A 134,131-nucleotide genomic window follows, 5' to 3' on the forward strand; every position below is an offset into this window, starting at 1 on the left:
GGTCTGGTCAGCATATTGAGCCTTCTGTTCCCTTCAGAAGGGAGTATCCAATGACAATGACCCGTATATTTTTTTCTCTTTGGAAGCAGTTTTGATGCAGGCCGTAGGCCAACTTAACTTCAGCAACAGCTCCAAGCTAGACCAACCATTGTCCTTGCCATTGTTCGGTTCCACTTTGGTTTATTTGTTTTTCTTTTATTGTACCATTAAGAGCGGCGTTAATGGTATTTGTGTGCATTTCCTGTGTTTCTACAGGCGATAGCTTTCACAAGTAGGTGTAAGGTAAAAGAAAATGTTCTGTCTCTTTCTGTTCCATTCCTGCTTCTGTGGTAGCTACGTCTGCTCAAGTTGTCTGTGCACAGCGCTCGCTTGTCCATGCATTTTGGCCAGCTTCTGCTCCTAGTTACAGGCTTGCTGATGGAGAAAGAGGCAAAGTTTTTTAGGCTGGCACGGGTTGGCAGAGCAATTCTGGGTTAAGCCATGCTGTTATGAATATGTGGTGGAGACAAGATTCACCAGTTGACTTGGACAAGTCTCTCTTTGTGTCTTGCCACAGACTTGCAAAAACTTTAACGCTTACTCTAAGACATCCTTTCGTCAATCACACGGGCATGCATGCACTTATGCACACGTATGCACAGTGCATGTACCATCCCACAGCCCTTTGTATTTTTCTTCCTGCTTTTGGTGTTAACTGCAAGTTTTTCTAGTGAGCCTTCCTTAAAGATGCTGAGCTTCGTGAGTTTAATTATTCATTCTGTGGTAGAGCTTCGGAACCTTAGCTTGGACTGAGTCTTGTTTGTTTTGGGTAGCCAGAGAGTGCAGAGACGCAGTTAGAAAAGCAAAAGCCCAGTTTGAATTGAAACTGGCTGTAGACATTAAAAATAACAAGAAAGGGTTCTTCAGACATGTCAGCCATAAGGAGAAAAAGAAGGAAAACATAAGCCCATTGTTAAACAGAAAAGGAGAACCAATCACCAATGATGCAGAAAAGGCAGAGGTCCTCAACACCTTCTTCGCCTCGGTCTTTACCAGCACTGCAGGGTCCCAGGCTTTGGGAACGAAATTGCCGATTGACCCAAACACCGACCCACCGTCGGTGAAGGAAGAGTTAGTACATGAATTACGACAGGAGCTTGACCCCCACAAATCAATGGGCCCTGACGCCATCCACCCAAGGGTTTTGAGAGAGCTTGCTGACGTCATCACAAAGCCACTCTCCATAATCTTCAAGAAGTTGTGGAGAATGGGGGATGTCCCAGAGGACTGGAGGAAGGCAAATGTTACCCCTATCTACAAGAAGGGCTCGAGGGAGGATCCGGGTAACTATAGGCCCATCAGCCTTACTTCAATCCATGGGAAAGTTATGGAACGAATCCTCCTGGGGGCCATCACAAGTCAAATGAAGCACGTGACTGGGAGAAGCCAACATGGCTTCACTAAAGGCAGATCGTGCTTGACAAACCTGGTGGCCTTCTATGACAAAGTGACTTGCCTGGTTGACATGGGGTCGGCAGTGGACATTGTTTACCTGGACTTCTCCAAGGCCTTTGATACAGTCCCCCACAGTCTCCTCCTGGAGAAATTGATGTGTTATGGCCTAGACAAGTGGTCTGTGCAGTGGGTGGGGAACTGGCTGACAGGCCGCACCCAAAGGGTGGTGGTAAATAGCTCCTTTTCCAAGTGGCAACCTGTCACTAGTGGGGTGCCCCAGGGATCGATATTGGGCCCAATGTTATTCAACATCTTTATAAGTGATCTGGATAACGGCATCAAGTGTAGCCTGATGGAGTTTGCTGATGACACCAAGTTGAGTGGGGAAGCAAACGCTCCAGAAGGGGGAGCTGCTCTGCAGGGAGATCCGGATAGGCTGGAGGAGTGGGCCAGCAAGAACCTTCTGAAGTTCAGCAAGGACAAGTGTAAGATCATGCACCTGGGAAAACATAATCCGGGAGTGCAGCACAGACTGGGATCCACCTGGCTGGAGAGCAGCTCTGTGGGAAGGGACCTGGGGGTCCTGGTGGGGGGAAGCCCAACATGAGCAAACAGTGGCTGCTGCGGCCAAGAAGGCCAACAGGATGCTGGGTTGCATCAAAAAGGGCATCGCCAGCAGAGATAAAGAAGTCATTATCCCACTCAGCGCTTGTCAGGCCACACCTGTGTACAGTTCTGGTCCCCGCCGTACAAAAAGGATGTGGCCAGGCTGGAAGGGGCCCAGAGAGGGGCCACCAGGATGATCAGAGGACTGGGAAGCTGCCATACGAGGATAGGCTGGGAGAGCTGGGTTTGTTCAGCCTTAGGAAAAGGAGGCTCAGAGGGGATCTCATCCCCATGTACCAGTACTTAAGGGGCAGCTACAAAGAAGATGGAGGCTCCCTTTTTACACGGAGTCCCATGGAGAGGACAAGGGGGAACGGACACAAGCTGCTCTTGGGGAGATTCCGACTGGACACGAGAGGGGAATTTTTCACACTGAGGACAGTCACCATTGGAATAATCTCCCCAGGGAAGGGGTTGACTCGGCCATGTTGGACACCATCAAGAGTCGTCTGGACAGGGAGCTGGGCCATCTTGTTTAGACTCTGCTCTTCCCAGAAAGGTTGAGCTAGATGATCCCTGAGGTTCCTTCCAACCTGGGATTCTGTGATTCTGTGATAAGCTGCTTCCAAAGAGCTCACAGTCTGTGTAAATTACAATTGTAGTCTCTGCTACATAGAGGTTGAATACTTAAACTGACATTTTGATTACACTTCATCTCATTCCATTGTATCCCCCTAAATCCAGGATTAAGCCTTTAGTATCTCTAATTTGTAATTATTAATTTTCTACAGATACCAATCAGACCCTTTCTTTAATGTTTTGATAATCTGTTGTAGTTCCAGTGGTATTTGTGGCTCGTATCAGGAACTGATCTTAATGCCTTGTCCCTCTGCAATGCTGGGTTGGCCTGCTAATACTGAGATGTGGTGCAAAGGGCTCTTTGCTTCCATCCAGGAGGACTGACTGTGCAGCATGGGGTTGTTTGGAAGACAGATAAAACATCTGGGGCACGGGTTTCTTTTGAGAATCAGATTTGTTTACTTAAACAGAATAGCAGGTCTTTCTGTGTTGAATTCTGATGAAATTAAGGAGTTTACCTTCTAAAGCTAGAGAAGTCTGGCCAAAGTCCCGAGAAGTCGTGTGCTTTTACAGTTCACCAGAGCTTTATGCTAGAAGAATGTTTTTTCAAATCTTGAAAATATTCCCAGTTCAGCTGGTTTTGTTTTCAGACTTGTTCAGGGTTGGTGCCAGTTCCCACTTATGCTAATGGACATGCTGCTATTGATACCAGAGTCCAAATGCCTGAAGGGGAATTGTTATTTCTTGATAATTCTTTGGTCAAGGGGAAGTATAAGAAGACTCTAGAGTGTTTAACCCTGTCACTGACGTTACTGTCTGGACAGCTCCCACTCACCTGTGTTGTTTCACTCCAGTGAAACTGTTCAAATTTTCAACTTTTATGCCAATTTGTAATTCGGATGCATGTTGTCTGTGTTGGGGATACTGGGAATGCCACATAAGAAAACATTTCAAGCAGAGTAGTATTTCATCCCAGTTCTAGAAGAACGTGGTAGTGAACTCCCTTATTTCGATTGCTGCTGCTCTCTGATACATGGTTGTTTGATTTAATACCCTGTTATTTCAGGCTTAAGGCTTGTGTCGCTCAATACTCAACAAGACTTGTTCTGTACAGAGTGGATTGTTCCTGTCTGTGTCAGGGTATAGGGGAAAAAGTTGCCTGGGGGGAAGACACTGGACATGGCCAGTATCAGTGTAGTTGAACTCCTGACTTTTGTGGAACTGGTGAAAAATAAAAAGATGCCAAGCTCATGTGCAGAGGCAGCATAGGCTCTATTAAAAATAATATTATTGCTTATTAGCATTATGTAAGGTGTGGGATTGCTCCCACCTGTGACGCTGTGTATAGCTGTTCTCAGATTGCAGTGAAAAGAATTCAGCAAAAAAGAATTTAGAGGACTTTCAGAGAACTAAAACTAAATCGTTTTTGTTTAGGAGCGTCACTTCTGAGATAATGTCCTCTAGTGTGTTAAAGTAATGCTAGAATCTATTAAATGAAGCAGTCTGTCTCATAACAGCAGAGCAAAAGGTTGCTCATATAAATGAGAAGCTTATAAAGTGAAAAAGATTAAAATTTTAAAAATACTTGTACTGTGTTGATACTTAGTGTCACAAGATGTTGGAGTTTTGAGGTTAGCATGACTTAAAAGAACCATCCATAGACAACATCATCTAGAGATGCTTAGGGAAGATTGAAAAAGCAATGTGGAATAGACAGTATAAAAATAAATACAACAAAAATGAGGACACCAACAGTAAGTATAAGACTGGGATTGTTCAAATTACAGTATTAATGGAATTTAAAAGAAGTTTTCTCTGAAACACCTTGGATCTCTGTGGGCTTTACTGACGTTTGCCTAAATCAGACAGGCTTTTAAACACTTGTCAGGTGACAAGTGTAACTTCCTAAGAGTCATCTCAAATTTGTGTGGTCGAAAAGATCTTTTCCTGTAGGACAAAGAGGCGTTACGTGCCTGGCTATGCACGGGCTGTTATCCCAAGCTAACCGGGAGATCGCACGTCCCTCTTGTGCGGGCCTTCAGTCCGGGCTAGGCACAGAGATTTATCGGGTCAGTGGAACTGCAGTAGGAGCCTGCTCCACTCATCGTGTGAGTGCTCTCACTCCTGCTGGGTGTCTTGTGTGATGCTTCCGGATGGATGCAATTCTAAACGTTAAATTTAGCCTTTGTATAGGTCTAAGCCTATACCACTTTTACTGCAGCTTTTGCAAATTTCTTTTTTGATGGTTGCTTTTTAACCAGCCAGAAACTTCTGTGCAATGTTTCTTTGTCATGTGAAGTTGCAAAATATAGCTTCACTTTAGAATCGTGGGAGATCTGGGTAAGAGAGAGAGTGTGCATGAGGTGATATTTCCTGTGGTTGGTTTTTTGAAATGACTTTTCAAGTCTTCTAGGGATGTTTTTACCACACACACCCCCTTTTTTTTTTTTTTTTAATAAACCTGTAATGTTTTTGTGAGTCAAAGCAGGAAGACAAGAGAATCTGTTAGAAAATCAGCGTATCCAAAGAACAGAGGTACCTCATATTTTAAATTACTTTGCCTGTAATATGCATTTAGATTTGTTGTCTTCCTGCGTTCAACCCCGAGCTGCTCTTCTACAAGCATTTCCAGTCCTTGAAATACTGTTGATCTGGGCTTGTGGGCAGAGCCTGAGGCTTTATAGCAGGCAGGTTCAGAGCTGCGCTGACTGCTGGAACCAACATCATGCGATTCTGAACACAGTGATTTTTCTGCTCCCTGTACTTGTGAGCAGGAACCCAAGACTGGTGATCTGTTGAGATGAAAACTTTCCAGATATTAAGATAAATATGTCCTACCATCGTTACTCAAATGGAAAGAACCTAGACAGCTGAAGGTGTCTGTCAGAAAAAGTAAGCGTATAAAGCATGCAAACACAGGAACACTTTTATATAAAAGCAAAATAAATAGTACATATGTCACATAATCATTAGATCACACGGGATAGTGCGTCTCATTCACGTTCTGATAATCTTAACTGCTTTTTCAGTTTTACTGTAGTACAAGGATTCCTAAACTTGGATTTGCTTGGGGCTGGCCAACAGTGTCAGCGGCAGTGAGTATGTGCAGCATGAGCTCAGGTGTGTCTGCACTGTGCTCTAGAAACACCAGCATCAGTAGTGGCTGGGCTGCAGCCTGGCTGAGCCAGGCCAACTCCTGCCAACTCCAGCCAGTCGGCAGCAGCTAGGATGTGATGGAGGGGAAGGGGTCTGTACTGCCTAGAGTCCCCCTGCTCTGGGTACAGGAGGGTCTAATAGCTCAAGAGTCCAAGGAAATGAGCTCTGAGCACCGGAGAGCCTGGGGTGGGGGAGACGGTGACTGAGTGGTTCTCTTGTATGAGTGCATCGACCAAAGTGCCACACTGAACATGAGCTGACTTCCCTGTGTGAATGTGTGTGCTGCTGCAGCTCTGCTCCCCTTCCTCTGATACACGTTGCCTTGAGCCCGCCCTTCTATATAAAGACAGCAGCAGCTCCTATCTTTATGCAGGGCGAGAAAAAGTCAATGGGGAAGTGTTTGGCACTTAATGCAGCGTTCACTGCCCAGACATCCATTCCCTGTTTTCTCCAGGTCAGCAGAGAATCAGGAACTGCCACCGCCATGTTCTTGGCAGAGAGCAGCACGTGTACCGCTTTTAAGTGGTTTGCATATCACCAGTGGTACACCACAGTTTGGGAACCCCTGGTATAGTATAATTATATTTCTACAATCACATGACCTCACAGTTTTAAATAATACATAAGCACAAGGGATCAAATTGCGTTTTTAACCTTAACTTTCACATTTCCTGACCTTTGAGTGCTTAGCTGTGCAACCGTAATATTGCATTGAAGTACTCTGAAGCTTTTAATTTCTAGGATGGAGACCAGAAATAGAATAAAGGGGAATTAAAGAGGTGGGTTATAGGATAAAAGAAAATAATGCAAAGCAAGACATAGAAAGGAGAGGGTTTTTGCTTTTTGTTATGTGTAAATACTCCTGGAGTATTGTGTAGGAGGCAGAGTTCAGGAAGAGTGGGTAGGTGATTTAAAAAAATCTACTTCAGTAAAGTCAGAAAAGTTTTCCTGGTATGAAGTTGGTGTAAAGCCAATAAGAAGAAAACCATACATGCATACTGAAATAGGAAAACTGTGTACTTAAACATGGTTTGCTAATTTGGTGTTTGAAAGCTACGGCAGTTAGAATATCTGCATAACTGGTATTAAGGAATAAAGCCCCAAGATTTAAATTCTGTAGCTAGAAATGTGGGGCATCCCAGCCACTGAGAATTGACTGAGGAAGTACTAATATTTCCTTAGCTGCCTAATAGCTGTGAGTATGCATGACTGTGGCTTATTTAGTAGTCTGCTGGTATTGGGAGTGTTTGCCTGCACCTGCTGCCTTATGGTGGGAAAGGGAGTAGGTTTTGTCTGTTCCGCAAAATAAGAAATTTCACTTAAAACAAGCCAGCTCTACTCCTAAAAACTAAACGTGCCCCTACTTCCCTGCCCTCCCCCCCCCCCGAAAAACCCAAAGAAACCCTTTGACTTAAGAGTTCCCAACATTTCTTAAGGGCAAGGAAAGGAGGCTATGGGGTGCAAACTTCTTGAGTGAAACAAGTGGGAGATGCCTGAGGGTGGCTTGAAGCAAGCTGGGGCCTCTTGGGAGGTGCTGCCCATTATCTTCACTGGAGCAATTCTGCACCGATGCCGTGGCGCACTCTTAGTGGAAACCCAGCCTAGCTGAGTTTCAGAGATCGATCCAGGTCCCCTGTGAAGGTGATCATGTAATCTTGCCTTGCAACTGTTCTGTTGCCTACCTATTTCTAAAGATAGTTCCCTATTGATAAAGTAGTTGGAATACTTAACATTTTTTTCCTGGCAGCTGTCAATTTGATTGTCAATTTGAATGGGGAAATATTTCTTTCTGGCGGTTTTGATGTCCATGTAGAAAATATTCATTCTCAGTTGCTTCCCATTCAAGTTAATTTGCTTAATTGAATTGAACTTTTACATGAAATATTGTGCTTTTTATTTGCTAGGTTCTCTCCTATGGGTGTAGATCACATGAGTGGGCTTTCTGGTGTAAATGTTCCAGGAAACGCATCTTCTGGCTGGTGTATCTTCATCTACAACCTTGGTCAAGATGCTGATGAGGGAATCCTCTGGCAGATGTTTGGCCCCTTTGGTGCGGTTACCAATGTGAAAGTTATTCGAGATTTCAACACCAACAAGTGCAAAGGTTTTGGTTTTGTGACCATGACAAACTATGAAGAAGCTGCAATGGCCATAGCAAGTCTTAATGGCTACCGCCTGGGGGACAAAATCTTACAGGTTTCCTTCAAAACCAACAAGTCCCACAAATAACTTGCTCGTGCTTTTTGTATGGAATAGATAATTGAGTGACAGAAGTTGAAACATTTTTGTTAGTGTAAAACTCATATTGCGCCAATTTTCACAAGTGTTTGTCTTAGTCTAAATGAGAAGTGAAAAAAGTTTTATATTCTGGGATGCAACTGACATGTTCAAATGTTTGAAATCCCACAATGTTAGACCAATTTTGCGTTTCTTTAAGTTATTTCATTTAAAACATGTTAAAAATCCCCTGAAATAATAAGTAGATTGCATTAACTAGACCCTCTGGATGGTGGTAAAATTGAAGCATGCTTTCACTTATGAGACTAACATCTGTTCCATTGAATGTTGTCTGCAAAAACTGGAATTTTCTGAAAAATATCAGGCTGAATTAATTAATTTTCTTGGGTTTTATGTTGATGTTTTTCCTACCCATTCCCCTGACCTTCTCTACCCCGGACTCAGTAGTATGGAAGAAAAGTTGAGAAATACTAATGTGTTAGTTGATAGTAAATTGTTTCATCAATTAATATTCATTACTACATATATAGCTGAGGATTAGGCCTCTTAAAGTCAAGGTCTTGTAAGTAGTAGCATGCCAGTATAACTTTTAACACCATTGATGAGGTAAGTTACACTGAGCAGTGGCCGAGTTGTCAAATTCAAAGGTTTTAGAAACATTACTTTTAAAACCCACTTTCTAATAGGAATGGACCAAAGAGTTTCAAAGAAACTCCAGGAGGATTTCAGAGTCAAAATGAAACTCCAGAAAGAGAGTGAATATATGTTGCTACTTTATCAAACTGAATCTCTTCTCTCCAAATATTTAATGCATGGTGCACTACTTACTGGTACATTATAATGCAGCAAGATACTTACTCATTTTCAAAGATCATTATAGTTTGAATTCCTTTGGTAGTTCTATTTTGTAAAGAAAAAACAGTTATAAACATTTGAGCATTGTATTTCTCGCATCCCTTCTAATGAGTGCTAGATTTTTCTATTTTGATAGGATTTTGTTTTGACAACTAGCTTTACTTATTGAACACTCAGCAGAAAAGTACTTACTACTTGCAAGTTAGATATTAACAAAAAACCCTTTGATCTGTAGATTTAAAGATTAATCCCCCAAGTTTTCTGCAGACTGCCTTGAAACTTTGAGTTGTTCTGTTTCTGTTAATTTTCTTTTGCTTTTTTGTGTTTTTGTTTGTTTTTACTTTTGCATTTAAGAACATTAAATTTGATTTTGTTTTGCTCAAATTTTGTTTTGTTTTTTATTTTCTGTTATTTTTTTGCTAAGTATTGCACAAAGTGTCCAGCTTTCAAAGAGCGTTGTTTTAAAGAACTGTAGTTCCTCTTTAAGAGTTTTCTGTTACTCCTTTGACAGATGAGTAGAAGAAAAATGGTTGTGAAACAAGAGCACTACAATAAATCTGTGGCATAGAAACTACGTGCTACAGGCTGGCGTGACCCTGCAGGTGTTCTTTGCTGAAAAGGGCTGCTCTGTCAGGCGAAGGCTGTGTAAGGATATACAGTGCACGACTAGAGACTTGGCCGGGGCAGCTTTCAGGTCTAGTGCTTATGTTCAGTTGCCAGAAGGTAGAGCAAATGTGCAGATGGGGAGAATAGCGGTTTTAGTGCAGTGTCTCCTTTTTTTATGTGAACCTCTACCAGTCCCAAAATTTACCCGCAAATTCCAGAGGCCGTTCCGTGCCGCCTGCTCGTATCGCTCCATCCCGAGCTGACCTTGCCTTGTGCTTGCAATTGTTTCTCTTCTTCCTGCGATAGGATCTGCCATCTTGCGTAGCCCACCGATGTCTGCATCAGCATCTCTGCCTGCTGTCGCTGAAGGGTGGCTGAACTAGCTGCCCGTTGCCATGAGTTATCTTCAGCACCGCCTAGGAAGCACGGTTGCTGGTATTTCTGGAACTGGCTATGGCACACTTAAGGCCGTATAGATAGGCCTTGGCAGGGTGAGCAGCCTCCCACTGGTTTTGAGCTTGTTTGCAGTGAATGTAAGTGGGATTTTTGCTATTAATACAGTTAGCCTTGCCTTTCCTGCCAGTCCGGCTCACTCTACCATCTTTTGAGAAGCTTGATGGTCAGTAAAACAGTGGCTGTGACAAAGCAACCAACCAGCTCCATCCCCACAAAGTGTCCATTCCAGTGTCTGTTCCAGGCGTTTCCACCAATTTATCATTTATCATCATTCATTTATCACTTCAATGAACACTTCAATATACAAGGAGAGATGCAAAAGCATTCGGGGGATTTCTCTCAAGTTAAAGCTGCGTAGTGTGGAGAAGCCCTCTTACTGTGTCCCATCACCTCCAAACCTCACGCTGTCCCGTTCCACAGGAGTGGGTCTGCAGTAGTGTCCAATTTCCTGTCATTCTCTCTTGCCTAATTTCATATAAGATTAATTTTCAGACTAAATGGGAGTTCTGTCTTATCACGGTATTTAGATGGAGGTTCAGACTTCCCATGAATGACACCCTAAATATGACTTGGCATCAGTAGTTGTTACAAGCATGCTGGCCGCTGCAGCTGTACCACAGCACACCGCTGTGTGTTCACTAGCCGTCACCTTTTTTAAAAACTTTTCTTGGTGCTTTTTGGCATCACTTTCTTCTGACTGCTTCCCTATTTTTCCATCTCTCCTTCTTTGCTAAATAAGAAGGAAATGCATGATATTGTTTCAGTAGTGGTATGAAAACATCTCTTTTAGGAATCATCTGATCCCAGATTCCTTTGATCCTTGCTCTGAAAATAGTTACCAGGCAGTTTAGGTGAGGAAAGCACTGCTGCTTGAGTTGGGAAAAGGAGAAAAAGCATCCTACTAAAATATCAAGATCTTAGAACAGAAGTCTGCATCATTCTAACAGTCAATAAGTACTTGGCATAAATAGCTGAAGTCCAGAAAAAATTGTGTATATATTCTTGATGCTTTTGGTCCTAAAAAACAGTCCATGCGTCCTACTAGGAAAGACCAAAAGGAGACTTCTGGAAGTGGAAACTAAATTCTAACAAGTAATCTACCAGCAGTTTTTCTACACAAAGGGTATGAGCAACTGGTTTCCTTGTCACCTCCTCCAGCATACCGAAGCTCTCACTTGAACATACCTGTTCCAAGAGAGGTTTTGGCCTCTTGATCCTCAGGGAGTTTGACAAAACTATGGCTATATTCTGCTTTTTCATCCTTTAATTTGATGAAAGGTAGATGTTTGTTTCAGGTGACTCTTCTCTCAGCCAGTGCTTACAAGATCTTTGTAAAGCCAAAGGCCTGTCTCGAGACAGAGGTCTCCTGCATTTCCCAGGAGATGCAGCAGGCTCACTAAGGTAGGGAATGCAAGAAGGTCTTGATTGCTGCATTAGGGCATGATGGTCCATAAGGGCGATGTGCTACAGAGAGCAGCTGCAGTGGGAATGTTTTGGGGCCCTTTAGAATAAGGTAGAACCCCCAGGTACCTGCTTCTGAAGGATCAGGTATAATTCCTGATGAAAACACAGAGTTACGGCCATGCTGCTATTGCAGGGTCTTCTGTGTAGATATCGAAAAGAATCAAGACATCTCATGACAGCGTATGGTGTTTTGTGCCAGCGTTTCGGAAGGGACCAATGTGGCTCTTGTGAACCTGCAATTTGCGTGACACCATTTCCTATTTACACTTACTTGATCAGTCAGACAAATATGGAGACAAAATGAGAAGTTTATCTGCCTGTGTTGAAAAAGAAAAGGGGAGGGAAGGCTTCTTCATTGATCTCCTGGGGGTCAGGGTAGCTAGCCTCAGAGCTGAAGGCCTGCCAGGCGGGGAATACGAAGGGGAAGACCAGCGATACTGTTACCAGGCTTTGGCTGGGCTCTGTTTTCCAGTGGACCTGCTTGCTTTGTGTCTATAACCCATGTGCTTTCCAAAGAGAGAACTTGTTTGCATGTGAATGCTTAGCATTTCAGCAGAAACTGGCCTTTGCTTCTCAGCTTTTTCCAGTGAGTCACCCTGGATTTTCACTTGACTGGCCGTGAGCTGTCCTGTTGGGAAGGCAGTCTGCAAGTCGGTCACCTTTGAGCCTTGGCTTCTGTGACAATAAAAAGGCTCGCAGTGCGAGGGCAGGATCATATGTCAGGACTTGATCAGCCTTCAGGACTTTGAATGTGAAGCCAATTATCTTTTTCAGGTAATTGTACCAGCTGTTGAATGTCTGGTGTTATTCTAATTATTGCTTTGTGACTTTTAGCTTTAAAATAACTTTGTTTTATCTTGGTATTTCTTTTGAAAGAGAAGCTCTGCTGCCCTTAATTGGTACCTCTCCTTTCCTCCACTTTTTTCAAGTACTTGTATCTGGCACTCCCAAGAAGGCTCTTGCCAGGCCAAGGCATGGCTGCTAAACACTCTTGTTATGGGACTGCTTCCAAAACTGCATGTGAGCAGTCTCTGTTCTTTGCAAGACTGTGGAGTTTCACTCTAAAATGAGACAATGCCTAGTTCAGAGCAAAACTGTCCTGATGGTGGTTGAAGACTGCTGTGAAGATGTTCTGGGCTTTAGTTGTGTTGTAAGAATAAAGAAAAAAAAAATTAAAACAAACCAAAACAAAACCCAGACCAAACAAACAAAAAATTAAAATAAATGAATCAGGTTTTCTTAGTATGTAAAAAATTTGAGTTGTGTCAAAATGAAAATTCCCTGAAGGCTTTATTCAGACTTGGTCTTTTCCATTCTGTTGATTTATTAATAAGTTTTTATTCCTGCTCAGTAATTTACATTTGCTTCCCAGATTTCTGCTATGAATGGAATTCACCCCTTTGCAGAGAGCTAGCCAGAAGCCTAACCACAGTTTAAACCTTCTGTTAACCATTTGCAGATAGTGAAATTTCACAGAAAATGCAGAAAATGAAACTCTAATGTTGCTGTGTACTTTGTGTAAGCTGGCAGAGGCAAGTACATTCCTTCAGATGAGGAGATGGCAACATCAGAAAAGCTGTAAACATGAGCAGAATCAACGGAGCTTAGTGTGCTTAGTTCTCTTGTGATTCCATTTTAGATGGTGTCTGTGTACTAAAGTGTTGAATTTATTTTATTCTTCAAGCTATGCCATCATAAAGTTTGTTTACTTGAGATGCTGTGCTCTGCTCTGCTGTGTAGAAGGAAGGGAACCGAGCCACTGCAGTTAATGTTGCGTCCTGTGCCAAGCTTGTGCCAATCCCTTTGCTTCTGCTTTAGATCTGGGACTGAGAAGGACTTGAGGATCCATCTTTTAGGGTGGAAGGAGAAGTCAGGAAACACCACTGTCCAGAGCAGCGTCCCCATAGTGGTGTGTGTCCATGCATCTTTTTCCTTCCCTCTGGTTGGTTGTGGTTTTTCAGTACATCTGTATTGTGATAGCGTGAAACCCACAGAAAATTCACACAAGTTACTAAAGTAGGACAAATTTCTCACTGCAGTAAGTACTAGTTGGTCAGTTTATGATCACTTGTCCAGATGACCAGAGGGTGTCAGTATGGAGAGGACACCTGTTTCTGCAGGGGCCTTGAAGGTTGGAGTAATGTTGTTTATACAAAACAATTAAAAATCTTAAAAAAAAAAAAATTAAAAAATTGGCGTAGCTACATTTATAGAAAGAATGTTCAGCAGTTAAAACCAAAATGAGGAAATAACTGTAAAGGTGATCCATTATTTTTAATGTCAAGTTTTGGAACTGAATAGTCCCTAAGGTCCTTAAACATTTATTATAATTTTATGTTGCTTTAATGTTCTGGTTAAGGTCAATAAAGTAGAGCTTCTTCAAATATTTCAAGAGAGATTTTTTTCAATGTATTCTAAACTGTAATGACTAAAGTTACTTTTCAAAAAAAAGTGATTTAAAAAAAAAAAACAAACATGGAGAATGTCCCCACGTTTACTTTTTTCACAAAATAAACAGGTCTTATACTAAAATAAACTGTTTATTGAAAGTAGATCCTCTGATATATCTTACCTGCAAAATGCTAGGGTGTTCGGGAGGCTTTTTAACATACAGCTTTTTGTGAGCTGTTGACGGTGATCTCATGGTTCAGCCACACAAGTCAAACACAGAGCCGTTTGCCCTAATGCTACCTCTGTCGAGGTTACCGTATTTTTGACTTCCATAATGAGGAAATTTGTCCTTTTTAACACTGTCAGTGAAGCACCTTATTGTAGCGTTTCTGCTTCTAGGCTCCTAAGGATACCTTTAGGGTGAAGGGACCAAATTCCCATTTAGCATAAGAAAACACAACTCCCTTTGAGCTCCCTCCGTGGAGCTGCACTTGGTTGGGTTCCTTTTTTTTTTCTTCCCCAAGAACTGCATTTGTCACCCTGGGTACTTTAACCTCCGTTATTTGGAAGCAGAAGAGTCTTTGTGGCGTAGGCAAGTTCCTCTGACGTAGCTCTGCACTTCAGTGTTGGATGCTGATCACAATAGAACTGATACGTATGAAGATCAACAGGATAGTGTTTATTTTCTATGTTATTTATACCTCATTGATTTTCTACTGATTAATGTTTAAAACATGGAGTTCGTAAGAAGGGTCATGATCACCTCCCTCTTGCCGCTAAGAGGGGGTACCTGTGACTGAGCGACTTCTCCATGACAGAGCTGGCAGAAATGGAAATTGAAGTTAATTTCTAAAAGTAGCTATTCTTAGATACATCAGGTACAGCCGAATTTTTGTGATTGCCTTTTTTTGTAGTAGTCTTATGTAGTAAAACTAAATGAAACTTTTAAGTGTCGCTTTCTCCTTCTGCATGATTTAAAAACCATTCAAAGCCTTTATGATATCTAAAGCAAAACACAACACCCAGTGAGTGGATTTGACTTTGAATCCTGTCATTGTTTCTGTCAGTCTTGCTGCGGTTATTTGTTATATATCACACTTGGTAAAATATTTGAAAAGGTTGAACTAGAAATATTTTTCTGTTGAGTGGAATTTTCAGCACTTACATTCTTTTCATTGATAGTGATGGAAAATCAGTAACAGCAGAACTGCCACCTGAAACCTGCAAAAATTGCTACTGTGTTCATGGTTTAGAATCTTTTTTCTCATACTATTGTTTTTAAACATTTTTGAGCAACTTTTCAGTGGTACGGCTGAACTTTTTCACTTGGTCATTGAGAAGAAAATGGCTTGAGACATTGGAAACATAAGCGGGGATAAAACTTTATTTGACCAGTAATTTTGAATAATACTGTACTTCTAGTCTTTTTATTGATTTAATTTCCCTTAACTTATGTAATCTTTTGTTTATAAATTAATCTGTTTGTGGGACAGAAGGCTTTATCAATTGTTTTCCATACTGTACAGTATATGGTTAAACATTTTGTATATTTAGTGTGTTTTTAAGTTATTGATTTGTTTTATATCAAATAATTTATTTTTCAGGTACCATTTTCATTTAAACTTTGTTTTTACATGGGTTTATTTTAAATAAAGTATGACACTGCTTTCCAAATGTCTAAAATGAAGTTGAATCCCATTGTGTTATTTTGAAACTACTTATGTAAATTAACATATTTTAGAAATATCTGCAAAAGTGTACCAAGTTCATACTTTGCTTGTGCTTCAGTTCAAGTGCTTGGAAATTTTCTGCAATGATTTTTGAACAATTTGAGAAATTGGAATCTTCATATTGAAACAGTTCAAAAATTTGTTGAATGAAGCAGCAGCTTTGTAGACTATTGTGGATGGAATTATGAGCATTGTTTTCTACACGGTATTTTCCAAATCAAATGAAGCAACACCTAGATCTTTTACGCTAGTGTTAATCCTTAAATGAAGTGATCTGTCAGTAGCGCAAAGGAGTTTTGGAGTTTTGTACTTTTGCCACATGTTCATTACAGTTTTTGTTGAGTACATGTTTGGAACATACTCATGATGTTTTTAAATGGTCCGTGATGAAAGGTGATGTGCTTCGAAATAGAATTAGACTTTTATGTAATTGTTCATACTTTTGTCTTTTTTTTTCCTGCAGGAATTGGATTATTATTGTGCAATTTGGAATTTGACATTTGTTTCAGAAGAATCTGAACTGTGTTCATGAATAGGCTAATCAAGCTTGCTCCACTAAAGATTTTGTTACTTGTAGTCATATTAGAAAGATGGAATTAAAAGAAGGCACACAATTTCCTTTTTATTTTTCAGGGAAAAAAGTTGTTCTCTCCATCTTACAGTCTTCATCCCAATTAAACCAAAACCAAAGCCCAGCTACACTACTACTCAGAAATGTGTATTGAAACTTTTCAAGAGAGCTCTTGAGAACGAGAAATAGTCCATATTCAGGTCAGGCAGGGCACTCTGGTTCCTCTTGGGCACTTGCAGCTCCGAGGCAGGATAGGCACCCTGACGCGACAGCCGTGGCGGAGGTTGTGTAAGTGACCTTTTTAAGGAATGCTCAGAAACCGTGTGCCTTTGGCCAGAAGGAACCTGGATGCTGCTGTTGGCTCTGAACAGACGGTATTCGAGTGTTACTCCCTCTTTCAGCAACACAGATTTCTAAAGTTTTGATAAATTGAAGTCAGCTCCAGCGGCGTTTGAGCAGGTGCCTTGCTGCTGCATTCTGTAGTCGCAAAAATTACCCATCTCTTTCAGAGCTGGGCTAATTATCGTACCTTTGGGGCATTGGCTCTGATTTCTCTGTTATCTTAATGACTTACCTGTGAAAAGGGATGTGAAATAAGAGAAAAAGTGTCGCACGGGTTAATGGGAGGGATAGCCATGCTGTGTCGGCTCAGGCGTCTTGATGCAGTGGAAAATCAGTTTTCCAGTTATTTTTCCCTTGTTATGGAAATTGCTCAGCCCAGCACTGTGCACCAGGTTGGAATTACACTTTGTGCTAAATTGGTAAAGAGCAGAAACGAGTCTTTTCTGTTACTACCAGTATAACAACTGGTTGTTGAATATGCAGCATCTGTTGTAATCGGGAATGCTTAAGCACCAGCGCAGGATTTTAAACCTTTCCTGGGTTTTTCTTTGGATGGAGCTGGGGCGACTTCTCCATTCCTACCCCCGCCACATGCTAGCCCTGTGTGGTTCACTTTGTGCAGGTTCATTCTTCCCACCATCGTATTTTCCAGCTTTTTCTTCTCTGAAAAATTATGAGAGAAAATGTATAGTAACCACCAAAAAGCTTAATAACAAAATACGGCCATGTGAAGTATGGGCCCTGCTCGGAATTGGCTGGTTTTTTGAAAGCAAAACAAAAAGCTTCCTGTAGACCCATTAACCCCCAGGTGGAGGTTCTGTTTTTGCAGAATTCCCTATAAACTCCCTGGCTTTAGATTCTTCCCCCACTTGCTCTGCCATGAGGACTGCTGGGATAGTCTACTGTTGTTTCACCCCCTTCATGTCCAGAGTGCCAGGGGAAGGGAAAAGAGGAGTCAAACTGCACTGATTTCCATCTCGCTGGTACGTCAGGAAACAGTGGAAAAATTTTCATCCTGTCTTATATTTTTCTCTGTATCTCCTACCTTAAAAAAAAAAAAAAACGTGAAAAAATACTAGTATAAGGCATGTCCTCCTGGGTCGTGTTAATGGTGTGCGTAGGTCAGGATTTGGTCTCCAGCAGTGGCAGTAGGAGAAGCTATTTAAGGAAAGCACGGTACGCCTGGCACCATCCCACCATCCCTTCATTCCCCTCGTGCTTCCCCAGCATGCACAGTAGTTGGGTGTCAGAGGGGCCCTGCCTACTCCCATTACATCTCCTCTCCTTTTGCTGCTTGATTTTTGAAGCGACCCTCCGTTTCCTTCAGCTGTCTCCTGCTTGCACCACTTGCTGGCAGCAGGAGATTGGAAAGAAAAGTGGGACGTTTCGGGTGACTTCTTTTATGTGTGCGTTCCCAGTGCAGTTGAATGAAGGTGAATAAATAGTGATATTTTACACTTTGCACTGTGACATAATTTCTTTTTTGAAGTATTATGTATAGAAGCAGTGAATTTATCGAAATGGGAATCTGAACCTAGTTTGTCAGAAGATAACTTCTACTAACATCTCATTGGCAGATATTTTCTTCTTTGCCACAAAATTAATTTGAATAAAATTTGTCACAGTTAAAATACAGATTTTATTTGTTTGAATTCAAAGTATAGCATGTAACGCTTTAAATGTTGAACTTTTCAAAATGGGTTGACTTCTTTCTGCAGAGCTGTAGCTGGAGCGCTTATTAAAGCACATGTTCTCAACTTAAACTAGAACTTACAGGGAGCTTGAATGAGTTTAATAAAAATGAGTTTGGACCTTCCTGTGTTCTTTGAGTAGATATCAGTGGTCCTCTTAAACTTACTTTAACTGAAATTCTGTTTGAATGTGTTGGAACAGATTCTGCCCCCAAGTCCAGACCGTGCGTGCTACAGAGAGCGAGCGTAAAGGAGAGCAAAGCAGAAATTGTTTGGCTTAGGAGCAGTGTTGAGTCAGTATAAACAGTGCTGAGCTGCTGCCTTCTCGTAGACCTCAGTAGGCTCCAGCTCAGGTATCATGGAAGGAAGGTGCACTCGCGCGTTCAGGATTTCAGGGCTATATTGCAGCCTACGAACGGCGATGGTAAGTAAGCTTGTGCTCCTCTGGAGTTGTGGCACAACTGGGCTTGGCTCAGTCAAACAGACTTGCAAAATCTGAGGTGAAACACTTTTGTGACCATGTATCCTACTTCACCTTTCTGTCTCAGAGTTGTTCCTCTGTTTTGCATTTTTCAAGAGATGCAGTGTGCATATACATTTATGTCTATACACACATGTAATACCTGTATGTGTGTATTAAAATGTATGTAGACTGTATTCGCGGTTTGTTTAGACTGCGTTTATGTATCTGTTAATTGTAGGTATTAGCGTTGTGCATCTGCTGTATATGCACATGGACACTATTTCACGTGCCTACACACTATAAAGTAATTAATATAAAGATGTATAGCTTTAAAAATCCAAGTTTATATAAAACTTTAGAGTTACAAGGTATCGTTAGTCCAGTAAAGCTATGGAAGTTTTAGAAAATTAATCTTCAGCTGGGTAAAAACCTCCAAATTTTTCTAAACTTCCTTTTGAAATAACTCTAGAGAACGGCCACATCTATGTATTGTATCTTAACATCTCTCCACAGTGGTCCTGTAACACAGAGTATCACTGCTTTTCAGGGAGCACCTCCTGTTCATTTCTCCCTGTGAGACAAAATGCTGTCACTTCTCTGGGAGTCGGCAACTTCTGAAATTATTTTCATATTGTTTTAAGCCACCTTTAATACATTTCCCCCCCCCCCTTGCTGTTTTTACCATATTTCATGGGCCTTAATATTTTAATCCTTTCTTACTGCAGGAATGGAGGAAGGAAGACAATTCAGCTTCAAGAAGGATTGTGATTCTAGTGAAATGGCAGTGACTGACTGCGTATGCCGTGGCGCACAGCGCAATTGCCCGGGGTGCACCGCCGGGCCCTGCTCCCCCCATCCCTATCCCTGGATTCCAGGATGCACGTCCTGGCTGCTTGTGCTAGCTTAGATAAAACATATTGAAGCCTTGCCCAAGTGTCTTAAGTGCTTCTTTTCTGAACGAGGCAAAGTTAAGATGTGAGGTACAACACGCTTTGATGTCTCTGCCTTGTTCAGTCAGGCAGCTGGGTTATAAGGACTTGCACCAGTTGTCTCCTTCCTGGGCAGCCGTGTCTCCAGCGTGTGGTTGTTCCTGGGGAGTGTTTTGGCTGTCGTGATTTGTATCTTAGGTCACTTGAACACAGTAATTCCCAAAGGCAGTGCAAGAGATGCAGCGCAAGATGGAGCTTGTTTTGCAGCTTTGTGCTTTCCTCCCTGTCTCAGCGTGCTGCATGCTCAGCTGGGCAGCTTTGAGCCTCGTGTGCTGTTGGACGCCGGTGGCCTTGATGAAGGAATGTTTGCCCTGAATTGGTCCTCTCCAAGTTCCTATCACAAATACGGACCTTGCAGAGGAACAGCTCTGACATCCACTGCGCGGAATCTGGTTTCCCAGTTCCTTTGTCAGCATGCGTTCTAGGTTTGGGTGAGGGAATAAAGGAAGCTGGTCACACCCAAGAAAGAAAAGGGAAAAGGACAGACATTTTGTTTAATTGGTGAGATTAAGGTGGGCTGATGTGATTTGTGAAAGGCTCCTTCTGCAAAGAACAGCCCAGTGACAGTCTCGTAGCTGCTGGGTATTAAACGCAGGGAGAGGGAGGTCTCTCCGTGCAGGGGCGTTGCGGCGCTCTGTGCTGGGGCGAGGCGGGCACTCCTTTGGATGGACAGCGGACTCAGGGAAGAAGGTGGGCATCATCTAATCCTAAGCAAACTTTTTGTCACGCAAGATAAAGGAGGAGAAGAGGTCTGACACCCTAACATGAGCAAAGGTGAAACGTTTCTGCTCGGAAATGTTTTAGTCTGGTAGTACACGTGCTAGGTGGGATCGTCTCCCCTGCTGGCTGGTGCTGCTGCTGGGCTGAGACCTGTCCATCTCCTTGTCCTTACTGGAGCTCACTGAAGGAGAAACTCCTTACAACGCTGCCATTTCATGCTGTCGGCGCTCAGATCTGAGTGAAAGCTTGTTAGGTTATTAAAATGATGTGATATGGCTTCAGAAATGTTTTTGTATTGTGAGAGAATTTTAGATATTCAGGTCCTAAAAAGAACTCCCAATAACAATAATCAAATGTCATTGTAGACATAAATAAGACCCCAAAGGTGAGTCGTAGGTATGGTTTCAGGTGATGGTGTCACTATAAATGCTCCAGTCTCCAGGATCTTGTACCAACCCTCCACCATCATCTTACTTGTCCTGATAAAACTGTTGGTAGGACTTATTTAAATGAAAGATAAGCCTCACCCATGGTTACATTAGCCCTGGGTCAGTTCTTGGATCTGTTTTCCGTGCAGTCTCACGGGGATGTGTGTACCAGCACCGCCGAAGGGTAGTTACAGGGTGGGATCAAACAGCTGAGCTTGGGGCTGCTACAGTGGCCCTGCGTCAAAAGGTGCACTTGACCATGCTTTGGGTGCTGGGTGTCAGCTGGGTGATGGAACCAGAGGAACTAACTACTCAGGGAAACCAGCTAGGCTATGAGGTGGACTGCACGGACCTGCAGGACAGTTGGAGTTGCTTCAAGTGCAAAATGGAGGTGGGGGAAGACCGGTGAGCAACAGAATCAGTGTAAAAGATCAGGGAGTGAAGGAGTTGTTCACGATGCCGTGAGGTGGGATAGAGGCCTCGTTTGCAGCCAAGGTGAGAGTGTGGTGTACTTGGCAGAAGAAGGGTGGGTGACGAGAGCAAGCAACTGTGCTAGTGGGTGCAGACCAGAGACACTAACGTGTTCTAATGTGTGAGTGCATCGTGAGCGCTGGAGTTGCGGTAGTAAATGTATTAACTTGTCAGTCCTGGTGGTATCTTATGAGAGGAAAATGGCAAATAACAGGCAAATTAGGGGAATGTGGCACGGGCACGTACAAACCCATTAATCTGATGGCTGCGGTACACAATATGTTTCAATAGACAGGGCATTTGTCCCTGCAAAGCGCTAAACCTAGGGAATGAAGCCTCTTCCGAGGGGCTGTGCGCTGAGGAGGCTTGAGCCCACCAAGGTGTAGCCTATTCTAAAGCTGTATACTTCAAATTTTGAATAACAGGTTTAAAGATCCAGAGGTAAATGAAATACTTCAAAGCCATTTTGTCAGAGATTGTCACAAATTTTATCACACTCATTAGCTGGGTGGGTTTCTTTGAGAAGTTCTTTATAAATAAATAAATTTCACAAATATATAAAATGGAGTAACTCCCATTGCCTGGACTCTTGTAAAGCTTTTGATATGGTGTTGCATAACACTAAATAAACTCAGGTAATCACAAATACAGGAAATGTAAGGTGGGAGTCGCTTTAAAGAAGAACAGCGGCAGGGAAGGTTAAACAGGAGAATTTCAGCTGCGGGGACACCATTGAATTTCTCAGCTCTTTGGGATGCATTTTTAGCATTTACTTATGTTGAAATATCCCTTATGTGCTACGAAATCCTCAGGTGCAAATTGCCGAGAGATGCTGTAGCTCTTCCCTAACTTCCCCCTCCCCCACCCCTCTCCAGTGTTTCTTGAGTATGAGGAGAGATTCTGGAGAGGCATGAGAAGTATAAGTGTTCTTGCACAGGGCAAGGCTCTGACGTGATGAAGAGGAGGGCACGGACGTGCCCATTTGGGACCGGGGTGCATGGAACTACGGCCGGCGATAACGTGGATGTGGGGCACTTCTGTGAAGGGGAAGCTTTGGGTGTAAATTGTTCGGGGACCTGTAGGAGTGGGAGAGTCCATGTGATGAGTCCGGCGGGCTCAGTCGTGGCATCTTGTGGCACAGGACTGAAGCTCTCAGAAGATGGTAGCGTGAGGGGGTCAGTTCACCCCTGCCGTGTCTGTCCTGTGGCTGGGACATGCACGAGGCTGGGAACGAGGAAATCGTTCTGGGACAGGATTCGGCAGTCTGCTGTCCACCTCGTCACGTGTTCTTTTATGAAAATCTAGTGGAAGGCTGTTGATGAGAACTGGGAAATCTCGATGCATCTGACTGGTGGGGTTTGTCGCGTGGGTTACATGGGAGCGTCGGAGTGGCGCGCTGGTAATGTGTCTCTTCTGAACAGGCTGGCGTCAGCCCTCGCAGAGGAGCTTTTTGGATGTCCTGTTCCCAGGTGCAGCACGTGACAGTGCCATCGAGCTCTTCTCGCTTACGAGGCAATAGCTAGAAAGGCCCAAGCCTTTTGACGTCCTGTTCGTTTTGAACTGAACCGTCCTGCTTTTCTTACCCTGTCAGTGAACCAGCTGAGGTGGTTTTGGGCTGGGGCTGGGGCTCGAGAGGAAGTGAAGGTGTGTAGGTTGAGGATGCAGTGAAATGAGTTCTGCGTGCACAGAAACCTATTGAAGTGCCAAAATTTCAACTTCAGGCAGTTTAACACCTCTCTGAAGTGAAGTTAGTGATGGCATTGCAGTGGTAACGGGCACTGCTGTCTGCTGTCCAGAGCCAGCCAAGGAGTTGAGGTGCCTGTTGTTGAATTAATATCATTCTCCGAATTATCTTTGTAATACCTGGTTCAAGCAGGTATTCCTAATTGAGCTGCAGATTAAAACCAGCTGGAGGCTGTATCTGGTGAGGAATGCAGAGGCTTGCTTAGCTAAACACGCGACTTGCTGCGTGGGGCTGCTGGGGCTGGCAGGCGCTCGGTCGTACAGCCCTGTACAGCCCAAGACCTGCTCACCAGAGGCGTTTTGTTCTCTGCCCATGACTCGTCGCCATAGCTGGGTCGGCAGAGGTGCCTCAGCCTGGATTCTTCGTTACAGAGTAGGGTGTTGTTACGAGACTGCTGGAGTTTCTTGTCGCCAACCCCAGCCCGGCTCAGAGTAGCTGCAATCACGTGGCCATCGCACCATCAGCGGTGTGCGTTCTTGGTGGGTTTGAAGGTGCTGTGGTCCTCTTATGACTTCCCGTTTTGTTGCTGGTGGTGTTTTTCCCCCTCCCCTTGCTGTGACCCTAGATAAAACACATTATTGCTATTTGATTACTTTAAGTCTGATGGCTGTCACAGTTAATCTCTTTGTATAATGATGGTGAGTGGTAGTCGTAAATCCAGCTGTCAGGGCATTCCAGGCGCCTTTGTATCTCTGCTGTTTTTCAAATAAAAGTGTTTTCTGCAGAAGCATAAATGCTATGCCTCTCTAATTCCTCGCTGGGCTGCACCTTGTTACGCTAGCAAGAGCATATAGAAACTCAGAAAATCCAGAACGTCAAACAGAGCCAAGGTTTATTCTTTGGATTGCACTGTTTCTTAAGGAGATTGTCTCACTTTTACATGTTTTCGTAAAATAAGGCTGCCTCTATGAACTTCGCTTCCGTTTTATTAGGCCCCTTGCTCAGCTTCCAGAAGTTGATGCTGTAGTTCTGAAAGCCAAGACTGTAGAGCATAAGATTTTGGGGTGGGGGGGTGGGGGCATTTAACATTTTTATTAAAACGAGAATCCATGCAAATGAAGAAATAATCTTCAAATTCTTTGAATTAAGAAATACGAAGATACCACTTGTAAGTTAGAAAGCGGTAGAACTTACGAGCTTGCATAACTGAAATGTTGAGCACTTTTGTGCGTTTTGAGTAATTCTACATGTTCATAGACTAGTTCTGTTGTGGTTTGGTTTTTGGTTTTTTTTACTTCACTTTAATTCCATTCTGGAGAAGTTTTGGTCAATAAGGAGGTTATATGTTTAAGTCAGTGACATCTGAGAGCTGTAAGCAGGGGTCAGCTAAAGCATATACTTTGGTTTTGAGTCTGGGCTTTACAGGGCGGTCGTGCTCTTTCACCTGTGAGTTTGAATAGCAAAGTAATGTCAGAGGCTCTTACCTTAATTTTACATTTGCTACCAGGGTCTCCTTATGTAGTACAGGCCAAGCCACTTGGATTCTTCTCATTTCCTCTGTTTCTGACATGTTAGATATTACAATCTGATTTTTTTCCTACCTTCCAGAGTTGGGGTGTGGGTTAATTGTTACAACCTCATTAGTACTTTGAACTTAATCTTTTAGTTCAGGTAGGGGTTGGTAATTAGAATAACACGCAGCTGAGGAAGTTATCCCCAGACTGCTAAGCCAGCGCATACAGCTCTGGTGCCTGTGTTCGTCCCGTTCCCAGCCTCCGTCTTCTGTAGGCGGGGGGAGCAAAGGCACCTTCGGCCTCTCCCGTAAGGTATTATTTTCAGTAGCTGCCTCCGGAGATGGGGAGCAGCGCGCTGCCGCTCAGTCGCGTTGATCTCACTGGTGCACTGGACATTCCCTGTGGGGATGTGCTAAAGAGAAGCAGTCAGCAGCCCGGAGCTTCTGCTTACATATCGGGAGGTGAGAAAAGAGTGTCCTGGGAGAGCACCTCTTCTGTTGGGCCTTACGTAAAGAGCTGTGTGTTCGGATGCTTTGAGGAAGGGATGGGGGAAGGAAGAGGGGAGGTTGTTGTTTCGTGTCTGCCTGTTCATGGGGGTTTCACGCCTTTCTCTGTACATCTGGTCTGGTGCTGTTGAGGCAGGAGCTGGCAGACTGAGAGTGCCCCGGTACAGCTGCTTGAGGAGCTCCTGGTGTTCAACCCTGAGCAGCGTGACTCGGCCGGCTGCATCTGTCGTCCGATGCCCTGCCGTGTCACAGCCACGAGGCCTGCCTTGGCTCCTGCGCCCTGAGCTGCTGCTTTTGCTAGGTCATGAGGTGAAGGGGGAAAGGGAGGTTCTACGGTGCAGATTCAGAACGTGAAATTATTCCAGTCCATAGGTGGACGAACATTCTTACTAGTTCCTTGATTGTACTTTTTTGCACCTGGTTGAAAAAGCGAGGGTGTGAATGAGTACAAAGAGAGATTTGTGCTTTTGTAACTCCAGTTGAGAGCAAGTGAGTAATTGTACTTGCAAAGGATACGTATGAATGTTTTATTTCCTACTTAAGACTTCATGTACAGGAAATGCAAATTGGTGCTCGGGTTGGATGAAGGCATGATCTTGAAGACCAGCTAATCTGAATACCAGATGACTGGATGCGGGAATCCTCTCAGGAGGAATTGCCAATATATGAGCAGAGGAAGCTAACAATTAAAGGTCAGGACTGGCGTTTTGTTGACATTAGGAGGAGAATCGTGAGGAATTTAGCCTGACTGGAGCTGTGAGATGAGCAGCGGATGTCTGCCAGGCTGTCAGTGCAAAGAGCGTTTGTTCTGTCTGTCTCCAATGATTGCAGCCTGTCAAAGCAAGCAACTAGGATTTTGCGTTTGGAGGGCAGACAAAAAGACAGCAAGATGGAGTTAAGATGTCTCGAGACAAGACAGTATTCTGAAGGTGGGGGTCATGATGCTGCTGTTACTAATACTTTAGCACCAGAACGTGGTGCTAAATCATCTTTGCAGATGATTGAAGACTTCAGGAATATTGAAAGGGAAACGAGGAGAATGGCCAAATACCCATGTGGTTGTGGTTCTGCTCAAGGAAGGACAGTGTGTAGAAGATCTCTGAGGTGAGACGGCCAGGTAAGTGAAGCAGCAAGTTTTGGGTTGGGTGTAATGCTTCAGCCCTATCGTTCATTCTTGTCTGTGTCGAGCTGTGGTTTGGGTAGTCCATGTCTCAAAACCAAAGCCAAAATCTGGTCTTACAGAGTTTGAAGACTCATTATTCTAAAAATAAGTATCTCTGCTCAAACTTCTAATTCAGAGTGGTTTTCACCTTACTGACTCAAACAATTAAAAATCTTAGCACCCAGTCCGAGCCCGTCAGTGAGAGACTTCAGAAGATAATTAATCTGCTCCTAAGATACATGAGATTGTAAAGGCGCCTGTCTCTTGCTGTTGACCGCAGGGGATTTCGTTTGCGTAGCCTAAATGAGGTTCATAACTTCTAGGAACGGTAAGTGTATGCGGCACACCCGGGCACCAGGATTTTCGCGCTTGCACAAGACGAGCTGACTCATGACAGGGATTTTGGAGCATCTTAACTGTGGGATGTTTCGGCTTCCTCCCTACACTGAGAACCTAGGGGCTTGCAAACGGAGAATGGTGAATCCAGTGAGATGCAAGCCGGTGCAGAATCACCCCGGCTGGTCGAGATCCAAGCTAATGAGTCCGTAAGGAGGTGTCTCTGCATGGTGCTGTGTGCTTGGGTGAGGACTAGCGCGCTCTGCCGGGTGCCTGCTTCGCTCTGCGTGGTGCTGGTGGTGATCTGAACATAAATCCTGGGTGCCCAACAAAGTTGCAGGTGCAGTTGAACGCTGCATAAATAATCTATAAAGTAAACCTGAACTGAGGTGAAACAGTTTGCAGAAGATACTATGAATGGAGGTGTTGCCGTGCCAGGTCATACATCCTTGGTAGGATCCGCTGAATTATTTCTGGGGGGAGTAACTGGTGGGTCATGGGGTGAGGAGCACACAGGAGCCTGCAGTAGGGACTGAAATGATTTATTCAGATTTTCTGGAAAGTTTTTTTATCACATCAGCAAAATAGACATTCCGTAAGGAAATAATAAATACATACAGTGACTCAGAAGGCAAGCAGCAGAGACAGACAACTCCCAGCACACAGGAGGTATTTACTCCTTAAAGGAGCATTTAGCGTAGGTTACGTGCAGCTAATTTAAAAAAAAAAAAAAGTAGTTGAGCCATGTGTATCGCTTAGAGCTGCGTTGGAAATCTGATTTTACAGAGAAACCCAGTGTTTTAATAGATTTAAATAAAGACCCTCAAACCTTTGTGGAATGGAATTTTCAAAAAGTTATTCTAGAAAATTTGCACGGAGTAATTTTGAAACCAAGAGTATTTTAAATTAAAAAATGGGAGGTTTGGGCTATTTTTCACATGTGATATTTTGATTTTGCCACATGCTACAATATTGAGTATTTTGTTCTTTTTTTTCAGTTTCAGTAAAACACAAGCCAAGATACGTTTTTATTTAAAAGACAGGAAGGTAGCAGCGCTCTCTACTGACTGTAGATACAATTTCAAATGTTACCGCACTACGCTGCTGCTATGGTCCCTCTATAAATCCTAAAAAGATGTAAAAAAATCAAAGTGAAAGTCCCTGATCAAAACTCATCGCTTTTACAAATTCAGGTATGTAGAAATAATTCATGCTCTGGAAGACATCTCATAGCACAGGAAGGAACCTGTTCTTTAAGACGAAGGCAACTTAATAATGGACTGTAGAGACAAGCTGGTGCCGCTTGTGTAAAGCTTACACTCGGGCTCAAGGGTCAGTTTGGTGCAGATTCGTTTAAGCTTAGTGTTTATGGTGGATGCCATCCTGAAATTCACCAGAACCTTTGGGGAAACGTTGTTCCCTGATCAAAGCTTGTATGGCCAAATAGATGGGTTTTCTGCAGGTACTTGGGAGGGGCCCTAAAGCTGAGGCTGCTTCTACTTTTTCTTTTGTTTAATAACCACACAAAGCCCATTAGTATCTTTCAGGGAGGTTCTAGTTTACAGAAGTAACTTTCTGTGATGGATTTCTCGGTGGAAATAACACTTGTGTTAACAACCAAGTTCCTTTCCCCTTTTGCTCTCCAACTTTATCAGGATATTACACAAGCCATAATATGGAGAACATCTATATCACAATGTCAGATGAGATTTTTGTATTTGTAAGGAAAACAAGGATTTCCAAGGGAGAAACTTAGTATTGGAGCTTGTGTTCTTTCTGAACAGCAGATTTCAGTGTCTGTTCGGTAGGTGTGCCTTGCGCTGCGAGTGTGGCCTCCAGTTGCATGGAAATACAACAAACAGATTTACGCTTCCATTGCTGGAATGGAGAGAGGCACCTTTTTTTTTTTCCTTACAGGTATCTGGGAGAATAGCCTAAAATACTATGAAGGTGCAGTGGATCAGTTGGTAGGATTTAATCATATTTGACCTTTTTTGAGCCTGGATAGGTAGTTTTCAATTTGCTGAGCAAGATGCCTTGATTTGCCTGGTGTGGAGCAACATGACTTTGCCTCCCTCTGCTCCTGGTGCTCCTGAATGTAGTTGGGACAGAATAGAACTCCTTCAGAGGATGCCCAGTGACTTTGTCCAGACTCTGGTACTTTTGTCTTCCAGAAATCTCTTCTGGAAATCTCTTATTCCTCAACCACTGACAAGTTTTCGTTATTCTGTATATATCAGGTTGTGCTGACATTTGAGGGTTAGATGGGTGCCCGTCTGCTTCCAGTTTTGGCAAACCGAGGCTGCTGTTCCCTGCTGATCAGCAGGTACAAACTGGTGTCAGTGGTCCCTGGCAGCAGATTATTGAAAATACAAGTGGGGTTAGGATGGTGCCATCCCAAGGACATCAGGTGAGGCAGTGGATGCCTCAGTAGCGCTTAATGCAGGCACTCAGTAAATCTGGTGCTTTAACTTTTCCACAATTTCTTTTTCCCGTTAAAAGGTATTGAGCTGCCTCTTCTTTGCCTGTTTGCAGCGCTGGAGAAGATGGACTGTCCTTGCTGCCTTTGGCTTTTCACATCAATAATGATGGCTTCACTTCTTCCCAGACCACAGACAGACTTTCAGAAGCATTTTAATTTTTTATTTCCTTGTTTTATCCTGTTAGAGGGCAGAGTGACCACAGCCCAGTTTTGAGACGGCTGAGTGGTTAAAGCTCCTTCCTGTCCATGACATAAGGGACGAGGCTGTACTACTTCTGACACTCCACCTTTTTTTTTAACCATAATAGAACCTACACGCTTGCTGCTGATTTCACAAACCAAAACTTCTCTGCTAAAATGGATGTCACCAGACGCGAGGAGACGTTACCAACACTTGAAAAACCACAGTACTTGCAACTCCTGAAGCAAGCTGTGCAGAGCTGTGTTTCTTTCAACAGCTCTAGGTTTATTCCTGAGTTACAATATTCAGTTTTGTCAGTGGTAGTTTGTTCTTTCCCTTGCAGTGAGCTTGAGGATGCACTGGTTTAAGTCGTTACTAGTAGGACTGCAGCCTCTGGAGGCAGGGGAGAAAGTCCTGCTGCTGTGCTGCAGGTAGAGCGCTGTGCCGGGAGTCGTCACCCGGATGCGCATCCTGCATCCCACCAGTGGCCTAAGAAACCTCTGTCGTGGACATTCAGTCCTGTCTTATTGCAGGATTAAGATGTTGTGATGTCCAGCACTCATTAGTGAGAGGGGAATGTGCGTGAAAAGCAGGATTCATCTGGGCTGCCTTTTGGTGCTGGTTGGCTGGACTCGGGCAGCCAGCATGGGACGTGGACCCTTCCAGGCCCAGTTACTGCCCCGTAAAGCAGCCAGACAGGTCTGATGAATTATCCTTTTAATCTTGCCCATCTTAAATGACTGCCTTGGAACAACATGCTTCAAAAGCTCACGTTCCCCAGCTGTAGCTTGGGGGCCCTGGATAACTGGTGCAGGCAGACGCTGGCACAGGGGCGAGGGGTCCTCGCAGCCCTGCCCAAGCTGGGGGCTGCCTGGAGCATCCCCAGCGTCTCCCCGTGGGGGTTTCTGTGTGCCTGAGCGTGCTCCGGGCAGGGAGTGACAGCCTGCAGCTGTGAGGTTTGCAAAACCCTTAGCAGGCAGTGGTGCCAGACACGGATGTGTGAGACGCATCCAGCTGATAATAAATGACATGGGGAGGGAGGGGTGACCTGGGGTGCTGCAGAGGTCTCCCGTTTGAAATGGGATTGTTTTTGAAATGTCACTATTTTTCTTTTTGCAAAATAAAGACATAGAAGATATTAAGACATAACTGCTCCTACTGAAGAACAGTTGGATGGTCATGTTTAAGAAAGTATGAGAAATAAACCAATCTCAGAAGAAGGGGAAAGAAAGGCTAAAGTTAACAGCAGTACCTCAAGCTTACCTTGACAGCGATTCTGATGCTTTGAAGGCTTTTGGAAGTTAACAGGGAGAAGACTAGGTTTTGTGCAAAAGCTGGTTTATGAGATTTAATAACTTTGTCTTTTCATTTGGCAAAAATGGAATTACTGTATCTTCTAAATTAAAAAAGATTTTAAAACCCCTGACTCCAGCACGAAGGATTATGCTCAGGAAATTTTTTTTTAATGTGCAATTGGAGAATGGTTGAGTGATGTTAGTGGGGGCTTAAGCTGCTTCATGAGTCTTAGCGCTGTGGCAGTAAAGCCGAAGCAAGAGGGAGAGATGGGGTGAGATGGCGTTTTGAGAGAGAAATTAATTCAGCGGCATGAATCATTGATGTAAAAGGCTTTTGTGGAGAAGGCTGCCCTGGGAAGCCTGGGTTTTAAGGCTGTAATTGGAATTTGAACTTAGGGACAGATCCTTAGCTGGGAAAATCAACGTGGTTGTGATTGGGCCAGGTCAGTTAGCTTCACTGTAATCAAACAGCCAGTAAAAGCTGTGTACAGCTGGTCCTTCCATCCCTGCGGTTAAAATGAATCTCACTGTCCATGCTGAGAGTGGAACCAGCTGCCCTGTCTTTGTGCAATGGCTGGGAAATCCAGTTATGTCCAACTTGGATTTTGAGCTCTAGACAAAATTTGCTTAATCTTAGTTTTTAGATGAGAACCTAGTAGTAATAATAAAAAAAGCAATGACTTTTAAAAAAATAATTTCTGTAATAAAGAAAATGAAACCTTACCGAGTGCAGCCTGGCCAGCAGATAGGGGCCGCTGACCTAAGGTGCCAGATTTTTGTCCCGTCTCTACTGCTTTCTCATCTAGTCCAGTGCCAGTTTTCTAAATCCTGCTCACCTCCCTAACCTTTGCAAAGAACAGAGCTTGAAAAAATGGGAGGCATAAAACCTTCAAATCCCAGCTGCCTCGGACGGTCGGGGCTAGCTCCCGGCTGTCCCCTCAGCTGCAGGGAGGAGTCGGCTCCCCCGAGCGGCAGAGCCATGCCGTTTGGGTGCTGGAGAGTCCCACAGTCTTCAAAGGACTGAGAGGATTTTTCTGCTTTTTGTGCCAAGTAAGGCCTTTATCTTGCAGAGCATCCATATTCAACAGTCATAATGTCAGCGTTTAGCGCCACGATCCCATTCCCGGGAGCAGGAATGCTGTGACCTACACCTGACAGATGTTATAATGAACTCCTGTCTGATCGAACAAAGATTCTTCAATCATTTCAATCACGTTATCTCTGGGATGTGGATGCGAGGTCTCTACAGAAGGAGACTTGGCCATGGTGCTTACTGGGTCTTGCTGCAAAAAGAAAAAGTACAATTTTAATTTCTTAAACGAGCACATGCGCTGTGGCTGTGCAGTCATCGCACCTCCGGCGACCCCCTGCTCTCCCAGACAGGCTGTACGTACCGCCGGGGGCTTTGGGGCGAAGTCTTTCTCGCAGATGTGTGCTATGATGCCGGCAGCCAGAGCATCACCAAGGACGTTGGTCATAGTTCGAAACCGATCCCTAGATGAGAGAGAGCTGTGAGGATGCAGCTGGTGGCCACAGCCAGCGTGCCCGGGGTCTTTTGTGGCTCTGAAACCTGTCAACCTCCATCCCTAACGTCTCTGCTGCTGGTTTTGCTAAAGGCAAGTTGAGACAAGTGCAGTATTGTTCTTGCAAATAGAAGATTGTACATGCGGTGTCTGTGTGGGCCCAGTATCGTGAAGGTGATGGGACTTCTTTTGTCTCATCGTGCTTGTCTTTTCCATGCCAGGACCTACCTGTGCTGCTTCCCAACCTGACGCATCGTCAGCATCTTTGCTCAGTGTGGGATGAGCTGCTTCAGTGGGTCATAAAACTCCTTGAGATGCCTCTCGGGGAGGAAATCTTTTTTATCCAGTCACAGCACTTCTCATCTATCCAAGCACCTCACAGCAGTAGAAAGTGCCAGCGCGTCGTGGCAGGTGATGGTGCTGGGTACCCTGTGATGCTCAGAGACTGAACTGCGTTCTGGTTTTACGAGTTTCACCTCAAAAGTTAAACTTTATTTTGTGTGAAAGAAAGAGAAAAGCAGCCAGGGTACTCTATGCTGTTTCCTCTCTATCCAGGGTGACTGAAGTACGAATCAGCCACCCACGTGTCAGCTATGGAGAAGTCAGCGTCTATTCTGTGTGTTTTTTCACCTAGCTAATTTGCTTCATTTTTATCTTGGTACTTTAAAATGGCACATTTCACAGACTACTGGTGTTTGACTTCTGTTTGCCTGTGACAAATGCAACCAAGCATTGGTTTTTCTCTCAAGATCAATCTGGTCTTCATCCATCAAGATGAAGACGGTCTTGTTGGAAGATAGACTTCCTTGGTGGCAGATGCAGTCCTTTGAAAACATCACCCTTACTTTTAGAAACTCCAGAGATGTTTTTGTTCCAGTGACATACAGGTTTGGGAGAGATTTTGCTTATTAAGGGGGTTTTGATACATCTGTTCAAGAACTGACTGACTGACTTACTGCTGTGATTTGGTGCCCAACCAGCTCGTACCTTATCGTGTTACTGGTTTGATGTGACTCTATTTCTCTCTCCTTTCTACTTTTTAACTGTGAAAATGCCCATGTTTCAGAAATGAAACGGCAAACTGGATGAGCATATATTGTACATAATTACTGGTGGTTTATTGTTTATTATTGCTGTCTCTGATGGACTTTGTTTTCCCTGGAGATCATGCTTTTTTTCCTAAACAATTGCATGTTTCCACCTCTTTTGTCCCTCTCTCGTTGTCACTAGCACCTTTCTGGCTAATTTTCATTTCTCCTCATCAGAAGCCAGATACCTTTCACCCTGCCTTACCAACCTCCCTCCTCTTCCAGGTATAACATTCCACCAAAATAAATACCGTACCGCCCGCTACTTCGCTTTGACTCTTGAGCTGTCCATCCTCCTTTGTTCACAGAGTAGGCAGCTTGGAGAAGACTTGGACTTGAGGTATGTCTAGGGAATATGTTAACTAGCAGCCTTATGCAGTAATGCCTTCACGAGGATCAGACTCTGCACCTGCTTTCCTCCTTTTCTACCTCTTGCTACAGAGGAAAGTAGCATCTTTTTAATCTCTTAAAAGTATAATGATATTTAAGTTTCAGAAAGCTAGGTCTTGTTACTTATTTGAGACCTCCAACAAAGATGTGTTGTACAATCAGACAGGAGTTTAGACAACAGATCAGGACAAGCTGTTATTTCAAACTGGGACCTTACTGGAGAGAGTGGCTGGACACCATCACCACTTCTTCCATGTACGGTCCTTAATGAGGCACTAGACAGCGATGGGCACCTCAGAGCAGAAACGCATCAAGTCAAACACTCCTTTAGGAGACTGTTTGCCTGGAGTTATCATGGGCTATTTCAAGAAAATAATTGGAAAATGAAGAATCTCACACTTGGCTCCTGGCCTTGTTCTGTGATCCCTTGCTCTCTGTTTGCCTCCATGAGAGCTGCTTCAAATGCATCACCATGAACTGGCACTTGGCACCCGCCCGAGGCATTGCATCTGGGAAATACTTACAGTGCCCAGTCGACTGCGATGATGAGCGTGATATCGTCAGTCGGCAGCCCGACAGAAGTTAGCACGATGACCATCGTAACGAGCCCGGACTGGGGGATCCCGGCCGCCCCTATGCTGGCTGCTGTCGCTGTTATGCTGCGAAGAGAAGGTGGCTGTGCAAGTATTGTGGGGTTTGGGGTTTGGTTGTTGTTTGTGTTTGGTTTTTTTTTAAAAAAAAAAAAAAAGCAAACATGTTTGCATGGCAAAGTAAGTTATTCCTGTGTGGAAGGATTGGATTGGACCTGGTTTCGTCCGCCTTCCTGCTCCCTGATGCTATCCTGGACCCCTGCCTGGGCACATCATGGCCAAGGGCTTGCAGGAGGTACTCTTGGCTTTGTGCTTACACAACACTCCTCTGCAGTCCAGTGGAGGTAGTCCCTGCCTAAAATTGCTAAATATTTGCAACTGTACTCCTTTATTTTTATCTAGACAGGTGGTTTATTTCCCTGATTATAAAATGAGGATATTGAGTTCCTGAAGGGGAGTAGATCATACCTGCACAAACCCTTCTATGCTAAGATAATTCATCTGCACTGCAGACGTTGACCTTTTCTAGCCAAGCTGGTAGTTTACAGTCTGGCTTTTATTTACAGGCAAAGTCTTCGATTCTGCAGGGAATTCTGTGGGTGCAGAGCCCGAGCTTTCCCTGGTGCACAGCGCTTGGGGCTGGTGCATGGTGCACCTTTCCCTACTCTCAGCTTTCCAGCAAAGTTCACTCCGTGCAGTAGCAAGAACTCTGCCAAAAGGGAAGAGTGTGAGAGGTGGTTACAGTGTCTATAAAAAAGAATAGACAGAAATAATTCAGCTGCTCGCAGGAAACATTTACCTTATTGTTATAATTTGTCCCAAATCCAAGTCATATTCATTGACCTGGGCAATAAAGATAGCAGCCACCGCTTCGTACAGCGCCGTGCCGTCCATGTTGATGGTGGCACCGACGGGGAGGACGAACCGCGCCACGCGTCTGTCTATTCCATTGTTTTCCAGGAGACACTTCAGGGTGATGGGCAAGGTTGCTGAGCTGCAGAACAAGAAAGGATCAGTAAATCTATCGTTTGTGTTGAGCTTTAGAAATAGGAACCAGTGTAGCGGTACAGAAATACAAGTCCTCCTGAGGGTAAATGCAGCAGCAATATTATACAAATTGCTATAGCAATGAAAGTTTCTTCAGCTTGCGCTACCTGGGGAATACACGCGTTTACCAAGTAGTCAGTCAGCCGCTGGCTGCAAGACAAAATGTCAGAATGTCACTTCAGTGGCCAAAGGCTCTGTGATGAACAGCTCTCTACAAACAGCTCTGGGTGGTGCTCATGGCGTTCTTGTACATCCCTGGTCCCCACGTAAATCCTGCAGCACCTCGACCGCTGGTATGGGGCAGCATCTGCCAGGACCGGCCGTGGCAGGGTCCAGCCAGAGCCTGTTGTTCTTCATTCATCTCCGTGCCTCACGCGCCAGGAGCAGCTGCCTTGGCTCTTACACCGCCAACTTTTCTCTCTTGTTTCTGTGTAGCACGAAGACGTGAGCTGTTGTGCAGGAGTCGGGATAAGGACGTGGAGGAAGAAGACCGAGTGGCAGATAGGAAACAAGCACGGAAAAGAAGCCGATGGATTGCGATAGACCCTGGGAGGCAGGGGATGCTTTTCCGAGAGGAGCTGGCTGCAGCACAGCGCGGTGGCCCCCAGCGCCTGGCGCAGAGCACGGGGCTGGGGCAAGGAGCAGAGCACGCCCACCGCCCTCCCTAACAGCCCTCCAGCCGGCTTAGGTGGCTGTAGAGCAGATGGGGAGGAGGAAGCCTGGTGGAGGCAGAGCTGGAGACCCAGGTTCAGGAGGTCAGGTAGTTAAGAGTAGCAGAAGAAACCTGCAGTGGTGGGTGCTGGGGGAGGGAGGCAAATCCTGGGTGGTTTTATTGGGATTATGTGAAGAAGCAACATTGGGAGGGGCTGGGAAAACCCTCTGCCTAGTCAAATGTTTTAGTTTGTGTGTCTTCCAGAAAGGACAGTAGTTTCTAATGTAAAGTTTGTTTGTTGTTACAAAGAATGCTTTTCAATGAAAATAAAATAGATAAAAATAATCTCCAATTATAAAATCTTATCAAAGTAGACAACAGTTTTCTTTGGAGGAGCTTGGGATACACAGAAGTTGATTTAAGCTTTTCAGTAAAGTGTTCAGAAGAGCTTTTGATGTTTTCAATTAAAACACAGGATCATAACCCCACACTGTTTTATAAAGCATCTACAACAGTCCTGTTTTGAATTCTTTGAAAGAAAACTGACTGCAGCAATTAAAGGAAGCACACACGTGCACAAACATTGCTGCTTCGCTCTGGGAAAACCCCAGGAGAGGTGAGTGGAATCGCAAGGCGAGCTGGCCAGGTCTGAAGACACACTGAGGCTCTTCCCACAGGGGACCAGGGCAGTGCCAAGCATCCACTAACTACTAGAACTGGAAGCGATCTGATTTCAAACAGTGCTGGGCGCAATTTCTCTTTGTCCAAGTTATGCCTGTTCTCCCACAGCTCACCTGGCTGTACACATAGCCACGTCTCCCGTGACTAAACCAGATGCCTTCGCGGCCGTATCAGCATATTTCAGCCATGTTTTCATACCTGGAAGATGTAGCTAAGGCGATCAGCAAGGCTTGCAGTATCCCCTGAATGAAAGCAAAGGGGTTTTTCCTGGTGATGAGCACAAAAAGCAGAGGGAGGAGAATGAGTCCGTGGATGATTAGCCCTGACACAACTGTAATGACATACAGTCCCAGCTTCTGTCCTATAACCGATGGATCTTCCATATCCAGGATCTTTCCAGCTATGAGAAATACAATGCCAAAGGGGAAGTACCTGCAAAGAATAAGCATTAAAAATTATTTATGGGGATGCAGTGATCATTGAAGCACTAGATGACGGCTGTTACAGTATTTGGTACCATGTGGTATGGTCATATGAAAATAAATCCAGTGCTCACAATAGATACTTGCAGACCTATGACTGGCATTACCATTAGAGAGCAGGTAAGAAAATAACTGAATCAATCAAAAACAGATTTACCAAACTGCCATCGAGACAATTTTCATAACTGCTTCATTCAGACACTGGCACACGTTCACCAGCGGAGTTCCTCGCTCACCCATTTTCCCCAGGAGAAGTCCTGCAACCAAGCACATTGGTGTGTGTTACTCGAAGGTACCACTGGAGCAGCGTGTGTCATGCCAAGTGTCCTGAGGCTCTGGTGGGCACAGAAGGGCTTTCACTGGGCAAATTCACAGCAGCTCAGACTTAATAGACATTTCCACGTGCTCCTACGGGTCACAGTAATTCTCTGCTCCAAGCAAATACAAACATCTGGCCTTTTCTCAAAAACCCCCACCAAGCCCAAATCTAGGATTTGTACTTGCACAGTCCAGGATTCCTTGCACAGATAAACCCTTCACTGCTGGAAGATTCACTTCTCAAGGTGGACAAGCTGTCTTTTTGCTGTTTAGTAACACGAGAACTATGCAGCTCCAGAAATAAAAATTGATGTTTAAATTTTTCTTTAAAGGATAAAGCTCAGTGGGTTTATATGTAGCTGAGGGTGTGGTGATATGTATCATCCTTCCCCTTGCTCTGGAGTGAAGAGCTGCACACCACACCTGCCGCTCAGATGCGCTGCTTTGGAAGTGCTCAGATTTGCCCTGTCTCCGTGGGTCGTGGCGGTTCTCGGTTCCCCCGTGGGATGGGCTGTGCTGGCCGCCAAGCAGCTGTTTCACACGATGGCTTTGCTGGTGGCTCACAGCTCACGGGCTGTGGTCTGGTGGTGACAACACGTGCGGCTGTACAGTAACATGCCAGGAAGGGTCCAGCTGAGTAGATTAGATACAGGCATTAAGCCTGTATTAACTCTGGGTTTTTGTTCTGGTGTTGTCATATTAACCTAATTCCAGTCCAATTTTCTGTTGAAGGAACACTGGAGCAGAAATACATGAATGGTTAGAGGGGTTATGGTGCTTTCTGGTCTGCCAGCACAAAATTGGCCAGTGCTAAAATCCCACTGCTTTCACTGGCAAGGAGGTTTCCAGGTACCTATTGAGCAAAAGAAAAATGAGTCTCTGAGTATTTGCTCATCTCGTTTCAGCCTGGTGCAGGTACTTTCTGTGTGATCCCATTAGCTAAAAATTATTTCTCGAGCACTCTACAAGTGTCCTGTCCCTCTCATCGCTCTTCAGTCTTCAGGGCTGGAGGACTCCTGGCGTTGGTTCTCTTGGCTTCCTCAGAAGAGGTGAGATAAGGTCACCTTTGCGAGAACTTTCAGAAATGAGACAAGGCTTGGCATATTTAAATCTCAGCTCTGTGGATGTTCATCCAGTATCTGGGGGCCGTAACAGCTGGGTTGAAAGAAATCCATCTCTCTTCAGGCCCTACAGACAGCTGATTTGGAAAAGATCACCCTGGCAAATGGACAGCTTCCTTCAAGTAACTGTAAATCTCTGCCATTTTCTGCATTTCAGAAGCAACAGGGAGGACCGGAGGGGCTTGGTGCCAGTGAAGAGCTCGCTGGAGCTGCGGCAGTTGTGTGGGGTTACCCTCCACAGCAAAGCCACTCTGGGCAGCTGGTGGGCGCTGCATAGGTGCCTTGGTCTCAGTCCCACAAACTGTCTAAGTTTCGTATTGGACACAAATACCCTTTGCTGAGATCTCGACCAGCTTCCACCTGGCCTCCCCCACCTTCCTGCTTGGAGGAGCTGATCCCCATTTCCCACGGGTTGCCTGGACTTTCCTGTCCCTCTCCTGTTTTCTGCCACGCAAACCCTGTTAATTCACCCTCACCTCGCAGGTGAGGCTTCCTGCGGATGTAAGGATGCCCTTTTCCAAGCTGCCCATCCCTGGTGCAGGTGGTGCTCTGCTGGTCTGCAGCTTCGTGGAGCTCTAATCCAGCCCATGCAAAGGCCAGGGAGGGCAGCTGGGTGGCCAGAGCTGGCTCAGGTGATCTCCCGCTGCATCCTAACTCGGTGCTGATTCTCAGTGCCATGCTGGCAGGGTGGTGGGGTGGTAATCTCAGAAGAGAAAAGTGGATTATCCTCATTTGTTTGGCTGGGCTAGCAGAGGGCACGTGTCCTGCGAGCAGGAGCGTGGCATGTTCCCCGAGCATCTGCGGTCTGCTCACCGGGACGGGAGGCTGCCATGGACATGTCTTTTGTCCGCAAGGACATTTGAGCGGGTCTGTCTATGCCTGGTCTCTGGCCATCGCCTCCAGGCACTCACTCTATCGTAGCCTTTACAGCTGGCCTCTCTCCCTGGGCTCTGAGGGCAGCCTCATGTGCTCCAGTGCTGTGCCTACTATGCTGCCTCCACCCCTCAAATCCTTTAGTTAGACTTCTGGTTCCTTATACACTAAATTCAAGCTCCTTGCCCTCACCTCTTAATCTACGCATAATCCTGCCCCTGTGCTCATCACATCTCCTATTCTTTTCCCTCCTGATTTGTCTCCTCCTCCCTTTCTCACTCAGCCTTGCACTCAATGTCCTTCTATCTTACGCTCCAACTTTCTCCTTCCCATGACTTTCTCCACTTCAAACCTTCTTCCTCCCTATCCCTTGCACACGTTCTCTCCATCCAGCCTCTCCTTCTTCCTCCTGAAATTGCTGCTGAGCACCTTGTCCAAGCAGGACTGCAAGCTGTTCAACGCAGGGAGCTTTCTTGCCTTCTTCAGAAAGTCCTGTTACAAATTTGCATACATTTCTGACAGGCGCTAGGCCTGACCCAGCTTTCACCTGCTGCCTGCTCAGGGAGTTTGAACACTGCCAGCATGAAAGTTTGGACTGTTTGTAATATGCTGTGTCCCAGGTAGCCTTTGCAGAAGTCACAGCTCATTTTGGTAGACTTCATAAAAAGGACCCTCCAGCGTATGTGATGATTTGAAAATCTTTTGGACCCGTGCTTGGACTGTGAAGGCTCATACGGAAAATCTGGGGAGAAAACAGCCTTTTCAGCGCCTAACACCTTTTGTGAGCTCTGTTACGGGTGGTACCGACAAAGGTGTTGGTACGAGCCCAATGCTGTGCCTGGTTCCCCAGGGACTTGAGCAGTTAGAGATAAAACAGCCTCGTCCCTCTGAGCATCCCTCCCTCGATTTACAGCAGAGTGGCCACAGCAGTTACCACCCTGGGTTGCAACTGCCGCTCAACAGCCTTGCAAGCTGGGTTGGGGCGCAGCATGGAGCCCCCTTCTCTATTGAGCAGGTACCTATCGTTGCTGAGAAGATGACGATTCCCAAGACGTTCATCTCGTTGCTGGTCCCGGGCAGGGTCCTGTAGGTCATCTCGGGCGACGGCGTCAGCTCGAGGAACACAGGCCGGTGAATCTCAGGGTTTTCGTCGTCGGGTGCAAAGTAAATAAAACTGAGAGATTTCGCTGGGATCTTTGGAAAGCCACGTGACTTCACCACCGGGACAAGAACAGTTCGATACTGGAACAAAAGCAAAGCAGTGAGGTCAGTGTCCTGTCAGCAGTGGGACCCATCCTGCTCTGAATCCAGAGGCAAAGGCATCACTGGGCCAGGTGGTCCTGGAGGTGCAGAGTTTGTTTTTCAAGCTGGAGAAAAGAAGAGCAGCAAGGAACAGGCCAGGGAGCTGTGGCTGGTCCCTGCAGAGCTCCACAGAGCTGTCCTTGGGCAAGGCTGCACTTCCCCAGGCAGACACATGGCATTTGAGGGTCAGGTCCCTGTGGGATCCTGGTGCAGCACTGGGTAAGTGTTGTGGTCCCCACAGAGAGGCCCCTCCACGCCCCATCTCTCTTCTTCTGGGGGCTTTACAGAGGTTTTCCCAATGCCGTGAGTTTGCTCATTTTCCCCTCACCCCTCCACCCCATCTGGTCCCTCCTCGGCCTCTCCCCTTCGTCCACCCCAACCTTTCCTTCAAGCTTTCCTACCCCATACCTGCTGCCTGCTCACCCCTCTGCCTCTGCTCCCCAACCCCCAGGGACTAAGGCGCTACACAAGAGCAGGGTCTGGGCAAGGAGATGTTGTGCTGCTTTTGTGCAGGAGCTGCCCCGGGCAGAGGGCAGGCAGGGGTGTCTCTGTGAGTCTGTGCCCCCACCAGCACCCCCCGCCTTCGGGTGCCCACCCTGGGGTGAGCTGAAAGCAGCCAGGGAGCAGGTAGGGTGGGGAGGGAGGCAGAGGGAGGGGAAGGGGCTCATGTCCAGGCTGTGGGTGGGGAAGAGCCGCCAGACGGGGAGAGCAGCCCTTCTGGAGCTGAGCACCATCCCAGCCGCCTGCAGCGGTGGGGCCAGGCAAACTCACCTGCTGGAATGAAGCTTCAATGAGATTAGAAGGAAACATGTTTCTGTAAGAGAGCAATTGTGCAGGGGTTAAAGCACGTCATGGGAACACAGAGACCAACGTGGGAAGCACCTCTGGCGGGCACAAGGCAAAGCAGAGACCCATTACAGCCACCACCAGCTTGATGTCCTCTGTGCAAACTGTGAGTGAAGACAGGCTGGAAGGCAAATGAAGATCAGGACTGCGAACTTCGTGTGAGCTGGGCTCGTGGAAAGCCAGAGGTTGGGAGGGACGTCTGCCTTCTCCAGCCCCCTGCTCAGAGCAGGACCGCCTGCAAAGCTAGAGGATGCTCAGAGCCTTGTCCAGCTGATCAAACACCTCCAGAAATGGAGGATTTCCCCCAGCCCCTGAGTCTGTACTGCACCCCCTCCCCAGTTAACCCTCGGCCACTGCTTTAATCCAGCCCTGGGCCAGCTCCTGCTTGTTTTCACCTTTCAAAGTCCAAGGAGCCACAAGGCTTGATATGTCATGGGGCTACAGAGGGAGAACCACTGAGCTTTGCAGGGAATTTAAATCTTCCTGTTCTCTGCTGCAGCACCCCTCTTTGCTGGTGGCTCTGGGAGGAGCATGGCCAGAGGGACATGCGTGGGGAGAAATGAACCCCATGTCTTGGAGGTGCTGGTGCCTGGTCAGCGTGGCCAATGGTTCTCCTGTTTCCCTTGAGATCTCAATATCTCCCGGGAACTCAGTGCCTCGTGGGAAGACCTTGTCTGTGAAACAGCATCATAAACTTGGCTCCTCCTGAAATCCTGCGACGTACCTGATTAAATCCAGTAACGCATCAGCGGAGCTGAGCACCACTTTCCCCACAGAGTAGTCGTCCTTCTGGGCGGCTGCGCCAGGGTGGATGCTGATGACGAGGACAATCCCAACAGTCACTGCCATGAAGGTTGTCCAAAGGTAGTAGGTGATGGTGATCACCCCCATCTTCCCGCAGGCCTTGGAGTCCATGGTGGCCAGCCCGGACATGAGGCTGCAGCAGAAAAGATTGTGGTCAGTGTCTGCTCCCAAAATTGCACAAGATGCAGCTGATGCACAAAGTCTGCAAGGTGGAAGAACTTTCCATAGATTTTTTCTTTTTAAGCAATGTTTAAGGACATCATCATGTGCACATTCGTGTGCCTGTGCCCACGGTATCTCACACCCAGGATGAGCTTGTGGCAACCCAGGCTGAGCTGTGAAGGGCAGGAGACACCTCTCTGAGTCCCTTTTCAAGATCTGGCCATGTTTTCTCTTTTCTCCAAGGGATAAGAAGTAAATAGTGTATTTTTATGGTGAATAACTAACGCTGCTCTTCTTTTTTTTTTTTTTTTATACTGTTGTCTTAAATCTCCAACGCCCTGTGCTGCTGCTGTGTGTCACTGTGAACAGCGCAGGAAGGTATTAGCAAGGTTTATGAAATCCTTATGGGGACAGACGCCACTCCTCCAAGGAGAGATCTGCTGGTTCAGGCTTCACATATACATAAGCTTTCCTAAGAAGTAGCCCATAAGCTACTTTTAAGCAAAACTGGACTAAAAATAGAGGCGGTATTACAGGCTGCACCAGCAGGGAGAGCTGGTGGGTGGTGGTGCTGTCACTGGGAGCCAACAGGAGCATTTGGGGGCTGCAGCGTGCCCCCTGTGCACGCAGAGCCGCGCTGAGCTCCTGCCACTGGTCTTCACTGCTCCAGCTTTCCTGGGACCCTGCAGAGCCCTGGCCAAGCCTGCAGCAGCATTTGGCAGCGGCCTGACAGCCCCCAGGCGGGCCACGATGGAGACAGAGGCTGCAGGGGTTAATGCGACCCTTGGGGATGCCCAGGGTTGAGGTTGGGGCCAGCCCACAGATCCGATCCAGCAACCACTTGTCCGGGAGGAGAGAGACCCTGGGAAGCTCAAGAGAGGCCACAAAAGCAGCGTGGAGGTGGGTGACACTTTCCAGTGTGAGGTGTGGGGAGCTCCAGAGCTGAGCCCCAACCTGGACAAATCCATCCCCAGAATGCATCTGGTCCCCGCTGAGACAGTGCGGAGGGAAGATCCCACTTCACCATCATTCAGTAGAATAAGAAAAAAGCCTGGTTTAATTCAACATGCAAGAAAAATCCTGGGAGCCCTGTGCAGACCCTGCACCCGCAGGCAGGAGAGTGGTTGGCTGGGACAAGCCAGCATCTCTGTCCTGGCCAGGATGGAGACCACACTGCTCCCAGAAATAAACGAAAGGCAAATGGAACAACAAGCAAACTCTGAAAAACAGAATAGAGAAGTGATACATCCTCAAGGGAATGAAGAGCAAATTGCTTGGGTATTTCTAACGAGTGTGTGCCAGCAGTTGTTTAAACCGTGTAAATCCTTGTAAGCTTTTCAAGACCTTGCTTAGGCGTGAGAGACAGCTCTATTATTTCTAGATCTGGACAGGCTGATAAAAGTGGGATTTGCAAACATAGGTGCAAGACTGAGAGGTGCTTGTGGTTTCTACCTGAACTTTCTCAAAACCCTCAAAATAAGGAAATTTGCTTTGAGTTTGAACAGCTGCCCACATATATATATTTTATATACATATATATGCATAATTATATACATATACATGTATATTTTATATACATATATAAATTGCCCACAGATGATCCCGGCATCGCCAGCTGGCTGGGCCAGAAAGAAGGGAAGCAGCCCAGCCAGTGCTGGAATCTGACCTGGGTGCAGGTGTCTACCAAATCTGCGTGAGGATTTGTCCCAGACCGTTGCTGGGAAATCATGGGGTTTGATGGGCACCAAGCCAGGGGATGCTGCTTGGTTGCTGGCTGCTTGGGGCTGGGGTTATTCTGACCCCAGGAAGTTTTGGGGTGACCTCCTCCATGGGGGATCATGGGGCAATCTCCTCAATGTGATGGAGGGATGGTACTTTAGAAGCAGAAGATGATTACCTGGAGGTGATCAAGGGCAGGATCAGCATCTTCAGCATCCTCATGAGGAGCTCTCCAGGAAAGGAAAAATACTGCTTCTCCTGCACAAAGAGCAGAGCTGTTGTGTCAGGTGAGAGCTGAGAAGCGGAGGCTGATTGTGGGTTAAGGGCTCAAACATGATAAATTTGCCTTTTTTCCAACCAGTCCAGCTCTGAGCTTGGTTCCAAGCCACCAGCTCTTCCTTATGGCACTCAGAGACACTGCTTCTCTGGCTGTCCCTTACCAGGAGCTGGGTTAGGGATGGGAAATACTGGCCACGGGGGAAACCCAGCTGTGAACTGGAGAGGGGCATGTGGGGCTGATCCCCAGCCAAAACCATCCTGGGGTCCATCCCCACGGCCCCACCACTGGCTCCGCCCAACCATTGTTGCACTTGTTATTGGGGAGCAGAGGCGCCACTGCACGTGCAGAAGTGCCCCGAAGCTGTTGGGTGCAGCCTGGTGCCAGCAGCAAAAGATGGAAATACCTTGTGTCTGCAAATGGCAAAGCTGAGCTCAGGGATAGCCCAGGTGCCTGCCCCGTCTGTGGTGCAGCCTTGTGGTGGCACCGAGGTATCCATCCATCCCCTACACTCCTCACATGGGCAAGCGTAAGGGCTGCCCGGAGAGAGACCCCCAAAGCCCAGATCCCACAGCCATGGCCAAGGGCAGAGGGAGGGGTCTGTGAGACCAGCAGCCACCTGGCCAGCATCTCCCCTCCCTCCCTCCCTCCCTCCCTCCCTCCCTCCCTCCCTCCCTCCCTCCCTCCCTCCCTCCACCATTGTTCTGGCTGCTGAATTCCTTCCATATATCCAACCCTTGCTCCTTCAGTCCCTTCACCCACCTTCCCGCCCTCCCTCCCTGCCCCCCAGCCTTTCACTGTGCCACTGTAGAGGTGTCACGGATGGTTCTGAGATGGCCCCAGGTGAGGCCGGTACTCCTGGTTACTCCAGAGTAACCAACACCACGGGCTTTGAGGGATGCCAAGGCAAACTATTAAAATAAGTGCTCCACGCTGCTGTCCCTGTGCTAACCCCCACGTGGCCTAAACGTGGCTGATTTCCCCAGGAGGCTCATACAGAGCAGAGCCATGATAGCTCCAGCCGGGTGCAAGGAGTAATAAGAGATTTGTAGAGCATCTGTTTTGTCAGTGGGTTTTGCAGTTCCATGACACTTTCCCATCACAGGGAGGAAAGTGGGGACCAGCTGCTTCCCCAGCCCTTCATCTGCGGCGTGGATTTTGGGCCAAAAGTCTCTAACGGGGAGAAGTGGCCACTGCAGGCCATGTGCAGACTGTGGTACAGGGCAGGACGGGACTGGGGCAGAGGATGGATGAACTCGGTGCATGGCAGGACAAGGGGCAGGAGCCTCCAGGCTCTGCCAGCCTCAAGTCCGATGTGGGAGGCTGTCGGGCTCTCGTGGGCACGTGCACCGGGGTCCAGGGAGGTTACACCCGGCTTCAGCTGAGTAACAGGATCATCCCCGCTGCGGGTGGTGATGCCGAAGGGCATAATTGAAGTGACAAGACTCTGCTAAATCCCTGCGGGTGACACGGGAATGTTCTGGCAGCTGCCAAGCTCTCCCTGAGGCAGCATCCCCGCTCTGGGCTTAGCCAGCCCAGCTGAAAATCAGGGCTGAGCCACAGCCAAGATGCCTGATGTCATTAAAGCTACTTAGAGACAAGTGCATTTGAGAAAATGCACCAAAAAGGTGCTCGGCGCTTTCCAGGAGCATCGCGCTGTTAATGCGCCACTCTAAAATCTAAGAGCCCTCAGAGGAAAGTGACTCCTGGAACCGCCTGGGCTCCCACCAACCCCGTATCGATTTGCTGGGCCTTCTCCAGAGAGCAGGAACATGCTTTGGTTGAGCATCTGCAGCTGGGGAGAATAACCAGAGGAGCCCATCCATGGGACCTCGATGCTGCAGTTTGTGTTGGGGGAGCCTGTTACTGAGCAGCCAAGCATCCATTCCCCCCTTTCCCATCCCCATCCCACTGGAGACTCCGGCAGCCCCATGGGGTCCATCCTGGAGCCCCTCGCTCCCAGCGGAGGGTTTGACCTGCAGCTTTGGCATTTGTTGGCAGCTTTTCGGTAAAAAAAAAAAAAGAGAAAACCCATAGGGTTTTCTGCCCTGAGAGGTGGTTTTCTTGGCACTTGGTGCTTTTGGGGCTATGCCCATCTGGGCCTTTGCTAGTGATGTCTTGCTGGCACCAGGGCTCGCCACCCCAACCGCCCTGCTCCATCCCCCACCTCCCATCCCCGTCCCAGCCCTGGCCAGGCTTACCAGCTCCGTCAGCTCCAGCGCCCGCAGCAGGAACCCCAGAAGGCACCCGGTGGCAACTGACAGCATTGACAGGGTCAAGAGGCCATTTTTACGCCAGAAAGCCTGTACCCACGTCCAGACACGCAGGAAGGTTGTGGACAGCGAGTTCAGCAGAGCTTTTCTGACCCTCTCCCACATGGTTGTTCTCAGCTGCCCAGGCGATGCCCCTGGGAGCAGCTCCTGGCCCTGTTCATCACTCTGGGCACTGCCGTGCCGACAGACCCCTGCCCTTTGCTGGGAGCTGAGTGTGCCAGTGGCTAATCCCCAGGACCAAAAGCTTTGGGCTATTTGGGAGCCTTTCCCGTAATGGAAAGTGACGTCTTTGACTGGTTAATCTGGGCTTGGCATCCTGCCGGCGTGGGTGCCAAACACTCCCAGGTTAACCCTCCATCCCCTGGGATTGGGGCGGGGTGCTGCAGGCTGAGAGCAGGGATTTAGCCCCACAACTCCCTTCCCGTCACAGTTCCTGACCCAAAAGGCTCTCGGTCGTGCTGCTGAAGGCTGCCACAGGATTTGTGCTTCCACCAGCTGCGAGTGCACCTCCTTCCTGCCCCACGTCGGTGAGGGCTTCGTGAGGAGAAAGCTTGCAGAGGAAGACTGTTTCCCAGATAATCGAAGAATTTCCCATGGTGATCTGCACAGACCGTCAGCCCAAGACATCGATGGATGATTCTGAATGTACTCACAGGAATATCTACGCCAACGGATCTGCCCCCTCCACCAGCTCCGGAGAGAAGCTGCCTTAAGGCCACGGGATGCTGCTGGGATGCCTGGTCTTTGCTGCCCACAATATTTCAGAGTATTTCTATGTCCAGTTTGGCTCTGGCTCAGGCCAGGAGTCTCACTGGGGCAGGAGAGTGGTGCAAAAGGCAGCTGAAGGATGGGGTGGGTGGTTTTACGGAAACAGTGCTCTTCCCAGGCTGAGGATGCTCTGGGAATGGGGAATTATTAAAACCTCTCTGGCCCAGATTTTAAACCCCTCACCCACAAATAAGAACATGAAACCCTCCCAAACCATTACCATATTTTACACAGACAAAACAAAGCCAGAGAGAAGGGTTGACTTGAGGATCTCTTTGAGCCCCCTGCCCCTGTGGGACAGGATTCTTGCAGCCCTGCAGGGTGCTGAATGGCCTCACCACTGTTTCAGCAGGGACATGGCGGCTTTCAGAGGCTATCTCAGAGGAAGCAGAGCTCCCTCCAAAGCAGGAGTGTGGCATATAGTGCTTTTCATGTTTCAGCCCTTGGGAAGATCTCCGTTGGTGCTGTCTTGTGCCTTTGGCTTTAGCATGGATTGCTCAACCTGCCAGGCAGAATTAGATAAAATGTTTGCTCATTGGCACAGCTAATTCAGCTCCATCTTCAGAGCCATTTGCAAGCCAGGGGATGGAGTTTGCACGTTGGGAGTGAGCAACTGCTTAGGAAAAGGCATCCTGAGTTTTCTGGGGGCCAGGGACATCTCAAAGGTCATCAAAGGGTCCCTGGGGCTGGCAGCAAGTGGAGGGAGCAAGCTGAGAAGGGAAAGGGTGCAGGGAAATCCAAATAATTAGGAACGGAGGAAGATGAGGATGTGTGGGGAGCTGAGAGGAAGGAAGGGCTGTCCCAGAGAGAGGGAGAGGGGTCATAAAGAGGGAAGGGACAGAGGAAAGGTAGGGAAACACCAAGGGGACAGGAGGGGGAGGCCCTGGTGCTGGCACGGGAGTCGCTGCTGCCTGCTCCTGCCAGGGAGCAGCACCCAGTACTTGGCAAAGGGGCTATGGCAGCGGTTTCCTCTGCACCTACCGTAAATCTCAACGTCATCATAGATGTCAGTGTCCCTGTGAGGAAAAAAACGGGGTGCTATGAGCAGTCTGGTCTCCCATGTTCCCACCGCTTCACGACACTGAGGCAAGGGCCAGCTCCCACTGCCGCGTCTATCCCATCTCTCCTAACATGTCTGTGGGCTCTGGTGTCCTCCATGCAACCTGTTCGCTTCCTCCCAGCCTCGTGCTCTCCCTGCAGAGATGGGGTCCTCCAGCAACGAGGCGAGCACAGGTCTGGCCCCTCTCGCCTTGCGCACAGATGGTGGCCCCATCCCAGGCTGCTGGGAGCTGCAGACCCGGCTGTGTGGAGGGCTGGTGGGGGCCTCTCATGCTGTGCCACTGGCAGCATCTGGGCAGGTCCTCTGTGAGGGACCACGGCTTGGGGAGCGCTCGCACAGCCCCATGAAGTTTCTCCCAGTGCCAGAACCTGACACCAGAAATGGCAGATTCTGCCCCCAGGGTAGCTAGCCAGTGTTATGTTTTTGATCGCTGCCTGGGTTGGATGGTTTTGAGTTGGCACTCAATGGGCAGGGCTGGTTCGGTGCCAGACACTCACAGGGCAATTGCTACAGCTTGTGGAGTGGGGAAGAGGGGGCTGGGGAAGAGGTACTCACAGGTGTAGCATCACTGCCCGGGGCACGTAGCCATCTGCAACAGAGCAAGGAAAAGCGTATCAGGTTGCGCCAGGGTGCGGGGAGCGGTCTCAGCCCAGCACCTGCCCCTGCCCAGGACGGGCAGGGTTTAGCAATGTCTCATATCCCCAGGGAGAGCTGGGGGAAAGAGGGAGCCCGGCTCAGGGAAGCTGGGCTAGACCCTTGGGAGGGACCTGCTTGGGGCAATGCAAGGAACGAGTCTGCCAGGCTGGGTGGCAGCTGGCTGGGAAGAGCATCATCCCTGTCTCTCTGCCTGGGGGATCTGCAGCCCACTTCACCTGAGCATCCCTCAATGCAAATATGGCTGTGGCGTCCGTGCCTATGGCAGAGCGTGATGTGCCGGGCTAGAGGCCAAGAGGCTCTGGGAACTGCAAAGGCTTTTAGCACAGGGAGACGACAAGCACAGCTAACAACAGAAATGCTGGTGCTGAGTAGGAGGAAGAGCAGGATGTTTGTGCAAGAAGTGGGAACGTTTGAGACCCAGGGTGCATGTCAGATCTGTCTAACGGCAAGGAGATGAATCCTGCTGTCTGCAGGGGTGTGTGCACATGAAGAAACTTGTTCCCAAAACTCTGTGCTGTGATCCCCACTGCAGGCAAAGCCTCAGCCCCCACAGACTTACACCTCCTCTGGCTGTTTCGGCAGAGGATTTGCTCCCGATTTGTAAACTGAATGACATCAAGGATTTCTCCTCGTCTCAGTGGCAGGTTCTTCCCTCCACCCTTCTTCTCCGTTGCTGCAGGGTCGACCATCATCTGAGTCAGGACATTGATGCTTCCTTCGAACTGGAACACAAACAGCAGTGCTTCAGCTTGGCAGCCGCCCCAGAGCAGCATGACCTCCCGCTTCAGCTCCAACTGCTCTCCCTTCTCGGGAAAAGCAGATCCCTCTCTAGCCAGACGGTCTGTGGGACTGGTCTGATCTGGGGATGTTTCAGTGGGGACCAGTGCAGGTGTGACCTGGGTGTCAGCTGGTCTCTGCAGAGCACAGGTCCCCTCTGCCATCGCATTGTGCCCTTCCTGGAGGTGAGGGGGAGCTTAGAGGGATAAGCAATCGCTCATTGCTACTCACCTTGAATTTCTTCTGAAACTCCCTGTCTGCCTTCTCTTCCTTCTTGCATTCCTTGAGTGTCATTGGCTTCATCTTACGGGAGACCTGGGCTTCTCTGCAGAGTCATTGCGAGTCATGGGAAAGCTGGGGTGAGCCCATGCTCCACTCCCTCCCTGCCCCTTCGCACTCCCCGGTTGCTGCCCCATCACATATCCCTACACAAGCTCTCGCCGGTGCCCAACAGTGCCTCCCTCCAGGGCTCCTGGGGCTCTTGGGCCAGGTTTAAACCTGCCGCTTGTGCTCTTCACCATGGACGTTTCTATCTCAAGCCCAGCAAAGACCATTAAACAATGAGCTTTGTCAAAGCAGCAAGGAGCCCTGGCCATTTTGGAACCCTTAGAAAGAGTAAAAACCTCTGTTACCTCTGCGCAGCTGCCAGCAAAGCAACCCTGTTAGAAGCTCGACCAGCATCTCCACCTGTAAAACCAAACCCCGGGAGAGGTGCTGCCATGAGGCTGCTATAAGGTGTAGACACGTGCTGAGACAGGACACAAGACTGAAACAGCAGCAAGAGCTTTCTCCTCCTGGAAACAAACCCTGAGATTGCCCTCTGAGCATGGTGAGGATCTGGGTTTCCCATGCCCATTTACAAGGCAGCAGAGAAAACCATTGTCCTCCCATGCATGGGAGCAGCCGGCTCAGCATGGGCTCCGCTGCTGCCAAGGGCTTGTCGGGGCCTTGAGGCTCCCTAAGCTACAGTGCTCACCCCACCCAGCATCCCAGCCTCTCCTGTACCCACCTCCTCTGGGGCGGGGGTGTGCTGGTGGCCGGGACACGGGGGGCAGCAGAAAGCCTTGGTCACTCCTGAGCAGCCCAATGGGCTCTACGTCATCGTATATCTCCTCTTCATCCCTGTGACGAGGCAGACAGCGATTAAGAAGCCCTGTTGCAGCGACGGCACTGGGAGCCAAGGGCAGGATCGAGGCTGCCAGGGGGAGGGTGAGCAACAGGCGGTTGGGCTGCCCATGGGTTGGCCCCCGCTATGGGGCAGAGCAGGACAGCAGCTCTGTGCCACATGCCAGCAGCTCCACACAAGGCTCAGCAGCGCAGCACAGCAGCCTGGGGTGTGGGAGGTGGGCGGCAGGGTGCGCCGGCAGCAGCCGGACCTGTGCAGTAATGCAGCCTGGGAAGGACGGTGCTTTGCACCGTGGGAGCTGCCTGCACAAGGTGCCATCCCACGCTGGGCTCCAGGAGCAGGCAGAAAAACCCAGGGATGCTCTTGCTGTTCCCTCTCATGCCCTTCCCACTGGGAAGCCACCTAGAAGAAAAGTGCCACTTCAGTCCTTACCCTGTTACACTGGGAGCAACCTGTGGTGGGAACCCCACCGGGGCTGATGCAACATAGCCTGGTTTCAGGTAACCTGTGGTAAAGAGAAATGGGAGGGAGAAGTGAGGGATTATTTCACCCTTCTCCCTGCCTCTATCTCCCACCCAGAGGGTCAGAGCCGCCCTGGGCCAGATTTAGCGCAGAGGAATACAGGGACATAAAAGTGACTGCACATCTGGATCTGGCGAGGTATTTTTACTCCATAGCCCATCTGCAGATTTTCTTTCCTCCCAGCGCACTGAGGTGCGGCTTGTCAGGGAGCTCACTGGGGAGCTTTAATATCTACTTTCCTATTCTTATGTCCCTAATGTTACTTTCTCCCTGGAGCAGTGATGAAATGGGAGGGGAAGAGGCCAAAATGAGTATTTTGAATATAGTTAAAACCCCAGACTCCAGATCTGTAACAGAGTCAGGGCAAGTCCTGGATATCGCCATGTGCTCAGGAGCATCATCAGCCAGGACATGCTGCTGCACCCTGTATGGTCACTGGCATAGCTACATCCCTGCTAAGATCCCGTTATTTTTATCACCAGCCTCGTTGCTGTCACCAGCCTGGTCAACCAAACCAACCAACAACCGGCGCAAACATCGCAGCTGGGTTATTGTACCAAGTAATGCACAATCATGTACCAGGCCTTAAAAATCATAAGATGGCCCTAAAAAAGTAACAAAAATAACCAGATCAAGGCAGGGCTGTAATTCTAGGTGTTCAAACTTGCCTCAATAGCCATGAGACAAATAAATACTTGAAAACTGCTGGTTTGTAGGGCATGCAGGGAGCAGATCACTCCCTCCTCTGCCAGGGCCACTCAGCCCAGGGCTGGGGCCGGTCTCAAGTGGGTGAGCATCTCCCAACACAACGGCACGTCCAGGCCTGAGAAAGGCCTCCAAGTGCTAATTCAATAATAATGTCTTAAAATAATAACATAAACCAGTTAGGTTTTGCAGTTCTCATAAGGAAAGGAAGAGAGGCTGTACTCTCCTGGTTGCCCTCTACCCCATGGCTCTGACATGAGTTGGTTAATAAGGAATGATCCTTTAAACGGGGTGGTTAACAGAACTCAGAGGAGTTGAGGAAGAAATGGGATTTGAAATGTTTCATCACCCAGAGTGTGGATTAGCAGAGTGGCAGGTGTTAGAAACCAACAAAATCTGCCTAGATCTGGAAAGCCACCACGGAGCATGGCAAGGCTCATGCCGAACAGAGAACCACCATGTCCAAGAGGCACCAGGCGCTGCATCCCAACGGCAGCTGGTAAGGAGGGCACACCAAGCCAGCACCATCGCCCCAGCAGCCATAGCTCTGGCTGTGCCTGCGGGGTCTCGGTGGCTCACTCAGGCTTGGGGGCAGATGGTGTTGCAGGCACTGTGCTGCCAGCTTCAGAGAGCCTCTGCCCCTTGGCCAAAGGGTGTGTAAGTGCTTCTTGCCCATGGGATGGAGGCTGGCTCTGCTTCTCACCAGGCAGGCTTGTCTGTTCACCATACGAGGGTGGACTGGTTGGGAAGGACCTCTGGAGTGTCATCCAACCTCCTGCTCAGAGCAGGGCTGGCCTCAGAGCAGGGCAGGTTGTTTAGCATCTCATCCTGGTGGCAACTGAGTGTCTCCAAGGATGGAGATACCCATCTCCCTGGTGCCTGCCACAGGGCTGCACCACTCTCACAGGAAAGAGCCTTCTCTTAATACCTAACTGGAATTTCCCCTACTGGAGCTCATGTCTGACACCTCCAGTCCTGCTCCTGAGCACCTCTGGGAAAAGTCTGACTCCATCTCCTCCCATTAGGTAGCTGTGGGCAGTGAAAGGATCTCCCCCTCACTCCTCTCCTCCCAGCCAAACAAGCCTGGGTCTCAGCCTCTCTTTCCCCATGTGCTCCAGCCCCCAGCCATCTTTGTGCCCTGCACTGGGCTCACTCCAGTTCAGCAGCGTCCCTCATATTACTTACTCCAACCTTACTGTTTACAAGCACCTCAGAGCCTGACACCTATCCCCAGCCAGGGGCAGGGCACTTAGACCCCTTAGTTTTTTCACCTGCTGTCTTTCTTTCCTTCCTTTCCACACGCTCTGCCTACAAAAGCCCCTTTGGCATTACCAGCCCCCAGCTCTCCATCAGCCCCACCCCCAATATTTCCATCTCCCAGGAGCTCCAGACTCTAACTTGGGAGATTTTCCTTCCTGAACAAGCAGCATCCTTCTCTTGGGGACTGGCAGGTGCCTGGGCGTACCCAGCTGAGCACTCCTTGGTGGCTCCGTGGCAGGATGGATGGGCTTCCCAGGACGTGCAGCTGCACCGAACTTCTCCAGATCCACGACAGGAGGGCGCCTGGGCTTGGCCGGCCTCGCTCCCAGCACCCTGATATGCGGCAAAGGCTTCCTCCGAGGCAGACCTGGGTGCCCTGACCCATGGGGGCTTCCTGCAGCGTCCAGGGAGGCTGCAGCAGCCGTGCCTTTGGCAGGAACCACCGGAGCACCCTTGTCTTTGGCAAGTGGCCGTGTCTGCTGGGCTGGGTTTCTCTGGGGAGGATTGGAGATGGCTCCCACTTCCTTATTCAATACATGTCCTCCTCCTGGCTTTGCAGGGGCTGGGGGGAAGCTGCCGTCTTGAGCAATCCCCTTCTTCAGTCGCACCATCCATCCTGGGGTCTCACAGACAGGATGAGGAGGCAAATGCTGTCCCACACTCTGACCTTTACTGTGAGATGGAGAAGCTCTGCTGAAGTCCACCTTCCTGGTCTGGGGGGACTCGGGAGGCGGCTCACCCTTTGAGCCTGGCACGGGGGTCTGCTCCGGCTCCGTTGCAGGAGGTGCTGCAGAGTGACTCTCCGACCGGCCACCCACTCCAGGAGGGTCGTTCCTGTTCCCTTGGAACTTCGCCCGTAGGTGTCTCACAATGGCCTCTTTCGCCTCCAGATGTGTCTGCAACCATTAAGAAGAGCTCCAGTTGAAACACTGTGGAGGAAAACAAGTCAAAGAGCCCCCTGGGGAATGCAGTATTTCTTCAACGTGGCCTTACACTAAGTCTCCTCCATGAAATGTGGTCTTTGCTCAAAGCAGTCCCGGAGTGTGCCTGAGAAAACAACACTGGGCTGCACTGGGCTGGGGACATGTCCCACCACCATGAGGGCATCCAGGAGGTGTTTCACAGAGTCATTTGGACTAATCCACCCTTCGTCCACTACCAGGAACCATCAAAACAGGGAGATGGGGTGGGGAATTACACCCTACTAGTAGCAAATCTCCTACTAGTAGCAGAATCTGACATCCAGAGATTGCCCAGGGGCTCAGGTGGGAGCAACTTGCCCTGGTCCTGGTTCCCAGGAAGTCCACGTTGAACCCAGGGCAGTTGGGCAGGAGTTGGTGGGGGAGACCACACAGAGCCATCAGCATCCCTCCCCGGAGGAAAACCCAGGATGGTGCTGCTGAAACTCATCCTGCCAAAGTTGCGTGCAAAAAAAAAAAGGCCGAGGCAGCAGATCTGCCCTACTTTCCTGACCAGTGCGTTTCCTGTGCAGCTCACACCATGCACACATGAACTGGGACACACCAGCCCCAGCGCAGAGCTGCCCCGGCTTCCTTAATGACCAAAAAGCACCTTTTTATGAAGCCTCCCAGAGAAAGGCTGCCAGGAGGAACCTGGGTGACTTTCGGAAGAAGAGAACAGGTCCGGGTATGGCACAAAACTCAGGTGGGATGGAGTTACAGTTTTCCTGAGCTTCTCAGACTTTACGGGAGGGGAGGGATCATCTTGCCCTCCCCCACCTTTCTCCCACCCCTTTGTCCTCAGACCATGGTGTCTCTTTGCACTGGAGCTGGCTGCTCTGCTTGCCCTTGCCAAGCTGTAGGCTTTGATTTTGAAGTTCTCCCTCTGGGATTTCAGTTTGGGTTTGTGCTTGCATAATTTTTTAATTTCACAACAGAAGGGCAAAGAATGCAAAGAAGCTAGCACAATATTTTTATACATTAGTCCTCAAATGTATATATACCTAAATAAGTGCAAGTTCCCCTCGCACCCCAAGGCGGTCACCCCAATTTCCCTGGTACACCCTGCAAACGCAGCACTTTGAGTGTAGCCTTTAGTAAGCTAGTGCAAATTCACTGTTTCCTGCACAGCAGGCAGTGGGTGTTTCACCCAAACTAGTGAAAAAAACCCAACTTTTTCCAGATTCCCAAATATGCTGCTGGGATTTTTGGCACCTGAGTGATTCAGAGGTTGTAACCATCAATTTTGGAGCTGTTCTGTGAGCTGGGACTTGCACAGAGCCCCCAGGCATACCTGTGGGATACAGCACCACTGTTACCACAATAAATTCCAGCTTTTTCAACACATTTTGCACTGGTGGATCTTCTCCTGGACTCAGTGGCACAGTGTGGCACACAGAGATCTTGTATCCAGCCCAGCATCACCCAGCAAATCACGCACTCAGCCCAGGAACCAGTTAGAGACCTCTGAAGCTCCAAACAGCTCAGACATACAGGAAGACCTTGTCTTCCAGGAGGAGTGAGGGTCTTGGCAGGATCCAGCCCCTCACAAGGCCACCACCAAAGCCTTTCCAAGAACCTCTCCGCTCCCCACGCCCCGTCCCCAGGTCCAGTGCAGCCCAAGTCCAGCTCTTACTCACCATTTTCCATCAGCAGATGCTTTGCTGTGTGCTCACCTCCTTTCTAAAGGCCACCGGAGGCATCCAAGCAGAAGGACTTGTGCAAGGCAAGCCACTCTGAAGTCCCCCTCCCCTGAAACCAGAAGCTCTTTCCTAACGGTTGGTGAGAAGCTGTGTGCAACGCCAGGAAGTCGCTGTAGCCTGACTGTGAAACAGCATGAGAAGGAGGAGGAGCAGCTCTTGGTGCACTGCGAGCTTGGACTTTGCTGCTGTTGGGAAGCTTGAAGCCCAGCAAGCCCTGCTGCCCGTAAGGGTCTCATCCAGAAAAGAGCCTGGGGTTCAGGAAAAGGCTCCAGGATGCGAGGGATGGGCTGCCACAAGGACCAGGAGGGCGGGTTATGTTCTCGTCCGACCGTGGCTGACATGAACCTGCTGCAGGTCAGGTCTTCAGAGCACCACAGGACCTGCAGAGGGTGGAGGCAATTCGCGGGGGTTGCACGGCATAAACCAGCATGGCCCCTGAGCTCTGCAGGAGCGCAGGAGGGCTGGGGAGAGGGCTACAGCTTCCCAGAGTATCCAAAACTGGGAGACATTTTCTCTGTTGAAGATCTGAGCTCCGCCATGACACAGGGGAAGTGCTCTGCGTGGCGTGGCGCCGAGTTGGGCCACCTCTGTGTTGAAATGTCCTGGTTTCACCATTTATTGCCTCAGAGGCAGGAAAGTTCTGAGAGATTGAGTCAAGCCCTGTGGCGGGGGTGCTCTGGCCAGTGGCGAGCAGGCGCTGATGCCCCCGCCCCAGGGTGGCACGTCCCTCCAGGCCTTTGGGAAGATGTCCCACCAGCAGTGCCTCCAGCTACTCCTGCCTCCAGATGGTGTTAAGACAACAGGTCAAGGACATGGGGAAGGCTGGGATGGGCACATATTGGCCAAGGGTGGTGGTCCCTGGGGGTCCTGTGGGGGGTGGTGTATGCCCAAGGGGCACTGGAGGGTTTGATCCCACCAGCCAGAGGTGGGATGGAGAGGGGGTTGTTGGGAGGCCCCACTCTGGACCCACGGGGAGCCGACGTGGGGGCACAGGGTGGGCAGCCGGTGGTGACAGTCACCCTCACGGAGCGGTGGGTCCCCATCATTGCCTGCCCCACTGTTCCAGCGCCACCACCACAGGCAGGCCAGAGCCATGTTTGGGGGGTGAGAGGGAGGCCAAAAAGCCATGTTTGGGGGTGATGGGGGAGCCCCAAAGGCCATCTTTGCAGGGGATGGGGACGATGGGGACGACAGGGACAACGGGCTCGAGGCTCACGTTTGGCGAGGAGTGCGGGGGAGGCGGAAGGGCTGGGGGAGGGCGATGACGGTGAGCGGCCGTGTTTGGGGTACGGGGGCGGCGGGGAGGCCGCAGGGCTGCGTGTGGGGCGGCGGGGAGCTCACGGCCCGTGCTGGGCGCGCTGAGCGGCCCCGCGCCCGGCGGGCAGCCCCCTCCCGCCGCGGCCCGCCCGTCTCCTCCCCGCGGCGGCCCCGCGCAGGCGCGGCCCGGGGCGCGGGATGGCGGCGGCGGCGGGGGCCGTGCCGGTGCCGGTGCCGGTGGCGGGCACGGAGGCGGCGCCGCCGGGCGAGGAGGCGGCGGGCGCGGGGCCGCCGTGCCCGGGGCCGGCCCGCCTGGCCCGGCTGCCGCTGGCGCGGGTGAAGGCGCTGGTGAAGGCGGACCCGGACGTCAGCCTGGCCAGCCAGGAGGCCGTCTTCGTCCTGGCGCGGGCCACGGTGAGGGGCGGCAGCGGCGGCGGCGGCCGGTTGGCGCGGGAGGCCCCGGGGAGGCCCCGCCGCGCCGCTGCCGGGCCGGGGCCGGGCCCGCGGGCTGAGGGGGCCTGCTGGGCCGCGCCGGGCGGTGGGAGCCGCAGCCCTGGCGCTGCGCTCGGGCTCTGTGGGACGCGTGGCTTTATATATATATATATATATATATATATATATTTTTTTTTTTTTTTTTTAAAGAGCTGTTTTTCTTGTTTTGGAGGGCTTCCTCTCCCAGCCGACGCCTTGTCCGGTCGCGGGCGGCGACGGTGGCTGGGCGCCCGTCCGGGCTCTCCCGGGGGAAGCGGGACGGCGGCCCCGGCCCTCCCCCGGCGGCTCCCACGACCCCCCGGCTGGGAGGCGCCGCCGGCGGGAAAGGGCGGCTCCCTCGGTCGGGGATCGCACCGGAGGCAGCCCGAGGTTGCCGCTGTCCGCACGCTGCGAGCGTGGCCGTGGAAGCGCATTTCCAGCTCGCCCTGGCTGCACGTTGAGGGTTTGCGATGTGCAAATCAGAGCGACGTGGAACAGAGGGGGTTTTTCCTCCTCTGGGAAGCGTCTCCCACCGCGCGGGCGAGCTGTGTTTGGTGGCATCGTGTGGAAGCATCCGTGTGCAGAGTCTGGTCTTTCAGCATCTCCCCTCAGCAGCGCCTCGGCCTGCTCGGGGCACCTGCCTGCCTTTCTGGTGGCACGTGAGGACAGGTGTGCTCGGAGCGCACCCTCTGCAGAGCACAGAACCCCTCCCCTCCTTCAGAAGGTGCCCTGTGAGCAGCAGCTGGTGTGTTGCCAGTGTCCCAGAGGTGTTCAAAGGAACCATCTCCAGTACACTCTCAGCCTCCTCTCCTCCCTTGTTACTTCTCATCTGCATCACTCTCCAACAATTTGTTTCAGAGCTATTTATTGGGAATGAGAAATGTTAAGATGGGCATTCTGGTTTCTTCCCAAAGTCTTGTAGGACCTTTCCTTTCCTCAGGATATTCTCTCTTCTCTCTCTCATCCCCTGTGTGAAACTGTCTTGTTCTTGCATTGCAGGAGTTGTTTGTTGAAACCATAGCCAAAGATGCTTACGTGTACGCTCAGCAAGGAAAAAGGAAAACTCTGCAGAGAAAAGACCTGGGTATGAGAGCCTATTCTGTGCTATCCTTAGCAAAGAAGGGTGGAGGATTTTTCCCCCTGTCCTAGTCTATGAAGCAGTCATAGGGGCTTCTCTTTCTTTCTCTGAAGATGGGAGAGCAAAACTTCTACCAAACATTATGCTAATAGTTTCACACTCCAGCTCCAAAACAAGTAAACCTCTTTGAAACTGACCACTGTGGTGTAATTTCAAACGCTGCTATTTGAAGCAGATGCAAATACGGAGTGCGTTTATCTGTGTTAATTGTTTTCAATTTGCTTTTTAGATAATGCCATTGAAGCTATTGATGAATTCGCTTTTTTGGAAGGTGAGTTTCTACTTGGTTTCACTTGGTTTCGATATTTTGCATAATCTCCTTCTTGGGAGAGGAAGAACTTAATCATTTGCAGAGCCCTCTGTTTCCACACCTTTAATTAGAGAGGGTCATTACAAGCTACACTGTTGAGACATGACACACAAATCAAGGGGACCCTGAGGCAGACACAATACTTTTTAGCCAGATTTTATTTTACTTGTGTGTGATTTGCTTAAACTTTAGAAAGTTACTGCATATTGCTTTGGCAGCTTGTAATCAAGTTTCATTTGTTCATATAACTGCATTTCTGATTCCCGAGACCAGATTTTTTTTCTTTTTCATTTTTAGGTACTTTGGACTGAGCTGGACAGACATGGAGCTCTCTGAAGAAGGAGTCTGCAGAGGATGACGTGGGGTGGAAAACAGGACATTGAGAGTTCAAAAATAGTTCCTAGAGTCGAGACCCTGAAATGACAACCATAATATTTTGTATAAAGTTTAAGTTGTTGTAAGTTCTTTATTTAAAATGCATATTTTTTCATAACTATTTTGTAAGTCACTTAACTGTGCCCTGCTGCCATGGGGCAGGCTGCTCTCCGGGTCACGCGGCAGTCGCTCAGAGTAGCAGTCCCTGCCCCTCCAGGTATTCCGCAGCACCACAGAGCTGTGAATGGTGAGTGGCCCGGCTCAGATGCCCAGGCACGGTGTGTTTTTTCTTATGGAAATGTATTTTTCTTTGTATATGCTTGTTTCTTGGCAAAACACAATTAAATTTTTTTAAAATTTGTTGTTGTTGTTGTTGAACAGCTGTCCTGATTTATCCTCCGTGCTGCTGGGATGAAGGGGTTGGTGTTCCTGCAGCACGGTGGTGAATGGCATCGTTTGGGGACGATGCCTTCTAATAGCATTTTGCTTTTGCTAATTGTTTCCTCAAGGCGTCTGTCCCAGAGAAGCCCAGTTGTCCTCCAGGAGCTGTGTATGAATTCCAGGGGGATTTGGCTTGTTCCTAGGGGTATAACAGCTTCCATAAATTTCTGTAATTGCTGCACCTCTAAGAAATAGTAGTAAAACAAAAAAAAACCCCAAACCTCCTCAAAACCCAATTTCGAATGCCAGAGTGGTGTTGGATGCATTACAGTGCCATCACTGTTCTCTCGTGTGCTCTCATTCCTGGATCTGGCAAGAACAGTTTCTCTGGGATTTGGATGCAGCCCCTGCCACCTAAAACGGGCCAAACTGGTGCGGAGAGCCTAACTTCTGTGACGGAGAGCCACATGCAGCAAGTGTTCAGGACAAATGGTGCCCTTGAGCGGCAGGTCTGTGAGAGTCCCTGACAGCACAGAACACTCTGCCTCAGCTGTTTCCAGGACACGGAGACCAGTACTTCCCTACATGTGATCAGCAAGCTAGAAAGAAAGATGCCTCCTCCTGGCGCCAGGGCTCTGTCCCACTGAAGAGAGGCGAAAGCAGAGCTGCAGGCCTCTCCGTTTGGTCGTGGGGAACACACTGGCATTGCCGATATGTTTGAGTCCAACCGTGTTGCTGCCTTTATCAAAGAGCCAGCTCCAGCTCAGTTTTGTTGCAGGAGGGACAAAAGAGGGTTGTCCCTGGATAAAAAAGCCACTGAACATAGTAAGTTGAGTGAGGATGAAGGACACCTGTTTCTTTTAAATGAGGGGACTTGAAAGTGACTCTGAATCACTGCAAACTTAATCAGTTTGGAAGTGGTGGTAAGAACAAAGACCCCCAAGGGCACTTCCCCAGGCTGGGAGCAAAACCAGCTGCTCTCAAGAAACGGTTTGAAGTCTTCCCGTAGCCTGATCTGCACAGACATGTTGTGGGAGAGATGCCCAGGCTGCTTAGGTGTTCGTTCAGATCACAGTCCAGAGGCGTTTGCTGGATATGTGCGACCCCATTTGTCTTTGAGCTCTTTACCCTCTCACTTGCTGAGGGAGGGCTCGGTATAAGTATCAGAGATACTGGAGGCCTTTCCATGTTCCCCTGCGTGCAGTAGGCAGGACCCACTAGCCATACTCGCCTGCCTAGGGCTCTTGCATGCTCCCAGCTTCACCAGTAAGTTCCTTTTTCCTTCTCATTGCTTATGGTGCTGCTTTGGCCTCTTGCATAGATGAGGAAAGGGCTTGTGTGGGTGGGTGGTGTGAGGTTGTACGTGGGCTTCATTCATATCTGGTGCTTCTGTATGGGCACAGCATATGTCTTCTATGGTGCTTCACTGTGAGTAGCATGGAGGATTGTCTGCACTCAGCAAATAATTCAGGGTTTGTTTCAGATTTGTCTACCGGGAGTTTGGTGCCCGGGAGCTGCTTTGTGCTCTGCGAGATTACTCTTCTTACCCGGGCTCGTGTTGCAGTAACGTGGAAGCAGAAGACAGCAGCGGACTGGTGTCCTACGATAAAGCAGTACTAAACACAGTCTTTTCTTGGAGTAATTAATCAGATAGGGCCTTTAGCCCAACCAGCCAGGTCTGAGAGGTCAGATGGATCATGTCCATTTAGAACTACTCTAAATCTCTTCCTTAGGCTGAAGCCATTTGGTTCAGGACAGCGGGTGGCTGGTGGCTGGTGCTCAGTGCTCAATGCCTCCTCCCAGCTCAAGCAGGAGAGGTGGTGAATTATAACTGGGGTAATGCTGGGCTTGGTGGTTTGTGACCGCAGGTGCTGGAGCCGTTGGCAGAGAGGACGGGCAAGGGAACCTGTTTGCAGAGAGGGGCTGCTGCAGGAGGCAGAGCTGTTTCCTCCACATCGGCCACGGTGAGTTCCCCCTTTGCCTGCAGGAAACCTGGATCCTTTAAGCTTCCTCACTCACATCCCACCCGTCATCCCTCGGATCTTTCTTGATGTTGAAATTATCCTAGTGACTTTTCACTCGGGGGATTACGGCTAGAAATACGCTGAGGACTCATTGCCCAGATAATCCAACGCTTAAAGCATGTTTTGTAAGATACGAAGTGATGAGCAGCCTGGCCTCCGGGTCTGTTAATCTGCACTACAGAGGCTTCATTTTCTGTACCAGTGTGCTGCAATGTGGTTGAGTTCTGTGGCTGCCTTTGTTTGGTACCGTGTAAGTGCAAGACTACTGCAGGATTTTGGTTCCCAAGATTGGTGTCGGAAGGGCTGTCTGCCAGACAACAGGTTGTCCTGACTTTACTGTGCAAAGTAGGAAACAGCTCAATTTGTTCACCAGAAAAAAAGCCTGTGGCCTTCAGGAGTAGTCATTAGTCTCAGTTGCCCTTGCAGACGTGTGAAAATGGCTTTAAAGCGTTTGACCGGAAGTCTGAGGTTTCTTAGGTACCTGTACAAATTTAGCCGTTAGTGTTTGCAAAATATCAGGTTCTTCTGTGAACAGTAGGCATTATAAAATGATCATATCCAAATTAAGAACTGTCACAAGCAATGACGGCTTGTCATCTCCAGAGGACACAACTTTAGAAGAGTAAATAATGATGAAAATAGTAAAAATAGAGATAGTGATAAAAATAATAAACATGGCCCATATGGCTGTGGGGATGGGAGAGCCAGATTAATGGTGTCTTCACCTGGCAAAGTGTCCTTGGCAAAGTGACCGGCTCTCTGTGCCCTTGCTGTGGGCGAGGAGCGTCCACAGGCATCACCCCCCAGGGAATGGCTAACGCACTGCAGATTGCTGCCTGGCTTGCTGCTCGCTGCCTTCCCTGGGCCAAGAAACGCTCAGGCAGCTAGCAGCAGTGCAACCCAAGCGTGAGTTTAAAATGTTCCTACGTATTTCTTGGTGTCGTGCAGTATTGTGATGGCAGCTGGCTCTGGCGCTGGCACTGACAATCAGTCTTTAAATCAATGCAAAATTCAAGTTTTGTGGCATGCACTGGGTCTGCAGTTCCAGCAGGTTAAAGCAAATTAGTTATAGTGGTGTTGAACTACTCAGTGGGCGCTTTTAAGGCCAGTTTTCTCCCTATCATATGATGAAATGACGATTTAACTCTTTGAGTATGGGCAGCACTATAGATGAAAAATAGCTCATTTTAGAATGATTTCCAGAAGAAGCAGCCATTAGCCAATAACCACTGATATTTTGCAAACTCAAAGTACAGCAGAGCAGACCAATCTAATCCTGGATGCGTGGTCCCGTCTCCCCTATCCCACAGCCTTCCCTCCTTCCCATCCTCTGCCTGTAGCGCTAATGTGGCAATGCAGCAGCTTTGGGGAGCTGCGAAATTGGGATTTGGTGGAGGGCAGATTTGTTTTCAGCTCAGGCAGCTCCGTGAACAGGTTCATCAGGCTCTGGGCACAGTTGTGTTTCTTCTTCTGCCCTGAATCCGCTGGGTGCTCAGGCTTGTTCGGTATGTTCAAGGTCTGCAGTTCAGCGACAGCCGAGCATTCCCATTTTCCCTTTGCTAATCAGTGTATTCATCTATTCTCACCCCATCCTTCATGAGCTCACTCAAGAAAATAAAACCTGCTGTTTCCTAGTGAATTGTTAATTGCATTCTTTTTATTCTGCAGTGCCCTTACCAGTCTGTTATGAAATGTTTTACTTCTGGTCAACAAACACAGTAGCCATGTCTGCAGCAGTAGTGAAGGGCTTTCTGTCCAGGATTTGCACAGGCTGAAGGAGTCTCTCTCCCAGGCAGACTTCCCAGGGGTGGACTGTGTTGTTTTATTTGGTGTGTGTGTCATACTTTGCCCTGGTTTGAGCTTGGGCCTCCCCAGCGTCATGCAAATAGCGAGGAGTAATCCTTTCGTCCACCTTGTGTTTCTCAGACGTCTCTGGCAGTCCTGTCAGTGTGGGTGTTGGAAAGTGCCGGTCCAGCTGCCTGCCCCAGCGGATCAGCTCACCCCACCCTAGCCTCCTGGGGCTCTCCAGATACTCCTCTATGCTTGATTTCCTTAGAAGCAAGAAGGTGAGAAAAGTGCGTTCGTGTTATCTCCGTGGCAGGAGTGGTTGGGTCTGGTGAAGGTCATACACTGGTGCCTGGGGCTGTGATTTTATACATGTTTTAAAATACCTGGTTTTGGCTTCTGCATTGCAGAAAACCCGTCACTGAGCCTCTCGTCCTCCCTTAGCCAGCAAGCAGCGATTATGCGGGCTAGACAAACAGAAACTATCCAGCAATACTGGATACCTCATGGCAGAGGAAGGGCCGGGGTTTAGCTGAAGGGCTATCACAGCACCTACCCAGCGGCTCCAGGCAGCACCCACGTATATTTCTGTCCTCCCCCAGCCCAGTAGCAGGACCAGTAACTCTTTCAACCACATCTGCTGTACATGAGAGCTGATGGCCTGTACATAGAGGGGTCGGAGGCCTTTTTCTGCCTGATTGAGGAAAACTGGCAGGACCCATGATTTCATGATTCATGTCTGGCCTTTGAGGTGCTTATGTCATTGCCTTGTCCCATGCCGTGCATCACTCCTAGGAGGGACTAGAAGGAGCCTGTGCATTTGAGGACACAACTATGCACAGGCTGCGATGCTCTCCATATCCCAGGAGAACTGACAGTGCCTGAAGTCCCATCTCCACCAGGACAACTAACCCTGGAGAGGGAATGGAAACAAGCTCTGCAGGGTGCTACATGTGTGTCCTGTAAGCGTTCACCTGGGGGGCTGTAACTGCGAAAAATCTTGTTTCCATTTGTCCCATTGTTGTCACTGCTTATGCAACATCTTCTGGGTGGTCAGGTCCACATTCGTTCCCCAGAGTTGTCATCATGCTGACCCTCCAGATCAGGGGCATGGGGTGAAATGAGGACCACTTTAGCTGATTGTAGCAGGGTTTGGGGGAATAAACTGTTTTGGTGTCAGTGTGTCACTGGGAAGGGCAGCCCCACAGCACGCAGGGCTGCCATGCAGGGAGAGAGGAGTAAAAGCTGAGTCAATTCTAGGTCAGAATTGTTTTTTATCAGGGAGCTGATGCTGGAGGTTGTTCTCCATGACATGGTTTTACTAGTGCATAAGCCACTTGCCCTTTTCTGCGCACCTGCAGGTCAGGCACCCCGACTCGCCGCTGCGGCCGGGAGCCCCGCATTCCTGCCCTGCGGGTTCCTGCTGCGAGCCTGCCCGCGTGCACATGGAGTGACTCCTGCTCTTGGAAGACCTTCGGGAGGTGGAGGTGATAGACAGCTGTCACTGCAGCACCTGCCCTGAGGAATGTCTCCGTCTCCCAGCTCTGAAAACCTTCTTTCCAGACTCTCCCTGGGAGGTTATAGTCGATGTGGGGAAATGCTCTGACCCAACCTCCAGTGCAGGTATGGGAACGGTGGAGAGCTCCCCTCCCGCCAGGAATACGGGACAAGTCCTTCAGTGTGACCAGCACAAATGTCAGAGCTCAGAGCGTGATCTAACCATGCTCGGGTCAGCCACAAAAACCCTCTTTGCCTTAGGTGGGAATGGGATTGTGTTTTACATTGTTGGGGTTTAGGTCTTTTCCTTTCTGTTGCTGAGCCCTTACAGCTCAGGTCTGCAGGTGAAATGGTAATTCTCTGCCCTGTCATGGTGTGAGGATGGAAATACAACCACCTCGTGTTACGGGGAAGTGTCTTCTAACCACGGATCATAGGTTCAGAGTAATCCAGGCTGGGAGGGACCTCCACTCTGACACCCCCACTCAACCTGATGATAAAAGCTCTTCTGAAAACAGACCACTTAGCAACCACTAAAAAATGGTATTTCCTTTCTGACGGACTGAAATGCCCTTTCATCTCAGCACCAGTGAGCTACACTGATGCTTCAAAAATCACTCAGAAATGGAAATTCCAAACTAAATCGTTCCAGAGAGGTCAAAACCTTCCACTGGGATAAAGCTCAGCTGGTTTGTCCTGAACTGGTGTGCTGTCTTGTGAGCTCACACTTAGAATAACCTGAGAGTCATGTCAGTGAAGATTAACTGATCTGGTTTTATCAGAATGGAAAGTCGCGTTGAAATGATTTTCCACAATTGCGTGATAAAATCAGTTCTCCTGGAATTTGTTGATGTCATTTTATTGCCATGTCTGCATCTAAAACCATCCCGTTAAAACCTTCCTGGCAGCCCCCATGACGCGGCTGTACCACGGCCACTAGAGAGGGACAGAGACCTACGCGAGTCCTAACACAAGCTTGAAAAGCAGTGAAGGGGCCTGGGCTAGCAGGGCTGGGGAAGCCAGATGGGTGGCCGAGGAAACAAAACCCCCAGGGGCTCTGCTTGCAGGTGAGCATCCCATCCTTGGAGGGCTGGAGGAGGGTCAGCACACAGGCACCGGAGCTCCCGCAGCCCTGCGGTTTGTGTAATCTGGCTGCAAGACACAGCAAGTGGAAAAGAAAATTAAGCAGGGCGAAGTGCTTTTTTCCAGAGCAGGGGTGAATCAGCATTTACTTCCCAGACGTGTGGCTGGGAGGTGCTGGACATGCTGTTGTTCCCGGGGTGGCTAATGGACAGCGGCTCATTCAGTGATAATGGCCCAGGGCTGGGAAATGTGGACTCATCCCCAGCTTTGCCTCTGCCCTAGGGCAGGTCTCGGCACTTTCCTTCTGGATTTTCCCCCCAGTAAAGTCAGGCTGACACTTTCAGTGTCATGTTAAAGACTGGCAACCTCAGAGGAGCAGGGCGGGGGGAGCCTGGAGGAGGATGTTAAAATCTCACCCAGAAATACTGGCTTCCAGAAATCAGTTGTCATCTTGTGTCCCCCTCTTAAGGCATCCCAGAGAAATTTGCTTTCAGAAAATGCTCTTCCCTCCCCTGAAAACACAGCCCCATCCTGGAACAAAGAAATCTCCTCCAGCAGCTGATGGAGGAGCTGGGAGGGGACTGGGAGGAAACTCTCACAAACATTTTAAAGCCAAGAACCAAACACAAACCCTGAAGAACCCGGACCCAAGGGCTGGGACAGGGCAAGACTAGGTCCTGTCTTGAGCCAAACCCCAAAACTGACTTAGCCATCATCTTAACCATCCTTTCTCCCCTCCTCTAGCTCATGCAATGGAGATTTTAATCCTAATTTACTTGGTGAGGGAAAGAAAAGCTGGGAGGTTTGGCAGATAAACTCTTTCTCCACAGATTGTATGTCCAAACTGAGCCAGGCAGGAGATTCTGTGCCTGTTTCCTTCCAGATGGGCATGAGTTATTGCCAGAGGAGCCTCTGTCTCTCCTCTGCAGATGCTGAGCCCCTGCCTGGGCCAGCTGGGACCTGCCATGGAGGTGGCGTGTCCTGGCCTGGAGGTGACATGGCAGCAAAGATGCAGGCTTTCGGCATGTCCACCCAGAGCACCCCCTCACCCTGCTCTCTGCATGGCTTCCTTAGCAAGCAGCCTGGCTATGCCAAATCCAAACGTAGCTTTTTTTTTGCCCTGGGAATTTTTCACTGAGTTAAAACTTGAATAGGGAAAGAAGAGCATGGACCTGCTGGAGTGGGTCCAGAAATTACCTGAGGGCTGGAGCCCCTCTGCTGCGAGGCCGGGCTGGGAGAGCTGGGGTTGTTCAGCTGGGGAAGAGGAGGCTGCAGGGAGACATTATTGCGGCCTCCGAGTGCTTGAAGGGGGCCTGTAGGAAGGATGGGGCGACCTCTTTAGCAAGGCTTGTTTTTACAGGACAAGGGGTGATGGCTTTAAACTAAAGGAGGGGAGATTTAGAGTGGATATAAGGAAACAATTGTTTGCTATGAGGGTGGTGAAACCTGGCCCAGGTTGCCCAGAGAGGTAGTGGAGGCCCCACCCCTAGAGACATCCCAGGGCAGGCTGGACAGGGCTCAGAGCAACTTGATCTAGTTGAAGATGTCCCTGCTCGCTGCAGGGGGCCGGACTAGATGGCCTCTAAAGGCCCCCTCCAACCCAAACCATTCTATGATTCTAAGAGGCAAAGCAGGAATCAGTCCTGCACCCCCCAGACCGGGGCCATCGCCTGCCTTCCCTTTCCTCCCCTCTTGTACCAGCTTTCCCCCATCCCACAACACGGGTAGGGCAGACGTAATAACTTGTGCCGATGTGGGGAGATGCTGCCTCCATCACCCCAGCTCCGGGTGGCTCGTGCGCTTGCGTGGAGAGCTGAAAGCCTAGCTGAAAGCAAACCCTTTGGAGGTGCTCTCCAGGGGAGCCGGTGACACTGGCTCCAGCATCCAAGAAGCTCATGCAGGGCACAGCCCCTGGCAAATCCGGAGAGAAATGCTGAATAAGGAAATGTTAAATAATGTTCCCCAGCAGCGTGGCATGAGACTGTGTCTCTGGAAAAAGCACTGCCATGAATATTTTATGCTCAAAGACCTTTTTTCTCAAAGATAATGTGTAATAGCTCAGGCTGTCTCCCAGAGATGGGGCTTTCACAGAGTCAGGTGCAGGATTCACAATTTGCACCCAGCATAACCTCTCCTTGCCCTGTGGTATGAAGCCGAGGTAGAGGAACAAAACCTATCACTGAGGCCCTGTGCTGGTGAAGGAATGAGCCCCAGACTCTCAGCTGGGGACCCTCACACAGAAAACAGCACTTTCCACGCCAGGTGCTGGCCACTGGGGCCTGATGCTGCAGGTGCCGCATGGCAGGTCCCTGGTGAAGATGCTGCAGCTGTAGTGCCCTCAGGTGCAGCCCTAGATTAAATTTCCTTCTTGTTTCCTTGCAGATGGACTTTTCTGCATGCTCACAAAGTTCAACACTGCTCTAGTCAAAAACCCAGAAGGTGTGGAGGTGGTTTGGATGCTGGAGAACTGTGACATGAAGGAAAAATGTTATCGTGTTTCCCAGGTGGAACATCTTTATGAAATTGTGCACAGCTCTGCGGGACACAGTGAGGAGTGGCTCCAGGTTGGTTTCTGGGGGCTTGGCCTCCTCTCTGGTGGGCTCAGCCGTGCTGCTGGGCCCACACGTGGGCTTTGAACAGCTGGGGATGCTATGACATGGGCAGCTTCACCCTGGTAGACCTAAGCACACCCTGGCAATAACCTACAGCAGCAAAAATCTCACCTTTATATTAACTTATGCTACAAAATGTATTTTACTGGCACTAATTTGTGTATATATCAGTGCTATGAAGTAAAAACTGGCCTTTCTTTGGGGTGAAGATTTCTGTGAAAATAATGAAGGGAGCAGTGAGATATTTATTTTTAAAATTATTTCATCTTTAAGCATGTCTTAAGCTTAGTTCAAGGGAGTCTCTACTCTCTACTTCAACACACCTTTGTGCACAAGGACCTCTGACTCAAAAAACACTGGTGTGCCCCCAAAACACTTCTGCTTACCAGCTTTCCCTCGCTGCTGCACTTTCTCAGGGGCATACGTTGAGCCTGAGGATGGAGGGCAAGCGGAGGGTGCAGTGACCAGGCCGGTCCCCTGGGGTGTTCCCAGTGAGGTGCTGCAGGGGATTTTCATGCCTTTGTTTTGCAAATCTTTGCAGGAAATTGATGTGGGAAGGTGCTTGGGCAGCTGCTCCTCGGGGGATCCCTGCTTGCTTAGGTAAGCACAGCTGCCAGGATCCAGCCGTTCTCGACCCCCGGCACATCCGCACACGTTTAGAGGCAGGTTTGAGCTGTTCCCGTTCCTCTCAAGCAACACGTCTGCTGCTTCTGGGGCAGGACCTGGGGGGGTGGCACAGGAGCGGATTTTGGGTAGCCCCCACGGCTCCCCCTCTGGGCTGTGTCTGACCACGTTGGGACAAAGCTGAAGCAGAGCAGCGTCTGCAGTGGTGTGACAGCAGCACGCTGCTCTGGGGCTTCAGAGGAAAAAGAATAACCTGCCTGTTGGGCGGCTGGTTGTAGAGCTTGTGTTTCCGCATGATAGCAGACTCAGATGGGTCCTGACAGTGGCTTTCTCCAGCCTGGGACATGCCATTCCTGCCCCCTGACTGCTGGCAACGCCATGGGGCAGGAGAAGGAGGAGGAGGGGGATGCGCTGGGGCCGGCTGGGTCCAAGCCGTTGTTTCAGGTCATGGGGACAGCACTTTGTGCTGCTTGCAGAAACAAAAATGTGGCGAATCCAAAGGGAAGCAAATCAAATGACAAAGACAGAACGAACCCCTGCTTTGCACAGGCAGGGAGGGAGGAGGCAGTTCCTGAGTTGCGCCAGGGGTAAGGAATAGATGCCACTGGACGAACGCCGCCTCCCCGGTCCCCCACCCTGGTCCAAGGCATCTGCCTCTTTTCTGGGTGATAAAACACAGGCCCCGGGGCGTGGGGGGCCAGGAGATGTACTGGGTTTGTCTCTAACTGCAGGGACTCATGGGGTGGAAAGAAATGTCTGGTTTGGGCAGAAACTGCCTCCAGCCACTGCGCCCCTCACCAATATGACCTGTACATACTCAGGAGCCACTGAGACTGCGTTTGCACCATTGTCACCATTCGGCAGTGCAAGTGCAGGGGGTAGCGGGGCTGGGGAGGTGCAGGTGGGGCTCCTGCAAGACCCCCACCAGACTGTCTGTAGTATATGTAAATGAGAAAGGCTATTTTTTTGAATAAAAGCTATTTTAAACAGCTCTTGTATAAGTGAACCCTCTCGAAAATGTTTTGCAGCTTGTAAAATAAACATCATGGGCAATTCGCAGCTCCTTGGAGCTCTGCTGTGCAGCTCCATGGCCCCTCCGTCTGCCCAAGCATCCCAGGAGGATGTGGCCATCTGGCACAGGCTGGGGGTTGCACAGACCCGGTGGCTCCCTTGAGAAAATGTGGAGCAGGACTCGGAGAGGAGAGGGAAACACGCAGGTAGGCATGTTGGGGCAGAGGTGTCCCCTCTGTGGGCAGCCCTGCGGGATGTGCTGCTGCCACTGGTGAGCGGGGAAGAGGAGAGAAAGGGTCTGGAGGGTACAAATCGTTTCCTCTATCAATTACCTCAGGCCTGTCACTGCCTCCCTGCCGGTTCTGGATAATTAACAGCCCTTTCACCTGCCAAGCATTGGGTTGGAATAAATCATAGACGCCAACAGGGCGAGTAGCCCTCAGCTTGCCCGCTGTCACGTTGGCCTGGAAGTGCTTCGGCTGGGTGCCTGCGGGGCCAGGGAGTGCTGCTTGGTCCCTGCCGGCAGACGGACAGATGTATGGTGCTGGCTGCGCTGCTGTACCTTCCCCTCTCCATGCCAAGGCTCTCACAGAGCCCATACCGGTGGGCCTCATTCACAGGAGATTTCCCTGTTGCCTGTAAGGTCTAACAGGCTTTTCTAATCCTGCTTTTTTTATTGGATGCACTGGCGGGTATTGTATAATGCTGATTTTTTTTCTGTTCAGTCACATGGCATTAAAACAAACGGCAAATGAGAAGAGTCCAAGTGCACTGTGTCAACACATCCACCTTCAACAACCCGGTTCCTGTGTGACTGGGGAATAAGATCAAAAGAATTGACTTTTATACCATCATCCAGAGTGCTTAAGGTTCTCGTGATATTTCATTAATATTGAGCATTCATGAATTAGCAGCAAATGCCTTTTAATCCCAAGGAAGCCAACTGGCTATTTTTATGGGGAAAAAAAAAAAAAAGCTTAATTTCAGCTTGGTTCCTCCTGCTGCTGAGTTACTGCCACAGTCCAGGGCCCGGCAGTGCTGCGGAAGGAAGCTGCAGCCCCTGGGACTGCAGGTTCTCTGCTGGAAACCCGCTCTGCACCGAGGTCTCTGCTTGCCGGGCGCCTCTGCGTGGGTGTTGCAGTGGGGAGCATTGGGGGACATGCAGCCTGGGCTGCCCCTCCTGCATGAGGGTCCCTGGGCACCCTGCCCTGCACCCTTGACAGGGTCATGGGATGGAGACACCGGTGTGATGCCGAGCCCCGCGATGCTCCGTGGGGCAGCACAAGCTGCTGCGGCAGGAGAGGGGTGGGAAGGGGATGCTCGTCCAGCCTGCTCGCCTTTTGTGGTGGGGGGCTGCATTCCTCCACACAAAGGTCCGCCTGTTTGTCCCATTAGTACCATCATTAAAAACCAGTTAGTCTCCTAAGGAGAGCAAACGCAGCCCAGCCAGGGCCTTGCCGAGGGGCTGCGCAGCCCCAGACCCCCATGTCCCCCCGCCAGCCCCCGGGGAGCACTGGGGTGAGCCGTCCTCCCCTCCTGCTTGTGTACTGGGGCTAATTGGTGCAGGGCGCCCAGGAGCCCAGCTTCACACCTTGTTAGCATGGCAATTAGCTCTCTTTATCCTCCTGATTGCTCTTGTGCATATTTGACTCCAATCCATCTTCCCATCGAGTTATAAATGCAGCGCCAGGGAGGCAGGGGGGTGAGTCGAGCTGGGGCAGGGGCAGCAGAGCCATGCTGGGCGCCGTCCTGCTGCTGCTGGCCCTGGCTAAGCCGGTGTGCCTGAGTCCAGCAGGTGTGGAGAGCCGACGGGCTGAGGCACTGAAGAGGCTCCTGGAAGTCTTTGGCATGGAAGACCCCCCGCCCCGCCCGGCTCACTTCAAGCAGCCGCCCCAGTACATGGTGGATCTATTCAACACCATTGCCAATGCAGATGGGGTCACCAAGAACCCCGACATCCTGGAGGGCAACACGGTCCGCAGCTTCTTGGATAAAAGTAAGGGCGGGGGTCCCTGCGGTGCAGGGGACTGGGCTGTGGGAAGGGGCCAAGCACAGCTGGTGGAGGTGCTGCTACCAGTTTGACTCCATTTCTCAACCCGTCCTTCCCTCCAGCTCACGGGGAGAAGACGCGGTTCCTCTTCATCCTCTCCAGTGTGGCCAAGAATGAGAAGATCCTGACAGCGGAGCTGCACCTCTTCCGCCTCTGGCCGAGGGCCACCGATGGGCCCAAAAGGCACCACGTCTGCCAGGTGAGGAGGGAGCCAAGACAGGGACTGGGATGGGGACAGGATAGGCATGGGGTTGGGGATGGAGGTGGGGGATGTGCCCCAGCCTCTGCCTGGGGATGCTGCAGGCACACTGCGGTCACTTGCTTGCAATGGGAGCTTGGACTGGCTCAGTGACATTTATATGACATTTGTATGAATGTCACCGTGTTGCACAATCGCAATGATTTAACCATGGTGGGTTCTTAAATATTCTGATTTGTGCACATACAAGCTAAAGCATCTGCGGGTGTGCCAAATCCAAGCTGACAACCGCCCTACCACCCACCTCTCTTCCCCCAGTGCCTATGTCCAGGGTCTTTCCCCTTGGGCAGCATGCGCCAGCGGTAACTGCCCTTTGCTGCCTTTTCCAGGTCAATGTCTACCAGGTGCTGGAGAAGAACGAGCCGGACGGCCCTGGAGGGAAGAAGCTGCTGGCAGCCAGGCTTGTCTCGTTGCAAGGCTCAGGCTGGGAGGTCTTTGCCATCACGCAGGCTGTGAGTTGCTTTTCCCGTGGTTCTGGTGGCACAGATACCTGGGGATTTGCGTGCAGATGTGTTTAATCCATTTCAGCCCCAGGTCCCTTTTGGGCTCCATTGCAACTTCCTATCTGTAGTCTCTGCAGCAACATGGGAGGGATGCAGCCTCTTGGGGGGGAGGTAAGAGCCCTGCCAAGAGCCCTGGGGGCGGTTCCATCGTGCCCCAGACTGGTCCCACAGCTCCGCAGCTAACGCCAGTGCTGGCTCCTGCTGCAATATCCCCTGTGCCACAGCCCCAGAGCAGCACAGCCCCTTCCTACAGCTGGGAGACGGAGCGTAGCCATGGCGGGTCCTGGTCCACACCGCCCCCCTGCTGAGAGGGTGCCAGTTCTGCTGGCCTGGCATCTGCCATGGGGGCACCAGCACAGAGCCTGTCCTGGCCTGCAGTGCCACAGTGACACTTGTTTGGTTCCCCAGGTTCGTGACTGGACCGAAGATGAAAGCAGCAACCAGGGTTTGCTGGTGACGGTCCAGGGCCTGGGTGGGAGCCCACTTGACCCACCACTGCTACAGTTTGCATCTGGCAGTGACCACCATGAAAGCAAGAAGCCCATGTTGGTCTTGTTCACAGACGATGGGCGCCGGGGGGCGCCCCCGCCCGTGGCCAGTTTCCCAGGTGGGTCCCACGCACCCTGGCACAGCTCCCTCGGTGCTGCCATTGCCTTGCTCACAGGGTGCTGGTGTGTGCCCCACACATAGGCTCCTTCAAATCCAAAGCTCCTTCTCCAGCCAGAGCAAGAAGGTTTAGTCTGCGCAGGGGTGCACGCTCACAGAAGTAATTCTGGATTTTGCTTGCTCTGATGAGTGCAGCCATGGGGCTCTTGGTGGCTCTGCCTGGGTTGGTGACAGGCTGTGACTGAAGGGCCCGCTGCACCAAACAGTTGTAGACAAAACCTCTGGGGAGGGGTGGCTGGGGGGGCTGCACCATATTCACAGAATCATAGAATCATTAAGGTTGGAAAAGACCTTGAGGATCATCAAGTCTGACCATCAACTCAACATCCCCAGGCCTCCTATACTGTGCCCTGAAGTGCCGTGTCTACATGTCTTTTAAAGACCTCCAGGGACGGTGACTCCCCCACCTCTCTGGGCAGCCTGTGCCACTGCCTGACCACTCTCGCAGTGAAGACATTTTTCCTCATACCCAGTCTAAACCTCCCCTGATGCAGCTTGAGGCCATTTCCTCTCATTCTATCGCTAGTAACTTGGGAGAAGAGACCTCCTCCCAGGCTCGTGTGATGGCTAATGGCATTGGGTGCTCCTTTCTGGCAGATTTACAGCCTCAGGATCCCATTCTCCCCGCCAAGATATTGGTGCCCAAGCTGACCAGGCTGCGCAGCGTGCGCTCACTGGACCGGCTCCAGCCATGCCAGAGGCATCCCTTGTCCGTGGACTTCGAGGAGATTGGCTGGTCCGGCTGGATCATCTCGCCACGGGGGTACAACGCCTACCACTGCAAGGGCTCCTGCCCTTTCCCGCTGGGTGAGAACATGCGGCCAACGAACCATGCCACTGTGCAGTCCATCATCAACGCCCTCAAGCTGAGCGAGGGTGTCAGCAGCCCCTGCTGCGTGCCCGACAAGCTCTACTCCATCAACCTTCTCTACTTTGACGACGATGAGAATGTGGTCCTCAAGCAGTATGATGACATGGTGGCTGGGAGCTGTGGCTGCCACTGAGGTAGCAGGTGCAGGAAGGTGGAAACGCTGCAGTGGTGGAGGCTGCTCCCATTCCCTCCATAGCATCTCTGCAGGGGTCTTTGTCCCACAAAACCCTCTAAAAGAGACAGAGGCGAGAAAAGCAAGGGGTGCCCAGCTCTGTTTTGGGTGGTGTCAGCCCCCAGTAGTGCCCAGGAGGGCTCAGGGCCAAGCTCTGATTAACTCGGCCTGAATGAGCCCATGCGACTGGGCAGTGCCGGGGCAACAGCTCCATTTTGGTGTCCCCTGCACGGGGGTGCAGGTTTCCTTGCCTGTGCAGAGGCTTCCTGCAGGCTGTACTATATGTATATAGCAAGAGCACTAATATATGACAGAAACTGCCTGTACAGTGTTCTGTAAATGTCTGTACATTTCTGCATCGTTGTGACTTGTAAAATGAATTCAGTGGAACTATTAAAAGTGCCATTCTCGGAGGGGCTGCTTGTGGGATGGCTGTCCGCAGCGGGACTGGCCGAGGGCGAGCAAACACCCTGTGGGCACACGGACGGGCTGTGCCAGCAGAGATGGAGAGTCAGCTGCAGCACAAGGCTCTGGGCAGGGTGTGTGCGGGGGGATGGGGTGATGGGGCCTGGGGTTGAGGGGGGATGTTGAGGTACCCGGAGGTGCACCAGAGGTGGGTGGTGGGGAAGGACAGCTTTGCATGAAGGTAGGCAGAGGAGGTTGTGCTGTGCCCAGGGAGAAGCTTCCTTATGGAAGTGAAATGGGGAGAAAGAGCTGACCAGCTTTGTGGTAGATGTAGGTGCTGGGGGTCAGGGCAGGGGTCCCTGTCTTGCACCCGCTGGCACAGCCCCCTTGTCCCCTGCAGCCCTCAGCAAGAGCATGGCTGTCCCTGCCAGCCCCTCCAAGCCTCTTTCCAACAGTTTCCAACAGCATCAGCTTAACTGCGTGCCCAGGCTGACACTAGGACCCCCCCAGCAGCTCTTCCTCTCCAAGCCCAGCTTGCAAGTGACAGAATCCCGCCTGGCCTGGGGGGCACCAGCTTCCTCTCGCCACTCACCTGAAAGCAGTGCCAGCAGCTGTCAGCCCTTCCCCACCACTGCCAGCCTTGCAGCCTGGGGTCCCTTTCCCTGTCCCACCCAGGCACCCATTGACTAGGTATTGTACCACACCAGAGGGCAAATCCTTCCCCTGTGCACCCCAGACGTGTTCCCCATGGCCACCGAGATGTGAACACATGGCAGAGCCAGCCAGTGTGTCCTGAGCACATGCAGGTGTCCCAGCTCCTCCAATGACCCAGCGCCAGGCACCTCTTCCCAAAACCCACGTGCAGACAGGCTCACCTGTGTCCCACAAGAGCCCCGTCCTCCCACCAATGGGCAGGAGAGGTGGTTGTGAGCCCTGGGGAGATACCCCCTCCTCACCCCTGAATTATGGGCAGTTTACTGAATTACACGACGTGGCTGTCAATAATCCAAGGCAACAAATGGTTTTGGCCTGGTTTATTAAATGCCTGTTCCTGGAGATGCTCTGGCTACCAGCTCTGCACCCCCAGCATGCCCTTGGTTCCCGCTGCAGCAGCATCCTGAGGCAGGACTGTGCCCTCAGGCAGTGGGAAGGAAAGTGGGTTTGGCTGGAAGGATGCATGGCTGCAGTCTGTTCTGTGGGCCTTCACCCAAATCCCCCACTGGCCTCAGCCTGGGCTTGGCTGGGAAGGACTTGGGGGTCCCAGGCCCCTGCCTGCCAGGGGAGCCTGCGTACGTCCCACTCGAGCCGGGAGCAGAGCAGCACCTGCGCAGGGTCACACTGAGCTTCATCTCACCATGGGTGTCCACTTCCACCATCCTCCGAAAGGCGATGGTGTTCAGCCCCACGCACCTCACCACTTGCTCCCTGTGTCCTCGGGGTGCCCCACGCCCCAGGCCGCGACAGGCACACGTCCTGCCTCGGCTGCACAGCATGCTCTTTAGCTGGGCCTTTGCTGACCGCAGGGCCCAGCACACAATATTGAGGTGGGCCATGACACAGTTGCAGGCATTTTTCATCCCTCCCAAGAGCCCGAGCTGGGAGCAGCACCTGTACAAGCAGCAGACTCTCCCAGGCGTGGCTGTACCCTGCTGCTCGCTGCCGGGATTGTGGGGCCCCCCTAGGGGATGGGGCCTGCGGGAGGGACAGCCAGGCTGGAGGGCAGGACACGTCGTGGTGGAGGGGGTGTCGGGGTGGGGGCAAAGGGCCGGTGGTCAGTGGTGAGAGTGGGGGTCAGCCCTGCAGCACTCTGACAGCCTCTGCAGGACTCGCTCCTTCAAGCGGAATTTCCTGGAGAGCTTGAGCGAGTGGTTGATCTCATTCTCATGGGCCTTCAGCTTGGCATAGTAGTCAGAAAACTTGTTGTAGAGGATGGAGATGGGCATGCCATTGAGGATGATGCCAAAGGAGATGCAGCCGAACGCCACCACTCTGCCAAGCACTGTGTCGGGCACAGTGTCCCCATAACCCACAGTGGAGAGGCTGACCTGGGCGAGGAAGGGAAAGGATAATGAAATTATTCAAAAGAATAATGAAATTCAAGAATAGCAAGTGCAAGGTCCTGCCCCTGGGGAGGAACAACCCCACACACCAGTACAGGCTGGGGGTGACCTGATGGAAAGTGGCTCCTCTGAGAGAGTCCTGTGAGTGCTGGGGAGCAGCAGGTGACCCTGAGCCAGCACCAGGCCCTTGTGCCCAAGGGGGCCAACGGTGTCCTGGGGTGCTTGGAAAGGAGTGTGGCCAGCAGGCCGAGGGAGGTTCTCCTCCCCCTCTGCTCTGTCCCGGAGAGACCACACCTGCAGTGCTGCGTCCAGTTCTGGGCTCCCCAGTTCAAGAAGGGCAGGGAACTGCTGGAGCAAGTCCAGCGCAGAGCTACCAAGACGATCAGGGGCCTGGAGCATCTCCCTTATGAGGAAAGGCTGAGAGACCTGGGCTTGTTCAGCCTGGAGAAGAGAAGACTGAGGGGGTATTTCATAAATACCTATAAATATCTAAAGGGTAGGTGTCAGGATGATGGGACTAGGCTCTGTTCAGTGGTGCCCAAGGACAGGCCAAGGGGCACAAGTTGGAACATGGGAAGTTCCACCTCAGTATGAGGAAAAAACCCTTTGCTGTGCGGGTGCCAGAGCAGGGGCACCGGCTGCCCAGAGAGGCTGTGGGGTCCCTTCCCTGGAGATATTCACCCCCCGCCTGGACGCGGTCCTGTGCCCCCTGCTCTGGGGGTGCCTGCTCCAGCAGGGGGTGGGACGGAATGAGCTCCAGAGGGCCCTTCCAACCCCCACTATTCTGGGATTCTGGTGATAAAATCCTATGTGAACAAGCCCAGCAGATCCCACCTGCCAGTGCTGGGATCTGCTTCCCTCTGCTCCTGTGTGGGATCCGGGTATCACCTGGGAACGGCACTGCACTATGGCTGCAGCCAGCTCGGCGGCCCCTGCTCCAGCAGCCTGGCCAGCCAGGGCTCAGCTCCCTGGGCTGCACCCAGCGGGCTTACAGAGCCCAAGGCAAGGGCTGGATGAGGCCTCAACAGCAGAGACCAGAAGCAAGCCTCTGCTCTCTCCTCCCCTTTGCGTGTGTTTCTCCAAAAGCAGCTGGACATCCCTGAGCTGATCCTTCCCCAGCAGCCAGACTGTCTGCTGGAGCTTCCTGCCAGCAGGGCGCAGAGGCTCCAGAGCTTCCTGGCCGTAAGCTCCCCTGTCCCACAGGAGCAAACCTTCCCAGACCCTCCCTCCAAGGGAAACAGGCACTGCCCAGGAATGCACCCAGAGGAACTATGTTTGGATGACAGGGGAGCGGGACTATGGGGACAGGGTGAGAGCTGAGGCTGAGATGTTTGGGCTTTGCATGGAGCCACACCGACCAAGGACAGGATCAGCCTGTGATGTTTAAAGACTCAAATCTGGTGATTTTGCCAAGTGATTTTGTACTTCCTTGAGGAGGGCTAAATTTGAAGCAGGAAGCCTGGGGTAGCCAAGGGGGATTATAAGAGCAGAAGTGATCTGTGGGATCATTTAATCTGTAAATCAAAATGCCCTTGTAACCCCTGGCTCTCAAGTCCTTTAGCTGCTCCTCAGCTCAGAGGTAATCCCAGGTTTATGGTAGCACTCAGCTTAGCAGAACTGCTGGCGCCCAGCATGAGCAGGGCAGAAACAAGGGCTCCTGTCCCCAGCTGCAGCACACCCCGGTCTGTGTCCTCTCTCAGGTCACGGGCTGAGGCACAGTGCGACCACATTTCCTTGGTTCCCCCATGCAGCCATGGGTCCTCCAGCTCAGCCTCACAAGCTCTGACCCCCTCATGCCTCCCGAGCCCAGCTGGCCTGCACAAGCCTCAGGCTGTCCCAGACAGCCGTCCCCGTGTTCGCAGGGTCTGAACCACGTCCACCCAACACTTGGGCCCCACGACAGATAAAGGCCAGGCTGAGTTACATCCTCTTTGTCACTAACCTAGGCCTGGAGGTTCCCACCTCTGTCCCACCATCCCATCCCAGCACCAGCTTTTGAGCCTCTGAGCTTAGCCCAAATCTCCAATTTCTTTGAGCGTGCAGGGCTCTGGATTTCCCACCATTACTGAGCTGGTGGGAAGACTGGGCCCTCTTCTGCCTGCTGGCCAGCAGCAGTGGCAAATCCCTCGAGCACCAGGGCAGCCCCTACCCACGGAGCCTCACCACACCCCTCTCTGGAAGAAGGTGCTCACACCTTACCGCTGCCCACCACCATGCGTAGGGGATACTGGTGAAGCTGGTGCCTGGGACATCATGTTCCACCGAGTGCATGAGAGCGGAGAAGGTGAAGACCCCCATGGCGATGAAGAGGAGGAGGCAGCAAACCTGCTGGTAGCACTGGCGCATGGTGAAGCCAAAGGCCTGGAGGCCAGTGGAGTGACGTGCCAGCTTGAGGATGCGGAAAATCCTCATGAGCTTGATGAGCTTGAGGACTTTGCCCAGCTTGCTCACATTCTCCACCTTGTGCAGCTCCTCATGGTAAAGCGTGTCTCCTTCCTCCAGATTTTCAAAGAGGATCTGGACGTAGAAGGGCAGGATGGCCACCAGGTCTACAGCATTAAAGGCTGCCCGCAAAAAGTTCTTGAAGCTGGAGGAGGATATGAGCCGCATCAGGTATTCAGAGGTGAAGAAGATGGCACAGATCATCTCCAGCTGCTCCATCCACATCTTCCCTGTCTTGTGTTTCATCTCCTCCACTGTGCTCAGTGTCATGCCCACGATGGAGATAAGCACAAAGACACTCGACATGACAGCAATGATCTTGGCTGGGACAGAAGAGTATGGGTTCTCAATGAGGTTCCAGATCATCTTCCGAAACTGTCCCAGAAATTTCCCCTCAAACTGCCTGGCTGAGTCCAGGGGTTCCAGTTCTGCCTCCAGCTCCCTCTGTATTTTCAGGTACTCACTGAGTTCGTCTTGCTTTTCCTCAAACAGTATCCGGCAGCAGCGCTGGGAATATTTCAGATGGATTCCCCAGTACTCGATTTCCTCCACAAAGTTACTGGGGCACATCTCATCCATTATCCACAGGACCCCACTGCAGTAGAAGTGGAAGATGTAGTGGAAGATGGAAGGATCTCTGTCAAAGAAGTACTCATTCTTCTGCACCGAGTAGTCATCGCAAAGCTGCAGCTTCTTCATAGGGTCTGTATAAAGGGCCAGCTTTCCAATCCTGGTGATGGGATACCGGGCCGCTACCTTGTAAGCTATCTGGAACAATTTACCACCCACATTAATGTTGAGCAAGTACTTGTTCCTTTGGATGGGAGTCTTGCTTCTTTCCTGGCTTCTGTCCATCACATTCAGCATGGAGCTCCATTGCTTTACCAGGCTGTCCTGCGCAAACGGGATGTGGAGTTCATCTTCCTCCGGTGTCCGGCAGCAGCCCCGGTGTTCCCCTATCTTCAGGCTGGCAGAGAGACTCGCACGCCTCGTCCTCAGCTGCCTCATTGCTCCCGCTCCTCCGAAGCACTGATTCCCGTTACAGGCCATGGGACAGCGGCCCTGCCTTTATGGGAGCGCTCCCACCGGCATACACTGACCGGGACAAGTGCTGTGAGCTCAGAGGAGCAGCGGTGAGCTGCTGCTCGAGGGGTGCTGGCTGTGTCACGGTGCCACGTGGCACCTGCCAGGTCCCCAAAGCCGATTGCTTATCTGATTGCGCTTTGCATCGTAGGAGTTGGAGGCAGCTAAGTGTCCGCTCCTTAAGACAATAATGAGATTGAAGCACTAGCCCTTTATGTAAGGAACTATTTCCAGCTCTGCACTTCTCTTTTTCCTTATTTTGTTCTTATTAGCTGTTTGCATTTGTCACGTGCATAATAGCAAGGTGAAGAGAGAACATGAACTTGCCTTGACTTAACCCTGAAAGACCTCCCTTGCTAGGCCTAGAAAGGTGCAGACGTGCAGGGTTTGTATTGGCTTTGTACCCCCACGACAGATGCTGCTCTTGGCACCAGCCATTCGCTAAGCACACAGTGCTAATGCCACTGCTCCATCAGCTGACACAGGCCAGCGACAGGAAATGGTTGTTACCTCCCAGCATATCCGTCAAAACCCCACAGCACAGATTTACAGGGGAAGAGGTGAAGAAACCATCTCACCCTCCATGCAGTGCCTGAGCAGATCCCCAAAGGGACAGGTTGCTCCTGCTCCACTGCCCTGTGCCGCCTGCTGACCACACTGGCCTTCAAGCCCCATTATGTCACAGCAGGGACAGGAGTGTGGAACGGGACACTGGAAACCCAAGTATGCACTAAAAGTTCCCCTGAACTCCAGGAACTGAAGAGGAAGAAATAATCCTTTGGATTTGCAAGTAAAAGGGGAACTAAAATTAAATGGGCTGACCTTTGGTGTCTCACCCTGGAATACAACCCTACCTCAGCATGTAAAATATCACATTGATTTCCATGGACTGATCTAATTAAATACAGAGACCTGGAGCACAAAGCTGTGCCTAGGCTGAAAAGCAGCTCAAGCTCCACTACAATTGAATTCTCTGAGCCTGGGGATTAGGACCATAAAAACACTTCTAGCACCAGACAGAGGAAGGGAAATTGCAACAAACACAGCCCCAGGTTTTGGTACAAGACCCATAAAAATGTTTTCCTTTCAATCCTGAAACACCCAGCTCAGGAATAAGTAAGCAAAACCTGCATTATCTTGCAGCAGGAAGAGGCTGCGGCTGCTGTGACCCTGGCCTTGCCCCTCCATCACAGATCAAGGGGCTCTGCCCCACATACAGAACAGCACATCTCAGCTCAGCAGCTCGAGCTGAGGATGACCCACGACAGGCTGGTGACAGCTGACCTCTGCCACATGGCCCTGACAGCACAAGCGCTTTGATCAGCCCTGTCCTGCTGGGATTTCTGGAGCACCTTCCCGCTCTTCTGGGCACCCCACGCCTTTCACTTGCTCCAATGGAGAAGGAACAAGCTCACAGTCTTAAGTTTTTCACCTTGTTCTTGGCTAAGCTTTCCACTCACCCTCTATTCTGCAGTAGCACCCCTGGTGCCATTGCCAGCTGTTTCTCTTCTCCACCCACTCCCTGTATTTTCTCTTACAGCCGACGTGTGCTGGAGTCACTTTAGTCCCAGGCAGGCACAGCAGCACTTGCTTTTGCCATCTGCTCATGCCAGCCTACCCTCCACGAGCCCTCGTTCCCAGGATGTGACAATCCAAAGGTGATCTTACTCCCATCCAAGAAAAATAAAAAATTCCAGAACTCATTAGTTTCAAGTTTTTTATTCTCTTGTATCATTCACCAACAGCTCTGTCCACGTGTCCCTATGGAAACAGAAGCAAGGCTGTGTGCACCCTTGCAGGTGACCCCTCGGTACTAAAACCAGCAGCACTGGCATGACTCAGTGCTCCATACCACATGTTGAAGTTTCTTCTGTGGGCTACGGCAGCACGTACACACCACCCAGGAGTAGAAGACTCCTGCTCTAAGGCTGATGACTGGTCTCTGCTTGTCAAGCCAAGTTCTCACCTTTAAGGCACAGAGAGCAGCAGCCAAGGGAGCAGCTTTCTAGCTTTTGTGCACTTAGTGAACACTTGTGCCAGGAGTACAGGTCAACACTGAACTAGAGGCACTGGTCAGTCATGTCCTCCCCTCACTGCCAGTTCTTCTGAAAAGCATACAGCACCGAGCTGTTTGGAAAGTGCTATACAAGCCACAACGCACAGACACAGTGATCCAAGACACGAGTTATTTCAAGCTGAAATAAAATACAAAAAAAAGCCAAACACTCAAAACCTCATAGAAACGCAGAACAGTTTGGATTGGAACGGACCTTTAAAGATCATCTAGTTCCAATTCCCCTGCCGTGGGCAGGGACACCTTCCACTAGACCAGGTTGCTCAGAGCCCCGTCCAGCCTGGCCTTGAACACTTCCAATGATGGGGCACCCACAGCTTCTCTGGGCAACCAGTTCCACTGCCTCACCACCCTCATCATAAAACATTTTTTCCTTATGTCAATCCAAATCTACCCTCTTTCAGTTTATAATTGTTGCCCCTTGTCCTGGCACTACAGGCCTTGGTAAAAAGCTTCTCCTTCATATAAGTCCCCTTTATATACTGAAAGGACACAATAAGGTCTCCCCAGAGCCCTCTCTCCCCAGGGATTGCCCTGACCTAGGCACAGGACCTTGCACTTGATGTTGTCGAACTTCATGAGGTTCACATGGGCCCACTCCTCCAGCCTGGAGGTCCCTCTGGATGGCATCCCCTCCCTCAACTGAATTAACTGCGCCACTCAGCTTGGTGTCATCCACAAACTTGCTCAGGGTGCACTTAATCCCACTGTATATCTTAGTCAGTGGCCTGTTGTGCTGGTTTTGGCTGAGAAGGGGTTAATTCTCCTCACTGTGGGGTTCGGCTGCCTTTCCAGCTTCCCGCGCTCTGCCGCGGGGGGGTGGGTGGGCTGGGAGGGGCAGGGCCATGGTGGGGGCGGCTGACCCCGACTGGCCAATGGCAGGTTCATTCCATACCATGTGACACCATGAACAGTATATTGACGGGGGGGCAGTGGCGGCGGGTCGGTGGGCGGCTGCGGCGCGGGCGGTTCGTTTCGACGGTTCGTTCCCCCCTCCCCTCCCTTCCCCCCTCCCCCGGGGCTTTGCGCCTCTCGTTGTTCTCCTTTACATTGCATTTCTGTTGTTGTTTCTTTGAATTTTAATTATTAAACTGTTCTTATCCCAACGCACGAGCGTTACCCTTCTGATTCTCTCCCCCATCTACCGGTGGGGGAGTGAGCAAGCGGCTGTGTGGGGCTGAGCTGCCGCTAAACCACGACACCTGTAAAGTAGCACTGGTCCCAGTACGGACCCTTGAGGGACACCCTTAAAACTTTTGACAGGAGCGAAGACGCCATTAACAGTGTTAAGAGATGCAACATCCAGATTCAGCACTGGGGTGGGAAGTGCAGTTCTGCAAAGGGCAGAGGTCCTCGCTGGGATGGGGTATGCCAAGAGGCTTCTTGCCCCACGGTCGCTCAGGGTGGCAGCGCAGCAAAGCCAGGGCAGAGAGGAAGCTCTTCCGCTTTCACCCTGTGGTTTCCCAGCTGGTAAAAGCTTCCTGAGCTTTTTTGAGCAGCATAAAAACACTAGTGCAAACATGGAGTATCTGTCTGATCTGTGCGGAGTCAGTGAGCTGAAACAGATGAGAAAGCCCCTGTTCCCTGACAAAATCCAGGGGGAAGAATGGGGCAGGTGAAAAAAGTCTCTTGGCTGGAAGTGGAAGGACCTGCCATTTCATGGAGAATAAAATCTTTGGGTCCAAGGCCACACTGGTGAGAATCAGCATTAACAATCCCTGGAGGGAAGAACAGTGAAGAAATTTCTACTACCTTTGTGAGGGGTGATTTCACAGCACCAGGGAAGGTGCTGTGCTATTTCCAGAACCAAACAGTCCCACAATCAGACCCATAATCCAAGGGGAGCATCCTCTTGCTATTCCAGTGTAACGTCCCAGATTTGAGAGTTTATATCCAATTCAGTCAGCTTCTGTGGTGAGCCACAAGGAGACCAGGCTAGTCCCATCTCACCACCTCATGGTAAAGATCTCTGTTACAAGAACACAAGAACACCTGGTTATTGACAGCCCTTTGGGCAAAAACCTGATTTGACTTCAGTTTGTGCAAAGTGGAGGAAAACAACCCACACCGGAAGATTAGCATCTTAGCATGAGTGCTCAGTGACCTTGGCAGCAGAGGAAGGACAGGGACTACCAAAGAAGCCAGGATCTTCTCAGATTAGGCTGTGCAGTCAAGTAAGAGTCTTCACGCCTGACTGCAAGGAAGGAAGATAAGAGGAGAGTTCTGCTGCTTCAAGGCAGACTGAAACCCCAAGCATGTGGCTGACCTGCAGCAGGAACAGCTTGGAAAAGCTGCCTCGAGCTTTCCCCCCTGGGGGTATGACACAGGGCAGGAAAGCATTTCTCTTTCATGCATACAGAGTGCATGGGGTGCAAGAAACTTACCCTTTGGGGAAATAAGCCTGTCTGGCTCTGCTCAGGCATCAGCTGTTCCCTGGATGCTTTTTCAACACTGAGGATGTCAAATCTGCTTTTTGCTTTGGACAGGCTCCACACAGCAATAGAGCCCACAGCTACCAGGATGCTCAGGAGCACTGGAGAGGAGAGTGCACAAGCAGAGAACCACTGGACATCAGCACCTGGTGTGGACATCAGTACTGGGCTCTGCTGCTCAACAGCATTAGCCGACAGCTAGAGATCGGCAACTTCCCTCACGGATAAGGGACAGAGAGAGGACGTGAGTTAGTGGCAGATTGCATGGAATGGCCTTTCCAAGGACATAGCGCATCCAGGTCAGAGCAATGACTAAGCTGTGGTGTAAAGCCTCCTCTAGCCCTCCCAGCCCAGCAAAAGCAGCTACTGATACAGGCCTCCATCAGGATACTCAATTCATAGCCCAAGCCAGGGCAAAGACCACACACAGCACTCCGAGTCTCATGTACCTGCAATAATCAAGATCCACATGTGGCCTTGACTCCCCGACGGCACTGAGCTCCCAGGCACAGGCGTAGCTGAAGTCTCTGCAAGGAAAAAGCAAGAAGTCCACCAGGCTTCCAACTCACCTTAAGGTCAGCATTCAAAGCGGTCTCCAATCTAAACCTGGCGGAGCTCCCAGTTCACCTCAAGAGTTCCAACAGACCTTTTTCAATTTAAGCAAGACATTATCCTCAGTTACTGTAATTAGCCCACATCAGAGGAAAAATATCCTACTGGAAATGCATAACAGGGAAAGCTGGGAAATTTCCCAGCTCTAGCTGCAGCATCCTAACCTCTTCCATAGCACTGGGAAGCCCCAGGTACAACCAAAACGCAGCTCATCTCCCCACCTACCGACTGAACTGGTGCAGGCAGCAAAGCCAAACAGCCTCTCACACCTGCAGCAACCCCCCTCCTCTCCACAGCCACAGTGCTTCAGGTCCCAGAGGCCACAGACACCCATGGGGTAAGGGAAACTGCGACAGCACTTCCCAGCACCTCAGACAGCCAACGGGTCTGTGACAAAGGAAGCTCCAGAGCATCTCGGAGCAGAGCTGCAGGCACGGACAGTCCTGGGGATGCACACACACCCTTCAGCTTGACAGATGCCAGCGTCTGCTGCTCTGATCCTGCCCATGTGGCCCACAAGTGCTTCCCTGTCCTTTTCCCTTCAGCTTGCCCGTTCCCCAGGGATTAGAGCCAATTAGGACAAGACGCCAATGTCAAGGGCTTGTGGGAAGGAAGCAGCCAGAATTGCATGTTCTGGAAGAAGGTACTTCAAAGGCACATCCCGAGGGAGCCCTGGGGTGTTTAAACACTGTCTCTACTGGCGGAAGCTTACAATGGGGCTAGCCCTACAGCGCTTGCTCTGCCCGAAGAATGCTGCGGTGAGTGCAGCTGTCTCAGAGAGGCTAAAAACGAGGAATGACACGTTTCGGTGCTGTTTACCACACCCTGAGCACAGCCGCCGCCCCCCCGTACCTGCGGGAGGCACCCCCCAGCTCCGCGGCGGGGTCGTCCAATCGCCGTCAGGACTTGTCTCCGCCGGGGCCGCCGTCCCGCAGCCCGACTCGTCGCCTTCGTCCTCGCAGTCGGGGTGCCCATCGCAGCGCCACTCCCGGGGGAAACAGACGGCACCGGGCTCGCACTGGAACAGCCCCGGGGGGCAGCCGGGCAGGGAGGCTGCGGAGGCGGGCGGGGGTCAGGGAGGGTCGGCGGCACCGGGCCGGGCCCCCCGCGCCCCTCGCGGCGGGGAGCCCGCGCGCAGGGCGGGCGAGCACGCCAGCCAATGAGAGCGAAGGGCACATGCGGGGAGCCAATAGGCACGGCGCGGCCGCGCGCGCGCCCCCAGCCCTACCCCTTGCTCACCATTCCCTGGCGGATGCGGCGGGAGTGGGAGCAGCACCAGGAGCAGCAGCACCGGCAACAGCAGCATCAGCCGCAATACGAGCAGCCGCGCCATGCCGCAGCGCCCCTACTCATGAGACCCGCCCCCGCCGCGCCTCTATGAAGCCGGCCGCGCGCTGGTAGGGCGCATGCGCACGGATGGGTCCTTCACCAATGAGATGCCCGCGAGGGCGGGGAGCAGGCGCGTGCCCTTGAGGAGTCCCCGCCCTCCCCGCGGGACCGTCGGGGGGTGCGCGGCCGCTGTGACACGTGTGCGAGGCCGCTGCGGGGGGGGCCCGGGCCCGGGCCCGCCCCCGCCCGCCTTGCTCTGGGCGGGTGCGCGCGGGGGGTGGGTGTTGCTCCCAGCTCCCCTCGGCCTCAGCAGCCGGCCGCCGCGCCCACCCCGGCCTGAACCTCCCTGTGGCTTTTTAAGCTTTCCCCGTGAGGCAGCGGGATAAAACCGCCGCTGGCAGGCGGCTGAGCACACCAAGGCTCAGCACAACTCCTCGGAGCTTGTCCCACACCCTCTGCAGCTCCTGGGGAAAGGCGAACTCTGCAGAAGCTCACCAGAAAATAATCACCCCAGCTCACCACGGTCACCAGGTCACTGCAGTGTAAGCCCTGGTGCCCCGTTACCAGCCGGGAGGGACTGGACACCAGCGCTCAGCATCTGAAACAGGAAAGACTGCAGCAGAGCAGCCTGACCGGGACACCGGGTGCTCATGGTACAGGTGCCACAGGCTACTTAACTCACATCTCTTACTGCAAAATCAGAACACTGGGTCCTTTTTATGCCAGGGTGTGTTTTATTCAGCTCTGTCCTTAAGTGGCATCTCAGCCATAGCTGACAAATCCACTCAGCCTAAGCTCAAACACACATGCCAGGCTGCTATTCCCTCATGAAAACCTTACACACAAACCAATATTAGAGAGTAGTAATTTGGGTAATTCAAATAGAACAAACAAAATAGGGGGGCAGGATAATCACAGCTTTAAATATATTTATTAGTTATGCAACTTCACTGTAGCAAAATCCACCACAGACCTCGCCCCCAGAGTGCTGCTTTGTAACGAACTGTGACCTGCACATCCAGCCTCATCATGTTCATTTCTCACAGATAGGGCTGGTCTTTTGAAATTTCCCACTTCTTAAGTGCTGGTCCTGGTGTCACCGGTTTTTTCTCAGCTGTGGTCACTGCAGAGCCTGAACTGGGGTAGAGTAAGGGAAGAAAGAAGAAGAGGCTTTAATAACACCATGAAAACCAGACTCAGATTTAACAAGGAGTACAGGTTTTATTACAGAATTATAGAATCCTTTCTGTTGGAAAAGAGATTTAAGGTCATCAAGTCTAACCATTAACACTAAGCCATGCCCCTCGGCACCACATCTGCACGTCTTTTAAATACCCCCAGGGATGTGACTCACACACTTCTACGGGCAGCCCGTTCCAGTGCTTGACAACCCTTTTGGTGAAGAAATTTTTCCTAATACCCAACCTAAACCTCCCTGGCACAACCTGAGGCCATTTCCTCTCGTCCTATCGCTTGCTACTTGGGAGATGAGACCGACCCCCCCCCACCACAGCCCCTCTCAGGCAGCTGCAGAGAGCGAGAAGGGCTCTCCTCAGCCTCCTCTTCTCCAGACTAAACCCCCCCAGCTCCCTCAGCCGCTCCCCAGCACACTTGTGCTCCAGACCCTTGCCCAGCGCCGTTGCGCTTCTCCGTATGCGCTCCTGCCAAAGGGGTTCTTAAGCCACCTCCCAGCCACTCACTTGTTCGAGCAGAGATACAAAGAATTAGTTCGGCGTTCTTCCACGAAACTGTGAAATCCAAATTCTACTTCTCGGAAAAGTTCTGTATTTCTAGCGTTAAGTCAAACAAGGCTTAAACCCGCTCAAGCTCAAACAAGCCTAAACCGACCTGCTCAGACCCACCTGCCCGCTGGAGCCCCCGCAGCGAGGGTTTTCTGCGCTGCCGCCACCACGATGGGAGGGAAGGACTCCCGGCGCCCGTCCCGGCCGCAGTAATAGTTATTGGCGAACTTGTGACTGGGACCCACGGGGAGCCGCGGCGGCGGCTGAGTCCTAGATACAGAATAGGTCCAGAGGGTGGTTAGCAGCGGCCGGCCTCGGCGAGCCTCGGCGCTCACACCGAAACCCGCAGCCCCGCCGGCACCTTTTAGAGATCTCCGTGTAGCGCAGCGGCAGCTTGGCCTGCAGGTCCCGCTGCAAGGCAAGGCGAGAGCGGCTCAGGCCGTGCCGGGCGCTGCGCACCCCCGAGGAGCCCACAGGGGTGCGCAGCGCCCGGTGCCCCGGCGTCACTGCGGAGCGGGGCCGCCCTTACCCCCGCCAAGAAGTTGCGGAGGCGCTGGACCAGCCGGGTGGCGGTCGCCATCTTGGCCTCTGTGAAGGACAGGGCGGCGCTGAGGGACGGGAGCGCGCGGGGCACGCTGGGTCTCGCGAGGCTGGACGCTATATAAGCCCACGCTGGGGGGCCCCACCCCCTTCCTGCGCCGCGGAGCCGCCATGGACACGAGCCGCGTGCAGCCCATCAAGCTGGCCAGGGTAGGGTGGCGGGCTGGGGAGGGGGACCCCGGGCGCTGACCTCCTCCGCTGCTCCCTGGGCGCTGATCCTCTCCTCTGTCCCCGCAGGTAACCAAGGTGCTGGGCCGGACCGGTTCCCAGGGCCAGTGCACGCAGGTGAGTGGGCTAGGCCGGGCCTAGGCGGGGAGCGGTGCTGCTGGGCCCGGCCTAACGCCCGTCTCGCCCCGCCAGGTGCGTGTGGAGTTCATGGACGATACGAGCCGCTCCATCATCCGCAACGTGAAGGGGCCGGTGCGCGAAGGCGACGTCCTCACTCTGCTCGAATCGGAGCGAGAGGCCCGGCGGCTGCGCTGAGCCCCCGCGCCCCCGGCGTCTCCCTGCGCGCCCCTAAACCAGCGCCGGCCCCGCTCTTGTGTCGCAGGGGATGGAGCCCATCGGCCTTGGATCAGAGGGGCCGGGTGGCACCGGCCGGGCCGCACGCGGGTCACGGGTGGAGAGGAGCCTGCTACTTGCCTAACTGCAATAAAGGGTTTTTCCAGTAGCGCCGTGCTTAGGTCTGGCTTACTGAATGTGTGAGTGCTCTGGTTTGTCTCAGTACTGACACACCTGCCTCTTGTTACTGGGTTCAGCAGAGGACAAAAGCACACCCTCCTTGTTACTGGGGCTACACATAAGGCTTTCATCATAATATCGCTGTTATGTGTTATTGCATTTTTATTAACTTCTCACAACAAAAATAACTGTTTTGTCTACAGCAGCCTTAGTCCCGACCTTTCCGGTAAGCCTTTTTCTTTAAAGTGGCACTGCTCAACTTGCTGGACTTCTGTGGAGTTTAACTACAAGTTGAAAGTCAAGCTTTGTACTGGCTCGCAAAGGAGCAGCCTGCTGTTCCTGCCTTTGTCCTCTGTAAGCTATTCTATAAATGCCGCTATAAATACACGTACTTGCTGTCTTTCCTGGCAGTCACCCACTGAGAGTGAGTGCTTGTCTCTCTCCCTTTAGAGGAGTTCGTAAATCAGCCTCACTTTCTTCCTCAGCTTTCCCTTACGCTGTATGATCAGCTAGAAATATTTATTGTTTTGGCTATTATATAAAGGTAAGGCTGAAAGGATGAGTGAGCCTGAAAACTGTCATGGTTCAAGGGCTTGATTTTAAGTACTGGTATTTTCCATTGGGTGATACTGGCTAGTGGTGTGTTTGAACCGGCTTGAGTCTGCAGCTCCTGATCTGGTGGTCTCTGATGGGTGTTTTTCCATCCTTCAGTGTCCTGCATTTGCTTAAGGCACTTCAGTGGCAGGTGGAATTGAGGGTTTGAGTGTCCTAAAGCTGAGGAGAGCGCTTCTGGAATTGAACTTTGAAATGCCGAACTTGGGCAGATAGTGAGGATTGCTGTTAGGGCTGGTGTTGAAAGTGGGTTTGTAGGTTTATTTTCCCTCCTGTGGGTGTTAGTTGTGCCCTGGTCACCTCATGGGCAGACTGAGGTGGATTTTGTGCTCTACAGAAAGCCCTTGTTAATATGTGCTCGTGCTGTCGCTTGATCTCGTTCTTGATTATTCTTTGGAGGTGTTTCAGAGCATCTGGTGAGTCCGTGCTCCTGATTTGTGTGATGCAGCAGAGCTGTCAGGACCTACCTATGAGTGCGAGAAGCCCTCATAGCTTTGGAATTTGTCTGGCTGCTGTTTGTTGCCCGCACAGCTTCGATGACCAAAGAGCATTTGCTCTGTGGGCTGCCAGCCCTGACTGTGGTGAGTGACTGAGACAGGAGGCATCAGCTGTGATCTGGCGGACAGAGGTAGACTTGTAGTGGGGGTGGCTCATAGCAGCTGTAGCCCTTCCCAAGTGTCCCTGTGGGGTGAGTGTGGCCCTTGGCCATGTGAGGAGGGAGTTGACTTTGCATCCCCACTCTCAATCTGATGATTGCCCCTTGATAACGCAGCTTAACATCAGAGCACCAGGATGAACCGGGGTAGCAAAGAGCTACGTTGTCCCATCATCCCGCTTGGTCCTGTGAAGTGAAATGGGCCAGAAGACACCAAGGTACCCAAGTCTGCTTCCTGACTGGGGCAGTTCAGCTGGAAGAAAACCAGACCGATAGATCCGGCCAGTTCATAAACTTGCAGGGAATGAATTGAAACATGCGGGCAACTGCTTGGGGTGAGGGCTGTGCCAGGCTGTCCCTTGGCTGAAGCTGTTCTGGGGGTTTTAGGTAGAGGGAGACAAGGAGGCAGGAGACTGCTGATGGTCACTGTCATATTTCAAAATAATTTTACTTTAAATTTTATTCATATCTTAAAAATAAACATCAGTATTAAAATACCAGTAAACAAACCTATGAAACCAAAGCAGTGAGTATGGAATACATACAGAGCAGTGTACTAGAGAGTGGCCGTGAGCATCGTATGTTAACTTCAGTGCAAAGCTGAAACGGGCCCACTGCGGACAGCAGCGTGTTGCCCAGAACAAGTTTCTCAGGGAGCGTTTCTGGCTCAGACCAGGCCTGTGTGGGTCAAGAGTGATGGCGGGGGAGGCTGTGACATGCGTTACCTTTGTGAAGGATCAGAGAACACAGCCAGCTTTACATGCAAAAGCCTCTTCTTCCTCCCAGTCCTTACCTTGTCTTGTTCCCACCCCGCCTGGTGCACACACACTTGCACAGACACACATGTCCTCCGACATACACGTCCATCTCTGCTGGCTCTAGGCTCTCTGAGCTCTTCTTGCGAATCTTTTTTTCCTGGAGCTATCCTCAGCTGCTCTTCCTTTTGGGAGGGAAAGTGGGCAGAGAGGGACTTGGTTGTGGCCTCTGGTTGTCAGTGGCTGTGAGACTGTTTAAAAGGGGAAATGTTTAGGAGGTAATTGCTGTCTTTCCCTTGGGAGAAGGTCCCTGCTCCCTGTCTGGGGTATTGGCTGGGCAGTCTCAGTTCATGTGTACATGGCTCTTGGGCCCTCTTCTGTCAGCTTGGCTCTAGCCCCGAGTGCCCAGAAGTTTTGCTCCCCGTAAGCACATCAAATCACCAAGTGATTTAATGTTGAAATTCATCCTTTAAATAAGCAATACAGGTTGGTTTTTTTTTGCTTTGTGTGCATGTGCTAGGAAAAAACCCAGATTTTAGCCAAGAAAGGAAATGCCACAAAAGAAGGGCAAACATTTCAGTGTGCAAGTGCTCCCAGCCCGTGTCCGAGGCAGCATTAACCGGCTGGTTTGCCTCCCCTCCTACTGCTGCGCAGGACTTGCCTGCCGAGCACTGGCTTTGCCTCTGGCACCACGCAGCACAGCAGGGTCCAGGAGCTGATGCTCGCCCTCCTGCAGCCCTTCTCCCTGTTACTGGCTCCTGTGCTGGGAGCCAGCTGAGAGCAGAAACCAGCGGCTGTGTCTGCTGGGTTTATTTTCTGCTGTTCCGGTGAGCTAGCGGCTTGCAGAAGGCTCCGAGGCAGTGCAGCTCCAGTGGTTTTGGTAGGGAGCAGAGGGAATGGGGCCGGCTTCTGCTCACTGTGCTTCCCACCCCAGGGTTGCTTGAGCTCTGCTCCTCTGTCACTTGGTGGAGTGAGGTGGCTGCACGTGGGCTGCTTCCAGCAGTGGAGATGGGTGAGTGAGACCCAGGGATGGCGCCTGCTCTAGCGACAGGAGAATTAAAGCGTCTGCAGCCGCACAGAGCGATTCAGCACACAAAGGAGCGGCAGGAGAGGGGACATAAGTTACAGCCAAGCGCTGATGGTGGTTGGCCGGCACATTGCTGGCTCCTGGCTGGATGTGAGGGTCACCCTAATTTGGTTTCTTTGGGCTCCCAGGGCTCTTCCTGGCTGTTGGTGATGTTCCCTGCTGCAGAGAGAGCAGAGTCACAAAGAGTCACCAGACACCCCTCCAGTGACTCAGTCAGGGCCAGCCAGGCTCGTTCCCTGCTACTGAGGGTGCACCGAGCACATGGCACCTGGGACGCTCTGCTCTCCCCTGCAGCCCCTTCCCAGGGAGCATCACCCATGTCACAGCCCTGTCCCCTCCCATGGGGCCGCCTGCCCACCACGCGGCTGAGCCGGTGATGTGGTGCCACCTCCGTGGCCCTTGTGGCACAGGGAAGGTGGCAGGAGCTGGGGAGCTGTGGTACTCACAGGCATCTGCGCCTTTGTGCCATTGAGGTGGGCGTAGAGGAGCACAGCGATGTTGCTGTGGCCGGCCTCCAGCGCGATGGTGACGGCATTGTTACCATCCTAAAGAGGAAGGGAGAGCACTTAGGGAGAGGTCTGGGGACAGAGAGCAGGGTGGGTGAGGGTGCCCAGGCCCCAGCAACAGAGGCTTACGCTGTCCACGATGGAGATGTTGCAGGTGGGCTGAGCCAGCAGCAGCTTCACTGTCTCCACGCGGCCGTGCTCGCAGGCACACATCAGCGCAGTTGAGCCCTCCTCGTCCTGCAGGTTCACGTCGGCTCCACAGGCAAGCAGGGCTTCCACCATCTCCTGCCGGCCATGGCTGACGGCCAGCATCAGTGCTGTCTGGCCAGCCTGTGAGGCCAGGGATGCTGTTGGGCTGCTCCTGCCCCAGCTGTACCACCCGTCTTCCCTCCACCCCAGGGAGGCACCACTGCTGTCCCCAACACCCATGCTGTCTCTGAGCACCCCCTAGCTGGAGGTGAGGTGTGGGTGAGACCTGAGTGCCCTGATGCCAGGCAGGAGCTCCTAATGTGATGCCCTCATATGTACTGGCCTCTCCAGGTTTTGGAGCCTCAGTCCTGCCCTTGGAGGAGCTCAGTGTGGCCCTGGCAGCTGCTTGGGGGTGGGGGGAGGGGGTCAGGATATGGTAGCCCCCAGCCCACACTAACCTGGCTGGCCTTGGCATTGACATTGCCCATGCTGAAGAGCCTCCGGACCACATTCATGTCGTCTTCCTGCTCCACAGCTGCCAGCGCTGCCAGCATGAGAGCTGTGTAGCCGGCTTTGTTCTGGTGATCCACGTTACAGACTCCTGCGGGGATGGGCAGAGTGGGGCAGGGGGCTCAGTGTGCTGCGGGGCTGGTGGGAGGCATGGACTGAGCCACTTGCCTGGCTCCTGCCCTGCCCAGGGTGCTGTGAGCCATCCCACAGGCACTGGCTGATGGGTTCACCCCATCAAAACTTGACACCCAAAGGGCTGGAGTGGCTGTCCAAACCCTCCCCCCTGTGCACGGACACAGCCCAGGGCACCTCTCCCTTCCCCTCTGCTGCCATTGCCTTCCCCCCCATACCTGGCAGGGCCAGGATGTGACCTGGGGTATGGAGTGGGACATTTCTGGTGGCAGGGGGCACTGACCCGTGTCCAGCAGCAGCCGCACAATGTGGAAGTTGGAGTGGGAGACACTGTAGTGCAGGGCCGTGTTGCCGTTCCCATCTGCCAGGTTCACCACGTGGGCCAGGAGAGCCGGTGAGACCTCAGCAAAGGCCAGGAGGTGGTTGGCGACTGTGTCGGGGACAGACAACTTCTGGCTGGACAGACGGAACCACTCCTGCAGGACCAGGCTGTTGCTGGCGAGCTGTGGGTGGCAAGAGGTGCTGAACTGGTGACTGCAGCTCCCCCTGCCCTGGTACCCACCCTGCACCCACTCTTCTGCTGCTGGCCCTGGTGGGGAAATGAAATCCCACTCCAGAGGGGGCTGGGTGAATGCAGAACCCTGAAATGCCAAAACCATGCTGGGATGGCCTGAGCTGAGCCCACACAGGGGTTTTTTTTGATATCTGGAACAAATCCTGGAGTAAAGAGCTGTGTTTTGGGGGCAGGTGCTGAGCTGGGCTTTGCTGGCCCATCTTTGGGGGAGGGGGGACAACCCCTGGGGGGGACCCTGGCAGGGGCCAGGCAAGCCATCCCACCTGCAGCACCCCACTCACCACCTCTTTGCTCTTGCTGGCACCAGGGTGGCCCAGGTGGGTCTTGACGATGAGGCAGGCCTCCCGCATCCTGGGGCTCAGCTCAAACCTGGAGAGAGCACAGGGCATCTGTGGTGCGGGGCTCCATCGCCCCACCAAAACTGTGCTGACAAGGGCCACCCTGAGTTCCCCCACAGAGGTTTTACTCCTCTCCCTGATGCCTGCGAGCCTCCACAAGCTCCCCGTGGTGCAACGTCCAGCCCAGCAGATGCACCCTGGCAGCTTCAGCATCTGCAAACCCCTGCTGAACCGAGCCTTATACAGACAGGCCCAGGCATGATTTACCCATTTTTAGGTCAAACTTTTTTCCTTTTGTTGAAAAATGTCATTAAGAGCTGTTGGGTTTTCTCCCCCCCCCCAAACTATCTTCTCCAGCAAAGACACATCTGGGGCCTCAGTTTCATCCTTTCCTTAGCAGATCCAAAAAGCTGGAAGGATTTTTTTTTCCCGCAGAATGGTTTCTGCAGGAGCTGAATGTGTTTTTCCCATTGGCTGCACTGAAACTGGGGCAGATGCCCTGACTCGGCAGGGCCAGTGCCAGTCCCTGGCTCCCAGCTGCACGGGGTGACAGAGCCATTCCTACCAGCACTTACTTCTCCTTCACCTCAGGGGGCTCTGGCAGGGTCATGCTGGCCCCTTCGTGCTCGCCTTCCCTGGCCTCCTCATCTGATGTGTCAGTGTTCCCCAGCTCCTCGCTGTCAGAGCTGTCGGCTGAAGCCTTCTCTGAGGAGCTATCGCCTTCTTCCTCCTCCTCCTCCTCCTCCTCCTCGCTAGTCGTGCTCTCGTACCTGCACAAAGGGAGGATGCTCAGTGGCAACCCTGCACCCAGCTGGTCCCCTCCAGACCCCCACTGCTGCTGCTCTCAGCCCAGGACAGGGATGCCAGGGACGGGGGCTGGCAGGAGCCCCTCGGCACGTACTCCCCGTTCAGCACGCCCACAAACTGCAGGCTCTTCTTGCTGCCCTCGGCCTCGCTCCGGGGGGGACCATCCTGCTTTTTCATGATGGACTTCAGGGCTCCTGGGGGCAGAAAGATGGGTGTCAGGGGCCAGCAAGCAGGAACCTCCCCACAGGGCTGCCCAGGCTCCCCAAACCAGCCAGAGCCCAGGGTGGGCATGGGAAGGACATGGGCAGAGTGCAAGCAGCTCCTGTGACACAGGGAGTGTTGGCCTTGCAGGTGCTGTCCCCAACAGGGCCACCCTCTCCCTTCCCACAGGAACATCCCAACCCAGACCCCACTGTCACCCCTGGTGCCAACTCACTGGCCGCAGGGCTCGGGGCAGCTCCGCCATCCCGTGCCGGGGGTGGGTCCCGGCCGCTGTGCGTTGTCTCTTGTGCAGCTGTGCTGGGTGCTCGGCTGCCCTGGCACATTCCCCCCATTGCTCCTGCACCCTGAACCAAGGGGCTGCTCGGGGCATCGCCAGGCTCTGTCTCCTCATCCACCAGGAGAGCGCTCTCCACGTCGGTCTGGCTGCCCTTGTCTTCGCACCTGGTGGCCAAATCAGGGCCAACCGCCACGTCCCGCGTGTCAGGGCAGCAGCTCACCCCGACGCAGGTGGTCGGCAGGCAGCACTCCACGCCTGCCTCTGCCGTCTCCGGGGGGTTGCTGGGTGCCTGGCTCTGTGTCACCATCATCGCCTCCACCAGCGCCTCGGCCATCTGTGGCTTGGCCATCACTTCCTTGTCCTCCTGCCCACCAGGCCGGCGGGCACACACCTCCAGCCGCAGCTCCTCCAGCTCTCGCGTGGCCTCCCGCAGGTGCCCCTCCATCAGGGTGATAACCTCCTTCTGGTGCCCCACTGTCTGCTGCAGCAGCTCCAGCTCCTGCTCTGCCTCACTGGCCAGACCCAGTGAGGACTCCAGCACCCAGACAGCCGCGTCCCTGCACTCCCTCACCCTGCCATCCAGCATATCACCACCCTCCTGCGACCGGTAGTAGAAGACAGCATCTGTCATGGCTCGGTCCTCACCCACTGCCACGGAGCGGCATGGTCTCTCGGCAGCCCTGGGGCTCCTGCCCGGCCAAGCCCTGCTGCCCCGCTCAGGCACAGCCAGCTTCTCCGTCAGCTTCCTCAGCTCTGCGATCTTGCTCGCTCGCCCCTTTGCTGGCTCCACTTCACTCTCTGGCCCCGCTTGGGGTGACTCCTCGCCCCCTGCCACCACCTCAGAGCCAGCGGGGTGGCTGAGAGCCTCGCCGGACTCCACCAACAGCTTCTCCAACAGCTTTGCCTTCTCCCGCTTCAGCTCGCAGATCTGGGTCTCCAGGAGGGGGATGGTTTTCACCTGCTCCTCCAGGTCCCGGAGCTGCCGCAGGGCTGCGGCCATCTGCTCCCGTACGTGCTGCAGTGGGGCAGAGCTGAGCCCCGCCGCCGGCGTGCTGCGCCCTGAGCTGCCGGGGCTCGCGCGGCCCCAGCCCACCTGGCCCTCGGTGCCCACTGGCACCCAGGGGGGCGGCTGACTCGGGGCACCTGGCGGGCCACCGCAAGAGGGACCACCGATATCCTGCAAACGGCCCTGCTCCTGCTCCAGCCTCCTGCTTGTCTCCACCAAGGTCTTCTCCACCCGTGGGTTTCGCAGGAGGCACCTGCGGGTGGGAGGTGGGAGCAGCCGCACTGGTGGCGGTGGTGAGACAGGGTGGGGGGTTGGCTTGCTTGAGGGCTCCAGGGGTACCTGGCTGTGCGGGGACAGCAGCAGCATGGTCCTGCCCTCCTCACTGGCTGTGGAAGTGAGGGACTCGGTGGAGGTCCAGGCACTGGCATGGCTGCTGGGGCTGCGCAGGGCACCAGGCGGTGGCCGGGCCCCCTTTGCCCTGCGAGGCAGTGGCACTTTCTTGAGTGTTTGGCCACTTTCGATGTCATCCACGTATTTCAGGAAATCCAGGTCCAGGAGGAAGCCGTAGGGGGTTTCCACTGAATACGAGCTCTTCTCCCCCTCGTCCTGGTCCCGGTACAAGAATGGGCCCCCGAGATCTGCAAGAGGAGCAGGGACAGTTAGGTAGGGACCTGATGGAGACAGGAATGCTTTTCCAGCCGGGTTATACTGGGATTTGCAGCCTGCAGCCCCCCTCCCTGCCATGATACTGTTGGAAGTGGGCCCAGCAGATGGCCTGTCGCCAGCACCCTTGGTGCTGTTGGGTGTCACAGGGCACTCGCTCTGTGCCAGGGTTGGTGCTGGGGTGAAGAAACCCGTCAGGACGGGATGGGACAGATCAGCCCTGCCACCCCCCTCACACTCCTTCCACTGCCCCTGCCCGCTGACGAGCCCGGTCCCTTTACCTGGGAGGTTCTGGTTCAGGGGTGCAGGCTGAGCCATCTTCTCCCCAGGATGCTGCTAACCAGGGGACCATCAACCTGCAACAACAACGGGGCCACGTCCGGCAAAACCCTGCAAAGCGGGGCCCAGTGAGCCCCATGGGGCCACAAACCACTGCCCCCACCCAGGGAGCACTCCGTGGCCACCCCCCACCATCCACTGGGCCCCCCTCGCCTCCCTCCAGCGCTGGTGCCACAGAGCTGAAGCTCAAGCCTGCTGCCGGGTGGGTGGGTGAGCGCAGCACTGCTTGTGGGGCTGGGAATTGTTTGTACATTTAAGGAATGCTTCACAGCCTGGGCTGGGATGGCTGCGGCGGTCGTGCTGCCAGCTCCGAGGGTGCAGAGTCATGAGTCAGAGCTCAGCTGCACTGGAGGAGCTGGCTGGATTAAAAAAAAAAAAAAAAAGGCTGCAGCCTTTCGGGTGTGATTTTCAGCAGAGAAGTTTGCTTTGGATAAAGGGAATTGATGCTTTTGCAAAGCCACGTGACCGAAGGCAGCTGCCAGCACCCATCAGTTGCTGGGCGTGATGTCTGTCCTCACTGCCCAGGCTGAGCAGGATCAGGGTGCCCTGCGCTGCACAACCCTGCCTTGGGGGTGTCTTGAGTGCCGATGACCCCCCAGGAGGCACCTGGCTGCTTTTCCCTGTCAATAATGCAGGATAAGGCATGGTGGGGGCACGGGGAATGAAATGGGAGCCTGGTTTTCCCAGGAGCTGGGCACGGGCACACTGGAGCAGAGCCAGGGGGATGCAGCTGCGGTCCACGGGCGGGCTGGGGGGACTGCCAGCTGTGAGCACTCAGCTGGGACCTGCCACAACATCTGGCAGCATCTGAGTGCCGGGGCCCAGCGGAGAAGCGCTCCTGGTGGGAGCGGGATGGGGGCAAACAGCACACTTCAAGCACACGCTGCTGTTGCGCCATCCTTGAGGGACCCACAGGGTCCCTGCACCACAGGGACACAGCGGCCCTGCCCACGGGGCGCAGGTGGCCATGGGACTGTGCAGCTGTTTGTGGGCAAAGCGTTTGGCACCAGGCTATTTTCAGAAGAAAGCAGGTGGGGAGGCATGCCACAGAGGAAAGGCAGCTCAGACACAGCCCTAAGGGAAGCCAGGGCTCAGCGCTGCCCAGAGAAGGGTGCAAGATCCAGCCTTGGCTGCAGAGAAACACCTGCATCCATCCCTAAAACCCCTGCCCGTGACAACCAGAGATCCAGACTTCCAGCAGAGATACTGTGGCCATCCCCATCACATGGCCCAGCCTGGGGATGATGTACTGGGCCCTGGCTTGCACCCACAGCCCACGACGATGCCGCCTGCCGCTCCCCAGCCCCAGCTGTGCTGCTGTGGCTGCCAGCCCAAGGCTCGCCCTGACCACACGACTGCCAGAAGCCAGAGGAGCAGCTGTGACACAGGCGGCGCCAGGCCAGGCTCAGGCTGGGCACCCAAGCAACATGGCAGCCTCCCACTGCCAGCCCCAGCACCTGGGGCTTGAGTCCAACTGGGCCGGGATGAGATGCTTCCCGTCAGTCACTGGGCCAGATCCTGGGGCTTGCTTACCAACCCATCTGCAGCTGATGCACATCCCAACTTCCACCTCCCCTGGGATCATCCCAGCTTCATGCTAGCACCCCTCCCACCTCCCTTGGGTACACCCCAGTTCCATGCTGGCACACCGCTATTCCCATGCACCAGCTTCATGCCCAGAAGGGTCTGTGCATCCCCCACCTCAGCGAAACCCTCCCACCCCGGGAAGTGGCCAGCTTCTTCCTCTACACAGCCCTCGCCGCAGGTAATTAAACAGTGTCAGGGCCAGGACAAACTTCCCACCAGGCTCCATCCATGCTGTAAATCAAACAGGAGGAAGAGGGAGAGCAACAGGAGCCAGAGCCAGCGGGTGCATTTCCTTAGGGGAAGCGGCCGGCAGCTCCCTTCCGCCGCCCAGCCGGGTATTGTCCTGCCTGGGGCCGCGCCAGGAAAAGCTGCCTCCGCCAGAGCCTCTGCCGGGAGGTCTGCACCACTCCACCGCTTGTGGCAAAGGTGCCCCTTCCACTGGCACTGCCCTGCTGGCCCCTCTGCTGGCCCAGGGATGCGCTGCTCGTTCCCCTGCCACCTCGTCCTGTCCCTTCAGCCAACGCCAGCAGCTGCTGTCAACCACGTGGCTGCGCTGTCCACCCCTAAAGCTGGGGGAGATCCTCCCGCAGCTCCCCTGTGGTGCTCAGGTCCCCATTACTTTTGGCCCGATGGGATGGGCTGGACCCAGGGCAGCAGCTTCTGCTTCCACCCAGCTCCAAAACAAAGGGTGAGGCCAGGCGATGGGACCTGCAGGCTCCCAACCACGTGCAAATCGCCCTGGGGACCCCGCGATGTGCAAAACCTGACGGGATCCCTGTGATGTGCAAACCCTCTTGGGGACCCCACGATGTGCAAACCCCTGGGCAGCCAGTGGGTTGGGCTCGGCGACAAGGCAAGTGGCAGGCTGGATTTGAACCAGCAAGGATGAGCAATAGAGGCAGATGGCCCCACCGTGCAGCAGCGGCGAGAGGGTTAAGTCCCCACACCCACGACTCAGCCACCACTGGCACCTGCTGGGCCAGCCGCACAAAGCCAGCCTTGTCCCCAGCTGGCCGCTGTCACCGCAGCACCAGTTCAAAGAGAAACCGCTCTCCACCTGGGCTGAAGTCCCAACGGGGAACACCGTGCCGGCCACTTTGGTGCCAAAGGCTGATTTTCAGCAGCTTCAGCCACTCCCCTGGGCACCGGGGCTTGGTGCCGCCGGGGCTGGGCACAGGGACCCCTGGATGCCGGAGGCAGAGGGCCCTGCATGATCCCAGCTTCCTTTAGAAGAAATGGAGTGTTGTTTCTAGCCCCAGTGTTTCTGCAGAAAAGCAGGATGGTACAAAGTGAAGCGCCGCTGGGGAGGCTAGGCATCCAGAGGCGGAGGAGGAGGAGGATGTGCAGGGACCCAACCGTCCCCACGAGGCAGGGCTACGCTTTGCCGTGGGCTCGTACCTCTATTTCCCCCTCTTGCCGTTGCATCAATGCCAACACAGGAAACTTGGGCCCAAAACTGGAAGCACACTGCGCAACTACAGTAAAAAGCTATGTCAGGGATGGAGTAGCCTGGGCATCTCGGCACGGCTCAGGTACCATCCGATACCCATGCCCCAGCCCCAGCCAGCCTCCTGTGATCCCTGGCCTTGTGGTCCATGGGGAGATTCCCCCCCTCAGGGTCCCCAAGTCGGCAGGGGACAGACCTGGGCAAACTATTTTTAAAGCTCTGGACTCCGCTGGGCCCTTTTCCTCGCCAGGGGCACAGGCAGTGCAGCCCCTGCCCCGGTCCAGCCACGTGCTGCTGTGCAGCCCCGGCCACTCCATTGGCGTGGCTGGGGCTGGACACAGGGAGGGCCCTCCCCAGCTCTCCTCCTGAGCCAAAATACTGAAGTCATGAGGAATGTGAGAAGAACGGAGTCCAGAGCAGCCCTGGCCAGCACAACTTGATTTATCTCAGCCAGGCACGCTTCCCTCAAAGCTGCACTCAGGCGATAAGCCCTGAAGCTCGGCGCTGAGGCTGTTCCAAAGTTAAAGGGAAACCACTGAGCAAGCACACGGCTTCCTCCGCTGCCAGCGACCTGCTGGGATTCAGGCTCCTCACACAGAGCCAGCTATCACACGTGCCCGTCACCTGCAGTGTCACCTGCTGGTGCTGCAGGCTGGGTATGGATGGGAGGTACTGGGGGCTCATCACACCCTCCCACCTACCTGTCCCCTCCCCATTCCCTGCCCCAGGGCTATATGGGACAGCCTGCACTCTGTGCCACCAGCTGTCCCTGCGCCCACTCGCCCAGGCCACCTTCACCATGCCATCCAGCCTGAGGCTGCTCCTAGAGGAGCCGGATCCCGTGCGGGTGGGTGTGCCGGCGCTGACCCAGGGAGGGAAAAGAAAACGCTTCGATCTTCTCAACAGCCTAATTTCAGGGTTGGGCTGTTATTTCTGGAGTTGTCGTCATGGTCAGCCCGGTTAGTCAGGAGGCTGCGAGGGCTGCTTGGGCTCTGCACCTGCTCCAGCCTCAGGGACCTCCCTGAGCTCACACAACACCTGGACAACAGGCGCACGGTCTGTATGCAGACATATGAAAATGGGGATTGGCTCTATGTACCCCATCACACCTATAGCTCTGTAGGGCTCCGATATCTCTGCTAGAAAACATCCACCACTTGCTCTGCACCCTTGCCACAGCTGCCCACCAGCACTTCCCACCAACACCTCCCCAATTCCCTCGGGGCTGGTGACAACACATGGGGCTGGCAACGAGCCCTGATGGCCTGGGATCCCCCTGCTGCGAGGAGGTGCTTGGGGGGTGAAATGGTTAAATGTACACACAGGGTGCACAGGCACAGAGGGAGTACATGACCAGTGCCGGGCACAGCCCCATGGTGGGTTCCCCATGTGCACACAGAGGCCACCCTAAACCCCGCAGCATCCCATGTGCCCTCCAGCACCCCAGAGGGGCCTACAGCAGCCTAGGGTGCCCTGCCACACCCCATAGCCCTGTGAGTCCCAAGCACCCCACGGTGCCCACAGCACCCCTACCCTGTAGGTCCCCAGCACCCCAGTGAGCCCATAGTACCTCGAGCCCTGTGTGGCCCCAGCACCGTGGGGTAACCCCCAGCATCCCCAGTCCTGCAGGTCCCCAGTGCCCTGGGGTGCCTGCAGCACCCCCAGCCCTGTGGGTCCCCTCTACCCTTGGGAGCATGCCAGCATCCCCAACCTTGAGGGTCCCCAGCGCCCCTGGGAGCACCGTAGCACCCACAGCACCCCGGGGTTCCCGCAGCACCCTGCACGCCACCGCCGGCCGGGGCGCCCGCCCCCAACCCAGGAGACCCCCCAAGGCCTCCCTGCCGCCGCCAGCCGGGGCGGGCGGCCCAGCCCGGCCCCGACGGCCCCGGGCGGGCCCCGGTTGCGGGCAGAAGCCCGGCTCCCGTTCCCGCTCCAGCCCGGGCGGAGCCCCCGAAGCGGGGGGTGTCGGGGCCGTCCCACCCGCCGCGGTCCCGGGGGCTCCGGAGCGGCCCCTCGGCCGGACCCGGGCGGCGGAGGCTCCGGGGGCCCTGGAGGACGCCGCCGCCGCCGGGACGAGCCCCCGTCCCGCCGCCGGAGCCGCTCCCGGAACCGGAGCCGCCGCTGCCGGCCGGGCCCCGCCGTCCCGTTCCGTCCCGTCCCGTCCCCGGCGCCCCTCACCTCGCCGGCCGGGCGTCTGGGCTGCAGCCGGGCCCCAGCGCGGGGCCGCCGTCCCGGGCCCGGCGGCTCTGGGCTGCCCGCCGCAGCCCCGGGCCGAGGGCGGGCAGGGGCGGGGCGGGGCGGGCCGGGATCGTCCCCGGGCCCCGGCCGGGACGGGCACCGCCCCCGGCCCCTCGCCCACCCGGGACCCCTGCTCAGCCCAGGCACGGAGGTGCCGGCGCCCCCCGCTCCTCGGGGAGGGGGGTGCCTGTCCCCGTGGCCCCTCGGCGTGGGATTTCCCCCGTCCTGGTCTCCTGGGGGGAAGGGGGGATCCCCGTGAGCCCAGGAAGGGGGACGTCCCCTGCCCTGGTCTCCTCAGGGATGGGGGATCCTCTGCCCAGATCATGCTGGGGATGGGGGAGCCCCTGTACTGATCACCTTTGGGGATGGGGGACCCCCTGTCCTGGTCACCCCTGGGGATGGGGTGCCCCTACTCCAGTCACCCTGGCAATGGGGATGTCCCTACCCTGTTTAACTCAGGGATGGTCACCCTGGAGAAAGGGGATCCCTGCCCTGAGATCAATGCCGCTGCTGGCCAGGGGCCTGTGGGTAGCTGGGGTCCAGCTCCCTGCTCCACTGCTCCCCACCAGCACAGCCGCCGCCCCCCACCAGCCCACCTGGCCCCCATGGCCTCACACACCGCCTACCCCTGTCCCACCCATGGCCAGGAGCCCTGTGCTGCTCACCCTGGCTGGGATCCCTGGGCCTGGCCCTGCTGGGTTTCTGGCAGCCCTCCCTTGGCCCAACAGCAGGATGTTTGTCTCCTTTTCTTGCCAACTTTCTTCCCTGCCTGCTTCGCACGCTCGTCGCTCAGCCACCAAGGTCTGTGCCATCCCCCATCCCACAGGGACCCCTGGCAATTTCACACCTTAAAGCTTGCCCTCACATAACTGCTGCAACCCCTTTCAATGCTGAAACCCTCAGCAAGGATTTTTGCTTCTTTTTCTTTCCTTTTCAGCCGTTGAACCCTCCCCGGGCTATTTTTCCACAGGCGGCTCTTCTGCAATGCTACTCACGGGAAGAGCAGGAGAAACAAGATGTGCTTCCCAGCGTCCCTCCCAGCTGCCGGCTGGCAGCTCGGGGACTTCCTGAGAAAGGATTTGCATCCGGATGGAAGTACCTTAATAGCCCTAATGGATCTACCTCCACCAACAGACCTCGTCCTTCTCCAACCCATTTACATACTTGGCCTCTCCAGCATCCTGTGGTAATGAACTTGGTGATTTCATGCCCTTGTTCTGTCTCCAAAGCAGGTCTGGAATAGCACACTGCTCTTGTTGATTCACTGACTGCTTGGCAAAGAAATTGGTTGGGTCCTCTGGAGCCGTGCGGCTTGCCTTCTCCATCCAGATCTGGGAAGGTAAAGTCTGGTGCGATGAGGGAAGTCCCACGGGTGCCTACTTGCTGGCTGTGCCGCAGAGCTTGTGCCCCGCATCCCGGCTCGGAGCTCCACAAAGGGCCCACGGCTGGGTCCCTCGCTCCCACTCTCAGACATCCGACAAAAATGTCACCCGCCACCAAACACAACTCTTATTTCTTCCTTGTGAAGGTAAGGAAAAATACCCCATAAAGGAGGAGCTGAGGAAAAGTTAGCTTAGGAAAGTGATGTTACCCCAGCTCTGCAGGTGCCAGACCTTGCCCACACAGCTGCTGCCTCCCCCACACCGGGGCAGAGCTGTGACACAGTGGGGGGGCCTTGAGCCACCCACCACCCCCGAGAAAACACAGACCTGCGGCTGCCGAGACTGGGAGCTGTAGCACAGAACTGTGGCAGCTCAGAGAGATTTCCAGGCTAAAACTCAAGAGCAGCCTTTGAACAAGAGGTGTTGAGCTGTTCCCTGCACCGATCAGAGCCCAGCTTTAAGCTCTGGTGACCAAGAAGAATTAAACCCAAGGGACAGCCCTTATTTCTAACATTCTTGGTTTTCTGTGGAAACTCTGCAAAGCTCAAATATGAAGGCATGACCAAAGAAGTCACAGTGGCCGGTTGGTGTTTTAACCCCGTGTAAATCACAACTGCATCTGGGAGGCAGCACAGAGAAAAGTGCTGCCCAAGTCTCAGCTGTCGGCTGGCGCGGTGGCTTCACCCTGGGCCAGGGGTGCCAGCCCAGGGCCGCCAGCCCAGGGCCAGTCCAAGCTGTGGTACCTGCCTGCCTGGGCTGGCAGCCCCTGGCAGCCGCAGCTGAATCCAGGCTTGGAGGCAAATGGCAGCGGCTTTCCTGCTGTGCTTGCACGTGTGCCAAGCTTTGAGCTGGTCAAGGTGCAACTGTGAGGTTGCAGATATTCAGGTGGGTGCCTGCATGGGTGAAAGATGCCTGGATGCTCAGTCCCAGTAAGGATCAGGGATTGCCACAGCCTGGGATAGAGCTCTTGTATTCAGCATCTCTCTCATCACCCTGCACAGAGCAGTGAGGAGGGCTAGCCAGGCTTTTGTTGCTGTTGTAGGCGCAGTTTTGCAAAAAACCGCTGGTTTTCTGGTACTGGAACATTGTAGTTCAGCTGCCTGGCGCTCTGCAGACTTCGATGGCATTGTGGCAGGGCCCAGCATGGCTGACCCTGGTCCTGGACCTCGCACTGGCCAGGGAAACCAGGCCTGACCCACCCAGAAGCATCTGTCTGAACTAAAAGCTCTGGGATCTGATGAGTTTTTAATTAATCAGAAATATTAAAAAGGTTTTTTTGGGTTCAGAAAAGGGTCTCAAAAAATGGGTTTCCCTTTGAATCCCAATCCTTTGCTCTCTGCCAGCCCCTACTGGGTCCGTGCATGTGATTGTGCCTCAGTTTCCCCATCAGGGCAGTTGGAAAGGGAGTACGTGTGTGCATGTGTGCCTGTGTTGTGATGTGCATCAGCACAGCAGGGTGCTCCTCTGCCGCGTGCCAGGGAACAGAGCCCCAGGAGCTGGAAGTGGCTGCAGACTGACGGAACAGGCTGCATCCATGTCGCTCCGCACGCAGCACAGAAATCGAGTGGTGTTGGCACACGAGAAGGCACACGAGAAGTCACACGAAGCCTGGCTGGGCTTTCAGCTGGCTGTGAGCAAGTTTTTGCTGTCATCCAGCCTCATTCAGGTGGCTCTCGGACGGAGGGTCTGAGAAATGCTGCTAGAGATGCTGGTGGGGAAGGGCTGCAGCCCTGTGTGCTGCAGCATGAGCTGTCCTGCTCGCTGCAGCTCTGGATGACTCCGTTTGCTCCCTGGGCAGTGGGATCCCAAACCCTTGGGCATCCTAGTCCCCTCCACAGGCAGCAGGCTCCCAAAGCCCTGAGCATCTCGGTCCTTTCTAGGGCAGTGGGCTCCCGAAGCCTTGGTTGTCTGGGGCTGGCTAGTGGCAGCCCATGGCTGGGAGAAGCTGTGCCTGCTCAGGGTGCACCTGGACAAGCAGCCGGTGGGGTGTGTTCCAGCTGTTTCCTGGCTGCCTGAGTTCATCTCCGCCTGCTCCATCTCCGCCAGCCCTGCCCAAGCCTGGCTTCTGGCTCCATCACTCCCTCCACTGCCCCGTGAACGGGCTGGCCATGCTGGGCACGGCATGGGACCCACGGGCAAAGGCTGGCTGGGGCTTTGCCTGGCGCAGTCTGTGTAGGAAAGCAGTGTGAACACTTCCTCACTGCTGTAAATAAACCAGCCCAGCACGCTTCCCTCCAGGCAGGCTTGGCTGTCCCTGCCCAGCCTGGCCACAGCAGGATGTCCTTGTTTTCTGCCTGCAGGTTTGGGAGCGGGCAGGAAGCTTGTTTCCTCTTGTTGCCTCTCTGCTCAGATCCTTCCTCCCTGGGATGTTGCAGCAGAACAAAGGACATGAGAGCAGAGCAGGAGCAGCTTCCCCACCTCTCCAGTCATGTGCGGGCCAGCAGAACCTGGGGAAGGGTCCTTGAGGGGCTGCCAGATACCTGCACTGGGCTCAGACTTGGCCAGGCTGGCAGGGAAGGGCCTGACAACAGAGGCTGGAGCCATACCCTAACAGCGGGACAGCCTCCCCCCTTGCCATTTCCCACCACCTCGTCACCTCCCGGGGGCTCCCTTGAACCCGATTTAGGGCCATGCTGTGAAACCTGCATCAAATACAGACCACCTGCAATGTCACTCGCTCCCTGGGGTCCTCCTGCTCCATGCCGCCCCCTCCTATGTCCCCCGATGTCCGTGACCTTGCGCACCCTCTCGTCCCCAGTGTGGCCCTAAACGACCAGCCCTTGCCTGGGTGCAGGGTGCTCTTCTTGTCCCCTGTTCCCTCTCCTGTGTCCCCTCTGATCTAGCCGGCCGCAGGTGGTGCGGGCTTTTATCTCAGGTAATATTCCGCGTGCTTGGCACAGCACATAACTAGACCAGGGAAGGCCGGGACGGCTTTTTTTTGTGGCTGTGTTTGCAGGTCAGCCTTATCAGGGCTGAGGAAAATGCCATGCGGGCTTTCTGCAGCTGGGATTTGCTTTGGCTGGAGGCCAGCCCCGCCAGCGGCACCGGGGTGGGGGGACCTGCCCCACCAGCCGGCGGCTTCCTGCCATCATGTGGCCATAAACACTCCCCAACAGTCAGTGGGAGCTGCCGGTGGGATGCTCCCAGGTCTGGGACTTTCTGGGCATGGGGTCATGCTGCTCCCAAAGGGTTTGCAGCTTGGGGTGCCTTGAAAAGTTGTGACCTCAGCTTGAACTCAGCACTCCTTAAAAACGGACGTTTTTCTTTTGAGGCATCTGGGCTGTGTCCCTATGTCTATATGTAGCCAGTGGGCTGCAAGCTGTGTTTTGAAAACAATTGCTCACACTGATTCTCCTCAAATGAAGTCACTCCTGGAGGGGGACAGTTAGAGAGGACATCTCCCATGAATTCATGAGACCTCAGGGTCGGTCCCACAGTGGGATAGACTCCAGGTTGTCGCCCCGTCCCTGCAGGAAATGCTCTTGTAAGGGAGCAGCAGACCTGGCACAGCTGTGAGATCCCTGGCTCTCGGCAAGAGGGGAGGACGGTGGTCTGGGTAGGGACACAGATGTCCCCACCAGCCGGTGGGTGATGTGGGCTCAGCTTCTCCCCCCCATTTCTAGCTCATCCCTTCACCCTGCAGAGCAGGACAGGGGAGGGCATGCACCAGCGAGACAAAACAGCCCCCAAAATACCTTCTTCTGGGCTTTCTGGCCTCTAGCACGCAGCAAAGATGCCAGCCAAGCCCTTAGGACAAAGTGGGAATGCCCTGCCCAGCAGATGCCTTCTGCCCCGCCACAGCCACCAGCAAACCAACCTCTCAGTCACTCCACAGGGAGTTATTTCCAGCCGTTTCCAGCTCTCCGCTCCCCCGCCCCCGCTGCCGCAGAGCCCTTGGACTGACAGCATTGACTCCATTTTGACATTTCCAGGGAAGCCGAGAAAGGCCGCGTGTGTCTTGGGACACAGAGTGCCCTTCTCCGCCCGGCGCCCCACAGCCGGCAGGTTCCCAGCCGCCAGGGATCTGCTGAGGACCGGGGTGGTGCAGCGGGACCTTCCCGGAGGGAACGGCATAGATCTGCCATTGAAAGGCAGCAGAAAAGCCTTTCTGTGCGGCCGCCCGGAGCGGCGCATCTGGTCCCAGCATACAATTAGGCCATTGAGTCGGTGGCAGCAGCGCGGGGCCAAGGGGGTGAGCTTTCCCACTCCTTCCCCTCCATGGGCTGTTTTGGAGCCTGAATCCTCCTCCTGGCTGTTGCTTTCTGCTCTTGAATCTCTGCCAGGAGCTTGCCACCCCATCCGCTGGACAGAAACAGGTTCCCCAAGTATTGCACCATCACCACCACCTTCGAGAGCTCCCTCCTGGACAACCTCTGTCTGGGGACCCCGGGCATCCTGGCTACTGTGGCGAAGGAAACAGCCCCTTTGCCAGCACCCAGCTGTTTTTTCTTGGCTGGGAAGTAGAGAGGAGCTGGAAGGCTGATCTACAGGAGGTTTTTCTGCAGATGACGCATGGTGAAGTTGGGGCGTCCTAACTTGCTGGCCCACCTGCACCGCAGGGACAAGGATGTCTCTACAGGGCCATGGAGAGCCGCCGGGTGTGCAGGACCTGCGTCCCTCTTCCTTCGAGGAGCAGGACAAGAGGGACAGCATGGCCCAGCCCCGCAGCCATAGGACGTGGGGCAGGGGAGCACCCGCAGCGGTAACGCCACCAGGGGCTGCCGGGCTGAGCACTGCACGGTGCTGCTCCAGCCCTCCCACACCGCTCCATGGTGGAGCAGCACCTGTGGGTGTCCCCCATCATGTCTCCCCCTGCGTGTAGGACACCCAGCAGCGCTGGCACCCAGCAAGGGTAAACACCTGAAACGAGGGACATTTGTTAACGACCAGTGTGTGTTTGGGGGATGCAACACAGGCTCTAGGTGCAGACCTGCATTGAAGCCAAGTGAGTTGGGGGGGCAAAAAGCTGAGAAAGGGTCCCCCAAATTAATGTGGCTTCCAGGAGATGGGGAGCAAAAGCCTTGCTGAGTGCTGGAGCATCGGCTGGCGCAGACCATCTGGTCCCGCCATGAGCAGGACCGCTACCCCACAGGGAAGCCAAAAGGCACTGAGCCGCACGTTTCACCGTGCCCATGCCCAGGGCAGAGGGGAGCAGAGGCAGTGGCGGAGGGAGCCAGCACAGGGAGCCGGGCACTGTGGTGGAGCTGGGTTTGGTGTCTGTAGGAAGAGGTGTTGGGTTCGCTGGCGAAGTGGGCAGCACATCAGGGTCCTGCCCATCATGAACCCAGTACTCTTTAATCTCTTTGTAAATGACTTGGATGCAGGAGTGGAAGGAATACTAATTAAGTTTGTTGTGACACAAAATTGGGAAGAGCTGCTGACACTCTCGAGGGCAGAGAGGCCCTGCAGAGGGATCTGGACGGGCTGCAGAGCTGGGCGGTCACCAACCATGTGGAGTTTAACAAGGGCAAGTGCTGGGTTTTGCCCCTGGGGCTCGGCAGCCCTGGCTGTACAGGCAGCCTGGGGAACGAGGGGCTGGGGAGCAGCTCTGCAGGGACCCAGGGGTTCTGCTCGATGGCAAGTTGAACACGAGGCCCCAGCGTGCCCTGGCAGCCAGAGGGCCAGCCGTGCCCTGGGGGGCACCGAGCCCTGCATCGCAGCCAGGCGAGGAGGGGATTGTCCCGCTCTGCTCCGCGCTGGGGCGGCCTCACCTCGAGTGCTGTGGGCAGTGTTAGGCGTCGCAGGACATGAAGGGTATAAAGCTACAGGAGAGTGTCCCGAGGAGGCCACGGAGTTGGGGAAGGGTTTAGAGGGGAAACCGTATGAGGAGCCGCTGAAGTCCCTTGGGTTGTTCAGCTGGAGCAGAGGAGGCCGAGGGCAGCCTCATGGCGCTCTGCATCTCCCTCCCGAGGGCAGGAGGAGGGGCAGGGCTGGTCTCTTCTCTCTGGTGACCAACGCCAGGCCCCGAGGGAATGGCAGGGAGATGTGCCAGGGGAGGGTTAGGCTGGGTATTAGGGAAAGGTTCTTCCCCCCGAGGGCGGTGGAGCCCTGGAACAGGCTCCCCAGGGAGGCATCATGGCACCAGCCTGGCGATGTTCCAGAAGCACTTGGCCAAGGCCCTCAGAGACATGGTGTGAGTTTGGGGTGTCCTGTGCAGGGACAGGAGCTGGAGTCGATGGTCCCTGAGGGCCCCTTCCAGCTCAGGGCATTCCATGAATCTATGATTCCCCTGGGGCTGGGGCCGAGGGAGCTTTGTGAGAAAGTTGTGGCAGCCAGCGGGAGCAGCTGTGATGCAATGACGGGGTGATGAGGTGATGGGATGATGGGGTGACAGGGCGATGGGTGATGGGGCGATGGGGTGACAGGGTGGTGGCGACTCCGTGTTCGCAGCTCCGGCGGTGCAACCCCAACTCCGCGTCCCCCTCCCGCCTCCCGCGTGCCCCTCCGCTCCTCGCCGCTCCTGGGGGGCGGCAGCTGGTGGCCCCCGCAGGGCCCCGCGCTCCCGCGCAGGCGGCGGCTGCCGGCGGCACCGGGCCCGGGAGGCCGGGAGGGGGCGGTGTCGCCCCGGGAACGGCCGCGCCGCCGCGGGGACGGGCGCCGGGCTGCGGGGCTGGGGGCGGCGGGGGGCGAGGGGGCTGGGGGGGAGGGGGTGCATTGGTGGGGGCTGGGTGCATGGGGTGGGTGCGTGGGGTGGGTGCTGGGGATGGGTGCTTGTACTGGGTGCATAGGTTGGCACTGGAGGTATGTGGTGGGTGTCGGGGGCAGGTGCCTGAGGTGGGGGCATGGGATGGGTGAGGGGGTGTGTGCTGGAGGTGGTGGTGGTATGCACGCATAGGATGGGAGCCTGAGATGGATGCTGGAAATGAGTACATGGGGTGGGCGCTGGAGGTGGGTGAGCGGGGACAGGAGGCAGCCAGGCCCTGCCAGGAGGTGAGGGCAAGACCTCTCATGGCTGGTGGGACAGTGACAGGAGGGACAAGAGGCCACACAGCCTAAGGCAGTGCAAAGAAGCTTTTTGCCTCCCACCCCTCGATGGCTGCTCCCAAATGCCTGGCCACAGCAAGGGGAGAGGTGGAGGCCTGAGGGAGAGGGAAGCAGAAGGCCCCAAAGTACATGTCCCACTCCAGAGCCTGCAACAATCTTCTGCACTGCACAGTTTGCTGTGCACATGTGGGGCCTGCAAACAGCCCCTGATGACTGTGCATAGCATCCCTTTCCTGGGGTGACTGCCGCGACGGGCTCATCTCAGACCCCTGAGGATGCTCTACCACCTAAAACATCTCCAGCAGATGAACTGAGCTCTATATAGCTAATGGTTACTTTTTTCATGGGGTTACTGCCATGCTGGTTTTCTTCCCCAGATGATGCCCAAGGCAGTGGAGCGAATGCCTGCGGACAAGGACATGTGGCAGCCCTTGGGGAAAGCAAAACTGGAGCTGTCTGAGCTCTGCTGCAGAGCGTGGGGTGCAGGGGTGCCCGGCCATCAATCATTCAGTGCTGTTAATTTTTAATGCATAAAAATCTCTTTAAGTAAGGAGACTGGTACAGTGCGAGGCTGATGATTAATTCAGGGAGTGACGCACAGAGGCAAGCACCAGGCCCAGCCACAACATGCGGGGGTCCCGCTGCTGGGGACTGGCCACAAAGCAAGGGAGGAGGCTGGGAAGGGTTGGTGTCCTGCAGGGCTGGTGTCATGGGGTCGCAGATCAGCAACGCTGCAGTGGCACTTACTGGTGCCCACCCTGGAATGGTGGATATTCCCGCTGCAGCCCTGGAGGTGTTGCGCGTGTCGCTGTTGGAGTACTTTGGGGGATTATGGAGCTGGGAGCTGCTCAGAGCAGGGTGTCCCTGCTCCAGTGATGCTGCTGTTGGCGTCAGAGGCTGAGGGCTCTGGCAGCCCCTCCATGCTGGCCTCCCCTCAGAGCCCCCACCCCATTTCCAGCCTGCAGCTATGTGCCAGTAAATGCACAAATGAATAATAGCATCAGGAATAATGCACTGCTGGTGGAGGTGGCTGGTCTCACTGCACACACTGCCTCTCCTCACCCGCCCCGTCCCCACCAGTGGCGTGAGAAGACCCCAACCCTCCCATGGTTGTGCAGGAGAAGATGAGCCAAATCAAGAAACCGTTAGAGGGGTACGAGACAACCAGAGAATAACCGATATATAGCAGCAGGATGGGGAGAAAAGGCATTGACTGAGAGTGTCTTGCTCCAGCAAACGGCCTGGCCACGACTGACACCCGGCCGTGGTGCACTGCAAAGGCAGGGCCAGTGCAGCGCTCGGGAACCGGGTGCCAAGCCCCAGCTGTTGAGCACCTGGCAGGTTCAGGCATGACAGGTGATCAAAGTGCATCAAACCCGGTTGAGTCACCCCCTCGCACAGCTCCCACATCCTGCCAGCATCCCCTGGAGCTCCACCAAAAACCTCCCTTTTCAGCTGTGGCTGGACCCTGGCAGCACAAGGGTGTCCTTGGGGAGCTGTGCCAGTGGAAGGGCATGCGTGGCGATGCTCAGATGCAGCTGCTGCCTTTCAAAAGAGGGGAGGGGTTATTATTATTTATCTATGTTATTGAAAACTGCATTTCCCTGACAGCTTTTTGAGCCTCCAGGCTTTAACTTCAAGTATTTGGGGAGCTGGGCTCGGTGTTCCTACCTTCTAGTTAAAAGGCAATTAAGTGAGGATGTCTCATTTGAGAGGCAGGGATGGGATCTACCCTGCAGGGAGCCCTTGCAGGTATTTTTAGCTTTGATGAGTGCTGGCAATGGAGAAGCAAGGGATTTTCCCAGTGTCTTACGCACCACTTGTGAACCACATTTGTACAACCATGGCACAGGGACAGCCGGCCCCGCATGTGGCTTTGGGGGATGACTGGTGGCAAGAAGAACAGTGGCAATAATCAAAGTCATGTTGGGAAACACCACAGCATCCAGGACCCCAGTAAAATGCATTGATGCTCTGCTTTGGTGCTGAGGTTTTTGTGACCAAGGCCTCTGCAAACGTGGCCCATGGTCAGGCAGGAGGGGAACGGGGAGGGGAGCCTGTGGAAACCTGCCACTCCACATGAATGCAAAGAAATCAAGTGGATTTGCAAGTCCCCAAATTCCACGTGCGCTGCAGAGGAAGGAGTGATAATGGAAGGGCTCCGCTTTCAAGAAGGCAAGTTTAAATAATTAAGAGGAATAGTGAGGTGGAAACAAATGTGCAGAAGGTTTGGGGCTCCCTGGAAGGAAGCAGAGATGAAAGGAATGGCCTTGCTACAATATTCATAAAGCTCTGAAGGCAACTGCACAGTGCCTGGGAGAAGGGTTATTGCGTGATCTTGTCTCCTCCGGAGACCCCGGGCGGGCAGCCAGTGCAGGCGCGCAAGGACATGGCCGGCCCTGGGGTGCTTAGGGTGTTCAGGGGGTAGCAGTTCTCATGGCTCCTTGTGAACAGTGCCATGTGCAGGGGGATGCCTCAGTCCAGCCCAGCCCCAGGCAATCAGGGGGCTTGTGCCCAACCCCAGCCCCTTCCCTGCATTATGGATTTGATTTATTCCTTTTCCTTTGCCAGGGATGAGGAGCTGAGGAAGTCCGTGCAGGAATGGGTCAAACCCTAAACTTTTTTGGTGGTCTGACAGCTGGGACACCGGTGCCTCGTGCACTGGTACTGGTATGGGGTATTTGCGATACGGATGGTGTTGGGCATCAGTGCTTTGGTGCTGGTGGTCAGCGTTGGGTATTGGTACTGGTACTGAGGAGTGGCACTGGGAATGGTGCAGGGTCTTGGTCCTAAGTCTTGGTTCTGGTACTGGGTTTGGGGGGCTGATACGGGGTATTGATAGTGGTACTTGCTTTTGCCAGGTCTGTACATGCAGCGTTGCTCCGGTGCCTTGTGCTTGTAAAACCCTGGCAATGTCCCGCTCTCCCCTGGGCCAGACATGGCTGTGCTGTGCAGGGACCACCATCCCCCTGTGCAGCCCCCAAACCCCAGGATCCTGCATGGGCAGATGCAGCTTCTGGGCATTTGGGAGTCTTTCTCAGTAGATCACACTTCATGTTAACATTGTCCACCTTGGACTTTCCATCAACATATTGCCAAGAACCAGGTGCCTTTTCCACCTCTGGTGCATCCCTTGTGTCCTGGTGTGAGCTGCTTGTCCCACCCCAGGTGGGAAGAGGGGTCCCTGGCACTGACCCCGTGTGACTCCCCTTCCTGACACCCCAAGGGAAGGGTCTCTTCCAGGACCAAAGGAACTGGCCCCAACCTGAGCTTTCTGACATGAGTCCTCCAAAGCAGTGGGAAAATGCTGCAGAAACTCCAGTCCCTGCTCTGAGACTAGTGGAAGTGTCACCTAACGAACCAGGAGCAACTCACCAGCAGATAGCAGTGGGAAGGAGTGTGAATGATGCTGACTCTGCCCTGGGAGCAGGAGTGGGAGGTGGGGATGCTCTCTGGATGGTGTTGGGAAGCTCAAGGATGCCTCTCTGAGCACAGCCTGTTGTTACCACCCCAGCTCCGTACAGTTTTGCTGCTGATTTTCCCTGCCTCCAACCAAGCTGAGAATTCCTCCAGGCAGCATTGACAAATTTGTTGCTTTCCTTGCTCAGAAACAGGGGTAGAAGCTTGTGCAAACCGCAAGGAGCTGATCTCTCTGGCATTTCTTCTTTCCATGCATTCCCCCTGTTTGGGGGGACTTGGCTGGCACAGCACAGCATGAAGCAGAGACGTGAATATCTGGAATATTTTTTAGATAGAAGAACGTAATGTGCCTGGCCTTTTTTGGCTGCTAACTCATTGGTGAGCCCAGGCTCTGACTCCTGAAGGATTTCTGTTCTCAGCATTGCCATGGGACACCGCACCAGCAAATGGTCAATGCAGTGGCCTCCGACGTCTCCTCTGATCACCTCCAGCACGTGGCTCCGGGGCTCAGCAGACGCTGCTCCAAGTGTGCTGCAGTCGGTCCCAGTCTCACACGTGCTTGATGTGAAGTAGTAGCTGTTCCCCAAAGCGCTGGTGCCTGTGCATAGCTTTAACTGTGCTGTCTTGGGCCCTAAACACTCAATAAATGCCTTTGGGAAATGCACATTTTTCAAACGTGCTTGTCTGGAGTTGCATTTTTTCAGAGGAAATACAAGGAAGCTGCTGCCTTTTCTTCCCAGTGGGCAGAGGAAGGGTTCTGCCTGGTTTGAGGTGCCTGCAGATGTTTAGCGCTGTGTTAATGCAAAGTCTGGCGTGTTTCACCATGGCCACTGGCACAGAAAATCCCCCCCCGCCGGCGGGTGTGTGCTCACTTTCCTCTCGCTGGGGTCTGCTCCACACCAGCCCATCGTCACCTTGCTCGGTCACTGGCCACTCCACGTCATGCAAAAGATCTGTCAAATCACTTAGTTACTGCTACAGTTACAAAACCCTGTGGAGTTTCCACAGGAGAGGCATGGCAGAGCCTGCAGATGGGCTGTCGGTGGCGATGGGAGATGCAGATACAGCAGGAAGCAGCCCGACAGTATGATGTGCAGCCCATTTTCCTCTCCTTCCCCAAGCCAGGCTTTACTTCATGGGTGGTTATGGGTGGTTCAAGGCAGTGGGAATCTCCTTCACCCCATGGGGAGCGATGAGATGCCATGAAGTGTGGGGGCAGCCAGGAGTGATGGGAGCTGCTGTCCCAGGACGATGCAAGGACGCCTGAGCAGGACCAAGCTGCTGTGGTCTTGCAGGAGTTTTCAGAGACCAGTGGCAAACTCTGGGTTAAAGGGGGATCTCTGTGAGACTGGGAAGGCAAGGAGGAAAGGAGATCAGAGCAGCCGCCACCCTGGGAGTGGTCAGCGATACCAGAGAGGCAGAAGGGCTGTGGCATGAAGGCATCCCTGGTCTTCCCCAACCCCTGTGGCTGCCCGCAGCGTGATGGGGAGCTCTGCTGGGCCTGAGGGAGCAACCGTGCTGCACCCCGAGGAGCGCAGCCTTTCACCCCGTGGCCCCGGCATGCCCGAGCCTGTCCGTGGGGGCTGCTCAGTGCAGGAGCCTCTCTGCAATGCGGCTTTCTGATCTCCATCAACATGGAGATTGGTACTAATGGGGAGGGCTGCTAACGAGGTTCCTGGGCACTTGATCACTTTCCTCCTGCCGTGACTTGGTGCAGAGGCCATGGTGCAGCTGGCAGCGGGCTCAGGACTGCCCCTGCCTCCCCCCATGTCCCAAAACCCTTGGGGACAGGAGCCCCTGGTGTCCCAGGGCACCCTGGCAGGGTGAGGGCGGACTGGGTTTGCATGCGCTGGGGCCATCCCCCTCCTCTCTGCTCTCTGCAGGGGAGCTGGCAGGGCGATGCTAAGGGCACAAGGAGCATTGTCACACCAAGGGACAGAGGGGCACTGCACCCCTCCCCACACCTCTCACACAGCCTGCCACATTACCAGGGCACAGCCAGAGTGGATTCCCCCAAATTCACACCTTTCTCCTCCAAATCTCCCGGCTGGGGAGAGGACCTGGTGGGGAGGATCCTGGAGGGGGTCCACATGTATCCATTGTACAGAACCCTGTCCCTGGACATGGGATGAGGGATGCCCCAGGGACCCAGCTCCCCTCCTCCAGGGGTCACACTTGCCCCCAGCTCCCTGCTGAGGCCAAGCCCCAGGGCCGAGGGTCCTGCTGGATAGGAAGCCCTGCCAGCTGCCTTCCGCCAGATTTCTGCTACCTCTCATGGCATTCAAGGTAGCTGCAAAGCATTGTGCGTGCTGCTGGCAGTTGTCCAATGGAAATAGCACACGCAAAGTCTTTCCCTCCATTCAAACTGGGAAGCCAACCTTTCCTCTTGGGTTTATTGCTGTTGAAGTTGGGCTTTTGAAGCCATCCTCTGTTTTCCAGCAAGCTCCACTCATATTAAACCACAACACTGATGTGTGTGCCCAGGGTGAAGTCGGAAGGAAAGCAACATGCAGAACCCAAAATATAGCAGGGAAATAGCCTAAAAGTTCCTGGTAGCTAAGCAAGGAAATGGTGTCAGTCTGTTTATAGGACTTCTTGCAGCAGAGACATTGTACTTGCTCCTCAGCCCCGGGCGGGAGTGTCTGATCCTGGGGGAAACAGCCTCAAACCTCCATTTCTGAAGGGTCTCCTACAGCGGAGTGGGGCAGAGGCTGAGACCCTTGCGGTTTAGGGAAGGGTGACTCCAGGGTCACGGCTGAACCCAAGACATTTAAAGGGGTATCAGGGCTTTTACCAAAGCCCCTGTTGGTCTTGGGTGATAAAAGCCCTTCCCGCTGCACTGGCCGCAACCCAGCAAATACTCTGTGCTTGGAGTGGGATGGAGCTGGGCAGCAAGACCCTCCAGCCAGGCTACTTTTGGCTTCTCACCCCCAGGGGTGGGCAGAGCTGCGTCTCCATCACCCCAGGGCAAGCAGGTCCTGGGTGATGCAATGGCAATGCCACTTTGCCCAGGGCCCTGCTGACGTGGGGGTTTTGCAGACACTGTCCACACTGGGCTAGCCAGGGGTCTCTGTGGTGAGGGGAGTGAAGGATGGGGCTGCAAAAGCTGCTTAAGGGATTTGGATTCTTAATCCCCATTAGAAATTAATGTCCAAATCCCTGGAGTGGTGGCAAATCCCAACCCAGAAGTTCATTTTTCTTCAAAACAAAAAGAAACACAAGCTGCAGCGTGTGGGACCAGCAGCCTGGGAGTGAGGCTGGCCAGGGTGACCTGCAGCCCTGGGCCACCTGCCGTGGGCAACCCACCAGCACTGTTTGGGGACAGCCACACTCATTTGCCCCCAGACATTGGGATGTTTCTTCCCAGGCTGGCAGAGTATTTCAAGAGCCATGGGGACATGGCTTGGGATCTTGTCCCGGTGACCGCTCTCCCCTCCCTGACCCAGCCCTCTCCTGTATTTTGGGAAAATATCTTCCTCTTCAGTAGCTGGTGTAGAAAATGGCCGAGCTTTTGGGAATCTAGGCAGGTTGTATTGCTTTGAAAGCAATTCCCAGCTGACTTAGAAAAGGGCTAAGCTAATTTTACACAAGACTTAGTTTCACACCTTTAACAAGAAGCAGTTTCTTTCTCGATGAGCAGTGCATATGGCAGTTAAATTGATTATTCATTGAACAAGTGAGAACACGCAGCACAGAAACTGTGTTGGATACCCAAGGTGTTGGAAAAGGGCTACTGAAGTACATTGAAAAGTGGGGTTTCTCTCCATGCAAATATGACTGAATACATCCAGACACACTGAGGCTCATCGGCAGGGATCACAGTTTGTGCTAAAGCCAGTGAAAAAGTCCAGGTATAAATTAGTTTTAAAATCTGGCTCTGGCTGGCCTTTTCCTCGGATTTCTGCCCCTTGAAAGCTTCAGCAGCAGCATTTTGTCCATCTGCGTGTCTGCAGTGGTGGCGGTGTGCTGTGTGGACACAGGACGGGGAGCACCCAGCTGCAGCCTGAGCAGTGCTTGGACAAACCCTGGGCAGACGGAGCCAGATTTGAGCTGCGCTTTGCATTTCAATCCTTTCACCTCCAGTGGAAACCCCTGACATGGGGCATGAGCACTCATATGAGACCCCTCTAATGCTGCTCCTGAGCTGGGAGGGGTTGCAGGGGCTCTTGCTTGGAGGAGGATGGAGCTGCATGGGCATTGCGTGATACAGTACCCTCCACCATTTGGTCACTAATAGGGACAAAAAGCTCAAAGCAATGGTTCTTGACCCTGCCAGGCTCATCATCTCCCTTCGTATGATAAGGGTTTCTGTGCATTTCCACTCACCTCTAAGAAAAGGCCCATCTTGGGCAGGGGGTGGCAGGTGGTGAGAGAAGGAAGGGTTTTTCACAGCCCCATGAGCCCAATGGCCACGGGATGTCCCTGCCCATCCAAGCAGGACCAGCCCCAGCACCAGGTTGGGATGGCTACAGTGTTGTGCAACCAGGTTTGGAAACACCAGGCAAGGACAGAGACAGCCTGCGGCTCTGGCGACCCATTGCAGGGCTGGGTCTGCTCTGGGGAAGCAGCTTTATGGTGGGTCCCACCCAAAACCCATGAACAGCAGCCACTGACCCACGCTGGAGCACGGACGGGAATTTGTCCCCATCTTCCCTAGGCTGAATGGGGACTAAATCCCCATGGCACTGCCCTGTGCTCCCAGAGGCTCAAGGGGTTTCGCATCTGCCCCTGTTTCCAGCAAGCTACCTGGGAACAAGCTCTTTGCCATTATCCCAGCCCTGTCCTGGGGCCATGGGTCCTGCTGGCAAAGCATCCCTGGACCTTGGCAGCACAGGAGTTTTGCTGTAATTTCCCTGCACAGGCACTAATCGTAACGAACATCCTCGCCGTGAGGGAGCATGGAGGGAGCCAGGCACTGTCAGTTTGAATGACGTTTTAATTCAGGTTAATTAAAGGGTTCAGGCAAGAACGAACAAGCAGACAGCCTCCTCGAAGCAGGTGATAGGAGATCTGAACCCGAGCTGACAACCACCCGTGGGAAGCAGCCGATCCTGGGTGCTGAAGGGGTGAACGCTCTGCTTGCAGCTGCACAGGGCACAGACCTAATTTGTCCTACACAGAGCATCAGCCTGAGACCCCAAACCACCTCACAGCGGGGAGGGAAAGGTCCCAGATCAGCCCAGGACCTGGCAGGTGCACAAACTGCTACGCCAGGGAGGTGTTTCTTCAGGACAGGTCTTCATGGGGTGTCCCCTGACCACTGGGTGCTATGTGGGTGCCCCCCACCTCTATTGCATCATGTCTGGGGTGGGTGCCTGGGCTGAGCCCCAGGTTTTTAATGAGGCATGATATGGATTTGCTCTGACGGGCCAGCAGCAGGAGCTCAGGACCAGATGAGCTTTCAGGCTGAGACAACCTCCTCAAAGGTCAGCTTTCCATGTGCAGGGCTCCCAGCACCCGCTTCAAGAGAGCTGGCTTGTGCCAACACGCCCATTGGCACACCTGCCTCTGAAGTTCAGGACAAGACTTAAACAATTGTCCTAAATTTTAGGAGAAGGCAGGATCCAGTATTGGGGCAGGGTTTTCTTGTGCAGCAGCATGCGGGTCTGGCTGGGATGGAGAAGGATGCCTGGGGCCACACGCCATCCGTGTGGGCTCTGCACACAGAGTGTGAATTATTTCTTCTTTCTGCTGTAAAACCGTGCTTCTGAGGGACATGTTCATGAAATATAAATGCAAGATCTGCTTTAAGCGGGCAGAGCATGCAGAGGCGAACGGAGGGTCTGCACAGGCAGCAGCATGCAGCCTTTCATTTCCCAGCTGCAATTAATAATTTATGATTTTCATAACATGAGCTGTGATCTGGGAGCCCAAAATGGCCTGCGGGCTGGGAGGGCTCCCCCCAGCACACTGCCACCAGAGCTTCACCCTCACAGCACTGAGCCAAGTTAGGGCCAGGTCAGTGACTTAGGGCTGGGATTCTAATATAAGGGTGACTCCTGAAGCAATGGCACGTAGGCCTTTGCTGGAGGACTGGCACAGCGAAGGTCTGTGAGGGGCCCAGGCGAGGAGACACAGCTCCAAGTAGGTTGCCCAAAAAGGCAGGGCAGGGGCACAGGCAGGGTGTTGGCATACAGGTACCCCCATCGATTCCATGCCAGAGCCCTCCAGCCCGGTTAAGCTTCCTGTGCCACCCTTGGGAGGAGGGTGATGCTGGAGCTGCCATTGCCCATTGTGACCAGGGACACTGCCCTGGGCACGTGGCCCCAGGCAGAAGCTGGCTCTAGGGCAGGGAGAGGGTCCCCAGTGGGCCCGGGATGGCACCACGGCCAGGCGAGGTGCCCCAGCTCCCACCTACCCCTGTCCAGGCTGAACTTCCTCCTGACAGCTTCTGCTCTGTTTTCTGCTCAGCTAGAAAACAAACCCTTTGGGTTTGTTGGTTTTTGACTTCCTTTCCTAATTTAGATGGTCCCAAGGCCCCACAGGCAGATAAAGAAAAGTTTATTCCTTCCCAGTGTTTATGGCACTGCTGGAACATGCTGCTCCCACAAATAGTACATTAAGAGAGCATGGGGAAGGCTCAGCTCCCCCAGCACAGCTTAACTCTCACCTATATCAGCTTATCGCTGCTCACGGTGTCCTCCCGCACCCTGGCATCACACCCCAGCCGCGCTGCTGCTGCCTCCACCTTGGCTCGGTGGTGATGGCTGTGGCCATGATGGCCCCTGCATCACCACGCCCAGGGCAGCTGGCGCCTTTGAGTCCTGCTCTGAATCATGTTGGTGCCACGGCTTGTCCTGTGAGTCTGGACAGTCCCAGTGCCAGGCGCCTCATGGATCTCGTGGCTTCACTTTGGCCTCAGCTCTGGCTCATGTGCCTGCTGTGTCCGCAGGGAGTGCAGGGGAGGCATCAAAATGCCCCTGGGGGATCATCTAATGCCCTCCCATGTCCCCAGCAGCCCTGCTCTGCCATGGGAGACAGAGTAGGGGGCCAGGCCAGAGCAGGCACAGAGCCAGGAAGAATGCAGAGACACTGTGGGGCCCCGGCTGGGCTCAGCATGGGGCTCCTACCACACTGGTGGGGATGAGGACAGTTTGGGATGCAGGTCCTCTGCATCCCAGGTTGTGTCAGGAGAACTGTGAGAGCTCAGCCCTCCCTTGCCCATCTCAGCGGTTGCGCCAGCCCTGCCAGAAAGTGGCCCCAGCGGGATGCTGGGATGGCTCTTGCACCAGAGGAGCTGCTGCTGCTGGAGCCCTGGCTGCTGCAGGAAGAGGGTTTGGGCTGTCCCTGGCTGTGAATGCCAGGGCCATGCAGGCTGTTGCAACGCAACATGAGGCTCTGAGCTGTGTTTGCTTGGCTGGGACAGTGTGTCACCGCCGACAGAGTCTGGGTTGCGTCATGCCAGCAGAGAGGGGAGAGTGGTGCCGCTGGCTTGGCGCGACGCAAGGACACGGGACAGGCAAAGAACAGGATAGGAAGGCTGTGGGAGGGCTGGGGGGAGACAGCAGTGAAAATGGAGGGTTCATTGTCTGTGGGAAAGAAGCTGGGGGTAAGGAGCACCCCAAGGAACTGGAGGGAAGGGCTCAGGGCTGGGCGCTGGAGGTTTTAGTTCATTGATACAGTCTGACTTACCCACATGGCACTGGTGGGAGAGGGATGCTGGTGAGGACCCTCCCAACCACTAAAGCCCAGACAAAATGGCATTGGGGGTGTCCGTGTCTTCCAGGGCAGCGGCACACTAAGCCCTATCCCTCCCGGGCTGCCCCAGGGTGCTGCCAGTGCCCTGCCTCTGCCCAGGATCCAGCAGAAAGATGAACTCAAAAATCCCCTTCATGGGGTGGCTGGACAGCTGGATGTCTCCAGCGGGATGCGGTTGATGGGGACCATTCCCTCTCTCCTGGATCCCTAGAGATGGAGGCTGCAGACTGAAGCCAGTGGGGCCAGTTGCCCCGTGGTGGCTGGCACCCAGCACACACCCTGCTGCTCACCAAGATTTGACTAAAACGCAAACACCAGCTTGCCTGGCCCAGCTTTCCAAAGAGGTCCAAAACCCCAGGCCAGTCTCACCACCTCTTCCCAGGCAATGGTGGGTCACTGGCCTAACACTGTCTTCCCCAGGTGGTTGGTGATGCTGGGCACAGCACTGACCCCGGCCCCACACGTGGCAATGGAGGTGTCCGTGGGCAGGGTGCTGGGCAGTGCTGGGGGTGAACTTAGGGTTTTCCACCATCACCGGTGGGGAGAGGGAGCTCTGTCCCCCCACAGTGCTCCGGCTTCGTGGGAAGGGACATCACCACCCTCTGAAATCAGCCTGGAGGCTGGGGAACGACCTGGTTCCTAGGCAGTAGTGGGGTCAGGGGTACCTGGGGAAGAGCTGGACCTTGGGGAGGAGTAGTGTGAGTACAGCAAAGGAAATCAGACATAAGGGCAGGAAATAACAAATGTGAGTCAGCTGAGAATCATGCAGGCAAGGACAGCTTCAGAGAGCTAATCTGCAGGAGATAAAGCTGACGGGATGGAGGAGCCTCGGAGGCGAGCTCATGGAAAAGGAGGTCCAAGGCACAGAGGAGTCTGAAACTGCAGCGGTCAATATGGTCCTTTGTATCACGCTCAGCTACGTCACCCCTGGGTGCATGGGGGGACCGTGGGGCTTGACATCCAGCCTTGGGTGCCCTGGATAGCACGTATACTTTGGGATGCATTTTGTAGCTTCCAACGGTTTGTCTGAAATCCTGCACTGGGTGTTTATCCCATGGCAGACAGGACTAGCTGTGGTGCAGCCTGTCTGCTTTTAGTCTGGTGGAGATTAAGCTCTCCAGGGCCTAATGGCAATTCTTTTGGCAAGTGTTCAGTAGGCCTTAATCCATCTTATCTCTGCTCTGAAAGGATGAATTAGGCGCCTCTCCAAGCACTCAATGAGCAGAAGTGGCAGGAGCTCTGGCGACGCACAAGCTGCTGCAGGCGCCCCGGGGATGCCCTACATACAGCAAAGAGGCTGCAGAGCCGCTGGCTGGCAGGCAGGAGCCGGAGCGCCCTGGGGGCTGGGGAAGGGGCAGCATCGCAGCATGGCTGGCACAGTTTCCTATGCACAGCAGGACCCTCTCACCTCTCTCACCCTGAACATCCAGAGGTTGACATACCCAGGAGTCTTGGCCTGAATAACAAAGGTCCTGATTCCTTTAGGATTTGCCTGAGTATGAGCCAAGGGCAGTTTCCTGGCTCATGGGGGAAGACTGGGGACAACGTGGTGCTGCTCACCCCCTTGCAAAGGCTCCCATAGCACCCTCCCAGCCCATCCAACCCAGCCAGTACCCAGGAATGTCCCTGCTCCCAGGGTCTGGATGTGATCAGGACTCCCCCAAGTGACACAGATGACATCCCAGTCATGTGGGGTGGTCCCACCATCCCACTCGCTGCCTCGCTGTCAGGCACAGGGGCTCTGAACTTGCCTTTTGCAAACCTGTCCTGATGTCGTTAATAATAACTGTGCTAATAGGGAGCACGATTCATTTGGTCAGTCATGGGGGATGTTGTCAGGGTAATGCAAATGAGGGGTGACATTTGCCTCCCCAGAAGCCATCTGGAGCATTGGAGCTGTGTCTGAGACCTAAGGCTCTCACTGTACGTCAGGGTGACCTGGTCGGTGCAGGCACCGCAGGCAAGGGCACTGCTCGGCTCAGACCCATGTAGACATTCGGCCTGGGGAACTGCAGCTCAGACACCTGCCGAGCACGACGGCTGCTCGCACCCACCTCCACCACAGGCACCCAAAGGCGAGGGCTGTGTCCCAGCCATGCTGTCTGCCTGAGCCTGCTGGCTGTCACTGGCATTTACATGACTGCCCATCATTGTGGCGTCCTGCCTTCTCCAAGCCCCTTCCAAGTGAAATCAGAGAGGACAGCGAAACCTTCGTAGGCTTTGCAATGCCTGAAATTCTGCATCAAAGCCCTGCTGGCATGGGCAACTGGGAGCTTAATTTCTTTTTGGCTGTAGTATCCCCTGGGTGACAGACGGCCTGGCGACTCCCTGGCTGGCACACCCACCTGGCAGGGTCAGGGCCGTGGTGTGGCACCAGGACAGGGTCTCTTTGCATCTGCCAGAGGCGACTGGATTGCCCCAAGTTTGGTCAGGCCCAGTTTGCATGATGGTGGGACAGCCCCTGCAGCATTGCCTGGTCCTGTCCTGTGACGCAAACACCCCTCAACTGGAAAATGCCTTTAGGGGGGAGGGTTTCTTCTTTGCTGTGGCACAGCAAAGCTGGGGACAGGCTCATTGTGGGGCTGCTGCCAGCCAGCACGTGTGGGTGCTGCTAAGAGGCCCTTGCTGCTGGATTTCCCACCCTGGGGAGGTGAGGGGTGGGTGGTGCCGTGGCTCAGCATCACTGCCCACTGCCGTCCTTGCTCCCGACCTCAGGCCTGTTTGCTCTGCGTCGAGCTGTGCCACATGTGAGTCAGCGTCTCAGGTGGGCCAAAAAGGCTGTGGAAGCTCTCTGGGTGCTGCTGTGGTGACACCCTGGCCAGCGAACCCATCCCACTGCACCAGCCCCCAGCCCGCCCCCGTGTTGCGTCACGCAGCTCTGCGGGCATTCCAGACGTCCCTCCTTAGCTGGTGGGTCCTGGGGTTCTTTGCCAGAAGATTTAAGCTGTGTCTTGTTTCTTTCCTTGGTCCCCAAAGCTCCTTTTTTCCTCTGGAAAAGGATTAATTGAGAAGCAGAAAACAAAGCTGCCAATTTTCAAATGAGATGTTAAATACTTCAGGACCTGCCCATTGCTTTCTGCTCTAAGAGTGTACTTTGGTTCCAACTCCAGGCTCATCCCACTCCAGCCACCGGTCACCCTCCTGTCTCTTCCTGGCCTGAAGAGCCCCACGCCGGCAGAAACCCCCTCTCCGTGTTGCATCACCGGTTGAACTCTGGTGCATGCCATCTCCAGAGCAACAAGCAGCTAAAATTGGTAGAAAGTTTGATCTGAGCCTGAGCCAAGCTTAATATTTAATGGCTTCTAATTTCGTTCTCAGGGCCGGGTTTGCCAAGCTGGGCAGAAAGGTCGCAGTGGCAGGTGCAGGCTCAGTTACCTGCGGGCAGCGCCCCAGCCCTTCCCGGGTTTGAACCTCTTGGGGTCTGGCAGCGCTCAGCTGCGGGCAGCAGCGCTCCGCAGGGGCTCAGTGTCCCCACCACAGCCAGAGGGTCCTGGTCTAGCCAGCCACCTTGTTCTCTGCTCTCCAGGCCCCCCGGCCAGGCTCTCAGCTCCCCCAGGAGCCCCATTTGTCCCTCCTGTGGCAGAAGAGACTGAGCACCTTGCTTGAGCCCCTGAAGGCAGGGGGGCAATGTTTCAGCTTTTGCTTTCATGCATTTGAAAGACCAGCATGATGTGAGGATTTGCCATTAAATCCAAAACAGCTTGTGGCATTCCTGAGTCCATTCCCACCCCTGCAGCTTCCCCTTTCCCATTACACACCTGTGGCCTCCCTCTTCCTATTCCATTCCACCCCACCCTGCAGCCTCCCCCATCCCATCCCATCCTTGCAAACCTCCCCTTTCCCTTCCCATGGTCAGGCAACCAAACAGGGGAGTGTTTTGGCATGCAGACACACGGGGAAGCCAAGAGTCTCCACTTGTGCTCCCTGGAAGGCACCTCCTCTCCTGAATGCCTCCCCACACAGGGATTAGGAGGGCGCATTCCCAGTGCGGTTCACGGCTGCTGCTGCAGAGAGGGAAAATTAACTGGTCCTGGCTCAGAGCCCCTGGAACCTTCCACAAAATCCCCAAACACACTGTGCTTGCGCTGACAAAGCAAACAGTTATTCAAATGACAAAGGTCACCTCTCCCCTTTTTGACAGCTATTTTTGCACCACATACTGAAGTCCAAGGGTAAAGGAGGTGCAGAGCCAGGCGCAGCTCCATCCCTCGCACCAGCTCAGGGTATTAGAGGGATTTGGGAGAGAGGAAGACACCATCCCGGGGCAGGAGCCCTCCCACCTGCTTTTCCCACTGATGTCCCCCAAAATCACCTCGATGAGCTCCAAGCAGGGGGTTGCTGCAAACATTTACAGGATGTGGTTGTTTCGGGGCTGTGTGAATGAGCTGCGCCCAGGCTCCCTGCGAGGCGGTGGCACGGCCCTGCTGGCTGTGCAGTGGGTTTCACCAAAGCCCTGAGGCTGCGGTGATGGTCTCCCCCAAAGAGTGTGGGGAGCAGCCATGAGCATCTCAGTGAGGCTCAGCATTGTCTGGAAAGCAGTAAGTCGGCGCCAGCAGCTCCCAAGCGCTGCAAGGCTGCCCATGTGTCACCAGTGGCTGCAAACACCCACCTGCTGCACCCGGATGTAGCTGGGGACTTGCCAGGACACTAACAGAGGTGGAGGAAAACTCTGGGAGGGCTGAACCTGGTGTCGGCAGTGCCACAGTTGCCCGGCACAACCCACAAGCTGCGTCGACTAAAGGGCAAACCCTCTCCCTTAGCACAACAGCACCTGAGGCATCCCTGAGACCCAGGAAGGCATCTGGCCCTGCTGCAAGACCATGTTCCTGATGATATTCAGATTTTCTGCAGAGTCCCGGGTGAGGCTGGTGACGGGGTGTCCCTGGGGATCCACACACCGGGAGGAGGAATATGCAGCAGAAACTGCTGGTGGGCTTTCTCTTGTTGGTCTAGAGAAAATGTTGATGAGCGCAGAGCTCCACAGCAAGGTATGCTGATGAGGTTTGCCCTGCCCTGCCCTGCCCTGCCCGTCTGTGCCACCTGCCATTCATTCTTGCAGCATCAAATGGAAATCCTCCCAAATATGTAACACCTGGAGGTTGGTGACTCATCCAGGGTCACCTCAGCTCTGTTCTTGCGCAGAGGTGCCGTGCAAGTCTGGGACCCCACCACCGCCCATCTCTGCACCCTGCCCCTGCCCTCCCTGAGGGTTTCTCCCAAAGGAAGGTATCGCCTGGCCAAGGGTATCAATTTGGGTTATTTGGGAAATGGCCAGGTAACAGAAGGGAACCCCAAGGCTCCAATTTTAAAGTGACACTTGCCTGACCTCTCTGAGCAACCTGATCAAGTTGAATATGTCCCTGCTCGCTGCAGGGGGCTGGACTAGACAGCCTCTAAAGGTCCCCTCCAACCCAAACCATTCTATGATTCTATGAACACAAACCCTATTTTTCGGCTGAAATGGAGGAGTCGTGGTGCTCCATGATCTTGAGGGGTCACCACCACCCATGATGATCATGGCACCTTCAGCCACTTTGATGGGAAACGTCCCATTTTGGATTCCTTTTTTGGGGGTGGGGGATTTTCTTGGACTATGCTCAGGATTTACCTTTCCTCTGCACTTTGCAAAGAGGAAACAATTTCCTGGCACCCCTGAGCTGTGTAGGTGGGTTCTTGGCATTGGGATTTTTTTCTCTAGGTATCTGGTTATCCGTGCGGTGGGGGGATCACCAGGTGCCAAACTGGGGCAAGTCCTAGGGCACACGCTCGGCGCTGGGTGGGTGAGGTGGTCTGACATGAGCATCTGAACTCAGACACAGGCTTGGATCCACTCCAGCTTTGTTGCTGTCTGCCGAGCAAAGTTCTGTGAATCAAAACATCTGTCTACGCTAGGTAAAAACCCCACAACGTTTGTTTTTTGTAAGAAAATCAAACTAGACAGAGGTTGCTCTGTCCCAGCCCTACCCGAGCTCCTTCTCCAGGCCACGGAGGAGGACCTAAGGCAAAGTTGGGTGCAGGATGCCCCAGGCGTGGGACCTGTGGGTGCTGTGTGCTGGGCAGCCCCTACTTGCAGAACCAAGTCCTGCAGCAGGGATTGAGCTGCTGTGCCCGCCGAGAGCTCAGGTCTGCTCCGCAGGCAGCAAAATGCTCATTGCACAGCTAAGGAAACCGAGAAGCAGCTGAGGTCACTGCCACAGCAGGGAATAGTGCCAGGGCTAGAAATGGGGCCAGCTCCGACCTCCCAGACCCCTGGCTCCCCTGGGGGTCAGGAGTCCCCCCGCAGCCCACGGGGCTCCAGCCACCACTGCTATTTCACCAGCAAGGCGGCTGGGAAAGGGGTTGCTGGAACTTTTGGAGCTTTTGGCATTTTCATCCATTTCCTTTTAGGTTTTCACTGCAGTAAACAGAAAGCAGTGGTTTTTTTCATCACCTATTGCCTGCATGTCCTTTGGGGTGGGGAAAAAACCCAGAATCCGAGGGTGAAAATGAAGAAAATTTTAATCTAAAGATTAAGTTATATTTATATACCCTACTGGAAAATGCTAATGACAGGGAAAGCCTTGGTTTTGTCACTTCTTTTTGGCCCCCCACCCCAGCAGAGCTGTGCCATCCTTTCCATTCCCCTTACCTACTCGATGTAACCTTCTGCAGCAGTAGGAAATACCACAACTTCCTAGACGCATCCCGAGGCCAGTATTCCCGGACACCCTGTTAATGCAGCTGAGTACACTGTTTGGATGCAGCTGGCCGGGCAGGCTAAGAAACGTCACCACTACCTCGCCTGGTCCCTTGAGGCACGGCCTGTCTCTGCCTCTGCTTCGGCCACTGGACCTGGACGGGAAGCCCGAGCGTCATGTCTCTTAGTCATGAACAGAGCAGGAAGGGTCTGGGGAGAGGTTTGAACCCCTGCTGGGGTTTTCAGGGCTGTCCCCAAAAGCCTGTGTCCTTTTCCCCTGCTGGATGAGGAGTGTCTCCCCCGGCGTCTCCTTGTCTAAAGCTTCAGCCCTCTCCTACGGGTGTTGGGAGCCAGCATGTCCCTTCCCAGGGGGAAAAGCAGCTGTGGCCTCGTGGGGATGCAGGGACAGGCAGGGACCCCATGGAGCCCTTGAGTGACGTGGCTGCTGCGGTGCAGCACAGCCAAGCCTGGTGGCCACATCACCCCAGCCCTGGACCAGCCCTGGCTCTGAGGTGCTCACGCTGAGGACGGGGACCTGCCCAGCACTGGGAGGGAAGGGGACGGTGGGAAACAACCTCCTGAGCAAAGTGAGAGAGGAATGCAGTGTGCAGGAGAGCTCAGAAGGCCGAGCAGCCGTTACCCCACACTCACCCAGCAAGGTGCCGGGCAGGAGCGCAAGTCCCCGAGGGCCAGCACAGCCACCTGTCCTGCACATCCCGGGGTGGCTAAAAACCTTCCTGGGCAGCAGAAGCGACCCTGAGGTTTATCACACAGTACAGCCAAAAAAAGCCATTTGTGCTGAGTCAGGAGATCCGGCCCTCGAGGGGTCACGCCAGCAGCATGGAGGGGTCATGGCCACCAGCAGACACTGACTGATAAGTGCTGAGCTGAGCCAGAACCACCTCCATCGCCACCACAGAGGAGGGGATGGGCAGCCAGGAGCGACAACGGGGCTGCGGATGCACTCACTGTGGGCTCCGCTCATGCTGGCTGCAGTGGCTCTCCCCTTGAGAGGCTCCGGGCATCTCCTTCCAGAAACGGTGAAGGAAATAAAAGGACATTCAGAAAACATCTGGAGAAATCCCTTTTCACGCCTGTGCCCATCAAAGGCTCTTCCAAAGCCACTGCCTCTGTCACTAGTCAAAGTTTGTTATAAATAAAAGGGAAGCCACTATCGTCTTGTTGGGGGAGCAGAGCCCAGCCCTGGTTTCAGTGGTCTGGCGCTTCCTGCATGGAGCAAACCAAGCGTGCCAAGGGGCAGGCCCATCCCCTGGGGACCCGGAGCTTCCTGCACCGACGAGCTGTGAGCCCCGGCAGTGAGAGGCCCTAATTTGAAACGCATGTTTAAATCGAGAGATGACTGTAAAAATAAGGGTCAGATTTCTCTGGCTGCCAAGCCTCCCACGTTAACCCAAGCCCTCCGGCTTCCTGCCTGGTGGCATGTGTGACCTTTTGCACAGTAACCCCAGCGCTCCCCGAGGAGCCCTGGGATGCCAGGAAGAATAAAGGGTAGAAAAGACTTGCGTAACCTTCATCCAGCCCCGCCAGGAAAATGAGGAGGCTGCTTGGATCAAGAATGTCGCGGGCCTTTTATGTCAGCTTTTCAAGTATGAAAACAGGCTTCCCTGCTCTGGGCTAATGGTGCCTGGGACCCCCCCGGGTCAGAGGAATCCCAGGGTGGCTGTGACCCTCACCCCATCCTCCAGAGCCTGTAAGGGACACTGCGGTCCAGGTAGCGATGTCTTCTTCCTTGCTTGGGCTGCCAGTGGTTTACCCTGGGCTGCCCTGTGCTGGCTGGGAAAGCTGGAGGAGAGAGGATGGGAATCAAGCTGAGGTGACATGGCTGAGCTCCCGATGCAGCTGGTCCTCACTGGGGGTGGATGGCTGCAATTAATTTTCCATGTTTCTGACTCACCCTGCCTGGAAATTCATCCCTGCTCAAGAAGCAGCACCGTCAAGAGCAGAAGCTTTTGCAAACTTGCTGTTGGGGATGAGGGGAAGTCCCCGGTCCTGGGGAATGTCAAGGCTGCTGCTCAGGCAGCCCATGCCACCCCGCTGTCACCATCCCCTCAGGGCAGTGAGGGTCAGGGTGTGACCAGCCTGGCTGCCAAGGAGGTCTGGGCTGGCTGCACGAGCCAGGCTGGTCCCTCGCTGCTGTGTGCCAAGGCCAGGAGCCGCACAGCCCCTCTCTGGAGCAGGGAGTGAGGGTGTTTCTGGTCCAGCAAAGCTTGTGCTTGGGCAAAGTGGGAATAAGTGACCCCAGAGTGTGGGGTTTTCAGCAGGCAGAACTGTTTCGCTAGCAGGGCTGGGGCCCACAGGTGTGCGATAGTTTGATCACTGCCAGAACCCAGTTTGAGTGGAGACCAAGGCGACGGGGTGCCTGCTCCGGCTGGGAATGCTGCCAGTGCCTGTCTGGGTGAGACGTGCTGCTGTGCTTAGCCAGGGGCCAGTAGGAAATCCCTGTTGGAATTCTCCCGACCTCTGCTGAATCAGAATAACGGCTTTGTGGAAAACCTAAATTTATCCCTGAAGCGGTGACGGTGTAGTTCACATATGCCCTATTCCCCTCTCATTGGAGTCTCCCTTACGTCTGCCATTTCCAACAGCAAAGCAAAGCTGTGAGCAACCGGCATGTCTCCCACCCCTCCCAGTGACGTGAGCCCGGGCTGGGGCTGAGCAGCTGCAGGAATTCATGCAAGTTCAGACCAGGCTGAACTTTCACACAGTGACCCGGCAGGTCAGTGTGGGAAGGAGTGGGATAGAGAAAGGCAGAGAACAAAGACACCCATCACAGCCTGCCCACTGGCCGCCTGCCGTGCACGGGATGGTGGGATGGGACGGGGATGGGGATGGGATGGGGACAGGATGGGGATGGGATGGGATTGGGACGGGGGTGGGATCAGGTTGGGGATGGGGATGGGATCAGGATGGGGATGGGATCAGGTTGGGGATGGGGATGGGATGGGGATGGGATCAGGTTGGGGATGGGGATGGGATCAGGATGGGGATGGGATCGGGATGGGGTTGGTATAGGGGTGGGATGAGGATGGAAATGGGATGGGGATAGAGATGGGGATGGGGATAGAGATGGGGATGGGGATGGAGATGGGCATGGGGATGGGGATGGGGATGGAGATGGGGATGGGGATGGGGATGGAGATGGGGATGGGGATGGGGGTGGAGATGAGGATGGGGATGGGGGTGGAGATGAGGATGGGGATGGGGGTGGGATGGGGATGGGAGAGACCCCTGTTCCCACAGAAAGATGTCCACAAAAAATAACTTCCTCTGGAGCCTGCTGTTCCCTCACCAGAGGATGTCCCCAGCCGGGGGGATCACAATGAAGCACGCGAGGGGTAGCTCCGAGGGCCACTGTGCCCTGCTGCTCCCTGAGCTGCTCCAGTGTCCCAAAGGCTGCAGGGTCTGCTGGGCTGGGACAGGGT

At 53.2% G+C, this 134,131-nt stretch overlaps 11 protein-coding genes and 1 long non-coding RNA gene across 33 annotated transcripts in view; 5 read left to right on the forward strand and 7 right to left on the reverse strand.

The window, feature by feature from the left end:
* The window catches only part of ELAVL1 (ELAV like RNA binding protein 1), a 46,249-nt gene extending 36,997 nt beyond the window's left edge, over window positions 1-9,252 (forward strand). For 3 of the 6 annotated variants that reach the window (XM_075077798.1, XM_075077794.1, XM_075077793.1), the window contains 2 exons: window positions 6,230-6,343; window positions 7,680-9,252. In XM_075077798.1, coding sequence (XP_074933899.1) covers window positions 6,230-6,343; window positions 7,680-8,004 — 439 coding nt within the window. In that variant the 3' untranslated portion in view covers window positions 8,005-9,252. The remainder of the gene's footprint in view (window positions 1-6,229; window positions 6,344-7,679) is intronic. The other 3 variants (XM_075077795.1, XM_075077796.1, XM_075077797.1) reach the window with 1 other exon arrangement.
* Window positions 9,253-31,495: 22,243 nt separating this feature from the next.
* On the reverse strand, window positions 31,496-46,656 carry LOC142049800 (excitatory amino acid transporter 5-like). The gene is made up of 11 exons (XM_075077803.1): window positions 46,427-46,656; window positions 44,127-44,206; window positions 41,988-42,200; window positions 41,189-41,231; window positions 40,135-40,357; window positions 36,961-37,060; window positions 36,520-36,753; window positions 34,741-34,935; window positions 33,876-34,010; window positions 31,745-31,844; window positions 31,496-31,633 (listed from the first exon to the last, which is right to left on the reverse strand). The coding sequence occupies exons 1-11, from the start codon at window positions 46,601-46,603 to the stop codon at window positions 31,496-31,498; spliced, it is 1,638 nt and encodes a 545-aa protein (XP_074933904.1). The 5' UTR covers window positions 46,604-46,656.
* Window positions 46,657-47,480: 824 nt separating this feature from the next.
* PRAM1 (PML-RARA regulated adaptor molecule 1) lies at window positions 47,481-56,130 on the reverse strand. Its single transcript, XM_075077792.1, has 10 exons — window positions 55,973-56,130; window positions 53,579-54,269; window positions 51,319-51,391; window positions 50,770-50,882; window positions 50,393-50,447; window positions 49,992-50,085; window positions 49,543-49,705; window positions 48,882-48,915; window positions 48,248-48,282; window positions 47,481-47,768 (listed from the first exon to the last, which is right to left on the reverse strand). The coding sequence occupies exons 1-10, from the start codon at window positions 55,973-55,975 to the stop codon at window positions 47,764-47,766; spliced, it is 1,266 nt and encodes a 421-aa protein (XP_074933893.1). The 5' UTR covers window positions 55,976-56,130; the 3' UTR covers window positions 47,481-47,763.
* Window positions 56,131-57,451: 1,321 nt separating this feature from the next.
* Window positions 57,452-59,948, forward strand: POLE4 (DNA polymerase epsilon 4, accessory subunit). Its single transcript, XM_075077801.1, has 4 exons — window positions 57,452-57,706; window positions 58,763-58,847; window positions 59,131-59,172; window positions 59,509-59,948. Exons 1-4 carry the CDS (start codon window positions 57,491-57,493, stop codon window positions 59,520-59,522), a joined length of 357 nt encoding a protein of 118 aa, XP_074933902.1. The 5' UTR covers window positions 57,452-57,490; the 3' UTR covers window positions 59,523-59,948.
* A 732-nt stretch (window positions 59,949-60,680) lies between these two features.
* LOC142049757 (uncharacterized) lies at window positions 60,681-69,572 on the forward strand. Its single transcript, XM_075077689.1, is given in 6 exon segments — window positions 60,681-60,792; window positions 61,836-61,931; window positions 63,918-64,066; window positions 65,138-65,399; window positions 68,739-68,920; window positions 69,510-69,572. Coding segments are annotated over 6 exon segments (864 nt in total).
* A 2,765-nt stretch (window positions 69,573-72,337) lies between these two features.
* LOC142049613 (bone morphogenetic protein 2-like) lies at window positions 72,338-75,085 on the forward strand. The gene is made up of 5 exons (XM_075077456.1): window positions 72,338-72,599; window positions 72,716-72,852; window positions 73,242-73,364; window positions 73,824-74,022; window positions 74,679-75,085. The coding sequence occupies exons 1-5, from the start codon at window positions 72,338-72,340 to the stop codon at window positions 75,083-75,085; spliced, it is 1,128 nt and encodes a 375-aa protein (XP_074933557.1).
* Window positions 75,086-76,546: 1,461 nt separating this feature from the next.
* On the reverse strand, window positions 76,547-82,776 carry LOC142049773 (potassium voltage-gated channel subfamily V member 2-like). The gene is made up of 2 exons (XM_075077720.1): window positions 79,789-82,776; window positions 76,547-77,574 (listed from the first exon to the last, which is right to left on the reverse strand). The coding sequence occupies exons 1-2, from the start codon at window positions 81,079-81,081 to the stop codon at window positions 77,302-77,304; spliced, it is 1,566 nt and encodes a 521-aa protein (XP_074933821.1). The 5' UTR covers window positions 81,082-82,776; the 3' UTR covers window positions 76,547-77,301.
* An 18-nt stretch (window positions 82,777-82,794) lies between these two features.
* NDUFA7 (NADH:ubiquinone oxidoreductase subunit A7) lies at window positions 82,795-89,927 on the reverse strand. Of its 5 annotated transcripts, none has more exons than XM_075077728.1 (4): window positions 89,803-89,898; window positions 89,665-89,750; window positions 89,424-89,573; window positions 82,795-82,875 (listed from the first exon to the last, which is right to left on the reverse strand). In XM_075077728.1, exons 1-4 carry the CDS (start codon window positions 89,881-89,883, stop codon window positions 82,833-82,835), a joined length of 360 nt encoding a protein of 119 aa, XP_074933829.1. In that variant the 5' UTR covers window positions 89,884-89,898; the 3' UTR covers window positions 82,795-82,832. The 5 variants fall into 5 exon arrangements, with proteins under 5 accessions (XP_074933829.1, XP_074933830.1, XP_074933828.1 ...); XM_075077729.1 differs by lacking the exon at window positions 82,795-82,875 and adding an exon at window positions 88,474-88,698 and having other exon boundaries at window positions 89,665-89,714; window positions 89,833-89,927; XM_075077727.1 differs by lacking the exon at window positions 82,795-82,875 and adding an exon at window positions 88,474-88,698 and having other exon boundaries at window positions 89,665-89,754; window positions 89,810-89,898.
* CD320 (CD320 molecule) lies at window positions 82,882-87,778 on the reverse strand. 4 transcript variants are annotated; one of them, XM_075077721.1, is made up of 6 exons: window positions 87,472-87,778; window positions 87,085-87,285; window positions 86,070-86,147; window positions 85,573-85,766; window positions 84,391-85,382; window positions 82,882-83,916 (listed from the first exon to the last, which is right to left on the reverse strand). In XM_075077721.1, exons 1-5 carry the CDS (start codon window positions 87,563-87,565, stop codon window positions 85,359-85,361), a joined length of 591 nt encoding a protein of 196 aa, XP_074933822.1. In that variant the 5' UTR covers window positions 87,566-87,778; the 3' UTR covers window positions 82,882-83,916; window positions 84,391-85,358. The 4 variants fall into 4 exon arrangements, with proteins under 4 accessions (XP_074933822.1, XP_074933823.1, XP_074933824.1 ...); XM_075077722.1 differs by having other exon boundaries at window positions 84,391-85,157; window positions 87,472-87,775; XM_075077723.1 differs by having other exon boundaries at window positions 85,573-85,721; window positions 87,472-87,772.
* On the forward strand, window positions 89,901-90,573 carry RPS28 (ribosomal protein S28). The gene is made up of 3 exons (XM_075077731.1): window positions 89,901-90,053; window positions 90,141-90,188; window positions 90,264-90,573. Exons 1-3 carry the CDS (start codon window positions 90,015-90,017, stop codon window positions 90,384-90,386), a joined length of 210 nt encoding a protein of 69 aa, XP_074933832.1. The 5' UTR covers window positions 89,901-90,014; the 3' UTR covers window positions 90,387-90,573.
* Window positions 90,574-92,273: 1,700 nt separating this feature from the next.
* On the reverse strand, window positions 92,274-105,994 carry KANK3 (KN motif and ankyrin repeat domains 3). Of its 10 annotated transcripts, none has more exons than XM_075077717.1 (12): window positions 105,194-105,994; window positions 99,199-99,273; window positions 97,186-98,892; window positions 96,844-96,943; window positions 96,518-96,712; window positions 95,886-95,973; window positions 95,314-95,533; window positions 94,847-94,989; window positions 94,329-94,529; window positions 94,140-94,238; window positions 92,645-92,791; window positions 92,274-92,529 (listed from the first exon to the last, which is right to left on the reverse strand). In XM_075077717.1, exons 2-12 carry the CDS (start codon window positions 99,233-99,235, stop codon window positions 92,362-92,364), a joined length of 3,105 nt encoding a protein of 1,034 aa, XP_074933818.1. In that variant the 5' UTR covers window positions 99,236-99,273; window positions 105,194-105,994; the 3' UTR covers window positions 92,274-92,361. The 10 variants fall into 10 exon arrangements, 9 of the variants coding, with proteins under 9 accessions (XP_074933818.1, XP_074933817.1, XP_074933819.1 ...); XM_075077716.1 differs by lacking the exon at window positions 105,194-105,994 and adding an exon at window positions 104,469-104,572; XM_075077718.1 differs by lacking the exon at window positions 105,194-105,994 and adding an exon at window positions 103,089-103,113.
* A 20,253-nt stretch (window positions 105,995-126,247) lies between these two features.
* LOC142049594 (uncharacterized) lies at window positions 126,248-131,434 on the reverse strand. The gene is made up of 3 exons (XR_012657770.1): window positions 131,340-131,434; window positions 130,641-130,843; window positions 126,248-127,001 (listed from the first exon to the last, which is right to left on the reverse strand). It is a non-coding gene; the product is annotated as an uncharacterized LOC142049594 (long non-coding RNA).
* Window positions 131,435-134,131: the final 2,697 nt, after the last annotated feature.

The sequence above is a fragment of the Phalacrocorax aristotelis genome, chromosome W, assembly GCF_949628215.1.
Source record: "Phalacrocorax aristotelis chromosome W, bGulAri2.1, whole genome shotgun sequence".
NCBI classification, from domain to species: domain Eukaryota; kingdom Metazoa; phylum Chordata; class Aves; order Suliformes; family Phalacrocoracidae; genus Phalacrocorax; species Phalacrocorax aristotelis.

What these genes read in the sequence shown, in the direction of transcription:
- LOC142049800 (XM_075077803.1), bottom strand. Translation starts at nt 46,603, where the DNA reads ATGTGGGAGAGGGTCAGAAAAGCTCTGCTGAACTCGCTGTCCACAACC. An exon ending in CTGCCCTTGATCACCTCCAG is followed by an intron (nt 42,201 to 44,126) that starts GTAATCATCTTC and finishes TTTCTGCTGCAG; the next exon opens with CCTCATGTCCGGGCTGGCCA. An exon ending in ATTGTCTCGATGGCAGTTTG is followed by an intron (nt 36,754 to 36,960) that starts GTAAATCTGTTT and finishes TATTCTTTGCAG; the next exon opens with GTACTTCCCCTTTGGCATTG.
- PRAM1 (XM_075077792.1), bottom strand. An exon ending in GTTGCTCCCAGTGTAACAGG is followed by an intron (nt 50,883 to 51,318) that starts GTAAGGACTGAA and finishes GCCTCGTCACAG; the next exon opens with GGATGAAGAGGAGATATACG. An exon ending in AGTTTCAGAAGAAATTCAAG is followed by an intron (nt 49,706 to 49,991) that starts GTGAGTAGCAAT and finishes TTTGTGTTCCAG; the next exon opens with TTCGAAGGAAGCATCAATGT.
- POLE4 (XM_075077801.1), top strand. Translation starts at nt 57,491, where the DNA reads ATGGCGGCGGCGGCGGGGGCCGTGCCGGTGCCGGTGCCGGTGGCGGGC. An exon ending in TCGTCCTGGCGCGGGCCACG is followed by an intron (nt 57,707 to 58,762) that starts GTGAGGGGCGGC and finishes CTTGCATTGCAG; the next exon opens with GAGTTGTTTGTTGAAACCAT. An exon ending in TCTGCAGAGAAAAGACCTGG is followed by an intron (nt 58,848 to 59,130) that starts GTATGAGAGCCT and finishes TTTGCTTTTTAG; the next exon opens with ATAATGCCATTGAAGCTATT.
- LOC142049613 (XM_075077456.1), top strand. Translation starts at nt 72,338, where the DNA reads ATGCTGGGCGCCGTCCTGCTGCTGCTGGCCCTGGCTAAGCCGGTGTGC. An exon ending in CCGCAGCTTCTTGGATAAAA is followed by an intron (nt 72,600 to 72,715) that starts GTAAGGGCGGGG and finishes CCTTCCCTCCAG; the next exon opens with CTCACGGGGAGAAGACGCGG. An exon ending in AAAGGCACCACGTCTGCCAG is followed by an intron (nt 72,853 to 73,241) that starts GTGAGGAGGGAG and finishes TGCCTTTTCCAG; the next exon opens with GTCAATGTCTACCAGGTGCT.
- LOC142049773 (XM_075077720.1), bottom strand. Translation starts at nt 81,081, where the DNA reads ATGGCCTGTAACGGGAATCAGTGCTTCGGAGGAGCGGGAGCAATGAGG. An exon ending in ACGCATGGTGGTGGGCAGCG is followed by an intron (nt 77,575 to 79,788) that starts GTAAGGTGTGAG and finishes TTCCTCGCCCAG; the next exon opens with GTCAGCCTCTCCACTGTGGG.
- CD320 (XM_075077721.1), bottom strand. Translation starts at nt 87,565, where the DNA reads ATGGCGCGGCTGCTCGTATTGCGGCTGATGCTGCTGTTGCCGGTGCTG. An exon ending in GCCGCATCCGCCAGGGAATG is followed by an intron (nt 87,286 to 87,471) that starts GTGAGCAAGGGG and finishes CCGCCTCCGCAG; the next exon opens with CCTCCCTGCCCGGCTGCCCC. An exon ending in GTGGATCTTGATTATTGCAG is followed by an intron (nt 85,767 to 86,069) that starts GTACATGAGACT and finishes TGTCCACACCAG; the next exon opens with GTGCTGATGTCCAGTGGTTC.
- NDUFA7 (XM_075077726.1), bottom strand. Translation starts at nt 89,883, where the DNA reads ATGGCGACCGCCACCCGGCTGGTCCAGCGCCTCCGCAACTTCTTGGCG. An exon ending in CCCCGCTCCGCAGTGACGCC is followed by an intron (nt 89,751 to 89,802) that starts GGGGCACCGGGC and finishes GTGCGCAGCGCC; the next exon opens with CGGCACGGCCTGAGCCGCTC. An exon ending in GCGGGGGCTCCAGCGGGCAG is followed by an intron (nt 88,699 to 89,423) that starts GTGGGTCTGAGC and finishes ACTCTACCCCAG; the next exon opens with TTCAGGCTCTGCAGTGACCA.
- RPS28 (XM_075077731.1), top strand. Translation starts at nt 90,015, where the DNA reads ATGGACACGAGCCGCGTGCAGCCCATCAAGCTGGCCAGG. An exon ending in AGCCCATCAAGCTGGCCAGG is followed by an intron (nt 90,054 to 90,140) that starts GTAGGGTGGCGG and finishes CTGTCCCCGCAG; the next exon opens with GTAACCAAGGTGCTGGGCCG. An exon ending in CCCAGGGCCAGTGCACGCAG is followed by an intron (nt 90,189 to 90,263) that starts GTGAGTGGGCTA and finishes TCGCCCCGCCAG; the next exon opens with GTGCGTGTGGAGTTCATGGA.
- KANK3 (XM_075077711.1), bottom strand. Translation starts at nt 104,853, where the DNA reads ATGATCTGGGCAGAGGATCCCCCATCCCTGAGGAGACCAGGGCAGGGG. An exon ending in CCAGCAAGAGCAAAGAGGTG is followed by an intron (nt 95,534 to 95,885) that starts GTGAGTGGGGTG and finishes TGCCACCCACAG; the next exon opens with CTCGCCAGCAACAGCCTGGT. An exon ending in CGGGGTGGGAACAAGACAAG is followed by an intron (nt 92,530 to 92,644) that starts GTAAGGACTGGG and finishes TGACCCACACAG; the next exon opens with GCCTGGTCTGAGCCAGAAAC.